Source organism: Citrus sinensis, chromosome 5 (genome assembly GCF_022201045.2).
Source record: "Citrus sinensis cultivar Valencia sweet orange chromosome 5, DVS_A1.0, whole genome shotgun sequence".
Taxonomy (NCBI): Eukaryota; Viridiplantae; Streptophyta; class Magnoliopsida; order Sapindales; family Rutaceae; genus Citrus; species Citrus sinensis.
The window spans coordinates 20882561-21026739 of NC_068560.1; the positions used below are offsets into that span (position 1 = coordinate 20882561).

The following is a 144179-nucleotide window of genomic DNA, read 5'->3' on the forward strand; positions in this document are numbered from 1 at the left end:
TTCATATTACATTACACTTAAATCTAAGAGCTAGGTCTTAGTAAGACTGCCTACTAATCAGTGGAGCTATACCTTGGTGTCAACCTTCTTTAACATTTTACAAAACTAGAGCTTAATTATTTTTAGGCAACTAATACTCTTTCCTTAAGAGATTTCTATCACAAAGTAAGCCATGTTCCAGCAACAATACGAATTAATAGACACTTTGTGAATATGAAAGACCAAACAAAACATTCACTCAAGAGAAAAAAAAATAAAAGAAGTAACACATCTTTAGAATCTGATACATAATACTTGAGTGGTGCGTTTGGCACACTAAATTGCATTACATTGTATTAGTTGTATTGCATTATGGAGTATTACAATATATTGTAATGCAATATAATAATTGGTGTACTATAAACTGTATTATATATAATATTATTTTGTAATATTATTTTATATTAATATTAAAATTAAATTAGAATTATTTAAATTTATTAATAATTATTGTTATATATTCAATTTTTGAAAGTAATTATTAAATAATTATTTTTATGCATTAATTTTTATAACATAAAAATAATTTAATTATACACTATTATCAACTAATATAATAATATAATATAATATTAAATTTTCAATTTAATTATAAACTAATTTTTATTTATTATTGTCGAATATAATTATTAATTTAATTTTTTTTAATTTACATTTTAGTAAATAATAGATGATTAAATAATTAAAGTACTTTTCACACATTTAAATTAAAATAATTAAAATGATTTTATGTACTAAAAGTAAAATAAAGTATTATCATTTATTTGTTAAATATTTTGGTTTATTGATATTTTATATTTTATATTATTATTTAAATTAAATTTTGTTTAATATAAATATAAAATTGGCATTTAATAAAATTTAAATTTATTATAAATTATTGAATAATAAAAGTAAAATAGTTAAATTTAAAATATGAATAGTATTGTAATACAATAGAGCCTAAACCCTACTCGCCCATTGGATTATTTTACACTCTTTTCATTGCATTACTCACCTTTTCAATATAGTGCAATGCAATAAAAAATTATAGCTTAACATGGATTTGTGTAAGAACAATATTTTAATCCAACATAATACAATGTAATACAAGCTACCAAATGCACCCCAAATTCAATAAGATAGTACAAAGCAAAGCAAAACAAGGGTAGTGAAAGAATTACTAATTTGAAAAAGAAATTAACTAACAAATGAGAGAAATGAGGAAAACTACTTAAGTGAAGGGAGGTTGTCAGTTTTCCCTACTGAAGTCAATGTATAATACTAACACTTTTATTATTTTTTATAATAGTCAATAACTTGCATTGCAAAGTAATCTAATTATAGTATTACTCTCATTTTGAAATACATTTTTATTCATATTTATTATAAATTAAATAAATATGTAAATTAAAATTAAAATAAAAAATTTTAAGTACTAAAAATAAGAAATATATGTATCAATATGAATTAAAAATTAATAATAAGATAATTTTTCTTGTAATTTTTGTTATTTTTAAATATTTTTCTTATAATAAATATACCTTTTTTATTTTCAAGATAAATTATCAAGCAAATGAACCATTTACCCTTATTTTCCTTTAAACTTTTTGGTGTTACAGGATTTTTGAATATTATGAAAACAAAAAGGAAAAGGTGAATGGTAAATACTGATTTCAACCGAGGGACAATTGCAATCGCACTTAAATAAATAATGAACTCTTATTTTTATTTATTTTTGGGTAATAAGGGAAGATAGCCAAAGACTGGTATTTTAGAAACTTAGAGATTTAACACAATTAAGATGATTAAGATGCCACTCTTACAAAGTAATTTTTTAAGAGCAATGTTAGACATCTGACTATTTAGGTTTCAATTTGAGTTCCAATTGATGTGGTATTCGTCTATTAGACGGTGATTAAGTAATTTTACAAGTTATGAAATTTATCATCTAATAAATAAGTGACATATGACATTGGGAATCAAATTGGAACGCAAATGGTAAGATCCTAACGTCATTGAATTTTTAATACCCTGCCCAAGTGCCCCTTTGTTAACCCATCTACAATCCTCATATGGTGTTCGTTCCAGTGCCTTCTCCTCCAACCATTTCACAAATTTCTTAATATCGTTCGCATTCCAAAGAACAACAGGACACATCGATGGATCTTTTTGTATTTTCCAATGCGCTACAGAATTGATGTATAAGATCTGCACGCGCATATATTAATCATTATATTACTATGCCGTTAAGTAGTATTGACCCACATTATACAAGTTCTTAAGAAATAAACATAGGCATAGTTTAATAGCATCCCACAAATTTCAACCCACACCAATATTATACAATAAGTTTTCTTACTAATCAGGATAACAGATTACATTAGAGAGACAAGGCTAGCTCATTCATTAGAACCTTCTTGCAAATGTAGCAAGCACCCACCTACATATTCTAGTTTCTCTTGCTTGTATCTCGTTAGCATAAGCCTACCAAAGCAAAAGGTTGCCCAAATAATTGCACACGCATTCCACCGCTGAAATTCCCATTATATACCCAAAATTTTGTGCACTAAGCTCCAACTCTCTTACATTAACAAATAAAGTTGACTTTACGGTATCAACCCTATCTACTAACCAATCACATAATTTCTCTTATTTTCTCTTATCATCAAACCACAATTCTGCTCAAAGAGTTTACCAAATCCTAAGGAGCGCACAACCGCTCTTTGTTCCACTATCAGGTTGGCTGCCATTTTTGTAAATTGTTTTGGTACATACCTCAATATAAACTTTAGCTTCTTGCAACAAGGTTCTGTTTCGTATTGACATTGGATAATTGTAACTTGTTAAGGAAGTCCAGTGTGCTAAGCTCACAGAGAGTAGGAGTAAGAAGGAGAAGAAGCTTCAGTCTCAGTTAGTCAAACGATTCAACAATGCCAGCTCATCAGAGTTAGTTAAGCAAGTTGCCAGATCAGCACAAGATTGTTATTAGTCATTTCGTATGTGTGTGTAACTGAATGTAATTAGCTTAAGCTGCAATCTTGTGCGTGTATATAAGATGAGTTGATTCAATTGTAAATACTTAAGAAAAATCAATAAGAAAGAAAGTTATCTTTTCTCTTAAAATCATTTTCCTCAGAAACAAACAACTTCATTTTCTCTTTCATGGTATCAGAGCCATCCATGACTAGTTCCAGTACAATAAATCAAAATCGTTCAAATATTAATCAAATGCATTCCACACAAACTTCATTCACTTTTGCTACAACAGTAAAACTCGATCGATCAAACTTCCTTCTCTGGCGCAAACAAGTGATCACTTCAATCAGAGGGAACCGACTTGAAGGATTAATCTTAGAGAAGTAAAATATTCCAGAACAATATATTTCTCAGTCACAAGCTAATGGATCTATAGAAAGGATTGAAAATCCAGCTTATGTCAACTGGAGAGCTCAAGATCAAACTCTACTTAGCTGGCTTCTTTCAACAATTAGTGAAGGTATCTTAAGCTCAGTTCTTAACTATGACACTTCTTTTGATATATAAAGATCTATTGAAAAGTAATTTGGAGTACAATCTGAAGCAAAAATAATGCAACTTCGATATGAATTAGATACTTTGAGAAAATAGTCAATCTCTATTGAAGAATATTTTTCGAAAATGATAATGCTATCTAAGAAACTTACATGTGCTGGTGATAACATAAGTGAAAAGGATTTGCTGATAAGAACACTAAATGGACTTGGATCTGGCTATCTGGATCTGGCTTCAATAATTACAGCTAATAAGATGAGTTATGATGATGCATATGCACTTTTACTGACACATGAAGCTAGGTTGGAACAAAATTAGAACCCTCAGGCCATGTTTAATGCAAATTATAGTATGATGAATACAAACTATTCACATATGAGGGGTGCTCCTAGGAGAAATGGTTATGGTAATGCTAGTAATGCTACTTATGGACAATCTGGAGGCAGAGGTCAGAATTTTGGTCGAGGCATGTTTTTTGCTTCTTATCCTAGAGGTTTTCCAACTGGTAATAGTACTACTAGTGGTTTTGGCAGAGGAAATGTTGCAGGCTTTGGAAGCAATCAGTTCATGCAATCTCATGGGCCACCACAAATGAGACATATGTTCTCTCTTGCTAACAATTCAAGCATTTCTGTTGTTGGTGGTGAATCAAATGAGCCAGTACCTATATGTCAAATATGTCACAAGTAAGGACATATTGATGATGCCTATTGGTATAGGTATGGTGATGCCTATTTTTCTTCACTTAAACAATTTGGCAGAGGAAAAATGATGGGATCAAAGGCTGTATATATGGCTAATTTTGAGCCATTTTCTTATCAACCATCACCATTTGAAGATCCTTATGAAGTCTCAGATCCTAGCTATCAATCAATGAACTACTCTCATGTTTCTTCTTATCCATTAGAAGCATTTACCCTGCCTGAAGCCTATGTTGCAAATGTTGAAGGTTCAACTGATGAAGGGTGGTATCTTGACAATGGAGTTACACATCATATTACTAACAACATGGCAAATATACATGTGAGAGAAGAATTCAAACACTCAGACCAGCTGACCATTGGCAATGGACAAGTTTTGGTCATTACTCATATTAGTGATGCATGCTTTAACCATAAAGTTTTAATTCTGCCTACAAACACACACCTATAGCACTTAAGGATATCTTGTTAGTTCCTTCAATTACTAAGAACTTAATAAGTATATCCAAATTGACAACTGATAATAATCTTTCCATTGAATTTGTTGGCAATGTGTGTTATGTAAAGGATTCACTGAAGGGACAAGTACTTCTGCAAGGTCTTGCTGAGAAAGAATTGTATAAGTGATAACTCTATGAAATGAGAGTTATCATGGCACTTTTAGGCTTAAATCAATACTACTTGGAGAGTAAATTATGTGTTTCTATTGCATTTTTGTTACATTTTGTATAAATAATCATTTTAGTCAGTCTTAATAAGTTTTGCTCGATTTAAAGTAATTTGTGATCAAATTGTGTGCATAATTGTAGGTTTCCAGAAGCTTATAATTCATGGAAGGAATGCTATGCAATAGGCTTGCAAAAATAAGGAAAGAGCATGGCTATAAAAGAGTTGAAACAAATCTGGAACAGTGCAGTTGCTGTAGATATTGCTGTAGCAACCATTGCTGTAGCCGTTGCTGTAGCAATCCTGGAACAACGACAGAGAAAATTATGTACGGGATAACTGCAGAATTGCGATCTGCAGTTTCCTAATTTGATTTATGCGCGCCCTAAGGTTCCGTTTACCCTAATTTTCAACTATAAAAGAAGCACACATCATAAGGAAAAGGGAGGGCCGTCACCCAAGGAGAAAAACACAAAGAAACAAAAGAAAAACAAGATTCAAGAGAGAGATTGAAGGTTACACAAGAGGAAAAATTGCAGAAATCAATTGGGAGCTCAATCCTTCTTATTCTTCTCTTGTTTTCTCGTTTTCTATTTATTTATAGGGATGTGTTTCATGACTGAAACTTTGTTCTTTATTTTTCTTTTACAAACCATGAACTAAATTTATTTGTGGTTGAGTGATAAACAATCTTGATGGTTTATTGACTAGAAATATGTGTTGCTGCATGTTTGCTGTAGCAGTTTGTTTTGATAGTATTTTTTTTTATTCATTATTTCGGTTGATCACCCATTTAATAATACAAGTTAGGAGAGAGCTGCAAAAGGGCCTATCTTAGTGGAACATATCAGAACAATAATTGATCTTAAATTGAGCTTCCTAGATTGAGTTTTACTTGAGTCTCAAAAGGGCCATGCTTGATTTAAGATTAGTGATGAACTAGACATAAAGATTCACCTTGTAGGGTAAATAGAACCTAAGCGTGTAATGTTATATCTTATGTTGGCATAGCAACTGATCACTATTAGGTTGCATATAGATATAAGATATTCAACATGCGACGACTGAGGATACATAAGGATTCTGCCTAGTACTGTAGCAAATACTGCAGCAACCGAGCCAACCCTTAGAAAATAGTCAAGACCATTAGGAGAGTTTATTCACTCAACTACTATATATTCCCATTAGTTTTATCCTTGCAATTGACGTGATAATTTACTTTGTTCCATTTTATTTATTGTGTTTTTATTTTAATTAGTAAATTAGTTTCATCAATTGTTTATCTTAATTTAGACATAAAATCTACACTGTTAAGATTGCTGTAGCAAGTCTAATAACATCAATCCATGTGGAGACGATCTTGAATACTCATCACTTTATTACTTGTTGTGTACACTTGCACATTGACACCAATAGCATTAGTACTTATACAACCAACAATAAGTTGTTGTTAAAGTCATCACAGTCATCTCCTTCTTCCTTCTTGTGTCAAATTTCTTCAAATCAGCCTCTGTCAATGTTATCAACATGTCATGTTTCTTTTCATGTTGCAAATAATGTTCAGAATAATCACTCAAGTTCTAAAGCTTGTTTTCAAACTGTTGTTTCCTCTTGTAATGCATTGGTAAATAAATTTGATCTGTTTCATAGGAGATTTGGTAATCTTCATCATAATATCTTAATACATTTGCTTACGAATGATCAAACTATTAATCTTTCAACTTCTCTTATTAACCAAGCTGCACAACAAATATGTGAGGCATGTCAAATGCGAAAAATCCACAGATTGCACTTCCCTGTCATATAAACCAAAACTTCTCAAGTGCTTGAACTAATTCACACTGATTTATGGGGTCCTTCACTTATCCTTTCCAAAGCTAGTTATGTCTATTATATCAACTTTGTTAATGACTTCAGTAGATACACCTGGATTTATCCATTAAAATTAAAATTAGAAGCCTTACAAGTTTTTAAATTGTTCAGATTGCAAGCTGAAAAACAATTTCAATGTCCTATTAAAATGCTGCAATCTAACTAGGGGGAGAGTATAGAGTATTTACTGATTTTCTGAACCAAAATGGAATCATATTCAGACACTCATATCCCTACACACATCACCAAAATGGAGTGGTTGAGAGGAAACATAGGCATGTTGTTGAGTTAGGACTCACACTTTTAGCTCAAGCTAAATTACCCTTAAACTTTTGGTGGGAAGCTTTTCAAACAGCAGTTTACCATATTAACCAGTTGCCTTCTGCAAATCTGAAGTTCCTTACCTTATATGAAAAGTTGTTCAAACATAAACCAGATTACAAAATGCTTAAATGTTTTAGTTGTGCATGTTATCCATATTTGAGAAATTATAACAAGCATAAGTTTGGTTATCATTCTAACAAATATATCTTCATTGGTTACAACCCTTCTCATAAAGGATATAAGTGTTTGCATCCATCTGGTCAGGTTTATATAGCAAGACATGTTATCTTTGATGAGTCATCTTTTCATTATTCCTCATATTCTGCTTTTGCTTTTAATAAATCAAATTCATGTCAAAACTTGTCTTTCACTCCTCAGCAAGTGTATCATTTATCCACTTTGCCATTATTCTCAGCTTCAGATGATAACAGCACTCATAATCCTAACTCTGCAAGTTCCACCAGCAGCAGTTCTCATCATTCATTTCCTCATAATCATAACAACAACTCTCATTCATTGTCACAAACAACTGAACCATATACAGAGCCTCATACTTCTCTACCTATTCAGCCAATCACCACCAACAGACCTCCCATTTTTCAAACATCACTAGAAACTGATCAATACACATCAGCTCCAGAAAACACACAACACTCTAATACTCCTGTAAACACACATCCTATGACCACTAGGAGTAAGGTTGGCATTTTCAAACCTAAACTCAACAATGTAGCTCTTGTTCATAAAGAGCCAGAATCTATAGAAGAAGCTATACAGAATCCTAGATGGTTTGAAGCCATGAAGGGAGAATATAGTGCTCTGCTCAAGAACAATACATGGTCTTTAGTTCCAAGATCAGATGGTCAGAAGATTGTTGGCAACAAGTGGGTGTATCGAGTTAAGCATAACTCATATAGAAGTCTGGCCAAGTACAAGGCTAGATTAGTTGCTAGGGGGTTTCAACAGATTGCAGGGGTAAATTACTTTGAAACTTTCAGTCTAGTGGTAAAATCATCTACTATCAGAGTAGTGATCAGTTTGGCTGTTATAAATTAGTGAAAAATCAGGCAAGTAGATGTTAATAATGCATTTATTAATGAAAAGTTAACAGAAGAAGTCTTTATGGATCAGCCAGCAGGTTTTGTTGACAGTCAAAGACCAAACTTTGTGTGTAAACCCCACAAGTCACTTTATGGTCTCAAGCAAGCTCCACGATCTTGGTATGAAAAGTTAAAAGGTTGCTTGTTACAGTAGGATTTTGAAAATTCAAGAGCTGACACATCTCTGTTTATCAAGAAAACCAGCTCTTACATGATATTGGTACTGATTTATGTTGATGATATCTTAATCACATGACCAAATAATGCAGAACTAGAATCTTTCATTACCAAGTTTAATGAAGTTTTTGCATTAAAGGATTTGGGTACTCTCTCTTATTTTCTAGGCATAGAAGTCTTATATGGTGCAAATTGCATTTATTTGTCTCAAAGGAAATACATAAGAGATCTGTTGTCTAAGGTTCAGTTGCTTAAATGTAAAGATATTGACACACCTATGAGTACTAGAATTAAGCTGCAAAAAGAAGCTCAAGGACATCTAGGCCAATATATTGCTAATACTACACATTACAGGAGTGTTATAGGAGGGATGCAGTATCTGGTTCTAACAAGGCCAGAGATTACTTTTGCTGTAAACAAGTTAAGTCAGTATGTTTCAAGTCCTACAATGCAACATCTTATAGCATGCAAGAGAGTGCTTAAATACTTAAAGTCTACTCAAGATTATAGACTTAAGTTTGCTCAAAATGGAGAAATGAAGATTACTGGATTCACTGATGCAGACTTGGCTTGTGATTTGGACGATCGAAAACCTGTTGGAGCTTATTGCATCTATTTAGGTAATAATTTGGTTTCATGGTCATCCAAGAAGCAATCAGTTATTGCTAGATCTAGTGTTGAAGGTGAATACAGGGCCTTAGCTTCAGCTAGTGCAGAGATCAGCTGGTTACAATCTTTGTTTTTTTAAATTGGTTTGTGTTGTGCAGAGATACCTGCTATCTGGTGTGACAACACCAGTGCCACTGAGCTAGCTCATAACCTTGTTTGCCATTCTAGAACTAAACACATTGAGCTTGACTGACACTTTATCAGAAACAAAGTGATTGCACGGGAGTTAAAAATTCAGTACATTCCCAATGAAGAACAGATTGCCGATATTATGACAAAACCCCTCTCTTTTATTCATGTTAACCATCTGAGATCAAAACTCAATGTGCAGCCTTGCCCTTTGAGTTTGAGGGGGGCTGTTAAGGAAGTCCAGTGTGCTGAGCTCACAGAGAGTAGGAGTAAGAAGGAGAAAAAGCTTCAGTCTCAGTTAGTCAAACGATTCAGCAATGCCAACTCATCAGAGTTAGTTAAGCAAGTTGCCAGATCAGCACAAGATTGTTATTAGTCATTTCGTATGTGTGTGTAATTGAATGTAATTAGCTTAAGCTGCAATCTTGTGCTTGTATATAAGATGAGTTTATTCAATTGTAAATACTTAAGAAAAATCAATAAGAAAGAAAGTTATCTTTTCTCTTAAAATCATTTTCCTCATAAACAAACAACTTCATTTTCTCTTTCATAAAAGTTATAAACACTAAAGTATTCGATAAACATTTACTGCCTACGGAAGTTAAGTTGATTGGTCCCACATATATATAATAAAAAACCTATAATGTCTTTCTTATTTTTATCAAAATTATTATTTAAAAGCCATATTTACTACACACTATCAATTTATGTTTCATAATTACGACTTTTTTTGTCACAACAGTCGTGACTTAAAAGTTACAGTATCTCAATACTAAATAGAACTTGACAAGCGTTGCTCATTGACTTTTGCTTTCTGATGTGTTTGCACTTCTTCTCTGTCTGCAGATTTTTAAACTCGGGTCCAATTTCCTTCAAATAAAAATTTAAATAAAAATAATAGCTATGGTTTTTTATGTAAATAAAAAAATTAATATTTTCTTATATTTTTTTGTTATTTTAAACAATTTTTCTTGTAATAAATTATATTTTATATTCTTAAGATAGAATATCAAGCAAATGATCTATTTATCTCTCTCTCTTTTTAATTTTTTTTTGTGACAAAAAGATTTTTGATATTATGAAAAAAATAAAGAGTAAATAATATATATTAATTTTAGTGAGGAAAAAACTAGCAAGTTCATTATTTCATATAGTAGTTGTGGGGGAAAAAATTACAACATTATTTGTAATTTAGCATATTGGCCGGAGTTAGGACAAAAGTTTTATTGTTTTAGTAAATTTATTAATTTATCCAACGTTGGTTCACTGTTATATAGATTGTATATTTAGAAGTCATTTTTGGGTCTTTTGGGGGGAAAAAACAAAAGTTGTTGGGGATAAATAAAAAAAGCTGCTCAAATTGGCAAACAATATAGGCTGCAGCAATCTAATTAGTTGTATTATAGCAAACAAAATCAAAACCACACAATTCTAAGAATACCATGTTTAGTTGATTTGTGTAAGCATAGACAATGAGAAGAAAAACAAAAAGAGGCCCTTTATCTCTTTCAATTAGATTTAATTATGGCATCGATAGTCAGTGCAAGCTTTGAAAGCTAGATTAATGTGATCCAGATGCATCCATGATATAAAAAATATTGCAAAAGGTGGCACAAAACATTGTACACTAGGCTAAGGTTTCTCATACACACTCAAACCCTACCTCGACCTTCTAGTACTTCTAGTCTTTTAGACCTCATTCCGCGAATGAAAACTGCGAAGTACTTTGCATCACATTGTCCTTTAACATGTTGCCATCGACAGTCACTAACTGAATTGCTAGGTTTTTCCTAGCTTCATCCGAATCATGCTGTAAATTTATAAAATTAATTCTTTCCTTTGTAAGCAAAATATTATACAATAACCTCCTTTGCAATAATTAATACAACTGACTTAACGACATCGTTTGGCCACTCACCTTGAAGTCTAGCTCTCGTACATTGCCGTGGCACTCCATAAACCGAATGACATGAAGGCCACAATCATATCCATTTGGTTGTCTCGAAAGCCCTGTAGTACCTTGCATCACACGAAAACTCTCAAAATCGAGACCTCCGAAACCGGAAACAGGTCTGATATCAACCATCAAAAGCTCATCAAGCGCCCTCAACTGCAACATCATAATTTCATGCAAAACACTATCAGTTAAGAAACCTCTTGAATTTTAACAATTTATACATTACATATCTAGGATCAATTTTACTCACGATTTTTTTTGCATCTCCTACCAAATCGCTTTTTCTCATGTCACTTGACAGCGGATCCCATATCAAAACAGAATTGCCTGGTATATCCAAAACGACAACATACCAATGCGATGCCCCATGATTTATTGGAACCAAAATCTGCACATAAAAATCAATCAACACTCATATTTTCGTCGACATAAAATTATTTTAACTTGCTTGTCATAAGATGTTGCACTTATCACAACATATACCTTCTCACAAAATGCCAGGTTATGCTTAAACAAGTCCCTCATTCGGTTTAGGCTCTCGATATCACATTTTTCATGCAGGACCTTTTGCTAAGTCCAATGCACAAATAAGGTCAGATGAAATGAGCCAACAATGAATTATAACACAGTATTTCCAAATCAAATCAAAACGACTACTGCATACAGCAAAATAGGTTGGAAGGAACCAGTTGTGCTTTATTTTATTCCCTTTGCTCATTTCATTGTTCGACAGAGTCTCAGCCACCACCGAAATTATCTGCAAATGCAGCCATGAATTTCAGCACAATGAGAGCACTAGCTGATTCAAATAACATATCATGGACCCTTGGACACCATGCACAAAAATTAATATAATTGATACGCTCACTCACCGCGCCATGTATCCATCTTTTTGATAGAGCGACAACATTTCTATCCTTCTCAACCAATTCATTTTTGTTTGCACGATAATCTCCCTATACATAACAAGTTATAAACAACACGTTAAACAAATAAAAACACCCACCACAGATTAACAAACCAAAATAAATTATCAACAAAAGCATCCAAGTCACTCATACTTTATTTTTTTTGGTTTTTTTTTTCATTTTCCTTACCCTTGGTCCAGATCTTCATTCATCATGTATTCAATCAACTTCATCTCGTCATCAGACACAGGTTGCGTCAGCACAAATGGCCCAACCCTGAAACTGGTAAAATGAGTACATAGCCTTGTCTCCTCTATTGGTGGACTGTTGGCCAAGCCCACCAGCATCTCCTCAGCCTCCTTCATTGGAGTCTTGCCTGTTGACAACACGCTCATTTTCTTACACATCCTTGAATCCTGCTGCATCGTTCAATAAGACAATACATCCATCAATACATTGTCACTACGAGTACACACTTTCATAAAATATTTTAATGACACTTCATCACCGTGATGTGTTCAAGAATCTCAGCAGTAACTTGATTGATATGATGGATCCGGGAATACAACCAAACGACATCTGCATTCCATGCTCTGCCCTCTTCGCCGCTCTGTTTCTCTTTAGCCTCTCTAGTTACAACTTTACTACTTTCCCCGCTTTCTCTCCCACCTCCTTTTATTTTCTCTGTCAATGCAACCTGCATTTACCGTATTCGGTATTCCTATGGATTATCAGCCATAACAAACAAACAAAAAATTGCCAAAACAACAACTACAACAAGAACAACAATTTTCCATAAAGATATTATCACTCTACAGGACGCTCAATACATAAACAAAAAATATTTCACTCTAAATTTCATTAAAATGTATTCATTAAATACATGGTGTTAATTCCATACGTCACTTTAATCCACCTAATGAGATGTCTAGGTTTTTTTCTAATGATGCTAATAGATTTTCCCATTATTGCTTCTCTTAAAATTGTTCTTTCTACCTTTTTACTTTTAAATATTTTGCTATCTATCTTTTCTGGGAGAGGGCTCACTATGTCCCATTGAGCACGAGTATATTATTATTTATTTTCAATAAATTTAATTATCTCATCTATGTCCCTTGAGTACGCGTATATATATTGTTATTTATCTTCAATCAAGTTGTCTCACTAGTTGAGGCTTGAAAAAAATAATAAAATAAAATAAGTTCCATACGTGGCTTACATGGCACTTTCGGTGGTTTATACATAAAAAATTATTAAATTATAAATTTCGTCGAAATATATTCAATCAATACTTGTTGGTTTAAATTCCATACATGGCTTACGCCTTACATGTTACTTTCAGTGGTTTATCTAGTTAATACTCGTCATAATTTAAGAACATTCTAAATGTATGATGTTATTAATTTTTTCTTCTTCCGAATTTACATTGAACATTTAGCAGTGTACTGTGTACAAATATTCTACTAGGATAATTCTATTTTTGGTCCAGGATAGTGCTCTCAGTCTAAGTTTTGATAAAGACCTTTAATGGTAGTCTAATATTTCTTTAGAGGGGAGCTTTGAATAATTTTCACAATTAATTTACTTATAAGAATGTCGTGAGTCATAATACTCAAACATCATAAAAAAAATTTCCCTAAAAAGCATTTCAAGCCCTCTTGAATTATTTTAGGATGAAAACGAGTGTGATATATGTGAAAAGAGATAAGCTGGCACCGCCCTTCTAGATGGGGTGCCAGCCATTGTCAACATTCAAAGATTTGAATGTTGACATTCAAATCTTTGAATGAAGAAAAGAAGCAAACAACACAAGATTTACTTTGACAAATTACTTGGAGAGAACCTGAGAGGAAGCTCAATTTCCTAACAGTGGTATCAGAGCCATTGATTGAAGTTTTGGTGTCGGGGTACCGTATACGTGAACAGTATCGTTTACGTGAATAGTGCCTCGACACCAAAACTTCAATCAATGGCTCTAATACCACTGTTAGGAAATTGAACTTCCTTCCAGGATCTCTCCAAGCAATTTGTCAAGTAACAAATTAATAAGAAAAATTAAATGGAGAATATATCAATCACACAATACAAGATATATGTGGAAAACTCCAAATCTGGAGAAAAAACCACGGTCGTTGTCAAAAAGACAACTAGAGAAAAAATATTCACTATGTGAAAAATTATTACAACCACACTCTCAGAAATAATTTTCTCTCACCCATAAGAACTTTATAATTTTAATTCCTTAAAATTACTCAAGCTCTAAACTTTTGTTTCTTCACAAAACTAGATGCGCAAACCAAATGAGCAGCACCCTTTTTTATAGCCAAAATTGGCTATTAAAATACTATTATATTTTCCACCGCCATTATCTTCTTCAACTATTCCTTTTTCTTCTTCCTTGTCAAAGTTGTTTGCTTCTTTTCTTCATTCAAAGATTTGAATGTCAACATTCAAATCTTTGAATGTTGACAATGGCTGGCACCCCATCTAGAAGGGCGGTGCCAGCTTACCTCTTTTCACATTCTCCCACTTGGAGATTTGATTGAGAACCAATCAATCTCCACACCAAGCTTACTATTTTCACCTTAGTCATAATCCTCACCATAGAGAATTATCATACTCCACCATAAAGAGTATACCACTTAGAATTAATTACCAATTCTAAGAATTTTACATCGACACATGTCGAAATATCATGCTGAAATTTATGGTGCAACTTCCATGTTAGCCTTCCTGGAAGTTTGTCAGTCATCGACATAAATTCCACCACACACCCTGCATCAATGCCAACCATGCCTTGTGTACAAATCTTGTAGACCCACTAGTAGTACCATATCCCCTTTCATGGTACTTGCGGTATACCATGAGGATGTCATCATCATCCATTTTACAAGGGACCATCGTCTCCCACGATAATAAGAGACTTACCACTAGCAATACTATCAGTATCTGATATGGAGCCACTTGCCGATCCTGCTCCATTTCTACCATGACAATTTCTTTTTAAGTGCCCCGATTGTCCACACCCCCAGCAGACTCCTTTCTTCTTAGATTTATCTTTCTTCCAATTCCTTACAACTGCCAAAGCCAAGACATCTATAGTTTCAGTACTTTCACCACTCAGTCTTCTTTCTTCTGAGAGTAAAGTACTAGTAACTTCTTCAAGATCTACTGTCTCCTTCCCATACATCAAAGTAGGTAACAGGTGTTTGTAGGAAGTTGGAAGTGACCGTAGTAATCTAAGCGGCTTGTCCTCATCTTTAATTTTAACTCCAATGGCATCTAGTTCTGACACAATACCATTGAGAACACTGAGGTGATCAGAAATTTTTATACCTTCAGTCATTCGTAGTGTGTGAAATCGCTCCTTCAGGTACAATCGATTTAAGATGCTCTTTGTCTGATACAACTTTTCTAGCTTCTCCCAAAGTTCTTTCGCTGTAGGAATTTTTCCTACATTTGCAAGAACATGCTTTGCTAGACACAGTCGTATGACACTTGCAGCTCTATCATCTAATTCTTCTCAATCTTCGTCACTTATACTAGCTTTTCTAGAGCCACTACTGGAAGCAGGGGATGGCTTCCCCTTCAATGCCTTGTGTAACCCAGATTGAATCAACACATCTTTGACTTGAACTTGCCACAAGCCAAAGTTAATTCTCCCATCGAATTTTTCTATTTCAAATTTCACCGGACTTGAAAATTTCAATCCTGACATATTTGCTTTGCAGATCAGCTTTTACTCTTCACCACGGAATGTTTGGATTGGCTCCCACTGCTTCACATGAATAGTACAATATACGTGAACAGTACTGATAACTCTATGAAATGAGAGTTATTATGGCAATTCTAGACTTAAATCAAGATCACTTAGAGAGTAAATGATGTGTTTTTATTGTATTTTTGTTACATTTTGCATAAACATTCATTTTAGTTTAGTCTTAATAAGTTTTGCTCGATTTAAAGTAATTCATGCTCAAATTGTGTGCATAATTGTAGGTTTCCAGAAGCTTATAATTCATGGAAGGAATGCTGATGCAATAGGCTGGCAAAAAGGAGGAAAAACATGGCTATAAAAGAATTGAAACAAATCTGGAACAGTGCAGTTGCTGTAGACCCCATTGCTGTAGCCGTTGCTGTAGCAACCATTGCTGTAGCCGTTGCTGTAGCAATCCTGGAACAACGACAAAGAAAATTTCGTGCGGGATACTTACAAAATTACGATCTGCAGTTTCTTAATCTGACTTATGCGCGCCCTAGGTTTCCATTTACCCTAATTTTCAACTATAAAAGAAGCACACATCATAAAGATTAAAGGGAGCCGTCACCCAAGGAGAAAAACACAAAGAAACAAAAGAAAAACAGGCTACACAAGAGGAAAAATTACAGAAATCAATTGGGAGCTCAATTATTCTTATTCTTCTCTTGTTTTCTCGTTTTCTATTTATTTATGGAGATGTGTTTCATGGCTGAAACTTTGTTCTTTATTTTTCTTTTACAAACCATGAACTAAATTTATTTGTAGTTGAGTGATAAACAATCTTGATAGTTTATTGACTAGAAATATGTATTGTTGCATGTTTGCTGTAGTAGTTTATTTTGATAGTATTTATTTTATTCGTTATTTCAGTTGATCGCCCATTTAATGATACTAGCTAATGAAGAGCCGCAAATGGGTCTATCTTAGTGGAACATATCATAACAATACTTGATCTTAAATTGAGTTTCCCAGATTGAGTTTTACTTGAGTCCTAAAAGGGCCATACTTGATTTAAGATTAGTGATGAACTAGACATAAGGATTCACCTTGTAGGGTAAATAGAACCTAAGCGTTTAATGATATATCTTATGTTGGCATAACAACTGATCACTGTTAGGTTACATATAGATATAAGATATCCAATATGCGACGGCTGAGGATAAATAAGGATTCTGCCCAGTGCTGTAGCAAATACTACAGCAACCGAACCAACTATTAGAAAATAGTTAAGACCATTAAGAGAGTTTATTCACTTAACTACTCTATATTCTCATTGTTTTTATCTTGAGTTTGACGTGACAATCTACTTTGTTGCATTTTATTTATTGTGTTTTTATTTTAATTAGTAAATTAGTTTCATCAATTGTTTATCTTAATTTAGACACAAAATCTACACTGTTAAGATTGTTGTAGCAAGTCTAATAACATCAATCCCTATGGAGACGATCTTGAATACTCATCACTTTATAATTTGTTGTGTACACTTGCACATTGACACCAATAGCATTAGTATTTATACACCAATAAGTACCGTATATGTGAATAGTATCGTTTACGTGAACAATGCCTCGACACCAAAACTTCAATCAATGGCTCTGATACCACTGTTAGGAAATTGAGCTTCTTCCCAGTATCTCTCCAAGCAATTTGTCAAGTAACAAATTAATAAGAAAAATTAAATGGAGAATATACCAATCACACAACATAAGATTTACTTTGACAGGTTGCTTGGAGAGATCTTGGGAAGAAGCTCAATTTCCTAACAATATATATCCTGAAAGTCTGAAACCTACTACTCATCTTCTCTACATGTTACAAAGCTAGATTTTTATTATTATTGCACAACTAATACTCCTTCCTTAAAGAATTTGTCTCAAAGTAAGGCATGTTTTGCAGTTTGATTCGAGGTTTTTACTGGCATTTCGAGGAACCAACACCTCCCAAATACAACTTACCTAACTTTTAAAATAGTTATGTAGAAACTTATTGCTGATAGTGCTTGTTTAAATAGTAACTAGTTACAACTGAAGAATAAGAGTAAAATACGGGATAAGGTATAAATATAATAGCGAAAAGGATAAATAGTTAAATACAAATGAAAATAAACTATCTAGAAATTATTGTGAATGATCGCATCATTCTCTCTCTTAAGGATATCATTGTCTTAAAAATACCTTGTCCTCAAGGTAGACCATTTTGAAACTAAAGTATTCTCGTCGTTGAGTACTGTATTTTTCATAACTAATTTAAGTGCTTGATGGATGCATGACTTCTTTTATCCCACATACTCTTGATATTTCATCTATCTTGCATAAAAAATTCCTTTTGGAAAATTCCTTTTATTTAGGAATCATAAATTCAGCCATTTTATGTATGTGACTTCATCGCTGGGATTGTTCCCTGATCTGTTGTCCAACTCTAGCTAGTACCAAATGTTATACGACTCAACTTATTTTTAACAAGAAGTAAAGCAAAATAAAAATGATTATATGATAAACAAGTTGGTTTTAAAGAATAATTTTAGCATTTCAAGGACCAACTCCCAAACAAAACCCATCAATTTGCTAAAATAATTTTGAAGACTTTAATTATTGATTATAGTGCTAGTTTAGATACTAGCTAGCTTACACTTAAAGGTTAATTATTAGATCAAAGAAAACGAAAAACTCAAAAAGATAAATTTCATATTATCCTCTTATGAATTGACTATTTTAAATCATCCCCTTACTTTTGAAAATATCAAGTTATACCCATTTTGGTTCAAAAGATAGGGGAAAAATGGTGGTGTGTTGATGAATTTTTTTTGTCCTTTTTTGTATTCTTGATAAAAATGGGGGGTAAATTAAAATTTTAAAAAAATAAGAGAATAATTTGAAGATAGTCAATTCATGAAAGGTAATTCGAAATTAACCAAAATAAATACAAAATGAAATAAAACATATAGTAATCATTGTGAATGATCGTAGCAAGTAACAAGTCTTAGAATTAAGTCATGTTTTCCATAGATGACGTTAAAATTTAGTTGTAATTCCTCAAAATCAATACACTAGTTTGCCCATTTTTCTCAAGACATTTTACAGATAAGGAAAATGTAATTCTCAGATTATGCAATAATGTATTAGAAAGCTAAAAGCAAAACGTACACAAATTAAGCAAAGGCTTTATAAAAGAAATTAACAAATGGGAGATGAGAGAAATTATTTTAACCTAAATGATAAACTCTGTTTTATTTTTATTTTTTACAAAAACTCTTATTTTTAAGAGAGAGAAAAAGCGTAAAGAAAGCCAAAAGCTAGTGTTTTTAAATTTTAGAAACTCAAGAGATTTTTAGGACAATCAAATGATTAGGAAAAAAAAGAAAGAAAGAAAAAGAAAAGTCTGGTCGCTTTTACGCCAAGAGAGGCTCCTCCTTGTTTTGCACTAATCACCTCAACTATTTTAAGCCACTACCATATATATACCAACCTAAATTAAGCCATAGCATTCACATACCTTGTCCGTCCCAATGCCTCCTTACTTCTCCAACCACTTCATAAATCTTTGGATCTCCTTTGCATTCCATAAAGCAACAGGACACATCGATGAGTCTCTTTGTACTTTCCAATACGCTACAGAATTTATGTACAAGATCTGCGCGAATATGCATCAATCGTTACGCTATGCCATTGGATATAATTGAGCCACCTCATACAAGTTCTTAAGAAATTAAATAAATACATCAAAATTCAATAGCAAAGCAAAAGGGCTGACTCATTCATTCGACCTTACCTGCAGATACAGTAAACATCCTCCTATATGTGCAAGTTTCTCTTGCTTGTATCTCATTATTCCTTGCATAAGCCTACCAAAGCAGAAGGTTGCCCAATTCCTGTACCTGATTGTGTTAACATCCTTGATCGACAATAGGAAGGACGAGCATATATTCACTCCACCAGTCGGACAGAGCATTGAATGAAGTGTAAATAGTGTGAATATGACTTTGAATTCATCATCTGCTTGCTTTGACTCGCCTAACATTTCAGCCAATTTCTTAATGTTTATACCATTAGATGTTGCATCAAACCTATCTAAATATCCGGAAACTTCTTTCTTGTCCCCATTTAATTCCACATGCATTCCTCGGTCTGAGATCCCCATTACATACCCAAAACTCTGTGGACTAAGCTCCAATCTTTTCCATGAACTAATAAAGTCGACCTTGCAATATCAACCCTGTCTACTAACCAATCACATAATTTTTTTTTCAACCGACCACAATTTAACTCAATAAGTTTACCAAATCCCAAAGAGCATGCAGCAGCTTTTTGTTCCGCTGTCAGGTTGGCAACCACTACCGCAAATCGCTCCGACACACACCTTGATACAAACTTCGGTTTCTCCCCTTTAACATGCGCCACCGCTCCCTGGCCTACGCGTGTGTACTTGCACTTCTTTCCAGGCGGCAGATTCCTGAAGGCCATTCCAATTTCTTTTCTCATCTGCATTAAATTCGTTACAATATATCCATTAGGTAACCCCGCCAGTTGCATCACAAAAGGTTTGGTATTTTCAACAGACTCCCGAAATAATTTGACTGCACTTTGTATTTTGACATAATTTTTTTTACCCTCTTAAACTCACCTCATTGGTGATGCGCGCTCTTGCATCCTTGGCCTTTATCTTCTGAACAGCTTCTCCACTGCATAAACCACAAAAGTAAATATATAATCAACAATTTTTTTTCCCTAGTTTCTCAAAATTTTCGAAATCTAGTCACCAAACAAATATAGCTGCTCGAACTTGAAAGCCACTCGACAGGCCCCTAGGGGCAAACTTATAGTCAACATGATCATCGTGACCCATATCCCAAAAAAAAATGATAATAATAATTTGCAATCACGATCGACATTACTTACAAATAAGATATTGTTGGTGAATTATAAGAATATGGAGGCAAAGAACAAAGAATATTTCTTAGGATTTGAGACGTGTTTGCACACTTTCCTTTAAGGTTTTATTTGCCCTCTCCAATCTTGGTTTGCTATAGAGTATTAATGGCAAATTACCCCCAAGATATATCAAATCCTGAATACAATCTCTAGCAAATAAGATTGTATTTCCAGAACATATATGAAACCTACAAAATCTGATTTTTTTTTTATCTTATTGTATGTCTTTCTTTTTATGAATAAGATGTTTATTTGAAAGAATACAACCATTAGAAATGGTACTTCTTCGAAAAAACTCTTTTGGTTTGAAAATGCATCGATTTACAATTGAAATCTTTTCAATCTTGCTAACCGTTTTCCAATTGACAACTTTCTGGAAATAAACGGTTAGCCGTTTTCTCAATAAACGGTGAGCCGTTTATTCTAGGACATAAAACATGCTCTCTAGACTTAAACGGTAAGCCGTTTTCACCATAAACGGTGAGCCGTTTATTCCAGAACAAAAAACATGCTCTCTGGACTTAAACGGTTAACCGTTTTCTCAATAAACGGCAAACCGTTTTCGTCCAGAATATCAAACCAAACAAACTTGAAAGATGTTACAATCTCTCTTACAATCCCCACTAGATTGTAATATTTTTCAGATTTATTAATGATAAACTTATACATACAAAAGGTATCTTTCGATTTTAACCTTTAATTAGTGAGTGTATTTCAAAGCATTTACAAGACAATAGTGTGCTAAGCATTAAACTTTGTCTCTTAAGTAAATACCGGAGATACATCACATATAAGCTATCCCAGATTTCAAAGTTGTGTTCCAATAGTTAGCACTATTCCGGCCTTGTGCTCTATCTTGGATTCATGAACATTTACAAGATTAAACCATGACCTTGTTAGAAACGACACCATTTCTTATGTTCACTTAGGTGAAGTTTCAAATCATGTCTTTAGCTACTAAAAGACTTGAACTTCATTAAGAGTAAATACTCAACCTCAACCTCGTAGCTATTTGCACCGAATATCTCGAATGGGATTATTTATTACTCGGTGTCAAACCAGTCACATAACAACAACTTGTTATTACCCATTTAACTATGGAGTAGCGGTATAACTACTACATAGTTGGGTTACCGTCGTTGGTGACTTTATTATATAAAGGTTTCAATCCCATTCCATAAGATGTATCCTTAACTAAGTCTCTTGAAAGACCTTTTGTTAAAGGATCTGCTAGGTTCTTATTAGTCCTAACATAAACAATATTAATAACACCATCTGCTATTAATTGTTTCACATATTCATGTCTTAAGCTAATATGTCTAGACTTTCCATTATACACTTTATTATAAGCTCTAGACAGTGTAGCTTCACTGTCGCAGTACAAAGAAATAGATGGCATTGGTTGTGGCCACAACATTATATCAAACAACAAATTTCTCAGTCATTCTGCTTCTTTGCCTGCAGATGCAAGTGCTATAAACTCACTTTCCATTGTTGAATGAGTTATGCACGTTTGTTTCTTTGAAGCCCAAGAAACCGCTCCTCCAGCAATTGTAAAAATCCAACCAGAAGTGGATTTATTGTCTCTTGTATTGGTTACCCAACTAGCATCTGAATATCCTTCCAGTACTTCAGGATAATCATTATAAAACAAACCCAAATTAACGGTCCTTTTAAGATAACCAAGTATCCTACCAATTGCTTTCCAGTGTTCAACACTAGGGTTACTCGTGAATCTTGACATTTTGCAAACTGCAAATGCTATATCAGGCCTCGTACAATGCATAGCATACATCAAGCTACCAATTGCACTAGCATATTCTAGTTGAGCTACTATTCGGCCTGAATTCTCTAGTAATTTAATACTAGAATCATATGGGGTATTAGCTTCTTTAAATTTCAAATAATTAAATTTAAGAAGCACTTTCTCTATATAATGAGATTGACACAACGAGTAACCCCCACTATGTTTATTCACTTTAATACCTAAGATAGTATCTACTTCACCAAGATCTTTCATCTTAAATTGTGAAGTTAAATACTTCTTTGTATCATCTACTCCTTGCATATTTGTTCCAAAGATAAGCAAGTCATCAACATACAAGCATATAATCACACCAAAATCATTCGTATATTTAAAATATACACATTTATCAGCATGGTTATGCTTAAAACCATGTGATAAAATTACCGAATCAAACTTCTCATGCCATTGTTTTGGTGCTCGCTTTAAGCCATAAAGAGATTTGATTAACTTGCATACCTTTTTCTCATTTCCAGGCAAAACAAATCCCTCAGGTTGTTCCATATAGATTTCTTCATCAAGATCACCATTAAGAAAAGCTGTTTTAACATCCATTTGATGCACATATAAATTGTTCAATGAAGCAATTGCAAATAGCACTCTTATAGAAGTTAACCTAGCTACCGGAGCATATGTATCGAAATAGTCAATACCATTTCTTTGCTTAAACCCTTTGGCTACTAATCTAGCCTTAAAAGTTTGCAAAGAACCATCATTATTGTACTTTCTTCTAAATACCCATTTGCTGCTAATTGGTTGAGATCCTGAAGGAAGATCAACCAATACCCATGTTTGATTCGACATTATCGAATCCATTTCATCATTTACCGCCTCTCTCCAAAAAGAAGCGTCTCTAGAAGACATAGCCTCGCTAAATGTCTTTGGATCTTTTTCAATATTTAACAACAATGGTACTTTGTTAAGTACATTCTTTCTATCCCCTTCAACCAAGAAGAGTAGTGCTTGTGATGAAATAAAATCCGGAGCTAAACTCTTTTCTTTCTTTTTACGTTGACTCCTCCTTAGTTCGAAAGATGTCGTAGACTCTTTCCTTTTATTATTGTTAGTGGAGGTAACAGGAGTATTAACACATGGTTGATCAATAATTGATTCTGATTCAATATTAGAATCATGTTGAAATTTATTCTCAATAAATTCAACATCTCTAGATTCCACAATCACATTAGAATCTAAATCTAACAACATATAAGCCTTGGAATTTTCAGCATATCCTACGAAAACACTTTTTATACCTCTAGCACTCAACTTTGATGACTTAGGGTCATGTATTTTATAAAAGGCTAAACAACCCCAGACCCTTAAATACATCAAGTTTGGTTTTCTTCCTTTCCAAATTTCATAAGGAGATATATGTGTTTTCAAAGATGTAATTCTGTTATGAATATGACATGCAGTGAGTAATGCTTCCCCCCACAAATTATTTGGTAGTTTTGCATTAAGGATCATGGAATTTATCATATCCGTGAAGATCCTATTCTTCCTTTCAGCCAAACCATTTTGTTGAGGAGTAAATGGAGCTGATCTTTGGTGAATAATTCCAACTTCCTCACAATAATTATTAAATTCAATTGAGAAATATTCACCACCTCTATCACTACGAACCATTTTGATTTTCTTATCTTTTTGGTTCTCAACTTCAGCTTTGAAAATTTTAAATTTATCAAAAGCTTCACTTTTTGTTCTAAGTAAATACACATAAGTGTATCTAGAACAATCATCAATAAAAATGATGAAGTATCTCTTACCTCCTCTTGTTAAAATGTCATTATACTCACAAATATCAGTATGTATCAAATCCAATATTTGAGTATTTCGTTCAGCTTTAGGAAAAGGTTTCTTAGTTATTTTAGCTTGGATGCAGATTTCACACTTATGACCTTTAACATCATTGCAATTAATCAAACCATGCTTAGACATGTATTTCAAAGATCTAAAGTTCAAATGTGCTAATCTAGCATGCCAAACATCACAAGACTCAACAATATAAGCTAAGTTGATATTTTTATTATTAATGCTGAGTTTGTACATTCCATCACAAGAATACCCTTTCCCAACAAATAATCTATTCTTTGACACAATACAAGTATTACCCTCAAGCACAATCTTAAGCCCATGCTTACACATACAACTAGCAGAAATAAGATTCTTCCTAACGGAAGGTACATGAAAGACATTATACAATGTGACTTTCTTTCCAGAAGTGAAGTTGATCTCAACTACTCCTTTCCCTGCTACTATGGCTGCATTATTGTTCCCCATGAGAACCATTTGTCCTTCCGTTTCTTCTTTGTATGATAAGAAAAATTTCTTATCATTACAAACATGAATTGTTGCACCCGAATCGAGCCACCAATCATAGGACTTAGTTTCAGCCATATTGGTTTCAGTAATCATGCCAATTTGCATTTCAGAAACCATAGCACAAATCTCTTCAGATTTGTTTTCAATAACATTAGCTTTATGGGAATTCACTTCTTCCTTTTTCTTCTTGAATCTGCAATCACTTTGGCGATGGCCTTTCTTACCACAAAAGAAACAATTTCCAGAAAACTTTTGTGTGCTGGACTTCTTGAATTTCTTGTCATTCTTGACTTTAAAATTCTTTGAGAATTTACTAGCTTCAACAACATTAACTTTAGTAGAATCATGCTTATCCTTGGATTCACGAGACCTAGTCTCTTCTTCAATTACCAAGTGTTTTTGCAATTCTTCTAAAGTTATGTTCTCTTTACTATGAAGGAGTTTCTTTCTATAATCATTCCAACTTTGAGGCAATTTAGCAATAATAGCCCCAACTTGAAATGATTCAGAAATTTCAACTTTTAACTCTCGAAGCTTAGCAACAATAATTTGTAACTCATGTATTTGATCAAGAATGGATTTTGTGTCTACCATAATAAATTCAAAATATTTAGATACAAGGAATTTGTCAGTACCTTCTTTCTCCGTTTTGTATTTGTATTCAAAAGCATTCCAAATTTCCACCGGAGAAGTCATAGAATTGTAGAGATCATATAATCTGTCAGAAAGCGTATTGAGTATGTGACCCCGGCATATCAATTCATCATCTTCACGACGTTTCCTTGCAGCCTTAACAACTTCGGTATCATCTTCTCTTGGTTCTGGAAATGGTTCCAATTTCGGATCAAGAACATATGCCACTTTAAGAACAGTAAGGAGAAAGAACAATTTTCCCTTCCAACGAGTGAAATTAGTTCCATCAAAACGATCGAGATGGACACTAGGATTCAGAAATGATGTCAAACTCTTCTCAACCTCCATTTGCACAAATAAAACCTTAAAGATTGTTGGTGAATTATAAGAATATGGAGGCAAAGAACAAAGAATATTTCTTAGGATTTGAAACGTGTTTGCACACTTTCCTTTAAGGTTTTATTTGCCCTCTCCAATCTTGGTTTGCTATAGAGTATTAATGGCAAATTACCCCCAAGATATATCAAATCCTGAATACAATCTCTAGCAAATAAGATTGTATTTCCAGAACATATATGAAACCTACAAAATCTGATTTTTTTTTATCTTATTGTATGTCTTTCTTTTTATGAATAAGATGTTTATTTGAAAGAATACAACCATTAGAAATGGTACTTCTTCGAAAAAACTCTTTTGGTTTGAAAATGCATCAATTTACAATTGAAATCTTTTCAATCTTGCTAACCGTTTTCCAATTGACAACTTTCTGGAAATAAACGGTTAGCCGTTTTCTCAATAAACGGTGAGCCGTTTATTCTAGGACATAAAACATGCTCTCTGGACTTAAACGGTAAGCCGTTTTCACTATAAACGGTGAGCCGTTTATTCCAGAACAAAAAACATGCTCTCTGGACTTAAACGGTTAGTCGTTTTCTCAATAAACAGCAAACCGTTTTCGTCCAGAATATCAAACCAAACAAATTTGAAAGATGTTACAATCTCTCTTACAGATATAAAACCATACGTAGTGCTACAACTTTTGCCTTGGGTGTCATCTGTGCTAATTTGGCCTTGGTCGTGGTCACGGTCACCAGCTTCATGCCAACTTGGCTTACGCTTTAGGTTTGGCAATGATGGCACCTCCATTACACTTAAATCATCATTACGTAGAACTGCTTCATATTTCTTAGTCATTTCTTCCCATGAGCTACTCATTTTCCAGCATGATAATTAATAACGGCTCTCCTTTAGCTGCTAGCTAGCGCTTCCTATAAGCTAAGCTTTCATACTTTCTTAATCTTTTCCTCCTTACTGATTAAAGCCACAATAGCCTGAAATTTTTCACCGACAATAAATTCTCTTAATTTAAACCCTGTCCACTCCCTCTTTACCCCTTCTCCAAGGTCTATTTCCACAGCCTTTGGATTTTTGTCTTCTAATCCAACGGTTCAGATCAGCTAACTGTTAGTAACAGCTTCTTCAAAATTATTAATTAGTTAACTTACTCAGGGGGGTAAATTTTGGCGGTTTCTTTTAAGATTAAAAAAAAAAAGCCTAAAATTGACATGCAATTTTCCCTCTATAAACTGTAAGTAATAACACTAGGATTACGAAGTTAGGATTAGGACAAAAATTTTGTACTCAAAATGAAGTGTCACTATATAATGGCCGTCATGTGGTTCATAAAAATAATAACTTTTATTATTGTTAATAAAAATAATTTTATAATAATAATTAATGTATAACACATCAATTAAGATGTAAATTTTGTATTTCAACTTTATAGATCTAATATAAATTTGTTCAAAAATAGTACTCACTCCACCATCTAACCTAGGCTTGGCAATTTAGCCCGACTCTAATTTTGGCCCGATTGACCCGACCCTAATATTTAGGATTTTGGTCCGAATTTTCAATTTTAGGGTCAGATTAGGGCCAAGATTTTAAGGCCCGAACAAATTTAGGGTTAGGGTCGGGCTTAATGCCGACCCAACCCGACCCTATTTAAAAAAAAAAAAAAACTAACACAAGTTAACACACGCACACAACACATCCTCACAACATCACACATTGTGTGTTTTTAATTTAATTGTATTGTATTTTTATTTGTATAAGACATGAGTTTTTTTTTATTTTTTACGTTGAGTTATTGAATTGAATTGTGTATAACTAAAATGGTTGTGGAATTACATTGTGTGTTTTTAATTTAATTGCATTGTGTTTTTATTTATATAAGACATGAGTTTTTTATGTTTTATGTTGGGTTGTTAAATTGAATTGTGTATGGCTAAAATGGTTGTGGAATTACATTATGTATTTTTAATTTAATTGCATTGAAAATATTTTATATATATTTTTGTATCATGGTTTTTAAAAAATAAATTATTTATTAATTAAATGGTAGATGCTTCATTGACTCATTCGAATTCTTATATATGCAATGAAGAAGTTGATTTTTCAATATTGAATTGTGGGTGGAAAATGGTTTCGGTAGGGTCGGGTCTAGCCCGACCCAATGTTGGCCCGACCCGACCCTAACTATAAATAGGTAGGGCTTTTTTAGAGTCGGGCTTTAATTCTTTGTTGATCGGGTCGGGTCGGGTTTAACCAAGCCCGAGCCCGACCCGATGTTTTGTCATCCCTAATCTAACCTCAATCGGACTAAATTTATTTAAATTCTTCATATTGACTTTTTTTTTTCGAATTTATTTTGGTTTGGGTGTGGTTCGGATGGATGTTAGTGGTTAGATAAGTAACATTACAATTTTTTTTCTTTTTTTATAAACTCAATCTACTCTGATTTTCTTGCACTTTCTTACTGATTACCAATTAGGTTCGATGAAAATGTTGTGAACTTTTATATAGGTATAATATATATAATAACAACTAAATTCTCAATTCATATATGCGAACGAAGTTTGAAACTAGTAAATCTTACTTCCCCTCCAGAGATTTTGCTAATAGAATTCGCTGGCACCGCTAATAATATAGTTGCTCGCTCATCAATGCCACTACAAGAATACGAGTTGATATCATTACTCAGGTTTCGCAAAAGCATTCAAAGTGAATGCTACCATTTTTTATGACATGCAACTAGAAAATTAAGAAATATTTCAAACCTAATAGCAAAACATATGTAAAATGTAATGTGCCTCTGGAATAACTCAATTTGCAAAATAACTTCAACAGACTTCACATAAAACGTATAACACCTATAAGAATCCACCAATACCTTGATAACATTAAACTGTTCTGTTTTTAATAAAATTATCAGTTAACTACTTCCTCTTGTTTTGTACACTATTGCACAATAATAAAGAGGTGTTAGCAAGTTCAGCAATCTATAGTCTATACAACTACATTATCACCATTACCCATCCTGTTTTCCATTTAACCCACTATTTGTTTCGATACAGCAGCATCGCCAGTTAAAACACTTAGTGCAGCAGCATTGCCAGTTAAAACACTTAGTGCAGCAGCATTGCCAGTTAAAACAATTAGTGCAGCGGAGGGGTCTCAAACATTTTGGAATGCAGCAGCAGGGTCTCAAACATTTTGGACATTTAGGCCACCGGCAACAGTTCACACAGCTTGGTATCCAACATTTTGGCCATTTAGGTTTCCAGCAACATTTCGTGCAACTAAGTTTTGGACATTCTTGGCATTTGGGTTGGCAGCATTTAATCCTACAGCACCTGTTAGCAGATCCTGTGTTGGTGTTGGACCTTATTGGTAAATGGAGTTCCTGACGAATCTTATTAAGTCGGATTTTAGTGTTCATGTTCTCCATTTCTTGAATAAACCTGCAAAGGTGGCGGATGTAATCTGGATATAGCTCCAAGTTGCAGTGCCCTCCTCCTTTAATCCACAAAGGCTCATACGGATCTCTTGCCATTTTCCAGAGTTTATTTCCATGCAACCAGTTCACAACATCATCTTCTGTTCCCTGTCAAATTTAGAACCAGCCCCATTTAATCATTGATCATCAAAAGCCAGTTCTAATAAAGATAAATCAACCATCGATAGTTAAAAATGGAGCAATTTATCCATAATGCATGTCAAAATAGTGCAGAAGAACAAATTGATTTATACCGAGCTCTAAAGGCAAACCTCAAAGGATATGTTTCTGATATTTACTAATACAGACTGATGAGAATTTCAGGGAAGTTATTCAAACATTTGTTGGTATTATGCAAGACGACTAAATAACTGCAGATGAGAGACTGGAAGGCTTTACATTATTATATCTTTCGATAAGCTTAATTATGGCATTGCCAGTGCATGTTTGAAAGAGATTAATGTATTGCAACAGGTCGCACATGTGAGTGTGTATGCACACAAAACAAATACATTTTCTAGGCTTAGAATTAGAAGAGGGTTGGTGCAACTCATAATCTCACTACCCCAATATTTGCTAGCCACATAAGCCCAAGGCTGCTGCTCCATGAAATTGTAGGTGCTTACCATAATTTGAGCCCAAGTATTGAGACTCTCATTCAACTGTATTAATATATATTAGAAGTTACGATATTCAAACATAGGATGCAATACACGTTCAGGAGATAATTATAGATTATCTTTTTTAAACATTCAGTAAAACAGAAATTTAGGAATTTTCAATTATATTCAATCCTTTTAGAGATACTTATATATCTCGTTCCCCAATTATTTTCTTTTCATATCATAATCATCCCTCCTTCCCAGATATGGCGACTTATAGCTCTATATTAGCTAAAACAGAAATTTAGGAATTTTCTGTTATATTCAATCCTTTTAGCGATACTTATATATCTCGTTCCGCAATTATTTTCTTTTCATATCATAATCACCCCTCCTTCCCAGATATGGCAACTTATAGCTCTACATTAGCTAACACTTTATCCAAAGCTATAATTAGTAACAGAGTAAGGTCAAAAGAAAATGATAAAGTGATGACGGGAGGCAAAAGAAACTAAGTACATGACAAATTCTTGGGTCTAAGCAATGAATACTAAGGCTACCAGAGAATAGCTGCTGATGTCACTTTGACCTCTATTATTAGCACACTAAAATTGACCAAATTTAAAAACTAGAAAAAACTCAATGAAATGGGTACAAAGCAAAGCATCATTCACTCCTATGCAATTAATTCCAGCCTGAAACTAAAATCAAAGAAGCCTAGCACACTAAATTTGACCAAATTTAGACACTGGAAAAACTCAAATGTAACAGGTACGAAAACAGAGCCTCACTCACTCCGATGCAAATAATTCCAGCCTGAAACTAATATCAAAGAAGCCTGCAACAAACAGCATCAAATTCAAAATTACCCTTGATGCATCATTTTCCTTTTTTCTTCCACCACTTATTTATAGTCACAACAAACATACAAAAAAGCCAGAACCGGAATCTTTTACAGGAAAAAGGGGATCCTTTTAACTCCCCAAGTGCCATTTTCCTTGTTTTGCTATAAGGGAGCCATTTTCCCTTTTCAATCAGCATTACAAGTGCATTTAATTTTGATCAGTATTCAGGGGCCCTAGATTTTACAGTAGTGTGTAATGTGAACCCTAGACTTGATCAATTCCTTCAGTCAAGCAAACAAATAATTGCCCTAACAGAAACACAATGCATCATATTTTCCATCAGAAATAAGATTTCCCCAGACACATCTTTGAGAAATGCAGGGAGATTGTAAACAAGCAAACCTAACGTATACACATTACTGCAAGAACAATCAACAGAACAACACAGCAGCAACAATCTTAACTTTCTGATTGGACTTGAACAGTAGATGTCTAAACAAAGATTTGACACCCACGATTTAATTGAGAACAGCATAAATCAAGTCTTTAGAGGACCAGTCATCAACGCTCAATCCACTTAAAGCATAATCACAAAGACTTAACTCCTGCAAAGTGTATAACACTACAAAAAAGATGTAGGCTCTCAATATAGCTGAAAGGTGAAGAAAGCATACATATCATGAGACAATGAATCAGGCCTGAAATTTAGGATTATTGTTGAGCTTATATCTAATAACTTTACTAAAATGCAAAGAACTAATTAAATCTAAAATCATGTAGTTAAATCATAAATTACGCAAACAATTAATGGTTCACTCACCACCTTCCTTCAGCAATCTATTTGCTTCAAAAGAACTATCACTTTATATTTCCACAATAAACTGTTTATGAGACTACAATCCAGCCCACGTAACATAATGTTTTTGTACAAAGGGAACAAGAACAATGCCACATTGGGCAGAGAGCTCCAGTTGAAAATTTTTTTCTTTTGAAACTTGGCTGCCACAAAATTTAGAGAAGTAGTTATTGGTCCTATTGTGGTATAAAGATGTCAGTGCTTAAGAAGCAAAATTTTTCATTGATAATCCAAATTACAAGCAATTTTCCCTCTATATATATTTGGATTATCGGTTTGTTGTAAAGGAAAAGAACAGAAAATACTGGTATTCAGGAGTTAAAGAATATATTCTATGGTTTTCATAGACTTTGGCAATTTCCTGCCAATTTTATAGAATGCAACAACATAAGTGTTGCATGTGAAAGCAATAAATCTGAGTCCAGAAGAAGCAATCTAGAAAATTGTTTTCACTGGTAATGGTCATTTTAAATAAGCAGCCATTGTGACATCTCCGACAATATAACAATCCTTTCAAGACACTGTATTGATGAAAAATGTGTCTTAAAGAAACAGTTCTGTTTATTGGCAAGCAACCTGGATGATAGGACAATTCTGTTGTTCTCACTTAAGAAATACGGAAGGCATCATCCAAAACCGTTGCTTAATTGTTTATTGAGCTATGTAGAAGCCAATGCAATTTGCAACTGAAAAATTAAGTGGAAACAGTACCAAGGTCAATAAGCCTTGAATACTTAATGGAATTGGACAAGTTTAGCATGAATTCACATAAGTTTCAGCTTGAATTTCATAATTCTCAAAACTGCTGCAGAGAGTTGTACATCAGTTTTCTTCTAAAGTTAAGTTCAACAAGTAATTTCTAACTAGTGGAAGGATGTAAGCATTACTAATTTCATAGACAATCAGGTAATCTCAGTAAAGCAAGGACAGAATGAAATATTTTATGTTAATTCAAGAAAACAACAAACTGTCAATTTACAAACTCAGAATACCAGTGATATTATGAGCATATTTCCAAACAAAACCATAACAAGACAAGGAAAATACACTGGAAAATTGCGAGATTTAGAAAGCTTTAAAATTTCAACTTACATGTATAACCAGCACAGGGCACTTCACCTTCTTTATTTTGTTGATATTCTGCATTAATGAGAACAATGAATGGCTCAGACATTGCACTAGAAATAGCATAAACCCTAAAGCTCGAACATAAGTTAGTAATCAGTTAAACACTCTCATTAGTAACCAAACATTAGCATATCGGGATAATGATATACCCTTTGGCAGACAGTATAAAATCAGAACGCTTGACATCTATTTTACAAACAACACTGACCATGACAGATTCATACCTTGTATATGTCACAGCAAAATGTGAACTTTACATGACAGAGTACACGAAGGCCAGAAAGAATGCCGCTATGGAGAACAACACCCCTTAGCCTTGGCAACTTAGATGCCAAATGCAGTGTCGGCCCACTGCCAACTGACTGTCCATATAAAATTAAATCTTCCTGGCTTACTCCATACTCTGTCTGAAGACATTGGTAAACTGCCTCTATATCAGCATATGTATTGGATTCACTTGGCTGTAAAATTATAAAGGAAAAAGATAATTAGTTACTTATAGCAATCCACATGACAAGGCTGCAAGGAGTAATATGATTAAAAAGCAAAACCACAAAAAGCACTTCTACTTGTAAGCCTGCTATTATGTGTTTACATTGAAGTAACAGGGCATCTGCTATTGTCACTTAAGTGAAGTGGATTTATAAACTAAAGCTAAACATTAGAGTGTTGACATTGAAGGAACAGGGCATCCACAATTTCCATTCCAGTGAAGAGGATTTATAAACTAAAGCTAAACATGAATCTGATCAGGAGATTCAACAATGTGGCCTTCAATTTAAAGATAGGTTTCTACCCAGATAATCATGTCCTTTATAACCAAATTAAGCATCACATGCCGGATCCATCCAAATCATAGCCACGAATTGTCTCAAAGCAATAAGCAATCATTTTACAATTAAACTGCCAATGTGGTGTGAAAAACCATATATTGGTGTGTTTATAATGGTGCTTCAATGATTTCCCAACATACATTTATTTTATACATATACAAAATCTCCCAAAAATACAATACTTTCCCATTGCAACTAGTTACTGAATCATCAAAGATTTTAGATTCTGTGGTGGATTCTTGTTCCCTAGGTGCATCATATAAACCACAGAAACCAAAGCCTGCAATAACGCTCAAAAGGAAGAAGAAATAATGCAGTGACACAATCAAGGAGAATTTGTGGGAATGACGACCTACCTTGCCAGCAGAGGCTCCATAGCCAGAATAGTCATATCTGCACCATAAAATTTAGATGGCTCAGATTAAAATGTAACCCCGTTAAAAAAATGGCAAAATAGAAGCAGAAAATCGAAAACTACATCTGAAAATGCTTTATAGAAATAGTTGTTAATCTCACATATCGAGGAAATTACTATTAAGATAAATAAGACAAAGAAGAAGAAGATAATGTTTCTTCAAAATTTAGCTCATGGAAAAAATGGAGTGCCAGAAATGACAAAGAAAAGCAGTTCTCTGTGAACAAGAACAATATAAAGTGAAAGCTGTGCGTCACAGAACTCAAATGGCACAAAATCTAAGAAATAAAGCCTTTATATGGGTTATAAATCTAATATCATCCAAATAAAACAGTAAAATAAATCATTTACTTTATGCAGGGGAAAATGAAAAAGTTAAGACAAAGAACAAGAAAAGGCGTAAAGAGACTGGTAACAAGAACAAAACTAAACCAGCCTTCCTAATTTACTTTACTGTCACTTTATCAGTTGTACAAAATCAGAAACTCAGAAAAACAATCACCCAGCAAATACAATGAATGACCATTAATATGAAAATTAAATTACAGATCTAAAACCAAAATAAAAATTGATTCTTTAATAGAAAAAAAAATGTTGGACGAAGCATATCATTTAAAACAAGATCCCCACAACACAAATAATATTATATGGTTTCAAAAGAAAGAGTAACTCACTAACCCCATGAGATTAACTCTAAGATTGACTTTAAGCTGAACAAATAGGTCATAGAGTTGGCCAAGGTCAGCAGCATTGCCATGAGAGTACAGTAGAGTGAGTCTAGCATAAGGGTTTTTTAAGTAAAAAGCAACGACCTTGTTGCCACGTTTGGTGTCAATCAACAAAACATCCAATGAACTGTCATCAGCAGCAAGAGGCATAGGCATTGAAGAAGAAGAAGAAGCTGAAACCGCAGTGAGCTTGCCATTGTCACGTTTCTTGACCTGGTATGTTGGTGGTGATGGTGGGAAAAATGCAAACTTTGCAGCTAACTCAGAAAACATACACCCCATTCAACAGCCCCAACAAAATAAAAAATCAAAAAAACAACCACAACTCATTGAACAAACAACAAGAAGCCGCTGAAACACATCGGGGTTTTGCAGCTTGCTTTCATTTAAGTTGTTTCTTGGGACTAGAGAGAGAGAGAGAGAGACTGTGAGAAAGAGAGAGAGAGAGAAAGAGAGATACTGTCTGTCCAGTGAAGTGTTGATGGTGGAAAGAGAAAAGAACAGTAGAAATCTCCTCTAAAGTACAGTGGCTTTTAATGGCTTTGGTTTTCTTCCTTCACTTGGAAACAGAGTTGAGTTTGAGTGAGTTGAGTTCATAGGTTCAGTGTTTGTGTGTGCGAGTGTGCATGACTTCAATTGTGTCAGTTTGCACAGGCCGGGTCGATATATTTTTCCTCTCAATCTGCCAAATCTGCTAACTCACCATTATTTAATTTGGCCATCTTTTATGAGTTTTATGCTTACTCTCTTGCGTCTACAAAATACCTCCAAACTCGCTTCAGAGTCTATGAAACCTGTGATACTTGTTAGTAGGATTATTACTTTGAGACCCCTCTAGCTTATCAAAAAAACAAAAAGCTACTTTTAACCATAGAAAAAAAGGATAATGAACCCCTAATATTTGGGGGAAATGATATAAAACTATGTAATATTTCAAAAATATATATAACTCCCATTTTTGTAAGCAATTCTATTTTTTTAGTAGTAAATTTATTTTTAATTGTTAATTTCTATTATGTTTCTATAATAAATAAATCAATACATTGATAGTAGTGCCACACATTCTAAATTTTTTATCACAAAAAACTATCCCAAATGATATGATAATCATCAATTAGTTAATGGAGATAATATAAATAATTCACTTGAATTTTATAAAGAATTACCAACCAATTAATAAATGGCATATCATTTGAGATGAAATCTAGGATAAAAATTTTGAGATGCCTATTGTTACTCATGTATTAACCTAAGACATGTCATCAATAACGTGTATAATGAAATTGACAAAACTATTATTCAAAATTAAAAATTGAGATATAATTACCATTTGCCCAAATTATTTACTCTAAATTAGGAATATACCCTTCCCAATGACAGAATGATAAAAATGATGAATAATAGATAAAATTATATTTTCTTTGGAAATTTGGGCAAAATGAGATATTAAATAGGCTTATATATGGATGAAAGGCAAATTGGGCGATTGGGAAGTAAAATTGGCTCCCAATTTTAGAATTTATCATTGGGAAGGTATATCCGTGATTTAGAGTGAATAATTTGGACAAAAGATAATTACATCTTAATTTTAAGTTTTAAATTAGAAGTTATTGATTTTATTATGCACAAGACATATCTTAAATCAATATATTGATTTATTTATCATAAGGACATAATAATGATTGTAAATTAAAAATAAATTTACTATTAAAACAAACAAAATTTACCAACAAAAATAAGGGTTGTATTTTTTTTACAAATATTTAGAAATTTTATGTCATTTTTTCCAAATATTAGGAGGTTCACAGTTGTTTTTCCTTTAACTATTATTGTGCCCTATTTTAGTGGGGAAAAAAAACAGTTTCGGATTATTTTTTTTATATTAGGAAAACTATGTCCGAACCACCTATTTCTCATTGGAAAGTTCAGGTACTCACCAAGAAATTCTAATAATTACTTTGCATCTTTTAATCTTTTAAATTTTTTCATTCACTCGCTTTTCTGTTAGCTTAATTAAAATTTGTTAATGAATCTTTATAACAATAAAGTTTTGCTCTTGCAATTGTGTTAAAGGAAAACAGGTCAGATAATAAAATTTGAAATGCTATATGGTGAAAGTAATTATCAGACATCACCAGTCTAGCTAAATGCACTTTCATAAAATATGTTGGTTTAGAGATAATTTTCCTTTATATTATTCTCAAGGGTTAAAATTATAGATGGGTGTTTCGAGTTTCAATTTAATTTTTAAGGGTTCCGATTTGAGTTGTAACCCATTCAGTTATGAGAATTTAATACAAATAAGTTCAAAAATTAGCTGGTTCAATTTGGTTCAAACTCAAGTTATAATTTTAAATTAAAATTCGATTTGGATTACAATTGAGGGAATAGGGTTGAGATTTGAGAGAATCAAGACTTTTTTTTTTGTTAGATTCAGATATTTTTAAATGTAACCCAATCGAATATGATGCTCGGTTCAGTTTTAGCTCGAATTGAATCCAAACTAGATCGATTTCAATTCTCGACCAGATTTATTTTTAGGCTCGAACTAAAATGAAATTCAATTTTATTCAATTCAACTCGAGCCAAGCACCCACTCCTAGTTAAAATATAAGAACCATCTAATTATGACGTACTCATTAGGTGATCCGATTGTCTTAAACTCAATTTTAAATTACATTGTAATAAAGTTGATGAAGTATTACACAATCTTTCGAGGGTGGCTGCTTGTAAGTAAATCTCTTGACTGTTTCTGCACCCCCGTCTCCTTTATCATTGTTAGAAACCTTAATTAGAGATTCAAATTATTTCTCTCCTGATGAAACTTTAAACATGATAAATCATATTTCTTAAAATCTTGCATTTATAAAAGTGAGTAAAAATATTAGTATTTTATCACACAACAAAACATCAAAGCCCACGAGTTGATTCATGAATTGATGATGTTGCATAATGTAAAAGCCTCACTTGGTTACATTTTCCAATTTCAAGAAAGTTACTATTGATAATTCCCATATGCTTTGCCTTGGTTTCTAAGATGCTATCAATTGTTTTGTTGAATGTTGAATCTCTCAATACTCATTAAGGCTTTAGAGGATGGACAAAATCATACCAAAATGTATGCAACTCCTTTTTCTTATTGCGATGAGAGGTAACAAACATGAAAAAAGAATCCTAGTTACTTTATGGTAATTGGTAAAATGTACTACAGCTGGGATGTATTGGCACGCTAGATCAAGCCAAAACCTATGCTGCAGTTAGCTTACAATGAAAATTGGATTATTATCTGCCCATTTTGGCATTTTATGGCGGCACTTGTTAATTTTCTTTTACCACTTACAATTATTATAGATCCGCCTCTGCCTCAGAAAAAATTATAACGAAGTACAAGCAATTTATTCATCATATGTTGTTCATGGTACTTGCTCTGACAAAGTTGTGGCTTGTGTGTTTTTATCTCCCTTTTTAAAATTTTAATTAAATAAGGGTTTATAATTCAATGTTTATAAGTTTTGAAAATAAGTAATTTGTTAGCCTTGACAACAACTAAAATGGAAGTATTTAAAATGATTTCCTGCTATATTTTGTTTTTGAAGTTTTTCTAAGCATCAATCTCAGCTCCTTTCTCCTCTTCTTTACCCTCCCCTCATTCTTCCTCTCTTTACCTTTTATAAGCAACAGATTTGACAAGATCCTTTTATTTTATTATTATATGTTTATTTATTATTTATTTATACATAAAAGTGAGTGATAGTCAGGTGGCGAAGTGCCTGTGGCCACCTAACTCTCATGGTTCGCTTCCTCTTTTTTATTTTTTTTAATTACATCTTTTTAATAATACATTCTAAACGAATTAATCAATTTATCTTTTTGTTTCCTACTTTTAGTTTCAATTTCTTTTTTATTCATTAGATATAAAAATTAACATAAAATTAATATACTGTAAATTAATTTAACATAAAAATTTATTAGGGGGAGCATTAAGATAATTTATAAATTATGAGCGCATTAATCAACATTGTTAGTGAAAAATTAATAATTTTTAATCTTATTAAATGTACACTTTTTAGTGTCAATACTACAACATTAATTTCCTCTTGGTTTAAAATACAATTAACTTTGGTAATTTATTTTTTCATAAGTGATTTAACATGGCAAAAAAATAGAGTAAAAATAAATGAAACACAAGATTTCAAAGAATTCTTAAAAAAATTATAACTTTATTTAAAAGAATGATTAAACATGTTACATAAACACTCTATTCATGTAGAGTAAAGCTTATTGTTTAAATAATTTTACATGTAGAAAGAGAATTCTATCCAAATAAGAAAATAAAAACTCAAATTTGATATTTAATATTACTAATAAAAAAGACTATTAAAATAAATAAACTCCAAAATATCATCCTACATCATATTTGCTACTATAAAATCAAAAAGTGTATTATCATTTTACTACTTCAAAAATTGTCAAAAATTAAATGACTACAAGAAATATTGTTACCTATTATTTTACTACTATAACTTTGTAAAACCTTTCATTTTACTATTTTTCCATTAGGACCGTTAGTTGACTAATTAGTTGACTAGTAAAATACCAATTTTATCTTTTATAGTAAAATACACAAATAAAGATATTAAATAATAGACATAAAATTATTGTTATGCCCTTGAATTATTAAAAAATAATTTTAACCATGAATTTAAAAATAACCCTAAATTTATTATAATTATAAAAGTAGTGAATTGACAAATAATACCCCTGAATATTTTTATTAAAAAAGGCACAGTCTATTAAAAAACTAATTAAACATGGAAGTTTTGATAGATAACCTTTAAGTTTTTTTTTTTTGAAATAGATTGTGTGTTTTGTTCGCTACTATTATATTAATAATAAATTCAGGATTATTCATCAATTCATAGTTAAAAACTGTTATTTAATAATTTAAGGGCATAGCATGATTTTTTGTCTACTATTTCATACCTCTTATTGTGTATTTTATCATAAAAGATAAAATTGATATTTTACTAATCAACTAACAGTTTTAATGAAATAAGTAATAAAATGAAACATTATGTAAAAGTTATAGTAGTAAAATAATAGATAATAATACTTCTTATAGTCATTTGATATTTTACAACTATTGAAATAGTGAAAGGATAATAACCCAATTCTTGAAGTAGTGACACTATAATAATCCAATTAAAAATATATCATTATCAGGCAACTAACGTATTGAAACCTCCAAAAATTTCATAATCTTTTTTCCTCAATCGGGGAGAGAAGTAAAATACCACATTTTTCTTTATGTTATTTTGTGATGACTTTGTCCCTACATTATTAAAGTTTTTTGGGTAAGTTTCGCCTTTTTCTTTTTCTTAATAAAGGAATTTAAGTTTATGATTATGTGAACTTAATTGAAATGTCTTATGAATTAAAGCTGCAATTACTAAATTTCTTAAACTATATTTAGGGGAAAAAAACCCTTCTTATTCAAAGGGTTTCATGCAATAGCATATTTCATCCTTACTTTTTAAACAATAGCCCAAAACATTCTTTTGTTAACTCACCGTTAGTTGAATATCGTTTGTTAGTAATTCATTAAGGGTAAAAAAGGATTTTTCATCAAAGAAAAAATTAGAAAAATAAATAAAAATTGACATATAACCAAAAATAATTTTATCTAATTCCACTAAATACGAAATACCGAAAAAGGTGAAAAACTTTTATTTCAAACAAATTTTTTTTCGTTTCTTTCTATTTTGGCGACATAAAAGCCGTATAAACCATAGGTCTAAGTACCAAAAATATCACAATTTTCTTATTCATATAAGTATACTTTGTAATTGCATTGTAAAATGATTTGAATTGAGTTGGAAATAAAGAAGATATTCAACACATGCAAGCACATAAAAATTAATGGTATTTTTGAGTTTTTTTTCTAATGATTTAAAGATATTGTGTTAATTATAATTTTTTTCTTATGGCAACTATTCAATGGATATATCATCATTGATTTCATTTAAGAAAAAATATCAATTTTGTATATTTTGTAGTGTTATTTAATTGTGTAAAAAAATTATTTTAATATAGTTTGTATCACTTTAATAAAATATTATTTTTTATCCTTAATAAATTATTAATTAACAACTTTACATTAACAGTAAGTTAACGAAAGTATATTTTAAACTATTATTTAAAAAATAAGAATGAAATGAGTTATTAAATTAAACTCCAATGTGAAAAGAATTTTTCTCCTATATTTATTAAGGAGCTGCTACCTTACGTCGCATGTAAGGTACAGCCTCTCACAAACTCAGATTTAGGTTTCACTTGGACCCACCAATCTTGTGAGAGATTGTACCTTTCATGCGACGTAAGGTAGCAAAAGCCTATTTATTATATTACTTTCTATAGACTAAATTTCTGACTCAGTCGGTGACTAATCGAGAGAAAAAGGAAAGTGGGTCCCCATGAAAATTGAACTGTAACTTCTTCGGGTCTTCTGATAATCTCCCTACACTACAGCTTCAACTAAACGCCCCAAGTTGTTTCCCTGTTGAGCAGCATATGTGGGCGGCGCGTGGGCCTTACATTCCACTCGGTCACGTGACGGCGGCGACTGTTTAGTGTTTAGCTTATTAGGCTGTGTTCCGTCCCAATCTTGATCTGTCATTTGACTTCATGCAAAATCTCAGTCCTTGGGGCCCATTCGGCTTATCCCCATCATCGCAATTGACAATCACATTGATGAAGTGGTATGATGACTGATGATGCCCGCACTGATCCTATTTCTTTAAGATTTTGAACATCCAACGGCTCTTATGGCCCCACCTGTCCTTCTGTCCTTGGCCACCACGTGTTACCTTAGGGTCGCTTGCAAGTTGCAAGCTTACGGGGGGGCAGTTCGCAATTTCTCTCCCATAGGAGAATGCTAGGGAAATTTGAAGGAAATAGCCTAAAGTTGACAAATGTTGACAATTTTAGCCCACTTTTCAATAAAAAATACTATGTGTGAAAAAAAAAAAAATACCACTAAATTTACTAGTCACATTTCACAAGTTACCCAATGCACTTTAGTCTAGTGCACTAGACAACTTTGTCTAGCACACTCGATAAGGTCATCTACCACGAGTTTGTCATTTGTATTGAATAAATTACACGCATTATTATTTTATACACATTGAGTGTTCAACAAGAAATATCATGTGTATTTTTTTTACTCATTCTTCTTATTTTTTCTGACTTACAATAATCACTTTATAATTCGATGTTTGAGAATTGATTAAGTGATGATAAGTGAAAAATTAACCAAATTGATGGAGTTTTGTTTAATTAAGAGATGATATTTTGTTTCGATTTAAAAGAATCTTAGGATTCAATCCTTGTAGGGCATTTTTGTGGTGTTTCAGCTATAAAAAAAAAAAAAAAAGTAAAATGGGAAGTTTGGCTGAATTTGATATAAGTAGTCCCACAATTTGGTTTTTAGGATAAATTTCCTAAATAATATATTATCATTAATTAAGAGATCAAGGATTCAGAGACTATATTTTCTTAGGAGTAATGATACAGCCACAAACTCTTGTACAAACTTATTTTGTACAAACTGACGTGGCATGATTTCATTGGTTGAATGAAAATATAAATTAATAAAAACAAATCATGTGGGCCAAGTGATATTCAATTCAACCAATCTTATCATGCCACATCAGTTTGTACAAAATAAGTTTGTACAAGAGTTTGTGACTGTATCATTACTCTTTTCTTAGATACATGAATTATTCTTCATAATGGTTCACTATCCTCCAAAACAAAATTGTCACTTACCATATATCTTTTTCATAATTTAAAGTTAGATCATAAACCAATCAAGTAATAAGGGTGAAATAAAATTATTCAAGGAGGTAAATTGTCGGCTTCCAAATGTTAGATGAGAAAACTAAGTTTATCATATATAATATCATTAATTAATTATTGATTATTTCTGGTTGTTGCATACAAAATTGAACTATATATACATACGCATTTGGAAAGAAAAAATTACCAAAAAAGAGAAAAACAGCTGAATGAATAATAATGATAAGGAAGCCGAGTAAAATAGGGGAAGGTGGAGGACACAATCAGTTGATTTCCTTGAAAACGAAATAATTAGAGAGGCAAGAGTAATTGAGTAGTAAAGTTGGAAAAAGGAAAGGAAGAAAAAAAATTGAGAGGTTTAATTCACTTGCTATCATAATTCATTAAAGATAGAATTATATTGCGATAGTAGTAGACATGATTATGATATATATATATATATAAATCAAGCATTCCAAAAAGTAAGTTTCATCTAATACTTTATGTGTATATATATATAGGGATCTTGACCATATATCAAAGTTAGGGATAATTTAAAAGATAAAAAAATATACATTTTAATGTATTACATGACAAAATACACTATAATAAAGTCCGTGTTTTTTTTATTTTTTAATTTATCTCTAATTTTAATATTGTTAATGATATCTTTTATATATATATATATATATATATATATATATATATATATATATATATATATATATATATATATTCGCTGATTTTCTTAGGCTCTTAATTTTGTTCAAAAGAGTGTTAGGAACGATTTAATATAACTTAGGGGATCCTAATAATAAAGGACGTGCACGCAACAATATTATAAGTACAAGATATCCTACTATACTAGTTTTTCGAGAGACGAGACTGTAAATTATAAACATTGTTAGATATGCTAGATATATAAATATGATTATCTTTGGTGATGACCCTCACTTCGTTAAAGTAAGGCGTTAGTAAAATATAAAAACATATAGATTTTAATATATTAACAAAATTAAAAGTACAGTCTCTTTAAAATTTATATTTTTTGTATTTTACTAGCATCCTTACTTTAATAAAGTAAGAATCACGAGTGTCTTTTGATACACGTGCCCTTGAAGACCCAAGTTTGAATAAAATACAAATCTTAATTATTAGGGTTTAGGTAATTAATTATGGAGATAGTCAAATTTCAAAAATTCTTTGGTGTTATATATATATATATATAATTATTTCCTAGTGAGGACCCTCACTTCGTTAAAATAAGGTGCTAGTAAAAGATCACGAGTATCTTTTGATACATGTGCCCTCGAAGGCATAAGTTTGGATAAAATACCAACTTTAGCTATTAGGGTTTGGGTTAATTATGGAGATAGTATCAATATTCTTAAAAATTACCATAAACTTTCATGCTGTTTTTTTCTAGATTTAATAAATTTCTGTTTAATAAACTTGAAATTCGAAAAAGAATTAGACATTAACATAGATTAAAAAGAAAAATAGGAAAATTGAACAAATTTTAATGAAAATATCATTCTATGATGCCGTGATTAAAGTTACAGTATCAATACCGTAATTGAATATAAATTATGTAAATGAAATATAAGACTTGTAAATTTAACATAAAACTTGTAAATCAACATTAACTGTAAAATGAAATATAAATTTTAGAAATTAAACATAACAATTGTAAATGGAAGGTAAAACGAGTAAATTAATATAAAACTAGTAAATTGATGTATTATTAGTGAATAAAACATAAACTTGCAAATATAACATAAAACTCGTAAATCACTATGAAGTACAAAATAAGACATAAATTTTAGAATTAAACATAGGATTTGTAAATGGAAGATAAAACAAGTAAATTATATAAAGCTAGTAAATTGATGTATTATTAGTAAATAAAACATAAACTTGCAAATATAACATAAAACTCGTAAATCACTATAAAGAACAAAATAAGACATAAATTTTAGAATTAAACATAGGATTTGTAAATGGAAGATAAAACAAGTAAATTATATAAAGCTAGTAAATTGATGCATTACTAGTAAACAAAACAAAAACTTACAAATATAACTTAAAACTAGTAAATCAACATTAACTGTAAAATAACACATAAGTTTTGAAAATAAAACAAAAGACTTGTAAAGAAAAGGTAAAACAAGTAAATTACTATAAAACTGGTAAATTGATATATTATTGGTAAATAAAATAAAACTTATAAATATAACATAAAACTAGTAAATCAACATAAAATACAAAATAAAACATAAATTTTGGAAATGATACATAAGGCTTGTAAATGGAAGGTAAAACAAGTAAATTAATATAAAACGGGTAAATTAATGTATTAATGATAAACAAAATAAAAACTTGCAAATATAACATAAAACTAGTAAATAAAAATGAAAACTTAAAAATATATCATAAAACAAGTAAATCAACATTATTTACAATATAAAACATAAATTTTGTAGATTATGCTTAAAACTTATGAATAAATAAGTAAATTAATAAAAGAATTACTGAAAAAAAAGTTCAAAGTTGTAAAATAAAGCTCATTATAATGTCTATCGCCTTATATATTTATTGATTTTTTTAATTAAATTGAATAATGCTAGTTTTACATTTATATAATATATGTGATGTTTTATTAAGGGTGAAATATATTTTTCAAAATCAGATTTTGAAAATAATATTATTTTAATATCTTTCATAGTAATTGTAAGATGATGTTATTTTGCATATTTTTACACTTCCTCAACAACAACTCTAAATGGTCTCTAAATATAAGTAAAAAGTTTAAATTACATGAAGTATGTATAAGACTCAAAATTAGATCTAATTTATTGATATATCATATATGTGTCTAGTAGTATAAGATTTTTTTTTTAATTTTGTTTTCACTTGATCCATATCAAGATAAATATTACTTACATAATAAATAGATATTATTATAGAAAATGAAAAAAAAAAGTGGACAAATGTCTTAAAATAAATATATAATTTATGGTTAAATCAATTCAATAAAACTTATTTCACTTTTTTTAGCATAACTTTTTTGTTTAATTAAAGAAAATATTTTTTGTAAGCAAATAAAATATTTTTCACTAAAATCTATAGAAATAATGTTAATTTTTTAAATAATTAATAATCTTGTATGAATTTACTAGTTTTACTTTACATTTACAAGTTTTATATGTAATTTACAATATTTATATCTATTACGGTATTGATGCCGTAATTTTCATTACGTCATTATAGAATTTTCCCAAAAACATATATAAAGACGTTTTGGATTGTTTGTTAAAACTACATGAATTAACTATATAATTAGCTCAATCGCTAAGAATTAGAAGAACATTTACCTTTGGATTTTAATATTATTTGGACTCTCTCTGTTACATGTATAGTAAGTACATAAGAATGTGAGATGATTCGAAAACCTCGTGCATGCAAAGATTAATCATATTAAAAATAATCTTAACAGCTAGCATAAACAAATAAACCATATTGCAACGCAATTGTACTTTTGCATGAACAAATATATTATTTTAATAAACACAATGCTGTTTTTTTGTTTTTTTGTTTTTTTTAAAGCCAACCCTGGATGTAGTGTAGTCCATATATATAAAAACAAAACAGGTACGTACAAGAGTTGTAGGTAAAAGTGGTTCTGGGATTTTGTACCATATAATAGGGCATGCTGAATAAACAAATTGAAAAAGAAGCAGTTGGGGGAAGTGCTTGCAAATTCATCTCCTCGTGTAAGAAACAAACATAAAAAAGAAGAGACAGAAGCAATGTTGCAGGAAAATGAAAACTGGTTTAATAAAGAGAAAGGTATTTATTCATATATTTCTTTGAGTATATCACCAGATACTGTTCCTTGTATTTTTTCTTTTTTTTAACACTCTTCCCGTGAGGCTTGGTTCTCCAATCTATCATATATAATCATCTTTACGTCCGGACTATCTCATCTCTTTTTTTTTTTAATGCAAACATGTTATTAAATTGTACAATTTAATAGAGTTATAAGTTATATCGTTTAATAATGTGTCTACATTGACTTTACTAAACCGCATGGCTTAATAACGTGTGCGCATGAAAAAAATGAGGTTGCTCACACTAGAGATAAATAATCATTCTCATGTGCATGCACCCTCATTTTTTTTTTTAATGTTTACATGCTATTAAGCTATGCGATTTAATAGTTATTTTTTAACTATAAAGCCATGTGATTTAATAGTGTGTCTACACTAACTCTAATAAGCCGCACGGCTTAACAGCATGTCTACGTGAAAAAAATTGAGGGCACACTAAATCAGTACTCTTCTATATGTAAGAGAATGACTATACATGCATATGCTTCAATCTAGGATCTTGAATTTGTTAAAGTTTGGGAAAGCTATTAAACCACATGGTTTAATAATGTAATGATATCTACATATACATATACATATACATATATACATACATACATACATACATACATATATATATATATATATATATATATATATATAAACTGATCTAGTGCAGGATCCTAAACTTTATTAAAGTTTGGGAAAAGTTACTAATAGTATAATGTCATTATATTATTAAACCATGTTTGTTAGTATATTAAAATCTATTTTTTTGTCTGCTAATGGTATCCTCAATCTGTTAAAATAAAGATGACCTCACCGAAGAATTATATATGTTTGTGTCTGTGTGTGTTTAGTTTTTTTTAAGATTATTATAATACATTTGTATATAACAATGTAGAGTTTAATATGAGTCTAAATACATATATTTCATAGTACAGCCTAAAAATTTGTGGAGTTTTATTTTGAGAATATACTCCCACTAGTATTTAGGAAATATATTCTACCCTTATCTAATTTCGGAAAAGCAAACACCCATAGACTCGAAATCATAACCTCAATGGTGAGGCCATGAGTACTATTAGTGTGCTTAATTATTAATCTTCTGATTAAAATTTCTACAAATATATAAACTAAATTAGTTATGTAATATTTCTAAAATAACATCCAAAAGATTTCATCACAAGTGATGACTGAATGCGAGGATTGTTAAGTAATTGATTTCTATTTTCAATGGAATCTCTGTAAGGGTAATGCTTGAAAAGTGTAGTTCTAGTGAATAACCGCTAACTATTATCCCAATATTTTCATTCGTAGTAACATATTTTTCTACTACGTTCGACTATCAAAATGAATAAATACCACCTCACTTAGAAATCTGAAGGATAATAGTTCAAATCCTAAATAGAAAGTATATCGTTATTCATTATTGAAATCAAATTATGTTTGGATGCCACTGCTTACATAGCTTTTGTATACCACCAGTCAAGCTTCTCTCGAGCAACTACACATAGAATTATAAATGATTGGTGGTTATAAGTGTACAAGAATAGTTAAATTTCAACTATCCATTATTATTAATAAACACATTGCATATATTTTAATTTTTAAAAGCACAAACTAAAAAATATTTTAGGATTCATTTGATATTGAGATGCCGTAATTCCATATATATATATATATATATATATATAAGAAAGGATTGGACTATTGACATTTCCTCCAATAACATCTTGTAACTCCTATTCTTTATTTACGCCAATACAATATTTAGAAATATTATAAATTTTTATAAAACCTCAAAGACAAAAATAAACTTAATTAAAATCTTTGATCCCTTTAAACCCCATTACCCCATTCTTCATTTTTCTATGGAATTCTTCAAATCCAATATCAAATGGGGCTTTTTGTTCCTTCTCTCTCTGCCCCTCTCTCTCCTATGATTTCAACACTTCACTCTTTCATTCTTTTGAAGACAAATTCATTATCATTATCATTTGTTTCTAAAATTTTAACTGCATGAAAATTGTTGGATATTATTACACACCCAAAAGTAAGAGTTAAAAGAACGCTCATTTACTCATTGTTTCTATTGTGGATTCTATTGGGCATTTGGGTTTAAATTTCATGTAACTTTTCTAGTCATCCCTTGTTGAAGTAAAACACCTTTTACTCAACTTGATATTTGATCAATTTTTTTTAATAGGATATTCAATCAATTTGAGACTGTACCTTTTAATTTTATTTCTGTTTGGTGGTTTCCATTTTGATTTTGAATAGCATTATTAAGGGTTTTGGGATTTTATAACAATTGGATTTTTCTTAAGCCACTAGACATGTCGTGTTCCAATAAGTTTCTGATAAATTCTTTCATAATTGAAGAAAATACGAATAATAGAAAAATCGTTGGTCAAGGAAGTTGGTTGCGTTTTAAATGTGTGGGTCTGGTTAGATATATTTTCAAGAGATTTTGGGAGGAGTGAAAATATTTCACCTGAATTAAAAATTGCCGCACAACCCAACTGCAGGGAGGTTAGCAGAAACAAACGGGCCTACGATTCAGCCATGCAGGCCTACTTTTAAGAGATTAAGGACGAGCCATTATAGAGCGAACTCACTCACTCATTTGCCATCTAAATTCACTAAAATAAAATAAAATAAAGTTTGAACTTATTTTCTAGGAGAACAAATTTAATTTGCAATTCCTTAAGGTGCGTGTGGACCATGTTGCGAAAGGTTGTAGATATACTAATGTTATGTGAAAGAATAATGATTGAGCAATCATCTTATATTGGACAGAATTCAATATACAGGTTATATGCCTATGCTATGAAATGATTGAAAATGCTTAGAACTAAGATATGTACAAAGTACACCTGAGATTTTGAGCTTCTGGGGCAGTTGCTTCAATTCTGATGGATTCAGCTTCTTCTATTAAAGACGGGATGATGGCAATTTCCCATCATATATCATCAATAAGACTTCAGATTGCAGTTGCAGTGCATACTTCTATCAACATATCCGTAAGGTTGCAAAATTATATCTGAGAAAATTAGTCGCCTGCAACAATCAAAGCCAAATTCAGAAACAGATGAAAGAAATTGTGTACTCAAGTCTACTTGTTCTCTTATACAACTTATAAATCGACAGATAGATAATAAAAGTGTCTCGTCACAGCTTTCTCTAAGTAGCCACTCTGTATTTGTATTGTAGACATTTGTACATTAAATAACACAATCGACTTAAAAATGTAGTACGCACCTTCTATGGATTTAAAGAAACCAATTTCAGAAACAATAATGTTAAAGATAAAACCATTAATCGAAGGCAACTACCATTTTTATTACAAATTTCACATTGGGTAGTAAAAAGTTTTCCTACATTAGTACATTCTATTATTTTATTTTGTTATCTCAAGAAAACATCAAAGCTAAAATAGTCCATTCATGATCAATATATAGGGAAATGAGAACAGCAACATTCTAGCAGCCAGATCAAACCACAATTTCAATTTGGAAGACGAAAACTTTAGAACCTGCAATGACTGTAGTCAAGCCTAAAATGAACTGGGTTTGCAAAATTTCACAAGCCTAAGTTCATGATCCTAATCTTGTGAGGTTTTATCATGGTCGCTTTCAGTAAAGGAAGTAATTCAGGATTCTTTTGAAACGTGCAGTTCATGCCTTTGTTATGAGACATTTGGCTAGAAAGGAACCACCATATATTTCATAGCAAAAGATAATAAGCTGTTAGCGCTTCGTGAGATAAAGTCTGCCTTTTTTGGCATCTTATTGGGCCTCAATACAAAGGACGTAGATGCTTCTTTTTTCTTCATCAATCTCAATTTAGGTTGATGTAGACTTGAATTTTTGGTTAGCAAGATTTGTGCAATTGTCGATAATTTAATTTACTTTTCTGGGGATACATAGACTGGGTTTGGCATTTGTTTTATGGACTTTTGATAAGAGAGTTTTTGCTTGGATATATGTGTGAATTTCTGGTCTACCTAGTATCTGTTATCTTATTAAATAATTTCAGCTTCAGTTTCTTGTCGAATAAAAACAAAAGAAAAAGAAGAAAGAGAGAGCAAGTCGTAATCCTAATCTTATAAACCATAAGACTAAGAAGTACCTATCGCCAAAGAAGCCAGAACAGGATTGCTATAAAAGTTTGACTAACCCCATGGTTGTGACAAAGACACACTCGGAATTGATGCCTTGAGTCCTTGTTTACCATGTATAGCAGATTTGAGCACATTGTATTGCTCGGTCACAGAATTATAAAAGGCTTGTGTATAAACCTCCTTAGCCTGCCAGAGTAACAAGCAGCACATTAGGAATAATCAAAATGGAGGATGTATTCCAAATGGATAATTCTTTGAAAAATGCATGAATAAGAAAACCAGAGGGTCATAAATGGGAATAATTTCGTCATTTCAATGGCATTTTCTTTAGGTAAACTTTTTCCACCTCTTTGCAGCTCAACCTGCAACCTTGTGCCAATCCAGATAGTATCCAACTTGATGATTTCAAGAACAATAATTACCAAACAGGAAATAGAATAATAATTACTCAAAGGGTATCAGCAACTGCAAAAGTGAACGGCCATTCATGAGAGAGACAACAATTGGATCCAGATGTTTACAAACTTAGTGATTTAATAATCAATTTCTTTTTCCATGAAGAAAAAAAAGGAATGAAAATATTTAACTGTCAGAAAACTCAGATATCCAGACTCCAAAAATTATGCCCTAAAGACTTGAACTTCCTCCAGTATAATCTCCATAAACTCTTCTATTTCTCTCCAACCAGGTAACACACATAATATGTATCACAGAACAGCTCCATAAAAATCTAGCTATCTGACCTACCAAAAGCACAGTTGTTTTCTTCGAGCACTTATAACCTTTTTCAATGTATAGACCAATAACCAATAATACAAAAATCATAAAGCAGCAAGATAGTGAGAAATTAACTATTTTATAATATATGCCAGTCTCACATATGCATTCATTAGAAATTTTGTTGAAAGCATTTTGTACAGTTTTTGGTTACCCATAGGGTTTTTGTTAATCTTGCAGACAACTGGTCCACATCAGCAATGGACACTTCTTGCCTTATTTTTATTTGATTTTGAGTTTTTGTTAAAAAAGACCAGCTTGATTTTCCCCCATTCGTCTTGACCCTGTCAAACATTGAGGCTTGAGAAACTGCGGGGCTATGGCCTATCTATGCTTATGGGTGTGGTGTATGCATTTCTCCAGGTTAAAAGGAAAATCAGATAAGAAATTCAAACGATATATATTAGATAATTGATATATTATACCAAAACAAATATATAGATCAAATCCATACAATAAAAAGAGAGATGCATGAACAAAATGTTATAACCCAACCAACCTCTTCAGGATTTTTGCTAGCAGTAATGATATCTGCAAAGCTAATTTCTGGCGCAACTGACAATCCAGCCCCATGGAAGGAGATCACTCTTTTCTCTCCAACTTCTCTTTCTACCTGGAGATATGCGATTGAGTCAAATGAGCAAAAACAACATTAGAAAAGGATTATAAGGCACTGACGTACCTGTGGTGGAGGGGGCATGATGTCATGACATAAGAGTGCCAAGGGATAAATATGCCCTGGAATACCAGAATGCTCTGCAAGCCTTCTCATATTGTCTATTGAAGAAGTGTCAAAGGGTGCCTAACCCCCTTATATCAGTATGAAGAATACAATGTCATAAAAGGAAAAATAAGTTGCTATCCAGTGCACAAGTTTTTTCTGTTTTGATTTTTTTCCACAAAAAAAAAAAAAGAGAAGAGAAATGCAGACAAAGAAACTAGTACCTCATTTGATACTAAATAGTATCTACTTTGGTGCTTATGTAAACAAACAGCCAAAAGCAACAGAAAGCAATGCAGTTGTATTGGCTAAAGACAACTGTACTGCAAGCAATATATATCTAAGACAAGACTCAGTTTTATTCAATCAGAAGCATCTACAGAGAATCTTTTGTTCCACTCAAATGTCAACAGAGACTTAACAGTTTAATTTACCAGTACCTTTTTGTAATTGCTTGTATGAGAAAAGAGAGTTCCTTTTAGAAATTTGGACATCATTTCAATATCAGCAATTAGAGCTTGATTTAATATAAAAAGCGAAGCATAAATACTGCATTTATTGTCAACATGGAATGTTTTTTCCACATACAGATTATAAATTGAAAATAAATGATGTCTCACATAGTCTTCTTTTTGAAATTTAACAGCAACTTTCGTACAATTAAAATTAATGCTTGACTATAACTATTTATTGCATTCTTAGCACAAGTGTTAGAAACTGTATCACAATTCACAGGCATAAATATAGAAGGTTCATTTAATTTACTTCAAGGACAAGACTACATTTACCACTTCTCATTTATCTGTATCCCCTAAGAAACCATGTCAAGAACTTTGCAACAAGTAACCAATTAATATCCATTTTGCCCAAAAGCCATATTGGAGAAAAAAGGACACTGTTCTAGTTTCCAATTTCTTAATAGGCAACTTACATCAATATCCTTTGAAGCCTAAGCATTAGTTGTATGTTCTACAGAAAATTTAGCACTCACTTGCATAGCTCATGTTCAAGATTACAATAGGAATAATGATAAAATAAAAGCTTTCGCCCATTTCTAATATCTAATCAAAAGTGACTTGCTAGCCAGGATAAAATGGTAACAACATCAGCTTTAATTTTTTTTTTGGGTTTCAAGAAAAACGAGTGTAGATACTTACTGGATACCATTCTCCTGTAACAGGATCTGGACGGTCCCTGCCACCACTTGGTGCAATCCAAATTATTTGTGATCCACCCCTAGCGTCATGTATATTCAGTTAGAAGGTCTCGTGTAAACGATAAAAGACCATGATTCAGAATTTAGCATGTTCAGAGAAATAAACACAAGCATATGACCTAATTTAAACAAAGAAGATTGACTCTGAAACTCACACATACTGTCAAGAAAACATTGGAACCAAGGCATTCAACCCAATTCTAAGTTATCTGTATATTTATGGCAGATCATTGGACACCAACCTCCAAGGCACAGGACCAAAATAAGCTGGATGGAGGCATGAGGAAAACACTTAAATTTTACAGCAAGAGAATAATCAAACATGAAAGGAATTCTATGCAGTTTTTTTGTGAATTTTTGGACTTCTAGAGAAACCCAGAGGATAACAAAAACATGTAAGGTCATAATTATCCACCTAGAAAACCCTTAGTCACAAACAAATCGTTGCCCACTTATTACAAGTCTTACAAACCTGAACTTCATATGTTTTCAGAGAAAAATAAGAGCAAACAGTTAATTGTTCAAAAAATCTAATTCATGAAAGAGGAAAACATTTTAAGATGATAATACCTACATAAGAAAATCAACCACCACAATGATCAGAGAGACATTAAAGACAAAAAGTACCTTAAAAGCAAAGCCATTTCCTTCAAACTACGTGTATTTGATTTCCTTTTCATCTCAATTAGCTCAGGGACATCAAGCATGTGCTTTTTCGAGTACACACATATTAGATTCCTAGAAGAAATAAAATTAGAAATTTGCACTAAAAAGTAAATCAGCATAACAGCACAACCATTTTTTAATTTGTCCATAATGTCCAAAAGTACCTTCCCATGCTGAAGGGCTTGCAGAGAGGATCGGTTATAACTCTGTCCCCTGCTATGTAGGTCTGCCCAGAACAATGTTGAGTTCAGTAATCCAAGCATTTTAGAAAATAAATGAAGGCAATCAACAACAAACTCAGAATAGAGAATGTTGTGTTCACCAGGTTCTCAGCAACATGTGGGTTTGTTGATTCAAGCAATAAAGCAATGATAGCAGGGTCTGCTTCAGTTTGGTGGTTAGAGATCAATACGATATTATGGCCCTGCGATCATCGTACACAAGTATTACTTACATTGTCAAAAAGCTACTACAAAAATGACCAAAAATTACTGGAACATCTATATTAAAAAAAGGTCAAACAATGTTTAGGACAAGAAGAACATCTACTAGTGAACATGCTATCATTAAGTCCTGTATTGTAGAAACACTAGAGAGTTTTCATGTCATCCCAAACGAAAATCAACATCCAAGCTTAGACATTAGATCTATACATTTGCTCCTGGTGCTCACCCTCTATTTGTGATGAATGGTTACACTATGTGTCTGGCTATATCATTCTAAAACTTCCTTGTACCAATCCCAACTTTTTATTTTAGGTTTTGAACGACTTTAATTACATTAAGATGCTGATCCCAAGAATTTAAAATTTACCATCCTAAAGACCTGTCGATAGACCATGGACCTAAGGATTTAAATAAAACTAATCTACTTTCTAAGCATCCACCACACTAGGAACTTTATTTTTAGTGTGAGTATGTTTAAAAGGTAAAAACAAGATATAGATAACTGAAGCTTCAAGAACCCAGAAGTTTAATCAGAGTTCGCAATCAACTTTGCACCCGATCTTGTAACGTACATGAACTAAGATATTGACATATAGAAGAGCGCATAAACAATGCGCATCCCACAGCCCGAAGAAAGGTAATTTAAAAGTCTTAAACTGTAAAATCCAAATGTATATCTAATTTTTCTTATAAATCCTTTAGACAAATAAGAGATCTTAACAAAATCATTTCTATATGGTAGCCATACTATATCTTGCTTTCTCAAGACTGATTTCATTCCCAACTCTATATCCCTGCCTCATGTGCATGATGTTGCCATTGCAACCATCATTTAAGTAATGAAAAAGGACAAAGCATATGCCACAACAGTCATAATAAGGAAGCAAGCATCTCTAACACACAGCTATATCAAAAAGCTTGACCTTATACTAAATAATCAATACTAAAATGATATTTTTTGCAAAAGGAACGAGTATGGAATGGAGATCCCAATAGAGACCTACAGACCTTTGATAAGCTTAGGTGTAGGACCTAGGGTTTATTTTAGTTTTTTTTTTCCGGCCATATATTTATTCTAATGTTATGCTAAGTGTGGATATTAGGGATTTCCTTGTTCAACCTAATATGATTGAGCCTATAAAATGGCCTTTGTACTAGGAGTTTGTCAGACAATTGAATAATGAAAATAACATTGTTTATACTCCTATTTTCTTTATAAACCTGATTTCTCCTCTTTCTCTCTATCATCTCTCCATAGCCCACTTAATACTTTCTACTTCTCTTCTCTTCTCTCTATGTTTTCCTACTCCCTGTCCTATCTCACTATGTCTTTGTGCACAATAATTCATAAATATGGAAGAAATAGATTACAAAATTAAATTCAGAATGATGAGTCAGCAAAGAAAAAAACTCAAATAACAGAACATAAAAATGGATGCTGAAATTGGGCACCTGGTTAAGTTTCTCTTCCATTTCAAAGAAAAGGGATACATTGCCAACGTATGAACTTCTGCAAAAAGATGATCACAATTAGACAGTGACTGAATGGAACACAGATAGTAAGTTAGATTTATACTTCTGAAATAGGCAGATGCAACTTGGCTTGAGAATAAAACGTGTTCTGTATCAAACTAGGATAATGAACTTATTGTCAAATAGACCTCTAATGAAACAAGAAAAAAAAATTGAAAAAGTATGCTGTTTTGTCTGTATGAAATTTAGAAACACACACTTCACATGCTTTTTCTGCCTACTAGTGCTTCAACAGATGTACTTCTCTTCATACACAAAAGGATCAAAAGAGTATACTTTTAGCAACAGTACATAAAACATATTTACAAACTCTAAACTTCATTTTAAGGGATTCTAACATTTTCAGGCTGATGTCTGTCTTCAGAATTCCTCCCAACTCCTATCACATTCCCCACATCCTTCAAAGTCTGCATCATTACAACTTTTTTAATACCAACATTCTTGAAATTCCCCAACAATGCCGAAAAATCCTCTCTAGTTTACCATTCTAGAGAGTCTCATCATCTATGTTCAAGGATCTCTCCTTATCTTTTCATTGAAATGCCCCTCCACTAAAAGAAACAGCATAAGAGAAATTCCTCAGATTAAGTGGGAATTACGGTCATTGATTTCGAGGCTCTTATTCATCCAGTGCATCACACTCTTCCATCTATAGATTTCTTTTTTTTTTCAATTATATTTTATGTAATAACTTTTTACACACGGTATTTACTTTACTGCAGATATCATTTGAAGGTTACAAGTTCAATAGCACATTTATAGAAAAATTTCAATGCAGAGAACAAGCTTAAATGTCCATATGTACAGTTATGTACTTATTTTCTTTTTTTTTTATATTAGGAAACAGACAATATTAATTGAGGAAAAAAGAATATGATACCAAAAGTGAATCAGAAGTTCACAAACCAAGAACTTTCCTGCTGTGAAGGATTTCTCTATTTTGAGTATAACCCATAAAAAAGAGACAAAATAAGAAAACAAAATTAACATTTGACCAAAAGAAACATCGGCAGGAAAAACCAAATAAACAGTTGCCAATATCATCTTTTTTTTCCAACATTATCTATTTAATTAACCATTAATGTAGACTTGAACCGCAAAGGATCCTGGACTTATTGAAAGCATAACTCACCAAAGCCTTATTGCAGAATGACAACTCATCTATTGTATGACAAATTCTATAACATTCTTATGTGAGTTCAAAGACGAATTAGAACATCTAGTGTTGACTGTCCTCAGAGATAGCATGAAGTGCAGAATTAAAACAACAAAATTCCATTCCAAAGGCACATCTCAAAATTCTCAGGAAACTTTACAAATTACACGGACATAAGCTACTGAAACATAAGTGTATAAGGATAGCATAGAAGTCATTGGCTAACCTGAAATCAACCAAAGGTCGTATATAATTTTGACCAAACATGTAATAGTCAAAAGGCTCTCTCATTGACTTGTGATAAGATGAGAACGTAAAAGGTTCCTACAAGAGCATTGTTATATTCATAAAAGAAGTTCAAATAAACTGACAGTTGAATACAAAATAGTGGCAGAAAGAAAGTGCATTTATGCTAAAACTAAGAATGTTGATACAGCATATGTGTCTAAATTACCTCAATGTCCAGCAATACTCGATCAAATGCAACAGCCATATTTGACAATACAATCTCATCAGCCCTAGAATTTCCACTTTGAAAGACCTGAAACATATCATATGCGAGATTATTTTGATGATACATCACAACATGCCAGAAAAGTATAATTACATCTTGGAAGGAGAAGCAAAACCTAGATAAATGAAGTTGTTCCTCATTGTCATAAAAGTAATCTACAAAGAATCCTATAGTAAATTTTAAGGCCTCTTTTAAGTTTTCAGAAGTTCAAGGTAATTACAGAGCCAGATTATAAGTTCTCCAAAAGGACTGCAGGCTTTAAGCAATAACAATATTTTACGAATGACTATTCCATTGAATTTTCATGGTAATAGTTTTCTTCAACACCAAGAATTGATGTTTGCAGCAGAATAAATTTCTAAGCATATAGTATATAGCCTTATTTAAAATTTAACACTGATGTTCAAATCCTAACCAATTTAATATGCAAACACAAATTAAAATTCATTAACAACTTCTAGCACAACCATTATAGACTATTTAGACGCAGAAAGTTTCAACTAGCTTTAGCCATTATTAAAAGCATAATGGAAAGCTCAGAGTTTTTACCATTGTAAAAATGCTTCCGTTAAAACCAAAAACAGACAACGCCAACAGATTAACTTTCTAGGCAAATGAACAGCCAATAGAGACATTAACATGGAAAACCCTAGAATAGAATTAACACGGTAACTCCACACTTAAAATTCGAATGATGAATTAAACGAAAAAGTCATGATGATGGCTTCTTGAACTTTTAAGGAATGTATATATATGAGGCTAAGCAAACTTATTTAATGGCTTAAATTTTCCACCATGTTCTAATAAAAAGTAATATCTTATTTTGTAATAAGAGATAGCATTATTTTGTTAGTCTAAGTCTTATACTTATAGATTTTGAATCATGACAAGTTAATTTCATGGTATTTTCGACATTCCTCGTCTGCCATGAATAGTCAACGGAATTTATAAAAAACCATTGAAGTCACAGGATATTGGAGGAATATTAATTTTGAAGTTTATATCACTTATCAGGCATAAGTTAGTATCAACTGTTACAGTTATGTTCGTCCCCAGTTGTATTTAATAAGTAACTTGGACCCATGAACTCATACAGAAAGCTAATGGCAATAACTCAGAACCACAATGCATAACTGAATAAATAACAGAATGATCTGAAAAATTTCATAGAGAAGAAAATGAGGCATATTGACAATACAATTAAAAAAATAATCCAACGTATATATAATATATTTGACTAAGTACATTAAGCTACGTTCAAGTGTATATATTTACTGCATTTTTATAATTGTGATACAACTCTTCCATCCCATTGGCAAGATTTGATGGCAGCCTTCCTGCTTCAACTTCCCTGCCAATTCCAGACAGAAGATCTGCAGAGAAATATTCAAATATAAGACCATCAAAATATTAAGCAGCAGAAACACAAAATCTGCAATAAAGAGGAAATAAGAGTATTACTTACTGCAGTTTTGTTTATCTTTTGGATAAGTGGACACTATATACCTCTATCTAGCTATGTATGTATGAGTGCACACGCGCACGTGTTAAGTGATCCCATGTCCCATCTGCTCTATTTAAAGCATTACTTTCATAAATTTAAATTTTTTAACCCTCATACTTTAAATCTTTACACTAAAAGAGCTATAGGTATGAGAAAAATGGCCTCCAATCCTTGTCCAAAACATGTTTCAGGGAAATAATAGCCTAGAAAATCTACCATAATCTTAACCTCTACCTTCTTGCAGGAAAGTAAGGGCAAGCTTGTTTCCAACCTCAGAGAGAAAGTGAGAGAGAAAGAGAAAGCCATGTTAGTATAAAGACCTTGTTACTGAACATGTAGCACCTTATAATTAGTGCCACGTGATGGAATGCATAATGCATTAAGATTATCAAGTTACAGAAGGTTTCACATTATTACAAAACAACCTTCCATGAAAGAAGATACATTCTTTCTTCAGTAAAATATCACATTGATGTTTGCCAAAACGCAGAATGATTTCAAGAAAACCTTACAACATTGTTTCAAACTCCTTGACATGTCTTCCACATTGTGCCTTCGACTGCAATTTGAAACCACTCCGAAGCGGGGACACAAATAGGCCCAAAATTTAATTATTAGATTACAACAGGGTCAAGAGTCTAAAAGTAGGCCTTAGTGAATTACATCATACCCCATGATGCATGGTGCTACAACTATTGACAAAAGCCAGACTGCATCATATTATCCATAAAAACTATTCTACATTTTACACTATATCTTGAATTTAGACTAATGGATAAAACTATGAATTATAGATCTTATTTTCTTTGACGAATCGGACTACAAGCGTTAAGTAAAAGCGATACTTTTACGCAACTAGTTGATCAGCATAGTTCTAAAAATTTATTTCTAATTTTCTACATTTACTCAAATTCATCATGTCAAATTCTAATGATTCTATTGATCCTCACTGCATTGCCAAAACTTCATTTAATTTGTCAAATCTCAACTTCAATTAGCTACAACAGATTCTGACACTATCAGGTTAACTCTGCCATCCTATAACGAACAAGATTTTGAAAATCAAGGGCAACAACAGTACACAATACGGCTAATAAAAGCACTCATGATAGAAGTTCCATCATCTTCCAGTACACATGGAGCTCTCTCATAATAAATAATTTAATTCTCTTGTAATAATAACAGAGACAGCCCAAGTCAGAGCAAAAGATTGACCGGCAGTAAGACCATTCCTAAGTAGTAAAAAGCAAAGACGTGCAAGCTTTTACTCATGGCTTATAAATTAAATACCCCATCTGCTTGAGACAAACCTTTTTAATGAAGAAAAAATTGAAATGGATTCCATTTTATATGGCAATGGAGGGGAAAAAGAAAATAGAGATTTGTACTTGTTCCAGTTACTATTCTCCAAAAGATAGGTTGTACAACCAAAAATTGAAACTTTCTTATCGACTGAGTGAAACTGGCCAGTAAAATCAAGAATCGACCACCTAGAATTTTTATAAAATATCACAGTCACACAGGCTGCCGTGTATTTCTATATTTTTTAATCAGTCAATGAATATAACATAACATAAAATAATAATAATAATAAGAAGAAGAAGAAGAAGACGAACAATAAAAGAATCAGATTCAACAGTTCACATGTTACGACTTACGAGACATTTCTAAGCAAAAAAAGAAAGGAAGCAAAAAACAGTAAGTGCTAAAGAGCAAAACCAAACCAAACCTTGCTCGGAACGAACGTCGAGAAACGTACGGGAGTGATTAACCTCTATATTGAGCATCTTCTTGTTCTGCTCGTCACTCGCCGACGACGACGACACGGCGGACTCCCTGTCCTGAACCATCTTAGCCATTGCTCGAACGTTGAAGGAGCTAAAGGACGCACAAGGACACGTGGCGGAAGTCCTCCGCGCACCGGATCGAAACGACACCGCAGTCGAATGCCGACGCGCGGTTATTGCTGAAAAAGAATAAGAAGAAGGAGAGAGCTTCGGATTAGACGACGAAGACGGAGCCAAAACCCTAGGCGCTGTCGTGGCGAAGAATGTGAGAGACAGAGAAGACATCAGTAGTCAAACAAAAAAAAAAAAGGAAATGAAATGAAAAAAATGAACGACAGAGTGAGTGAGTGAGAGAGAGAGGAAACGGGCAAAAGCTAGCAAAGCAGGAGAGAAGAGGGCGTTTGTTTTGTTGGTTTTTGGGGAGTTTGGGCTTAATGGATAAACGAAAGAATTTTGCACGCACGTGATTTGCATCGACGAATTGTTGGGGTGATTGGGCTACTGATGCTGACGTGTTGAGTGCCGTGTGGCGAGCTGAGAAACGATACGGTGGTTATTGGGACACGTGTCTTTCCTCGTTGGGATGGTGGGCCCCGTTCACGATCTTGTCAGGTCATTTTCACCTCTTTTCTTTTCTTTGTTTAAATCAAATAAGGGGTCATTTTCACTGAACTCCCCTCAACTATCTTCAACACAGATAGAGATGGATCTTATGTCCAAATTAACACCGACCTCCCCCGAACCAAACGTTGAGTTTTGTTTGATTGTTATTAGTACCAAAGGCAATTTCGTAGCTTAATAAAGTTAAATCAAATTTCCTGAAATTGCCTTGAATATGGTTAAATGCATGTGTTTTCGAATGGCCTTCGGTTTCAAGTAAATTATGAAAAAAAAATTGAATTTTTTTATGAAATATAAGTTCTTTCAAATAACTTTAAACTTGATGTAAATTCTAAAAAATTACTTCAATATTTGATGAATACAAGTACTTTTAAATGAGCTTAAGTCTAAAAATAGAAATTAGAAAATTAGTTGAAAGGATTAAGGGATTCTTAAATGTCTTTAAACTTGAAGTAAATTAAAAATTTACTTCAATATTTAATTAATGAAAGCGTCGTCAAATCGTTTTCTTCTTCATTTTTTTTCTATCAATCATCATGTGAGCTTATTAAAGATATCACGTAATTAAAATTTAATTTAATACAAATATGACATACAAAATAATAATTGAAATATAAGTATGCAACTCAAGAGGGGGGTGAATTGGGATTCTAAAAAATTATTCAATTTATAAAGAAAAACTTAATGCAAATACAATCCAAATTCAAAGCAATAATAATTAAGTTGATCACAATATAAAAAGATAAGGGAAGAGAGATTCAAACACAGAGATTTTTACGTGGTTCGGCCAACCTCGCCTACGTCCACGCCTCCGAGCTTTCCAAGCTTGAGGATTCCACTAAGCAAGCCTCCAAGGCTTCAAATGCTTACACTTGACTTCCAAGGTGTCAATAAACCTTTACAACAAGAGATTATCCCCAATCTCTTAACCCAAGTGTATCCCAACACTTACAATCACTCAAAATAAAAGATTACAAATTATTTTTCTCTCACACAATATTTAAGATTACAAATCAAAGCCCAATGTGTGAATAGATGAAGAGATAATGAGTTTAAAGCTCTATGAAGATTGTATTCGCGGAAATAAGCTCAGTGGTAGTGTTGTGATCAATCTTCTTTGAATTTGAATGAGCTTATTTATATCTGGAGCTGAAAATCTAGCAGTTACAAACTGTCGGACAGAAAACGGTTCGCCGTTAACCATAAACGGTTAACCGTTTCGGTTGGTCAAAGTTACCGTTGTGCCAGATTTCAAATAAACGGTTTGCCGTTTAGGATTAACCTTTCGCTGTTAACTTCTAAAGACCTGCAAGATGAACATTGGTTATCCGTTTACACTAAACAGTTAAGGACTTGCGTGAAGTGGCTTCTCTAGATATTATCGGTTAACCGTTTGTAATAAACGGTAAGCCGTTTAGCTCCAGTAACCTGCAAAACAAATTAGCCTTATCAGGTTTTGTTAATAAGTGCCAGAGGAGGACAACCTTCAATTCTGGACATTATCGGTTAACCGTTTAAAATAAACGGTTCACCGTTAAGTTCCAGTTACCTTTCCATCCTTGGTGTTTTCCGTTTTTCATAAACGGTTAGAGCTTAGGCAATATGTTGCTCTCTGGTGTTAATCGGTTAACCGTTTAAATAAACGGTTCACCGTTAAGTTCCAGTAACCTTCTCATCTTTTGTGTTTTCTGCTTTTCATAAACGGTTAGAGGTTTAGGAGATATGTTGCTTTCTGGCATTAATCGGTTAACCGTTTAAATAAATGGTTTACCGTTTATTTCTAGAGTCACACTTTAAAACAGATTTTTCAGAGAATCATTTTTAAATTTGAAGGTCCATCTTTTATGAAAAAATGAAAGGAATGATTATCAAGGCTTTCGTTTATTTAGGAATAGCTCCAATATTTTTATCAAAATACATTTAAAATTTGTTATCATCAAAATCAATATTATTAACATATTTATGTTAACAATAATCACCCACACAAACATCATATTTATGCATAACAGGTACTAAATTTTAATCTTCTTTTTATCTCTTTCATAATTGTTCACTAAATAATATTAATGTATTTTCTCACAATTATTGTCACACTTAACATTCATATTTACTCGGATAATGGGATATTAGTATTAATTTGGACATAAAGTCCACCTATGTATAGATTGGAGATAGTTGAGGGGAGGTCAGTGACAATTATCCCTCAATTAGTATCCATCCGTTTACATGAGGCTATTAAAAGAAAAGAATCTATCACACTTTTGTTTTTATTTTCTTTTCTTTATATATATATATAAACAATCAATTCTTTTAGTTGTCTTTCGCTAGTGTTTTTATTTATTTATTTATATTTATTTGAGTACATCGAATATATTATCCACCTCCTTTTTTTGTCTTTAAAAAAAGAAAAACTTAGGCATGGTGCGAACGCTTTTACAAAATAAGTAATAAAAAAGTTAAATGTATGATATTATTGGTCTAAACTAAAAAGGCTTCCTACATAGCTACAACAACCATTTCTTGTCGTGAATCAACTTTTATTTCTATTTTCAATTTAGGCATGGTGCAATCGCTTTTACACCAATCATTTCTTATCATGAATCAAATTTTGCTTTCAATTTTATTTCATTTTATTTTTAATGTCGCGATGGTTTTGATTGATTTCCTATGGAGTATTTAACAAAAATCAATTTATGTTTAAGATTGCTGTGAATTCCCAAAGAGTCACTTTATTTGTGAATTTATTCCCCAATCTTGTTAAAATTTTATCAAATTGTTTTTATCAAAAAAATAAAAATTGATTTAAGTTGTTTTTCCAAAACCTAGTTCACTAGTAATTATCAAACAAATAATTATCCAGCATAATGGTACATTCTCAAATAAGTGAAACAATTCTTTCATTTAAAAAGATTTAAACGAACCCCTCTTTTATACAAGAGACGACTTGTAAATAAATAAAAAGCCTATCATTAATGCTGCCTATAACGTTCTCTGGGCTCTTACCAGAGAATATTCAAAGTCGACTGCGGAATGTATAACAAATTCAAAGTGACCTTGGGTACACCAAAGCTGACCAATAACCAGGTTCAACTCCAATAGAAGTGATGTTGCCATCTAACCAACCCTCATGGGTGGCCTTAAATTAAATGGTTTCCTAGCCTTGTGGCCTTTAAATTAAATGGCCTCCAAGCCTTTCCTTTTATAAGCCAGAAGCTGAAACCAGTTCTTCTTTTAGCAGCAGTCCAAATTCTTAACCGGAAAAATAAAGAAATAAATAAATGAAGGCGAAATCCAATGATCACTAGAAAGAAAGAGTCATGCAACTCAGGTTTCCGGTCTCTGTATCGGGAAACCGCAAGGTTTGTGTAATTGTCAATCCGATACAGGCAGCGAGAGACACAAAGTTCCTGGAATTGTAAATATAGAACTAAAAGGATCCAAAAATGGTCCACATCTTCATTTATAGTAAGTTCACATCCTAAGAAAAATATCCGCATTAATGTCGTAACTAACTTTTACAGCTAGGTCACACTGTCATCGACCAAGAAAAATTGTATTTTAAGTTGACGCAGGGTCAAGGTTTATCCAAGGAAATTCATGATCACCAAATGCAGCACCAAATTGCAGAGAACAAAGTCTGCAAAAGCTCGCTCTGGTGGTAGGTCCTGCAATTTGATGGATAAATATCATCTGGTGCTAAAAGAATGTCATCAAATCAAAGAAACCAATAAATGGAAGTAATTCACTTTATTAACAAAGCACCCATTTTCAGCTTTTCCTTGCATTATGTAAGTGGGACAAAAAATGCAAGAATAGAGGTCCAATATTTTGAATTCATCAAACCATATTGGAGTTAGAACGCATTTTCCCCAATTTTAATTTTAATTTTTCAGCAGCAAATGCAAGCGGATTATAAGAAATAATGCACAGAAGAAAATTTACCTTAAATTCCTTGTTGTCCTTGTTCACTTGAATACGTAGACAAACTGCGATCAAGATTCCAAATCAGTCTAACAAATTGTAATATCTCTATACAATAACATGAAATTTGTCCTCACAAACTGTTACATCATAGTCTACTTACCAGCAAGGACTGCCGTCCCAACACAAGAAAGTACTCCTGAAAGAAAAGAGTTGAATGGGAAGGATCCAACAATAGCCATGTAAACTACCTGTTATCAACAGAATAGATATAAGCATAAAAATGCATCAGAATCAGCACAAACACTAGCAGCCAAGACATAAAGAAGGTAAAATTTAAGCAATTTCATCACAATACACAGAGGGATCTATGCAGGAATTTCTTGAATCAATTTCCATGATGAACAGCTTAAAAATCCAAATAAGCAACTCTACTTACCCCCCCACCCCAAAAAAAAAAAAAAAAAAAAGAGAAACAAAAGAACAAATAACTGTTTTACACTTCAACTATGGCAAAATACACAGCAGGAAGAAATTTATGATTATTAAAACCATAATAGTTTACTAAACCAGTGCTAACTGCTGCAGGAAAAAACAAGTTCAGGATAAAACAATCAAATCAACAACCTATTTGTCCCTTCTTGAGGTCCCCTCTGGACAGAGTTTTACATAAATGCCATAATCCATGAAGGAAACACATGGTGACAACCTTTTATCACGAAATTTACAGCATGATTAATGATATATTCACTTGGGAATACTAGATTTAGGATCTTGCATTATCAAACAAACACTGTTGGTCTAAGAGCAGCTTTCCTCTGCAGTTATTATCATGGTTGTAATTATGTTCTTTCATATGCCACTCAATTATTAGAGGCTGGGAATATGTTTGTGACTTCTTCTAATTCTTCTTCCTTGATTTATAACTCAAAGCTCAAGTTACTCTAGTGTTCATTAGATACAACATACAGTGCACAAGGGAGTTGTATTCTTATTCCTTTAGCCTTTAGTAATGAAATACAGATCGTGATACTTAGTTGATGAGGCAGAGAAAAGAGAAAGACTACAGAGAAAATAAATGTCAAACCCTTGCCACCCACATGACCAACTACCCAATTATTTTCAAATATGTGCGCTAAAAAGTTCCAGCATTATCTGCAACGGGGTTGCCTTCATTCATCCAGGAAAAAAAATTAAAAAGAAAATAAAAAGAATAGAACCTTGGCCTCCTTGCTAAAAAGAACATAGTAGACATTAGATTGTGCAAGGATGATTGGAATTAGGCAACTAGGACAATCAAGCCGTCAAATCATGAATGATGCACTCGATATATGCATCAAATGTTAACATCAACAAAAAAATACTACTATAAAATTTAATGACCCAGACCCTGCAATCCAGTATTCATCATTTTACCAAATACAACTTCTAATACCAGAGATTTCGAATTTGGGAAGTAAATCAGGGAAACCACAAAAAACTAGAAAAGCCTAAACAGCAATCCTACAGAGACAACATTGTAGACAATCTTTCATAATTTTAGGCCTGTTCATTAAAATTTAGCAAAATGATTTTTGAAAAAACCGTTTTCTAAGCTAAAGTTGCGAAATTGAATTTCGCACTATCCAAGGATTGTATATCAAAAACAGGAAAAAGAACATTTTGGCCTGCTGTCCGAAAGAGTTTAAAGAACTACAGGAAAGTTTTTGCATTTCACAAATCATGCTTTCAGGAAAGCACAAAATTTACCCTAGTTTTTAACAGAATTTTAAAGCATAATTAAATTACTACACACAAATAATAACAAAAAAAAGGATCAAAATGATCCAATGTAAACAAACTGACGATTTCTGAATCACCCCATTCACTAGTTCACCGAAACAGCAGATCCCCAGTAACGCACAAGTGAAAATGACATTTACAAAAGCAGCAGCTTACCTGAATTACGGAAGTAAAAACCGCGAAACCCACATACAGATCGATGATCTACACACGCATTAAACAAAAAACAGAATTTTTGTTTAAAAATCAGTTAATGTAATGAATTTAATTAGATGATAAAAAAGGCAGAGCGAAGGGTTTGTGAGGACCTACCTTAAGAGTCGTGGGAGTGGCAGCATAAGCAGAGCGAAGGGAATGGAAAAGGGCTTGAGCGTCTTTGCCGGTCGATCTCGCCATTTCCTCTCTGTAATCTGTCTTTCTCTCTGATGAACGACTCACTTTCGTTTTAGTCCGCCTGTAATAAAGCCCTGCATGAGATACAGCGGAAGTTTAATTTTTTATTCTAAATTTATTGGCCGTTAGATTACTTTATAAGCAATCCAACGGCTTAGTAATTTTAGGCATAAAATGGGTCACCGAAACAGATGGTGGAATTGGAAGTCTGGAACTGGCAAATATCCTCGTAATTATCAATTTGCTCCCTCATCTTTTAACTAAATAATAAAGACTTCATTTAATTTAGGCGACTATCAAACACCCCCTAACATAATAATATATTTTAAAACATGTAATGTTTTAAATAACGTGAATAATATTTATATTAGTGTAAACTCTATTAATTATAAATCAATGCAATCATTTTTAATAATGAAATTGATCATAAACAACTTATATAATTGTTTATTATGACATTATAAATCTACAAATATTTTGCAATATAAAAATTAGTGAGACCTCTTTAATTTTTTTTCTTTTGCAAATTTTTGCCTCTTTGGTCAACTCTATATTATTGATAGTACCAAGTATTGTCATTACTCAAAATATTTTTGTTTTCAATATTATTTGTACTAGTGACTAATATAAATAGTACAATTTAGTTCTGGATATGGGTAACTATAAGATGAAAAATCTTATTAAAAATATTTCACACAAATTTCTAAGAAATTCATTAAATTACTTTTTATGGTCTCATTTGCTCACTAATTTAAAGTCACAAAAAATTCTATGAATTGTTATATGAGCTTATACATGATTATATGTAATGTTAATATTTAATGATATTGTTTTATTACTAGTATTATTATTAATGATACTATAACTCTTAACATCCATTACTAACGTTGTTAATAAGTATCTTTGTTAGCCTTACTATTATTATCGATAAATTGAACACATATATGATAATTTTATCAATATCACTTTTCTTTTAATCAAAATGAGCGTGTGTTCTAAATATAACAACATTTTATCGTAATAAACCTTTTAATAATTTATTGAGAAATGTTGTTAATTATCATTGTAAATTATTGTCGACATTGTATTATAAAAGCTAAATAATTAATAATGTAACTATAATATTACATTGTTATTTAAAATAAAGTATGTATCTCTTTGTATATTTATGGGAGTAGGTTTTTGAGTTAATATTCGGTGGACCGTTGGACTTTACCATAAAGTGCATGTATACATATTATCAAATACCATTAAATTATAGTTTATAATGTACATATAAATTGTAAATTTTAAAAAAATTATATAATATATTACTCTAAATAGTATTCAATTAATTTTTTTTATTTTGATATAACACTAAAAGAATTTTGCTTCATTTAGGCTGGAAAACTACTGCCTAAATGAAAACATATTTACACATTTTCACAATTTTTAATTCTAATAATTTTTGTATATTATTTAAAATTTCATATTTATATATTATTATCCTTGATAATTTTTTTTTCAAAATAACTTTATTTATTGTTCAGAAACCTTAAGAGAAAATATAAAATTTATTTTTTAAAATTTCATCAAAAAAACATATCCTTTAGGCCAAGGTTTCATTTGTAACTTCATACATTAAGATCTATATTTTTTAATCATTATTAATTTTTTTCACGATTAATGTTCTTAATTTTTTTCTTGTCTTCTTAAAGTTTTGTAATTAACTTAAGTTGTATAACATTTTGAATTGTCATTTCATTTTTTTTAAGTCTTTTTTTAATGTTTTATGCTTCCAATATAGAAGGATTGGCAAGGAAAAATATTGCAAAGCATTTGATGCAGAAACTGCTATTGGCATCCTCTCAAGTGGTTGAATCCAAGTAAGGCTGGTGAGCAGCCCAAGCTTCAACTGGCTGTCTCCAGATCAAAGGGGGGAATAGAAATAATAAAATTAGTTTTCTATAATCCCTTGGGATTATTTTATCTTTTTTCTCTAATAGTGCATAGTTGAGTAGTGAACAAGAATTGGCATTGGTTGTAAATGAACTTTTTTTTTTTTAATTTGTTCTCCAAAAGAAAGGTGGTGTAAAGATAATTTCTCTTAAAAATTATAGCATTGAATTTTTCTATTAGAGAAAATTAATTTTAATATTTAATATATTTTCTTTTTTCTTGATTGCAATGATTTTCTAATGTGTTTATAAAAATATTGTTTAATTTGAGTTACTTTTATTGTGTTTAATGTACTTAGTAAAGATAAATTAATGGCGACTTAATAGAATTGGATTTAAGTCAATGTTACTTTGTCAATCTTAAGATAAAGATTGATGAGAGATTAAAGAAATAATTTTTAAAACTAAATATAATGATGAAAATTATATGTTGCACAATTGTTTTTTAAAAAAATCTAAGCACAATTATGTAAAATAATAAAATGAGCATTAATATGTAAAAGATCAAAAGTTTAAAGTATACATACGATTAAATTCAAGAAATACCATGAAGTAACAAAGACCGTTGGGGGCCGAGGGGGGGGGAGTGGACTTATACAGATTCATAGTGTTGAAAAAAGTTGAGGGTTGCAACAATGATTTTTCAAAATTATATTGTAAGTTGATATTTATTAAAAAAAAGTGGGGTCAAACGTAATTTATCTTAATATTTTAATGTTTTACTATAATAAAATGCAACTAATAACAACCACCTAAAATGTTGGCATACAGTAAAAAAATTTGGAATATAAAACCAAAAAAACGGTGGAAGTAACTGTTAAAGAGCTAAACCCATAAATTGGAACGACTTACCGATGATTTGGTAAATTTCAATGGGAACTAGAGACATGAAAAATAAACTTGAAACACACACCTACATGTTGGAATTCAATAAAAAGCCTTGGTATATAGAACTAAAAAATAATGGGAAAAAAGTGAGAGAGTTAACCTAAAAGTTGGAACTACGCAACGATAGTTTGATAAATTCCAATATAGTTTGATAAATTCCAATGGGAAATAGGAACTAAGAATTGAATTTGAAACTTTCACCCAAAATGTTGGAATTCATTAAAAAAACCTGAAATATATAACTAAAAGGTACTGGAAATAATAGTTAAAGAACTTAACACAAAAGTTGGAATGACTTATTAAGAATTTGATAAGTTCTAATGACAAGTTGGAATCTAAAAAATAAGCTTGAAGCTTCTTTTCAAAATATTGGAATTCATTAAAAAGAGTAGGAATATAGAACTAAAAAGTGGTGGGAACAAGAGTTGAAGAACATAGCGCAAAATTAGAAACGACTCACCCACAATTTGATAAATTCCAACTATAAGTAGGGATCCAAAAAGTGAAATTGAAATGTACACCCAAAATTTTAAAATTCAATAAAAAGAGTAGAAATATAAAACAAAAAACTAGTAGGAAAAAGAGTTGATGAATTTAACCGAAAAGTACAAACAATTTACCAGGAATTTAATAGATTTCAACAGGAAGTAGGGATATAAGAGGTGAACTTGAAACATCCACCCAAAATATTGAAATTTAATAAAAAGAGCATGAATAAATAACCAAAAAGTGGTGGGAATATGAATTGAAGAGCTTAACCCAAAACTTGGAATAACTTATAAAGAAATCGATATATTTTAAAGGGAAGTAAGGATCTAAAAATAAACTTGAAATATCCATCCAAAATGTTAAAATTCCATAAAAAGAGTAGAAATATAAAGGGAAAAACTGGTGGTAATGACAGTTGATAACTTTAACTTAAAAGTCGGAATAACCTAACAAAGAAATTGATAAATTTTAATAGGAAATGGAGATCTAAAAAGTGAACTTGAAACTCTCACCCAAAATATTAGAATTCAATAAAAGGAATAGTGGCAATAAGAGTTGATGAACTCAACCCGAAAATTGAAATAATTGATTAATAATTTGATAAATTCCAATGCGAAGTAGGGCTCTAAAAGTAAACTAAAAATATCTACTGAAAATGTTGAAACTCTATAAAAATAGTTGGAATCTAGGACTTAAAAGTGGTGGAAAAATGAGTTGGAATAACTTACCAGAAATTAGATAAAGTCTAATGGAATGCTGGAGTGTTGAAAGTAAACTTAAAATATCCACGTAAAAAGTTAGAATTTAATGAAAAAAGTGAAAATATAGAACCAAAAATTGGTAGAAAAATGAGTTGAAATAACTTACCAAAATTTAGATAAATTCGTAAAAAAAAAATAAGAATTTGAAAAGTAAACCTGAAACATGCACTATAAATATTGAAATGTGACAAAATAAGTGGGAATATAGTTATTTTGTGACATGTTTATAATACTTGTATAGTTTCTTGTACTATTTATAAATTTAAAATTATTATATTATTTTGCTTCATTTAATTACAATTTTATTTTTTTCCCTATTTTTTTCATTTTTTTTTCATTAAAAACAAATTAAAATGTAATATTTATTATGTTAACCGGTTAAAAACCGGTTGTACTGGTTGCGTGCATGCGCTGTACGAGATACAGCGCTGCACTGTAGATTGACTCTTACTTTGGAACTCGACCTAAGACTGTAACATGCTGGGGGTAATATCGTCATTTTATCATTTGGGACTTTTATTATATTATTTACCCCTGAACGTTGGCTTAATTGTTTATTGGTTTACATACTTTCATAATGTGTAGATAAATTCCTAAAAACTTTGGAGAATGTCAGTCAGGTACAACATTTCAGGAAGGAAAATGAAAAATAGTAAGGGCAATTATCAATGGTCCATGTCAATTTTAGAATTGTTTATCAGCAAATTACTTTTCCGTTAATTTTACAGTAAAGCTAATATCTTTTGGGAAGTGTATTTACATCAAAATTAACTTATTTGACTCAATTCAGGTCGAATTAAATAAAATTTTATTTAAAAAAATTAATTCGTTTAATAAATAAATCCAATTCAATTAAATTCTTTAAAGAAATGAAATGAAACAAAATTTAACCCTATCAGAGAAAAAAAAGAATAAACCTATATTTATTCATTGCCTTTCGCATTTTAGTAAACAACCAAGACATTGAAAAATATCTAAAAAAACATTTAGAAGATCAGTCTGATTTTATCACCTTTCATTCCACCCGAATCCTAAATATAAATATAAATAAACACTTGAAAGAAGCATAACTTGACAGGAAGTTTAAAGCTTTGCTGGCTCTCTCATTCCATTTCGGCAATCCAGGCACTTTGGCTCTCCCCGCCATATTTTTGTAATCCCCTTTCATTTCAGTCCTTATCTTCTTCTTATTTGCAACTTCTTTATAAATATTGCGATACTTTATATTTTGTCGGTTGCTGTTGTTGGGACTTGAGATAACGAAAGGTGATTTTTTGCTTTCACATATGAGCAATGCTGATTACTTTCCATCTTGATTATCTCAATATTTAAGTTTCACCTTTACGTCCCAACTGAAATATCTTTCATTCACTAGATAATGGCTAGGAAACTTTACGAACTACAAAATTCATCGTCTAACAAATCAGTAACACATAAAATTAAGACTTAAGCTCAAATATTAATCCCTAATAATATTGATTACCTATTGCAATTGCAAGTGCTTTTCTGAATGTTTCTTCAAATAATATTACTCAGCCGTGGGAATGATGACGAGATAATTATAATCTATACCGTATGGCTAGATTTTATCCTTACTTCATTGTTGATGTTATTTAATAGTTGGGGAATTTAATTAAAGCATCACAGCCAATACAAAGAGTCATTTCCATGCAATTTTTTCACAAGATAAAAAATTCTTACAAAATTGATTCATCGTTTACATCGTATCTTCCTCAAAAGTCCAGCTCCGATATGGAGATTAGGCTAGAAATTATAAAAGAAAACTACTGCAGTGACATTCAAGGAATTATCAACGAAATGAAGGAACTCCGAGACAATTAAAGACGCAAAGGAACATATCCACAAGAAAAGGGAAATTCAAGAATTTGATATTGATGATGACTGATAAAGATTTATACAACATACCTGCAGATAGTTGAAACCCCCAATGATTTAAACAATGGAAGCACTACAACCAGCTATTGTTTGTCAACCTAACCCCTAGTAAAATTGGAACTCAAAAAATTTGTTCCGACAAAAACCTGTTAATCACGCTTCAAGGCCTTTGTGATGAAGGATCTTGCAAGAGCTATCATAAAGTAAGCCAAGATCGTGACTGTGATGCCTCCTATTAAAATGAGGTGGTCATAAGCACCATTTTGGATAGTGTACACCCGAAGTCCAATTGTATTCCAATTGCTCTCTGTCCACACTGGATCCACCGATCCCATGGAATCCGAGGAATTTGGGGGTAAAACATTCCATGTTCCAGATTCAAACATCAATCGGGTTGAATATGCCGGAACATATCTGTGGTCAGCAACATTTAGACTTGGAAGAAAATGCTAAAAGTCAAATATATTAATAAAATTAACCGTCATTATTTGCAAACCAACTGCCAAATTCATCATGTCCAGCCAACAAAAATATTATGCTTATAAAGGCATGGAGTATTGCATACAAGTACAATAAGCACACATCAATCATGGTATGCATTATCAATAAGTGATTTTGTCCCACAGAAAGAACATCTAGCCACATAACCTGATTGTTTCTCATTTCCTAGATAACGTAAAGTCTTCATATGATTATCCAAAATCAAAGAAGGAATCAGTTGTTCAATGGATGATTGATCAGCATATGTGCATTGACAGATTTGATCTGGCAACCCACCATAAGACCCATGAACATACACAAAGAGGTCATAAAATCACAATGGTAACAGAGGATGCTTAGAGCTAAAATTTCAAAATATCACTAAAAGTTATGATTAGGCACAACCCAAAATAGACGTTATCTAGTTATTGTTAGGATAAATACTTTTCAATCCTATATGAACCCGCTTACACCTTTGAAGCAATTTAATCATGCTTCTTGCTCAGTAGCCATGTCAAAATACCTGTCTGAGTTAGTATCGTCTAGTAAGTAAATACCTGGTTGTAGAGATGACACAAACTCCCTTGCCATTTATTTCTGCCCTAATGCAAACTTCATCTTCATTGGTGCAATCTTTTGAACATCTAGAGCTAGCATTCTCCTTGGGAGTAGATGTTCTATCAGCAAGAAAATTCCAAACAAACCTGGAAACATCATCGACATATCCAAGATAAGGTTTGAACGAAGGTTCCCCAATGACAACACCAACATAATGACTTGGGCATACATTAGCGGGTGCTATATAGTTCTTCACCATCTCACAAGACAGACCCGGTTTGCAACTCAATAGACAACCCATAAGTTCCTCAACTAGAGAGGTATTCACATTAATGGCACCCAGAACGGAGCTATGCCTATCGTTGTTGTCACTTGCAAGAATGTAAAGGGAACGGGCAATGAGAGAAGCAGCTGCCACTACAGCAGAAGAGTTTATATTTGCTACACCACAGGATACAAACAGTAGAATTATGAGATTCAATGAAAAAGAAAAATCATAAATGAAAGAAGAAAGGGATATAAGAACATCAACAAGCTCACCCATATCATCAAGGTGACTATGGTAGAATTTGTTGGTGAAAGCTGTATCAAAGTCCTCTAATACAATCCCAGACGTAAGAGAGTTCTGTTAAAGAGAGAGAACCAAATATAGCTAATATGTTATAGTTTTTAAACACAATATAGCTTTGATGCAAGCAAAAGCCAACTTTCATTCCTTAGCATTGTCATCTTGTTACCATTTACTTACTGAACTTCGGAGATAAGAACCAGTACATAAAAGAAGTTGGAGAATTGAAAATGGGTAACGCAGTACATAAAAGAAGTGGGAGAAATGAAAATAGCTAACACAGAAAAGACACCAAAAGATACCCCAAAACAAATGATCCATGTCAAGTCCACTACTGAGTCAAGAGATCTTGCAATTGAAATGATAAATGCTTACATGGAAAACATGACATTCAACTACTATCAATGCAGAAGTCTCCTAGGACATCATTCAATCTAAAGCCCTACGATAACATTAAATAAGCCAACTCAACTGAATTAGAATATGTTTCCTCACAACATTCAATAAGCCAAATAAAACATTACAAATTAACCGAATTCATGTACATGCTGTTGCTATTTCTTAATCAATTGTTCATTTGTTTCCCAAAAAAGGTAAAAAAGCAATGTTATCAAAGTCAGAGTGTTCTGGTCATTTTCTCATCCAGATAGACTTTTGTGTATTTAACTGAAACATAGACCTTTCAAAAAATTAAAAAATGATTAAAAAATTTTAAAAAATGAAACATGGAAAATTTCCCAGACTAAAATGAAAGGATACAAGGAGAACAAAATTGCAAATCTGATATACATTAAGTTCTTATTTGTTACATGGAAAAAGAAAAGAAGACCACTTGTGGTAGATGCAAATTTGGGCAATCAGGAAATATAGAAGAGAAAGAGAAAATGAGAGAGCAAAACAAAATAATTTCAAGTATTTGGTTCAAACCTTTTTCAGAAATGCCATCAAGGATGAAGGAGGAATCCCAGGATTTGAAGAATTAGACGATAAGACTTCAATGTTTTCAGATTTAAGTGAATCTTGAGCACGTTTTAAGGCATCCAATGCATCATTTACAGCAGATGAAACCTGAATTAACAGCAAAGATGGGCATGCTGGTTAGACAGAGCTAAGCAAGGTTCAGCTATTAATATAAAATAAGATAAACAACACAGAAATGAAGCAGCAGATATCATAGGAAAAAAGCATATCGATTAGAAGAAATTAAGATGTAACTAAATTGCAGGAAAGAGACAATTACGACAATTAAATGACTTCCTAGTTCATAATAATGGAATCCAAATTCACCCTGTTATTTTGCAAATTAAGATAACTATTGGCAGATCTACAAGGATCCACGGAAAAGGGAAATTATCATATTTCCCTTATTTCTACAGGATTACCTTAGCTTCCTTTATTTAAATTTTCCTTTCTGGTAAAGTCAGTTTTTACTATTTTGGTGAATAGGCAGCATTATAAATATTCTGCAGATAAGTATTGAAAATTAATGAAAAGAAAATAAAATTTCTTCACATGATATCAGAAGTAGGGCTCTCTTCCTGCATTCTTTTCTTTATTTATGGCTTCCATGAAATGTATTACATCTGCACAGCTTTATGGACAACAGAAGATTTTTTTAATCTTGGTCTTCATCGCCAAAACATTTCTCTGTTCTCAGCCTTATAAACTGTTCTAGTTTCACACTTCTAACAAGTTTCCCTCAAAATTTGCACCCTTCCCATAAGTCTGTAACCTCAATAGCCGATTGGAAATGCATGTGAATGAGATTTAAATCTGTAGAAGCTGTAACACTTAATATATTTGTATACGTTTTTCAAATTTTCCAAAATTTAATTTCAGCAATTGGATCGCGCATCCAATGCTTCAAACAAGCACTATGTTATCATTTCCCTCCTTTTCAGCAACTAATGGGTGGGTTTGGCATGCCATAATCGCCCTGAAAAGACTTTGCTTATCACCAAGTTCCCTATTTTTCAACCGTAAAAACAAGTCACGTATATGTATTGGGCAGAGATAATTGACCATGATCAGTAATTTCAAAGATCAAGAAAATACTAGCTAGTATTGTAACAATACTATAAAAGCCTGACTACAATTGTTTCAGGATCACTATCACCTGGAAAAGTACAAAGAAAATAGCATGGCTGTTCACATCATCGGCACAACTACCAACCAATATTTAACCCCATCTTATTAGAGTTCATTCAGCAAAAATACAAAGTGTATCAGATTCGTCAGCATTGTACACTCACAAAAAATTGATAATTAAGCATGTTTCAGAAAGCAAATGGTTGAAAAATATTCGAATAAATTGTGTAGATAAGCACTGCATGAACTCAAGAAGGAAATAAGTTCTTACTCCTGTTGTGTGCGTGAAAAATGTTTTGACCCCTTGACTGGAGCCCTTCCCCACAGATCCAATTTCCAAGACCTTTCCAAAATGTCCGACAAACTATTAATTTTATAATCTTTTCAAACCAACTAATAAGAATTGATAGAGAGAGTAAGATACAAGAAGCCATTTTTCTAGTTCTTCATAAAAAATGATTAGAAATGAAGCAAAATAAAACAAGAACAACAAAAGGAAAAGCTAGATATGTACATATGTCCACATTGCTAAAGATTTTGCGAAAGCAAATATCATCAATCAATGACAATAATGAAGCATATTATTCAGTCGCTCAGTAAGATTTTCTAATAATGTTAAACTTCCAAACCCCTTAAGCTGACTCAGCATCCTATGACACAGGAGTGCTTTCAGATTTATCATGTTTGAAAATAGACAATGAAGTAGAATGCGAACACTTGAATGAGCTAGCCAAAGAGAAAAGCAAAGTCCAAGATTATCACTCAACGTTTTTGGGATAACTATATCGATCTAGAAATAACTAGACTCTATAATCTATATGGTTAGAAAGATAGGTGGTTCCAATTTCGAAATACTGTTTACAGAATAAAATTCGCACTACTCTTCTTATAGATATTCAAGATTTAGTGAATATTTGGTATGGCTTATCAAATTACTAAAAGTGCTTATTTAATTACAAAAGCTCTTTTCAAGTTTTTGGTGTTGTTTGGTTATATTTTGAGTAGAGATTTTAGGGATTAAATAAGCTATTTTCCCTCTACTCCCAAAAACTCAAATTTTAGGCTTTTAGGAGTAGAGATGGAGTTCAATCTAGAGTTTTCTATTTCAAGATACAACTGAACCAATGCTAACAACTCAGATCTACTATTGCAGCTGACTTAGAAGCAAAATCATGATTTGTTTGCTTTCTTCTAGAATAAATTTGAGTTTGATTTGAGTTTGTTAAATGATTAGATCATATCCTAATCTTGGAGGATAATCCCAGCTTTTTATATACAAAGTTGTACTTTTGGTGCAATGTGTAATGTTGTATATGTAACTTAGAAAAAATCAAACAAATCATTATTGTGCTTCTATAAGCATTCAGTCATATCTTTATATCTTTTTATAAACAAATCTGAACTATAAGCATTCAGTCATATCTTGATGTAAAGAACTTTAAATTGAACTCTGTAAAATTTTTTAAACTCTTGAGTCATGAAGGTTTTTAGGGATATGCAATTTGCTCATTAACTCTTGTTGAATTAAGGCCAGTAAACTCAAAACTTTCTGCCTTGTACAAATTCCTAACAGCTATGAACTTTATTGACTAAATCTTGCATTCTTGACAACTATGATCTTTGTTGACTAAATGTTGAATATCTTTAAAAAGAGAAATCTGATATTTAATTCTATAGAATTCTTTCGAAAATGGACACGTTATCAATCTAACTATATACATTAAATAGTCAAATTATTTCTAGATCAATACAGTTATCTTGAACGAGTTGACCAGTGATCTTGGACTTTGCTTCCATCATTAACTAGCTCATCCAAGTGTTCCCGTTCAACCTCATTTTCTATTTTCAAACATGATAAATTTCAAGGTACTCCTATGTCAGATATGCCACAAAAACCAAGCTTCGTTCCCAAACATTTGATGAAAGAGAAGCAAGCGAGAAACTACTAAGAGAAAGAGAACAAGAGGGTTGAACTACACCCATTCTCAAGTATCAAAATAATTGAAATAATAACTCTCAATGAGCTAGGGTTATTTATATATTCGGGTGAGTGTAAGGACTCCTCATGCATGCATTAAGTTAAAAATTCATCCACCATATTACAAAAAGTTATCTTATAAATTTACCAGAGTGACAAGTGACTAATGTCAAATACTTAGGAGCAATTTGATATACTCATTTGTTATGTGATCAACATAATGTCAATGAGATTAATTTTGATACACCTATAAATAGTCGGATTTGGAACAAGTGTTATTTTACTGATAATTTTACAGAGTAATACGTGACTAATGTCAAATACTTACAAGCAATTTGATAAACTCATTTGCCATGTGAAAGATAATGAGATTAATTTCGATACATCTTATATATAGTAGCATTTGGGACACGTGTAACCTTGGTTTTTGTTATTTTAAACTCCTAATGTAACGAGTGAATTTTGTAACTAAACACATGAGGGGTCCCTACACCCACCCAAGGATACAAGTACCTCTAGCTAATTAAGAGTTATTCCAGCATTTTCATACTTGGGAACGACTTTGGTTCAACCCTCTTTTTTTATTTCTCTCAATAGTTTCCTCTCTTGCCTTCTCTTGAGGTTGTTCAACCTTGTTCAAATTTTGTAATTTAACAATAGCCTTAGGTAGTTCTAAATTATACACAAATGCTTTACCCTAGAGCCTCGGCATCGATAAGAAGCAATACCATAACTACTTCACCAATAGAGAACTACATGAGGTAAACCAAGTTGAAGGAGAGGCTTCCAAAATATCTTTTTCTGTTATTGTTAATATTTCTCATGCACCAGTTATAAGAGTCCATTAGAGGACAAATACAAGGCTGACCATAGGCTGATTATAGTTCCCTTATTTTTTGTACATGACCCACTAATGTATAGGGTTACTAATAGTACAATTAGTTTCCTTATTTGTATGGTTGCTGCCATATATAGTTTGTACAATTTATGACTATCAATAAGAAATTATTCTTCTTCACCCTTTTTTTGTTGTTTTAGTAAATAATCATTAATAATTTAAGACATAATTAATTAATGTTACAAATTTATTTTGTAAGGATATATTTGTCATTTTATTCAATGACTGGGTATAATCTACTTATTCTAATAACCTTTTGGTAGATTAATTTAGAATCGATTTTGAGAAGCATACTATCACATCTAATCCTTTCCTCAAAGTTATACTTTAATAAGGAATGTCAAAAGCATGTGTGCTTGTACATGCAGGAAAATAACTGTTTGTACATGCAGGAAAATAACTAACACACATATAACAAATTCGAACTTTTGTTACATTGCAGCATGATAGATACAAAAATCCTCCATGTTACCACAGGGAGTTTAAAATATGAAGGGCAGAAGAATACCATCTCAATTAATGAGCTATTGAGGCCACTAACTCCATCTGACTGCATATCCAATTCATGTAAAAATCGCCTGCTACCAAGGTAACCCCATGCCTCTCCCGTGAGAACTAGAAAAACAAGCTGTATAGTTTACAAAACAATCAGATAACTTTACCTGAGATATGCTTTATAGAAAAAAGTCATTAGCTAAAAAAGAATTTAGTGATAAGTATCTGCACTAGAACATGAATTATTTGCACCAACACTATGATATACCACAAAAAGTAAATCATGTGCAATCAATAAAATCAATCATAGTGAACTACAATGCCATTTACAATGAGATACCAAGAAATGCTTTTGACAAATCAAGATGGAAGGTTCACGTAAAAGCATGATCAGAAGCAATGCAGAATTTGACAGCAACAGACCAACAGTTATGCAAAATGCTAAATATCACAAACGTAAGTTATGTGATGTGACTACCAACAAAGGGTGAATGAGTTTTGACAATTTTTAAAATAACTTACCAGTATTATTTAATTAGGTGAATTAATGGGTACCATCTCATTTGGAAAGAATCTTTTGGGATATAAGTTTCAAGCTTGAAGACACTATTACATCAATATCAACGCAACAGTGAGGTTGATGCAGAAGAAGAAAACTCTATTTAGGATTTTAAGATTGTTCCATATTTAAGACAAGAACTTGTTATAATGTTTAAGTATTAATAAGCCTTCCTATTATACTTATATCATATGGGTATGGTGTTTTATTACTTATTAGGATCATATTGGTTTCCCTAAGTTGACTGTTAATGTCATTTTTTATCTGGTGTTCAACTACCCTATGTAGGGCCTTGTTTAGAAGATTTCAATGCCAAGATTATTTTATTTAAGTCATGAATATATTAGGCTTTTAAGTAATATTTAATCTTCCTTAGATATATTTGAAGTAGATTTCTTTTGATTTTAATTTCAAGTCTTAGGGTTTGCCCACTATTAAGCCCTCCTTTATATATATATATATATATATACAGAGTGATTTTCCAATTAAAGTCAGGGATTAGCTAAAAGACAAAAATTTTAGATTTCAATACACTACATAACAAAATACAGAGTGCATTGGAGTCTGTGTTTATTTTGTCTTTTTACTAATCCCTAATTTTATTAAAGTCGGGAATCCTTGATTGGAAAACCACACACACACACACACATATATGTATGTATGCATGCATGCATGTATACAATTTCTAGACAAATTTTGACATCATTGATGATCGTTGGAATAAAATTTATGGTGGTGGACAGTGTTTCAATCAATAAGTTAAGACAAGATAGGAGACTCTCCCTGCTGAATTCTTAAAGTAGCCTCTCTTACAAATCCTATTTAACTTTGCTGATTGATGTTCAATGTAGCAAGAGCTTTTAGCTGGCGAGAGTGACTTGGAATTCTTCAATCCTTAACATAAGTTTTGCATATACTACACCTCTCTATCATTCAAAGTTTTTTTAAAATTAAAGTTCCAATACCAATTCAAAGAGGAGGTTAATCTAGAGTAAATATAGATATTCCTAGTAAGGCATAACAGAAGGGTGATTTCTCACATAACAAAAACCATCAATCCATCTTCCAAAACATTTCAAAAAGAGGTATACCCCCTAAAATGTTTAAGGTACAAAGAGCCCAAGCCTTTCATTATGGCACTCAATAGGAGATATCATAGGGAATGAAAGGTCTTGTTTCCTGGAGTGGAAGAAACAATAACAACAACAACAAGAATAATTATAAAATTATAAAAATATACAACCTACAAAAGGTCGTTCCAAGATTCAATCAACAAAAGGTCTTTAAAAAAAAAGATTCAATAAGATTTGCATATTTTCCAAGACCACATATAAGATTAGGAATGCTAATTGTACACACCTGCTTATTAAGGTCATTCCAGCCATCAACACGAGAAAGAGCATCAACTGCTGCCAGCAATGAAAGTAGTCCCTTGAACAGGTCAAAAACAATGATCAAGCATTAATTCCCTATCTATGCTTTAATGTTACGTAAATGTAAACCAAACCTCTCCACATCCCTAATGTGAGAGGAACTCAAACCCAAACCTCCGCACCACCGAAAGAGGTCTTACCAATTCAACCAACCAGTCACCACAATAAAAACATCACAATGAAACAATTACGATACCAAGTCACAATATCTGAACTTACAGATATTGGAGAATCTGCACCAAGGCTTTTGTCACGGAAGAAAGATGCAGAATCCATAGATGCCACCAACAATATAATGGGCTTGGACTGGTATGACGATGACATATTGATTGGTGGAAGAGAAGACCAAACACTGTCCATCATAAGGCAATAGATTAAACTAGAAATTCAGAAGACAAACTATAAACCTTCTGGATTCAATTATAAATTTAATTTTAAGCATAAGCCTAAGCACTACCTGAAGTTAGCTAGTGATAAGACATGCACTATAATGTATTAGTTAGAAAATGAGAATAATCCCTAAAATAGATAAAATTTAATCCTATAGTTTTCCAGAAAGAAGTGTCAGGTATGTTTTCATTTTTCAATAAGCTCAAGTTTTTTCATATCAGCCTCTATTTCCAGTTTCCATCTTGCTTTGTTTCTCTCTCTCACTCTCTCTCTAATAGCAGCTCTAATCTTTTCTATGAACGCCTCGACTCATTATACTAGGGTTTCGCTACCACTGAGTTGCAGTGTTTGGTGAGAGAACCTTAGTCTCTCCTCCATCATTTTAGTCCTACCAATTATTTTGGTCTTAGGAGGCCTAGGTTGGAGATAAAAAGATTGTTAATACTGTCAAGTGTGTCCATGCTCAAATATAAGATGTAGGAAAACAAATTTGCTTTATACAGTCAAATAGCAATGCCTACATTCTGTAATGTGGAAAAAATTAAAAAAAGAGGGAAAAAAAAGTTATAATATCAATCAAATTCTGGAATCCTCACAAGAGTAATGAAGCACGTCAATAGTTACATCCAATAAACAATTAACTTCTTCGTAGGCATAAAAATTAAATGTATATATAGACGCGCACATACTTATAGATATACATCTATAAATATATGCATTTAATGTCTAACAATTAGAAACCCAGTTGATCATCACTTGAGATGGCAGAGGGCATAATGGAACTAGTAATTCCATGGAAATCTCACCTGTATCCACCTAAAGGAAGGCAGGTCTGTTCCTTCAAACAAGATTCAGAATCATGAGTTCCAGCTTTTGTTGTCTATCCACAACCAATATTAATTAACACAAACAACTAGTAAGCAAATCATATAAACTGAAAAATTCAGCTCAACACTAACATATGACAGCTCAAAGTTATACAGACAGCAGCTCAGATACCTGCATCACCAGATCAAACTCGGCCACACTAGTTGTATAACCATTCATCACTTTCTCATTCTTATCAGCAACCTGGATTGAGACCAGAAAGCATGTCGGGTAAAAAAAATAATAATAATAAAAAGTAAAAAAGTAACAGTAACAATCAAACAGTAACTATACCGATTAAAAGTGTGCAAGGCATCAAAAATAAAATAAAGTTGCCATGAACACACCTGTATTTTTCAAAATTGCCAAGACATCTCTAGCAATTAATTAAGAACACAGACAATGCCTTGTCAAATAAGACACATAACTCATTTTTCCAACGATCTATCACGTGATTGGTAATTTTAATACAAGAATAGAAACTTAAAAAACAGCCTCTGTTCTGAAAAAATTGGAAAATGAACGCAAATTTTGTCAACCTACCAATACATTTCAGTGAGTAAATCAAAAATACTTTTTGTAATTACATTGGAACACCATATTACACTAAATAATGCTCAAAAGTCCAAGCTACACTAAATAATTCTCAAAAGTAACCAAATGCACATTAAAGCACTGCCCTTAGAACCTGTACATTCTTATCTGATATAAAATGAGTAATCACTACTTAGGACATACAATCACAATAGACTGCAAACTAAATCTTAAAGGAGATGCGTAGCGATGTCAAATGCACAGACATTTTAACTAAATGAATTACCTCCTGCAACATCGACGTGCTACTTTCAGAGAGTAAGAATACAGGAAAATCATAAGCTTTCAACATAATACCAGATCCCTGCATATGTGAAACCGACGATGCTTTAGCTTATTAAACAGGATTTTTTTTTTCAAAAAGAAAACTATGAGTATTTATATTAATACATAATGAACTTACTAATCAGAATATGAAACACACTCTTTGACCAATTAAGGTTTTCTAAAAAGGAAAGAGGGTTATTCAAAGAATTTAGCTAACTAAATAATTTTAATAAATAAACTAAGGGACAACTATGTTTTTTATTCATTCATCTAAACTGAAACTGGGACGGGGTTTTGAGATAGGGAGTTATGGCTAATCTAGCCTTGTATGGGGTGATTGGGTAGACTTTTGTATTACATAAATACTCCTAGTTTTTTGTTTTCTTAGTGGACAGCTGGTCTGCTCTCTATTTAAATCTTCATCATTAATACATTTTTGAGTTTCGTATTTAAAAATAAATAAGTAAATAAGGAAAAACCATAACATATCAGCAATAATCAGTGGTTATCTCTTTGATGACTATGATCAGAATATTCTGACCAGTTCATGGAAATCATCGCAAGTATTCAAACAATAAATAAATAAATAAATAAATAATAAACAACTAACGATCCAATGACCAATTGATTTTAGCAAGAGAACTCTTGCAGCCACTTTATATCATCACATCATCTTACTCATAAACTTAGATACTGTTGAACTAAAGAGGCTCCTAAATTAGCCATACAAGTCAAGGTAGTAGAAAGTAGGATAAAAAGAAGCTGTCAACAATAAAAGTCCATACAGCAATTTATCATACTATAGATTGATAGCATACCATTGAGTTCCACTCATAGTTGATACTAGGATAAGGAGCAAATTCAGCTTGGGGAAACTTTTGTGTTGGAGAGAATCCTATAAGACCAAAATGCCCATTACGGACCACCATTACTTTATACAAACAGACAAACAATAAGTAGATATGAGGATTTACCTTTTAACTTATCGCGGATTTCAGCCCCTGATTCAACTAGAACACCAACAATATTCTTATGGAAGCTTACGTCATTTGATATTCTGAAACAGATATGGATAGACCTATATCTTTAATAAATGACATAAGAACCAAGCACAAGTTGATAACCACTAGAATCATCATTACTGCAAGACATATGCATGGAATACATTTTAGGGTGTATAATGCACAAAAAATAGGTACGTATATGAGCTATTTTGATAGCATACAGACTGAAAAGCCAAGTTTGACGTCTAACCAATCCCCCCCACCCCCATAAGAAACTGGAAATAATGAAGAAGAAACTCTAAAGTATTTATATATCAATCTATAATGGAAGCAATTGATGAGGTGCCCAAATAAGAGCAATCAAAGTACATGTCTGCTTTGAACCGAAAATAACCATCCACTCTACTTAAAAATGAGTTAGATACAAACATAAATCCCAAAACTCCCTCCAAATTAAGATGAACGAAGAAAGAATGGGTGTCTTCGAACTCCTTATAGACCAAACCCAAAAGGTGAACTCAATGTTCAGAAAGTGCTTGTACTATTTCATTAAATGATGTTATTCATACATAATACACTGCCTAAAAAAGTACTTGGCAAAGGAATCAATAATAAATGCAAACAGTGCATCATACTCGGTAGACAGAGAAGATCACTAACAACTATTTTCCAACCTGATACTACATCTAGCAAAAGGCAGTATTACATACAATCCAGTTCAGCACATACAAACATATACAAAACACTAGTCTAATAAAGTCATATGTACCAAATGTACTACAATCCAACCAAATTATTTAGAATATAAAGTCTTGTGGTTGTTTAGACTTCGTGCTCTTATTTTATTGCAATTTATACGCATGCCATCCGCATATAAGTTTATCTTCTAACCAAAGAAACTTAACCCAGGTTTAGAAAGTATTTATATTATTTTGTTAACTGAAGTTATTCATACATTGCTAACAAAGTCCTTGACAAAGGAATGAATAATGAATGCAAATAGTGTACCGTACTCCTTTGGCAGGCAGTGAGGATCACTAAAATAAACGAGGCCAAGGATGATTAGAACGTTAAAGTTTGGAAATTAATGGATTACATACCGATGCAATAAATCTTGAAGTTCATCTAATGATACCAATACAGCAGTCGATTGAGTGAGATCATTAGCATTCCTAAATCGCCTAATTGAAGCCACGACCTTCTCTCGTCCAGGATCTGAATTTCATTAAGAGAGAAGGATAATGCTCTGAATAATTTTTGTAACTTGTTATATTAAGGTACATTAAAAAAATAAATTATAAGGAGTTTTGGAGAGAAAGAACACCAAGAGAATTATGAAAAAAAAAAAATTCATTAGAGAAGGAACGACAGATCCAGCCTTTGATTGAGAGATCAGAAAAGAGATAGTAGAGGTTAAGCAGAGTAAACAAGTTTAAGATAATTTTTTTACTTCCTCTGGCATCCGTTGCACTATTATAAATCTGTTTTAAGCCTTTACATATCTGAACACTAAAAAAGGCCCTAACCTATTGACCAACCATGATTACAACCAGAATTACATAATCACAGCATCAGGAGATTAAAAGAGGTTCAAAACTCAGCCCAAGTTATGAGATACTTTCCAAAAATTGTTATTATATAGAAATTTAACATTAATATATCTCCTACAAAGAAGGCTATAATGTAATGACAAGTGGTGGAACGAGGACACAAAACAGTTGTTGCCATTGGTTTCTCATCTCAACATGACGGATGCAATGCGGATCCTATAATCTCTATAAGCATGGTTTAACAAGAATGCAATCAAATTAGGTCGTTATCAGCCAAAATGAGGGATAAGCACTGAATAACTGGAAAAAAAAAGCAGTAATGAGAGCAAACAATCTAATCCCAGAAATGATTCAGAATTGATTTGTAGGTTTAACAGTCTCAAACGGTGGCAGAGCTGCAGAATTGAACCAGTGGGGAAAATTTTGATTTATTTTTTCTTGCTTTCATTTGATTTTTGGTTTGTCATACTTGTTTAATTTGTCCTAGTGACACAAAGATATCTAGGCGTTATTTTGGAGCTTTACTTAGACCCAGCAAGGGAAATAAAAAATTTAATGGGACCCCAAAATTTGAGAAACCAAGAAATTGAAGAAAAAGAAAATTGGGCAGATTGGAATAGAGGTAGGATTCTTGCTGTGTCTTTGAGCTTTGCGTTCAAAGGATTTCCAAATTTATCATGCTTCCATATTCATCTCAATAAGGAAGGGTTTTTAGGGTGAAGTTGTACATGTTGTTTTCAGCTGTTTACAAGGGTGGATGGTTGTTTTTGTGAGCAATTCTACTGACTTTTTGGCCTTTTTTTGTATAATTTAGCTCTCTCTCCATACGGTCTATCTATTTTTTTTTTAAAATGAAAACCTAGTCTAGATCACACATAAAACATTGTTTCTCTTTTCACTATGAATAGAAAGTTCTAAATCAACAAATGGTATTGTGCCACATACCAAATCACAACAACATTTCAGAAAAAGAACAAAAATGTTATTATGAAATGTTATTATGAAATGACAATTACTGTCACAAAAGAATCAAGCCTTCCAGGATCTTACTTGAACAACCAATCTTCCCAGAACGATTGAGCAATCGTACACAAGGATATCCATCAACAACCATGTACATTGACTCCTGAAGATCAGGAATCGACTCCATTGAGCTCAACTCTCCTAAAATTTCAAAACAAGAGAAAGTAAACTCGTAAACTCGAAAACTCATTAAACAAGCTATAATAATACCATCTCGAAAACAAATACAACTAGTAATTCAAATCCTAATTAGCTTTCTAATAATTTATAAGACATCAATCAATTTCTAGATTCTGATAATAACCAATTCAAGCAAATACAACCAATTGACTGGGAAAAATTATTGAACCTAATTAAATATAAAATACAGCAAATATGCGAAATTAAAAAATACTGACCAGAGAAAGAGAGTCGAACTTGAGCAAAGAAGAAGAACAAGAGCAAGGGTCTCACAGCCATGGCCTTCATTTTAATCTGAAATAAAGTTTTTATTTCATATTAAAATGAAATTTCAAATTATTGAGCAAGAGTCTCACTGCATTTTTTTTTTTAATCAAAATTCCCGTTAATAAAACAAATTCTACAATACACTTCTCGTGGCGATGAATAAAAAGGGGTGAGGTAATTTGCAGTAAATCAACGAGGAAGTGAGACGCTGTTGGTGGTGATTTATTTATTTATATCTATATATATTTTTAAAATGGCAGGGATTGGGGTGGGTGATCGCAAATGTCCAGACGAAGACTCTTGTCAGGTTAGGGCGCTGACAAAAGAGAGCAAAAGCAACGTCGTTTCGAATTTTACCTCTGCGTCAATCTTTGGCCTCTAACGTATGAAATGTCGTTTATTAATTCTATCAAACTCAGGCCCTGTCCTGCATGACATTTCGTTTCAAAATCAGAAAAAAGATGACAAGTCGTAGATATTTGACTCATGAGTAAAAAATGAATAACCTGTTCATGATAACTTCATCATATGTGACATGTTGTTCATAATTTTATTAATTATATGAGGTGTGAAAAAAAATTTTGACATGTATAATATGTTGTTTATATTTTCAGTATATAGATAACATTCTTATTGTTATCCAATTGAATTATATATTTAAACAAAATATTTTACATTAATATTTTAAAATAAATAAACATATATTCATTTTTTAAATATATGTCTTTAATGGATATGAAAGAGACATGATTAGTCCAAAGAGAGAGGATCAAGTATACCAAGTTAAAAGGCCAATTTTATATGTTTTGCTTCTTTACGTTTAAGCCTTTTTTATAAACTTGCAATTCTCTTTGAGATATAAAGTAAATCTTCAAAAGGATAATTATCTAATGGATATTTTATTAATATGTCTTGATTATTTTAATTCATATATTTGAATAAAAATATCTTATATTTCAAATGCATTAATGTACAAGCAAAATATAAACTATGAATGACAATAAATTGAAAGCATATAATTTTGAAAATAAATAAACAAACATTAATTTTTTAACTCATTTAAATTAATTATAAAATTACTTCAAAATATTCTTTCAACATACGTGGTTAGTCTCTTTAACTAGTATAATTAGTGCATGTTTGGTATGACTTTTTTTTTAAATGGAATTTCATTAAAATAGAAAAACATTACAAATAGTTTAGTAAGCACGGAGGTGGAACATGACTCCACTCTCCAGGACCTGACATAGAACCTTCTGCTCTAGTAACAGAATGAGCAGCAGAGTTCGCAGATCGGCGCACAATCGAGAATTGAACTTCTCCTAAAGACATGGCTAGGGATCGACACTCCTCAATGATAAGACCAAAACCATTGGGGCTAGAAAAATTCTCAGTTAAAGCTTGGAAGACTTGAAGGCTGTCCATTTCGATAATGACACTTGGCAACTGCAGCCTTTTGATCTAGTTAAGAGCCTCTCTAACGCCGAGCGCTTCAGCCTCTCGTGAACCAAAAATACATGAAAAACACTCACACTGAGCTGTCACAAAATCACCCCCAGAGTTACGGATTACACAGCCAACACTGAACTTACCTTGAGCCTTAAATATGGCAGCATCAACATTGCACTTTAACCACCCAAAGCAAGGCTTCTCCCAACAAACAGCCCCATGATTACCTTTTACTGCATCAACATCAGCCAAGAAAGGTTGTTTCCTTGCATTTTGCCACTGGAACAAAAATCTTCCAGCAGAGTTCAGGACTTGCAAGGCACTACTGTTTCTGTGATTCCATAACCGATCATTTCTATGAATCCAGATCCTCCAGCAAACCATGGCAGCCAGCTGACAATTCTCCCTGCTATATGTAGAGAAGATGAGTTCTTGCCAATCCAAGAAAGAACTATAGTGGCCAAGAACACCAACATCAGAGGAAATCCAACAAGATTTTGCGAAACCACACTCTAAAAGAGCATGTGTAACTGTCTCATTATAGGCATTGCACAAAGAACAAGTAGGCATAATATCCACTCTACGACGAACAAGATTATCTGCAGTAGGTAACACATTTGTCACAACCTGCCAAAGAAAATTCCTCACCTTACCTAGCACCTCCAATTTCCACAATGATCTCTAAATACGAGTAGAAGAGTTGATATCACGATGAGTTAAATACTTATAGCAGCTGCGTACTAAGTAAACGCCACAAGGATCATGTAACCAATACTATACATCAGACTCTACGGTAACTAAGAGGAATTTGATCAGTTCTTTATCCCTTGAATTAAAAATATCAACAATAAGATCTAAATCCCAACTTCTTTGATTTGGCACCATCAGATTGCTCACCTTCGCAATAGTCAGCTTCTCATTTAGTTGAGACGAGATAAAACCAGTATTGATATCTGGCAGCCAAGAATCTTGGCCTATTAACACGTGTTGCCCACTTCCAATTTGGATGCGACTCCCGCAGACAACAATATCTTTTGCAGCTAGAATAGAGCGCCACACAAAACTTGGATTGTGCCCCAACTTGTTTGGTATGACTTATCTAATGGCCAAAAATGCTTATTTAATCCCATAAGCTCTTATCATAATGTTTTTTTAGTAGAACTTTTAGAGTTTAAATAAGCTATTTTGTCTCTACTAGAAAAAGTTTAAATTTTGGGTTTTTGGGAGTAGAGGTTAAAAAGTATTTTTTAAATGTTAAAATATCCAAAATATCTTCTACTTATTTGACAATCTTATTTTTATTCTTTTCATAACATAAATTAAAAAAATTTGCTTATTAAAGTAATTTCATAGATTTTTAATAAAAACTCTTATTGACAACCAAACAACTAAAATTTTTTAAGTAAAAACTCTATTTGTAAAAGTTCCACTACCAAAAGCTTTATTTAAATAAATTCTACTTGAAAAGTTGTATCAAACAGAGCTTTAGCCTTATTTTACTATTAAGCTTGGAGATGGCTTACGTAGTTTTATTATTTTTTAGCAAAATAATCACTAATTGTTGCTGATTGTATTATTTGCCACATACGCCATTAGGTTTGCTTGTTACTAAAATAGTTTTGGGTAAATTGAAGTAGCTAGTTCATTTTCAAAAGGATGCACCGTACTATATTGCCTTAGCTATATTGTATTAGGTTGTATTGTATTAAAGTGCTTTAAGTTGTGATGCAATATTATATTTGGTATAGTATGGACTGCATAAAAAAAATTATTTTGTTCTTTATATTAAGTTAAATTACTTACCTTTCAAAAAAAATTACTTACAATTTTTTTAATATTGGTTAATATTTACACATCACCTGCCGCCGTACTTCAATGTCATTTGAATTTTACAACCAATTTGGGATTATAGTGGCTAATTAAATAAATTGCTTATGTTGTGCCAATAAAATAAATTGTTAATTTAAAAATAGTTTAGTGTTTGGTAAATTGTGCTATTGCGATTTCTGTAAGTTTGAAGAGTAGTGTACATGCATTTGCCAGATTTTATTATGAAAATGTTGTTTTATTATATAACGATCAAAATATATATAAGTTTAAATTATTTTTTATTTTTTGGAGTATGTTTACTAACGTTTAGACATGTCCTTTTCTTTTTAAAACACAAAGTGAAAAAAAATACAATTAAATAAAATCTACTAAACTTTATAATTTGCTACATAAAATATTATAAAAATTCGTACTAATATAATCCAAATAAAATTAAAAAAGTAATATGCATTCTGTTCACATTAAATTTGTTTTAGTAAACACCATAACTATAGAAAAAAATATAAATACATTGAATGTTAAAAGTAATTGTTATGAAATTGACTTTAAAAGTCTTAGTTAACTTTCATGTGAAATTGTTCCTAATTTAAAGAAAATTTATGTAATTATATACAAGTTTTATTGAATCTTATAATATAAAATAAAAGTAAAATTAAAAAAATGAACTTATTGGATCAAACCTTATCACGAATCACGATAACTTTAGACTTTAGCTCGCCATCAGCTCTTGTTTTTTATGTTTTCTCATTTGGCTCGTGGCCTTCCTCCCTCTCTCTTTAAAGATGTGTCTGACATAAATTACTGTGTCAATAAGATGTATATGCTTTCATTTTATTTTATTTCCAGCATGTGATTTAATTCATTATGTATGTGTGTGGCACAAATTGTTTTAAAGATGCCATAAGTAGTTGCAAAATTGGCATTTTAGTAGTCACTTTCACATGAATTGGATGTTCTTCCACATTGAAAACAAGATTTATAATTTACCACGAAAATTATATTTCATGTTTGTTTGGGATAAATAAAATGACTTGTGATGGTTTATTTTAGGGAAAATATCCACCGTCCACCCGTTTTTTACACATTTTTTCAAAAATACACAATTTCTTCATTTTTTGGCTGAAATCCACCTAAAGTTACATTTTGTTTCACTTTTCCACTTTCGTTTGGAATCCATTAAGAAAACTAACGGAAACTTAAGAAAATCACCATTTTACCCCCCAAAACGAAAATTACAATTTCACCCTAAAAATGCCAAAAATAATTAGATTTAATGATAAATATCATTATTGATACGTTAATGAAGTACAAAAAAATCTTAATTACTAGAGATTATAACTCAATGAATAATAAAACTCTACTTATCTTAAATTCAATTGATGATTTGCGACATTGGACTATTTTTAATACTACTGTTATAGTTTAGCATTCTAATTACAGACATATTTAAAACAAAAAGCTGCATTTGATGGTTGTGGAATTAATTTCTTTATTGACCGATGAGGAAAATAATTAGATTTAATCTGATTATTTTTGGCAATTTTTAAGGTGAAATTGTAATTTTCATTTTGAGGGTTAAAATAGTCATTTTTTAAGTTTCCATTAGTTTTCTTAACTGGTTCCAAACGGAAGTGGAAAAGTAAAAAAAAAATATAACTTTAGGTGAATTCTAGCAAAAAAATAAAAGAATTGTGTATTTTTGAAAAAGGTGTAAAAAACGGATGGACGGTGGATATTTTCTCTTTATTTTATCATATTTAAATTTAGTTCCGAGCTAAATTTTTTCCTCACCTTTAAGAAACAAGTGATTTGTAATTATTAAGTAAAATATGTAGATAGTTATTAATATAGTAAAATTAATTTTTAACTTATTTTAGAATTTTTTTTTATTTCAAATATATATACACACACACCCATAAGCCAAGCATTAATATCTTATCTTGATTATAAAAGATAAAAGAAACTGAATTGAATTAGCAACCTGACCCAAATTACTAATCGAAAATCGTTTTGTAACCCGAATCGTGTTGCAACCCAAAATTATAACCCCAAACCGAACCGAATTACGAATCCGAACCGAACCAAATAATTTTTCAACTTGTTTAGGTTGAATTTTTAAACTCGAATGGATTACAAACTGAACCGTAAACTAGAAAAACCGAACTAAAAACCATAATGCCCACCCCTAGTTGTGCAATGTAACAATGTCAAACACGCCATAAAAGAATTGTCTAATGAAATAAAGTCAAACATGATTATTAAGAGCATTCAAAATTGTTAAGGCATTACTAAATTCTTAGACGTTAACCAATCAATATGAGCCAATCCAATCGACCAAGACCAATTATCTCAATAAGGAAAATACAACACACCCAAGAAAATGATAAACAAAAGAAGGAAGAAGGAACCGAGAAACAACACACAAGGGTAACGTGGTTCGGTACTAAGGTACCTACATCCACGACTGAAGAACCCTCCTCGCCTTGAAGCTTTTATTGAACAAATCGTTTACAAAGAGACTTTTGATGACAAAGATTAACTCTCTCTTACAGATAATTTTCTATCTCTCACCCTAGGCCTCTCAAAAGTGTGATTAAGGATCTGCCTTTCGCCAACACCTAGCTCTGGTTTTATAGCTCAGTTGTCCAGCTATTGGTAGCAGCAAATTAACTAACTAATGGCCCCACATATGCTGACTCAGCACGCCACTTAACCACATCAGAAAACACAATTAACTAACCAGCTTCACAAAAATGAAAATCCATTAATTATTGTTTGAAATTTAAATTTTCATTTTAATTCAAGGTTATTACGGTTTGATTGATTTAGAAATTATGAAATAATAAATCAGAGCACGAGCCAAGAATTATTAAGATGTAACATTTGTATATCAATCATAAAATGAAAAAAATGGGCACAATAAATATAGAAACAATGTTACCAGAGCCAAAAAAACTTTCTATTTTGTAGTGACTATAACTTTTATATAATGGCACCGCAATAGCAAATTACAAGCCTTCTTCATAGTGCGAAGTGTCAACCCACATATTACCGTGTATTTATTGCTAAAACTTGAACTTCTATCTCGTATCCTCATTTGAGCATTGCCATTGCTTATTTTTAATTTTTTTGTGTGGCGATTATAATGCACTATAATAAAGCTATTGTTGTAGTAAAACATAAGGCTGCACTACATAATGTATTGCAATCTCCTACTATGCATATGCGGATGCCGAACACACCCATAAAGTCATAGACTATTATATTGTGTCTGATTCTTATGTCTTGATCTTAGTGAATAGATGAAATCACAGCATTCCTGCCAGACTGGAGTATGGAATATCATAATAATGTTATAAATTGAATTTTTTTTTTTATTCTATGCAAACCTTCGTAAGTCTAATTGGAATTTATCCCTTCCTTTCCATTTGGATCTGTCTCTTAAAAATTCCAATTTTGTTAAGTATAAAATCATCCTTTTTCCCAGTTCATACGTATTTCATACATTTCATCCATATGGAGTTAGGTAAAATTTCATGTGATTCATTAAACAGAATCTAAATCCAGCATTCTGCAACACTTCATATGAAATAAATGCTTTCATATAGAAATTGCTATAAATGTAAGTGTTGGCTCAGCTAAAGTTAATTTTCATTTAATATATATATAGAGGGCTGCGGGACATTGAGCACTAGATCAAAATTCTATATGCACATATTGTTTGTTTAGCTAATATACAAAGAGCTGGGTATTTTTGTGGAAGCATATATCAACCAGAGTGTTTATTGATCTTTATTCTATAACGGATTTGAAGATTATCATACCAATTGAAACCGTGACATTTACAAAGTGTTGTTTTTATCTTAGTTTCCTTGTTAATTCAATGATTATAAAATATACAGAAAAAACAAAACACATGTTTTTTTTTTATATATAAAATGTATGTAAACTAAGCTGATTACTCTTCCCACCATATCACCTAAAATGTTATTAAAATTAAAAATTTCATACATCAACTGGCTCGAGAAAGAATGAAGACCTTATAGAATTGTTCAAACTAACAGAACTTTAAAAGAAGGTTTTATAAGAACAAGATCGATGCCAAAATAATTAATGACTCAGTCACTCAAATAGGCTCACAAACGAGGCCCATCACAATATGGAAAGAGAATTTATGAATGGGTTCGTGGGGTTCACAGCACAGTAGCCTCCAATCATAATTTTTCATGTTGTATGATTATGCCCACTTGATTAATCTTTTTTGTTACCTTTATTAATTATAATTAATTACAATTTTAAGCACATAATTATCTAATTATAATAAGATGTCATTTGATTCTTTATTACTAGTTTATATAAGGTTTCACCGGCCATTAATGGAGATTAGTTTATTCAACTATTCACATTTTGGAAAACAAGTATTTATTTATTTCTTTCTTCCTTTTATTTTATTTCCTTGACAAATGATTTGGATTATAATTCGCGGTTTTAAGTATGGGTGCATGCGCACATTGATTTTTTTTAAATATTGTGTTTTTTTTAAATATTGTGTTTTTTTTAATAATTCGCGGCTTCCCCGCCCATTTTTAAGGTTGCACCCAAGACTTAAATCCTTAGAAGATCGTTCTTCTTATCACCAGAAATAGTCCTTAGGTTCAATGGATGCGTGTTTTGAGTTAATAATAATATGTTTGTTCAGATTGTATGTTGTAGGATCAACTTACAATAAATTGGTGGCTTGTACCTTCAAACCATAATGTGTTTGTGCGATATTGGCCAAAGGAATTGTTGATACAAATTTTTGCTTAAAGTATAGTAATTGACTTGCATTCTAGACTTTCTTTTAAATAAAGTTTTATGGCCTATTTTCTCCAAAAGGCGGGCATCACAAATCACGTATTTCCTTATACTTAATTGTTACAAAAAATGGTCAAAAGGGGCCGACATGCTGAAAATAACCTCCGACACTCAAATTAGTTCTTTTTACTCAATTTTTAGATAGAGAAAATATAAAGTGAGATGGACAAAATTTTTCACTTATTTTATTCCTTTTTCTCTTCTCTTCAAATGTGGGAGACTTAACTTTTATATATGCAACTTGAAGCATGAGGTGGAGGAGTCATCATGACATATGACATTGTCATTGTGACATGTATCCACAAAGGCCATGCATGAGATACATATTTAAATGTGTCAAGACTTGTTCATAACAAGTCTTATTTGGACATTTGTCTTGATTTTAGTCCTTTAACCTTCAATTCAAGTGCACTTGATTTTGAAGGTTGTGTTGGTCCTTATAAAGAGGATTGATTTTGCAATATTTCACCCACAAGCAAATTTTATAAAAATTTTGCCCATAAATGCATTCCATAACATGTTTGTTAGCTTGCAGACTCATTATGTAGTATGTTTACCTGCCCGTAGGCACATTTAGTAGAATGCTTGTTAGTCCTTATGCTCATTCCATAGAGTGTTTGTTAGATCATAGGTTCATTCCGTAGAATATTTCATCCATAGGCTTATTTTGTAAAATGTATATTTGCCCCTATATACATTCTATATAATGTTTATTTTCCCATAAGTGTTTTTGGTAAAATATGTATTTACCCATAAGCATATTTGATAGAATGTTTATTTGTCTGTATGCGTGTTCTGTAAAATGTATATTTATTTGTAGGCACATTCTGTAGAATATATTATTTTTGCTTGTAGACGTATTTTAAACAATATAGATTTGCCTATAAGATTATTCTAAATAATGTTTATTAGCTTGTAGACACATTCTATAGAATGTTTATTTACCTATACAAGCATTTCACATAATGTTTGCTTGCACGAAAACTTATTTCATAGAACATATATTTGCCCATAGGTGCATTCTATAACATATTTTTTTTCGCTCATAGGCTCGTTTCATATAATGTTTATTTGCCCATAAGCATATTCCGTAAAATGTTTTTTTAACATGTGAGCTCATTCCGTAGAATGTTAGTTTACCCGTAAGTGTATTTCGTAAAATGTTTATTAGCCTATAGGCTTTTAATTAGACATATTTTTAAGTCCCTAGGTTATTCCTTGTAAAGAACTTATTTATATCATTTTTTTGTAAAGAGTGAACCTATGTCATTATTTTTAAAGAATGAATCTAAGTCACTTTTTGTAGAATCATGCCTTTGGCACTATTGTTGAAGACTCTCCCTTTGGACATTTTTACTTGGAAATATTTTCTAAGTGCCTAGGTTATATTTTATAAAGAATGAATTTAGGTATTTGTTTGTAAAATCATGTCTCTAGCACTTTGTCAAAGACTCGCCCTTTGGGCATTTTACTTAGAAATATTTTCTAAGTGTTTGGATTATTATGTATAAAGAATGGAAATATAACATTCTTTGCATAGTCACGTCTTTGGCACTTTGTTGAAAATTTGTCATTTTGGTGTTTTGCTTAAAAATATTTTCCAAGTGTCTAGGTCATTCTTCGTATAGAACGGATTTTGGTCATTTTTTGTAAAGAATAGACCTAGGTATTCTTTGTAAAGAATATACCTAAGTTACTTTTTATAGAAATACGCTTTTGGTGATTTGTCGAAAACTCACATTTTAGGCATCTTATTTAGAAATATTTTTTAAGTGCCTAAGATCTAGTTGTTCTTTGTAAATAGTAGAATTAGATATTTATTTGTAGAATCACTTCTTTGATGCTCTATCGAAGACTCGCCATTTATGCATTTTACTTAGAAAATATTTTTTAAATACCTTGGTCATTCGTTGTGGAAAAAAATTTGTTAGGCTTATATTTTTCTTGGGTTTTTTAGCCTTTTTAATTTGGCCTAATAGGAACCATTCAATTAATAGGAACAATTCAATTAGATGGCTTTTTTATAGTCAGAAAGAACATAATAAGCTCTCCAATGGGTTCTACACTAGTGGATCCATATATTCGAGTCAGTTGTTGCATAAAAATATTGTATATGTGGACAACTAAAAACAAGTTTCAAAATCCTAATGGTGCCTTAGAGCAATATATTTGACTCTGACTGCTACAAATTAATAGATGACGACTTTTAGGCATGGATATATTATTGCTTCGTGTTTGGAAGAAAAGGTGACGGTTTATTGAATTAGAATTTTAATTTATTGAGTTGTGTCCCATATTGGCTAGTAAAAGAGAGTTATTTGGGTTCCTAAGTAGGATAGATCATTTCACCTAATAAACTAATCTATTAGATTGGATATCTATAAATTTTAAGGCAAGCCTCCCCAACAAATGGTATCAGAGGCATGTTGCAAAGTGGGTTATACTTTAAAAAAAAAAGTATTCCTTTTTCTTTTCTTCTAAACTTAGTTATATTTAATCTTTTTTTTTTGCTCGGCTATTATATCAGCAATGAGGTTTTCAAAGCCTGTGAAGATAGAAATAGAAAAGTTTAATAGAAGAACCAATTTTGGCTTATGGCAAATTCAAGTCAATGATATATTGATTTTATCTGGTTACACAAAAAAAAAGTAATAATGATGTAAACTTTATTCCCATTGTGGAAACTCTTGAAGGTGTGTAGACAATCAAGACATCTTAAAAAGGATTGTTAAAATAGATTAAGTTCAATAAACAATTCTAAATCAGAAGATAGAAATACTGATAATGTTAGCGGCGTGTCTCTATTCTCTATGAGAGACTAGTTTATCATTTTTTGGCACACCATGTAAGATGATGTGTGTACTGCTAGTGAATTTACAAGATTTGCACACAAGGCATGGTTTGACATTTAGGTAAGGTGTCTGATGGGATTTTCGTGTTGATGGTCGAAGACTCTTAAGGAACCCAAACAAGAGAGTGTGTATTTTTTAGCAAGCTAATCAACATGTGCCGATTATGAGTACTTTAGATAAGATAGAGTATGATTATTTTCAGTGTAAAGAATTATGGCTGCTAGATATAGGACAAGGTTTTACACATGGTGAAGTGATTCTTATAAGCCTTAAATGAGTATGGTTTTGGTAAAGTAAAGAAGGTAGAAGGCAGTAAGTTAGTGCATGACTAGTTGCTGACAGTAGGATGGAAGGCAAGTGCAACCATGCATGCGACGATGGGCTGACGAAGTGACAGTGTTAGTTGATTGTAGCAGTTGAGCAGTGGCAGTGGCAGCGGTAGCGGCACAATAGATTCACACTGCGTGGTTGACAATGATGGTGTTGGGCCAATTGGCTATCGGCTGACTTAGGGTTTGTGACTTGTGAATTTGGTTTTGTGATATATGGATTGTGATGTGTACGTGAATCGTGTGTGAGTGTGAGTATGTGCTGTGTGCGTGTGTGATGTGTGCGTGTGTGATGTGCGCTTGTGAGACAGTGAGAGAGTGTGTGTTTGTGTGTGACTTTTTTTTTTTTAAGGTCGGGTGGGTTGGCTTGAACCTGACCTTGACCTGAATTTTGATTGGGCCTCAATTTTTTGGCTCAAATCCGACCCAAAACCTGAATATTTGGGTCAAAATCCTAAAAATTAAGATTAGTTCAGTCGATCAAAATTTGAGTCGGGTCAAATTGCCATCTCTAATTGGATAAACTACAAAGTACACCCTCTATGAGAAGATTGGTGTTCAACTTTTTCAAAATTCCTTTAAGGGTTTAATTTGCCACTTTTTTTTTCAATGTTCATCTAAATTGTTTTTTTCTTCAGAATCTAATTGTGTACGAAAACTGCTGTTTGATTTTCTTAAGATTCGAATTTGTCCAATAGTGATAAATACTATACATTTAACGAAGAAGAAATAAGGGTGTTAGAGTTTGATGAAAAGGAAATCATGTTGGACATGAAATATTTCGTGAGTGATAACTTTATATCATTTTTAATGGTTTCATTTTTCTTATACGAACAATTAGAGATAATTTATCACATTAATTGCCTGCAATCTAACGCTCACGTAGGAGTAGAGAATATTGGCAAAAGGAACTGATGATTTGGAAATAAGAAGAAAAAAAGTTAAATAAATCATGTTGATTATAAAAAAAAATTAAAGAGAAATGTCTCACAATCCAAACACGCTAAAAATAAAAAATGCTGTAAGATTTTATTTTTCTACAACATTGTTTGGGTGGCAAACGTGTTTACACACGACATAGCATATATATGATCCGAAAGGGTCATGAGCGTTTTGGGACTGCCAATTTGCTAAACGTAAATAAAATCAAAATATTCGTGTCCACCGTACAAGCCATGTGATGTGAAGATAATACTCGCACACAATAAAAAAGTCAAAAAAGGCTGATTCGCTATTTATACTTTTATCTTTACATTACAAGCAAACCCCTGTAGTTTTTATCGTTCATGTTATCAACTGCATAATTTCTTTCTTTCTACGTCTAAGGGACAATTCCAAGAGATTTCATTTCATCATAGGTTGATGGAATCTCTTCAAAAGAAAAAAATCGATTTAATAAGGTCAGTAGTATTTTCTTATAAACAAAATTGATGAAAATTTCAAATTCAGTCCTTTAAAGCAGGAGCAATGTCTTTGAAAGCAAAAAAAAGAATTAATTGTCATCGAATAAAAAAACAAAAAAAATCATACTTCCACCAAATCAGTAAGAACATGTTTTTACCTTAAGCCTTTTATAATTAGTTTATAATTATTATTTGTTTTACTTATTTTTGTTGATAATAGACTGAGGTGGCGTTTGTTTTTTTGTCTGAAATCTGAATAGACATGAATTAGTCTGAATTCTGAATAGATCTGAATGTCTGAATCTGAATAATATGTTTGTTTTTTCGTCTGAATCTCAAAAAATAATTATTAAGTTGTTCGTTTTTTTCAACTTAAAAAACTGAAAATATGTACTTTTACATTTGTATCCTTATTAAATTTGAATGTCAAATAAATAATATATTAAATACCACAATATTTTAACATTTATAAGTAAAACTATATTCAAGTGAATATATAATGATTTTGGAATTTTAATATATAAAATACCATAAATTTCAAAATTTATCGTATATAATATAAGAAAAAAAAACTAATAAGATGCTTGAAACAATTGATTTGTCATTTCATCTCGAAGTTGTCACATGTAATTTTGATCTTCAATACTTGAGGAGTTGATACCAAAGTGAGGAGGGATTTCATGACGGCTAAAAAAACAATTATGAGATTATTATGTGGGGTAAATATCTATGGGTGAGTTTTGGGATAGACATGAAAAATAAATCATAAAACAGGGATATTTTTGACATTAGAAAGTAAATGACTTAATTCAGATGTCTCTATTAAGTAAAAAACTAAAAAAATTGACTTATTTTATTAAGTCAAAATTATCTAAAAAGTCTCATTAAATTATAAAAATAAACACATCTAATTAACTTAATTAATTAAGTTAAGTCACTTTAAGTCATTAAGTTAAAAAAACAAACGCCACCTGAGTCTAACAATCAAATAAACACATAATCTATTACGATTTTTGTTATTAAGTTACAAAATTATGATCCAAGACTTATAAACTAGTAGATTTAGATTCAATACTGAGTTGATCATTGTACTAACCTTTTAGAAAGATATAATTAATAGTTATTAGATAAGAATTTAAAATTAATTAAATCTTAAATGTATATTGTTATACATGCACGTGTAAAATAAGCTTATGAAGAATTAAAACTAGATCCAACTTCATAAACTAGTATTATTTTATAACTAATAGTGTGTTCAGGACAAATGTGCTGCAATTAGATTGTCAAAATATTTGGTTACACCTTTCAGTTGGGTTTTGCCAGCTCAACAACTTTTTTCCTTTTAGCTCAACAACTTTTTACTTACACATTTTAAGGGAGGATTGGGAATCCCACTCCGTGAGGCTCAATCATTTTTTGTGTGGGGAGTAGGAGTGGGAATCTACTCCATCTCTTCTTTTTCTACATTCCTTTATTAAATTAAATATAATTATATTTAATAAAAAATAAAGAATATTATATTTATTTAAATAATAATATTATATTTATTTAAATAATATTATTATATTTAACTAAATAATAATTTACATTAATTCTAAGTTAAAATTACTGAAAAATAATATTATTATATTAATAGAGAATTAATAATATTACTATATACTATTTTTATTTTAAAATATAATATTATTATATTTATTTAAAATAATAGTACTATATTTATTTAATATTAATAATTAATAATAATAAATAGTTTATTCTAAGAAAATATTATTTTTGTACTAAATAATATTATATTATTATTTTATATAATAATAAATTTAATATAATAATATTTAACTTTAATATAATTATATTATATTTAATTATATTAAATGTAAATAATATTATATTTATTTAACATAATTGTATTTATTAAATATAATTATATTAAATAAAATAAAATATGTTTCATTTTATATTTACCCTCCTTTTTTACCATCCTTTTATTAAATTTAATATAATTATATTTAATAAAATAAAATAAATAATATTATATTTATTGAAATAATATTATTATATTTAACTAAATAATAATTTGGTTTGATTCTAAGTTAAAATTACTTAAGAATAATAATATTATATTAATAGAGAATTAATAATATTACTATATACTATCTTCATTTAAAAATATAATATTATTATGTTTATTTAAAAATAATAGTATTATATTTATTTAATATTAATAATTAATTTACAAATATAATAAAATAAATATTTATTTATCAAATATATTTTTTATTAACTTTGTAATTAAAAACTACAATTCTTTAAATAAGGGTTAAATTATAATTTAAAACTATTTACTCTCAATCCAAGACAAAGTAAACACATAAATTGAATTATGATATTCAATTCATACTTCCATTTTAGTGTAAATAAACAATCTACTCTCACTATCACTCCACACTCCCAAGCTAAAGATTTTCGCTCCTTAAGATTCCCACTTCAATCTAAAAAATAAACACTACCTTAAAGTTTACCAAACACTATCAACTTCTACCCCATGACTATAATTTTTATCCCATGACAACTGCATTTTAAAAATTATAGTCTCTTATTACTAAATATATCCCAAAAATGAATCTAACTTATTATTACATTAAACTCTAAAAATAAGCCACTCACGTTTATCAAGCGGTACTTGGTGGATTTATGAATTTAAACGTTATTATGCCAAACCACAGGGTAAAAATGATAAAATACTTTTTAAAAAATCCTCGTCAGTAGGAAATGTGGTTATTCATTATTGTTTCACTCTTTTTCCTTCATTCATTTCTTCACGCTGGCCGGAAAAGCTCCACTCACTGTTGTTAATTTAGACTCCACAAAAACGAAAAACAACAATGGCGACGTCGTTTTCGTGTTGCGGCGCCGTTTCCATGCTTCGCACTCCCACTCCACTCTCTAGACTTTCCACCTTTCGTTCTCCGTCCGTCTCCACTATTCCGAACCGGTGGCTCTCTGTCTCTCTCCCCACCTCTCACTTTAATTCAGTATTTATTTCTTTGGCTTCAAAGGATACGCCTCTTCTGATGAATAAATGGAAATATTAATTTTTTAAAATTATTTATCTTTTATACTATATATTTTAAGTTAATTAAACTGCTTCTCAATTCTCATTGAACTTAAATTAGATTTCCTTTTTGCAATTTTCATTTTTCAATTGGAAAGGAAATGAGTGTTTCAGGTTCAGAAAAGAAAAAAGTATTTTTTTCTTCTATCGATAATTCTGTTGTAGCTATTAAAATGTGTGTTAAATTTCCGTCTACAAGTTTATTAATTACAGGGTTTTGTAAGACTTTTCTTTGCCAGAAGATAAATTGCACAAGAAAAAGAATCAAAAACTCAAGTTTTGGTGGAATTCAGTAATATATAGGGCAGTAGAATTGTCTTGATTACTCAAAATTACGAGGGGATTATCTACAAATTGTTTGTTAATTAACAAAGTTGTTGGGGCGTTACTGGGGGAAGAGGCATTCCCGTTTGAGCTCGGTTAATAGTACATTGGAAAAACAATTGAAGAAGTAATAGAATTTGGAATACTGAGAATTCTTTAAAGAAAAGTTATAAGTTTCTCAGTTGTTTTACTTAAACTGATGATAAAATAAGCTTTATACATTGTTGAGTAGTAACCCAATTGGTCTCAAAATCTTAAGCTGATGGGAAAGAGTAAAAAAAAATGGTTTTATTTTTTGGCCCTTTTCGCTGTATGCTGTTCGTGTTTTTCTTCTATCGTGGTTTTAAGACCTGATCTAATCATTTTATGTGGTTTTCTTATCTGATTTTAGGTTCTACAAGTTTAGAGTCAAGTGCAGCCATGCAGAAGCAGGTGTAGTGGATGACTCTAGGTCTGCTCCAATAGATGTTGTTGCAGATGTTAAGTCTGAGCGGGTACGAACTGGGATGAATTGTCTCTTTTGAGATCATCAATAAAGGCTGCATCTTGATCATGAATTTCTCATCAAGCGTTCTTAGCAGGTTGTGGTCTTAGGAGGCAGTGGTTTTGTTGGTTCTGCAATATGCAAGGCTGCAGTGTCCAAGGGCATAGAGGTCATAAGCCTAAGCAGGTGCCATAAATTTTCAACCAAATTGACATGCATTTTAATAACTTTTTCAAACTTTTGTTGTTTTCATTTTCAGTTTGGTTGTTATCTCATCTGTAATTATAGAATACTCGTAATTGAGAACACTATTTTCAGTTCTATTGTATTTTTACTTTGTTCTTTTATCATATTTGGTTTGAAATCTAAAACTTTCATCACGTCTCAGGTCAGGACGTCCTACTTACTCTGGGTCATGGGTAGATCAAGTTACTTGGAAATCAGGCATGTTCTATTATTTATCCCTTGATTAAGGTATCTGTTCTTTGGAATAATTAGCGTGGCAGTAACAAGTTTCAGTCTTTAGATTGTAATGCAGATATGTAATTGGGAAATTCACCCAAGTTTTTATATTATTAGTGGTCGAATGAAAAATATAGGTATGTAAAAGAGGAACTCTGTTATTTTAATAAATGGAATCATGAATGACATGGAATATTGAAAAGCATTGACAAACCTTATAAGCTTCTAAATTTGATTGACATGTCTTTTTTCTATATGCTGTACATCTGTTACTTAGAGATTGATAACTTATCAATCTTGTCTTTTCTCATAGTCAGTGGAATGCACAGTTATTTGATGGATGCAGACTGTTAAATTATATTCATATTGTGTAGGAGATGTTTTCTATGTAACCTGGGATGAAGTACTTACTGGGGCCACTGCAGTAGTTTCTACCATTGGAGGCGTTGGTAGTGAGGAACAGATGCTACGGATCAATGGTGAGGCTAATGTTGTGGCAGTGAATGCTGCAAAGGAATATGGTAAGAGACTGTCAATGAACATATTACAGTAATTTTAATGTTCAAGTTCTATATTTTTCCTCATTTTATCGTAGTTCGGTATAATATTTTCATTTACTGGATTTTTGGAAAAACCCTGATCGGGGACCTAAATAGTTAGCCTGGCTCAGCAAACCTTAGGTATGCCCTCCATAACTCAACATTCATTCTGAGGTTTGAAGAAATATATTTCAACCATAAGGCGAGCATGCTGCACGGCTGAAATGGATGACTAGTTTGCTAATTCTTGATTTAAATCATCTAGTATGCTTCCTCAGCCTTGTTATGTTGACATGGGTGTAAAGGAAAATCCCCTGTTCTGAGATTGAGAGATTATGAGAGCTGTAGAGTTCTACTTCACTGAGTATATTTGGCCTTCTTGTCTTGTTTGCATTAGAAAAGACTATGACTGATTTGCATCTTACCCCATACAACTCAAATTTCATGTGCTTAGCACAGCTCAGTGACTTAATGAGTCAGACATTTTGACTTAAGCCTCTAAAGTTTAAATGCTTCAGTTAGGGAGAAAGTTTCCAATTACTTCCTTACCTGCATGGCAACTGAACACGGTTTGCCTCCAGAATTAAGAATTTCTATCTTAGAACTATTCAAGAGAGTTCAACCTTTGCCTCTTATGGTACCAATTTGATTTTCCAGTTCCTCTGTTGACAATGCAGCCGAAACTTATGTGTTTTTAATTACAGAAAAAAAGAAAAAGAAAAAAGGTTGTGGTATTGAGACGATGAAAAGTGTTTATTACCCCACAGAGGCTATATCTTGTTTTCCATGTCAGAGAAAAGAATTTGTAAAGGAAAAGATTAGACACATCTAGGGCGATGATGGCTGTCTTTCTTCAGAGCATGACAAGGCAGAACTCAATGATGAATGAATTTATTGATTTTTTCAACATAATGAGGATCCCTGAGGAAATGAAAAGAAACTATGGAAGTGGATGATAAAACGATACGCAATCAATCATCAACAAATTGAAGATAGCCAATAATGTTAATTAATCACGGAAGAATATGGTTGATTTTGACCTTTCTTTCACTCATTATGCGCATCTAATGATGATTGATATACACGATGTCAATTACCTGACATGGAAGATGTATCAATTCTGCGATATGAAATCAATGGTTTAATTTGTAATGTATTTTAGAGAACATTGAGTTGACGCATCCGTTCCAATTTTATTGGATGTCTCCGAGTTGAAGCATCAGTTGTATTTGAACTTTTTTGAAATATATATATATATATATATATATATATATATATATATATATATATAATGTGATTTCTTCACTCTCAAATGGGTCATAGAGATTTTCTGAAAGAACAGAAGTTCTTGGAAATTTAGCTTCTTAGTTCCAAAAACTTGTCCATTTTGTATTTCTTTAAGCGTTCTTGTTTATGTGCGCTATTTGTATATTGGAAATGTTGTGCCAAAAACTATCAACTCACATGATCTCCTTTTTTCTTGCAGGAGTTCCCAAGTTTATCTTGATCAGTGTGCATGATTACAATTTGCCATCATTTCTACTTTCATCCGCATATTTCACAGGAAAGAGGAAAGCAGAATCAGAAGTTCTTTCAAAATATCCAAACTCTGGTAATTTGGAATATGTCTTTGCTTTTTGGTTATATTTTGGAAATTATTTATTGATGTTATGTATAATAGGGCAATCCCAGCTTCTATCCTTGGTTAAAATGCGGCCAACTTAGTGTCAGACTAGATACTTGTTTGCAAGTGCTTTGCTTATGATTATTGATGTGCATGAAAAGTCACCACTATAGGATATTTCACAACTGTAAATTGAGGTTAAACAAGAAAAATGTATCTTTAAAAGCTTGTGTTACTACTGTTATTCATCAATGCCTTCTTCATGAAACTACATTAATTCAATGTATTTATATTGTGGTAAAGTAGAGGAAAGACCCCAGAAGGAGCATTGCTAATCATAATTGCTTGTTGGGATATTAATAGTATAGAGCTTGGAATGATATGTATTCTTCCTGTCAATTCATGGCCAATGTGCATCATGTCTTAATGACTATACAATCAGACGATTGGCTGCCATACATCCCTATCATTTACGGCTTGCGTGATTTATCTCCTTACTCTTTGTTTTCACTATATTCATTGGCTTGAGTCTTCCTCAGGTGTCGTTTTAAGACCCACTTTCATATATGGGAAGCGAAAGGTGGGTGACTTTGAAATTCCTCTGGATTTGATTGGGGAACCAGCAGAGAGCATTCTTCGTGCTATAGAAAACTTCACGAAACCATTAAGTTCTATTCCAGCATCAGATCTGCTCTTGGCTCCACCTGTTAGTGTTGATGATCTTGCACTAGCAGTACTAAATGCAGTCGTGGATGATGATTTCTTTGGCATTTTCACAATCGAACAAATCAAAGAAGCCGCAGCAAAAGTGAAGGTGTAAATTAGCATCTGATGGCAAATCGTTACCTCCTTTGGGTTTAATAGCATTGCGCAAATATGTTAATAATAGCATTACACAAATATGTTAATAAACCGTACTGTTTATTAGATTTCCCGAATTTTTCCGTATTTTAAAATCCTGAACCGAAAAACTTTTATATATATATAACACACAACATATGATAAGATGAGTGTAAATATATTTCGCTTTTGAAAACGCTCTCCAATATGTACCCCTATTATCAATGCCTGTTCACATTTGTAAGGAGGTAAAACTCAATTACAACAAATATTAATAATACTTGCACTCCCTCCGGCTTTCCAATGAGAACAAGTTTCTTTAACTAAGAATCTGGCTTTCAAAACAAGTTTCTTCAACTAAGTGTCCGGCATTGGACACAAGTTCCATGAAGAAAAAGAGTGGTATTGTGGACTGAAATCTGTGATAAAATCATTTTCCACATGCATCGTGTTGAAGGGCCTTGCTGCGACGATTCTTCGCCATTGACTGCTCGGTAAGATACCTATAACATTGACAAGTTTTCATGACCTAAGAAAGTTCCATATCATATGACAATTTGAAATATCACTTTATACGACTATTAACAATTGTTAATACTTAGATCAAAAGTACATTCCTAAGAAGAACCCTAAAGAGAGATGTCAATAGACTAATCAGATCATAAAAATGGAAGAACCATAAGGAGATCAGTATAGTTCAGAGGGTTTAACAACAGAATGTGAACTAGAAGGATGACAATATCACATTTTCAAATACAATACGAAAAAAAATCAAACATGCATCTAAACTGATGATCTAATTCCACAAAATCTGCCTATCACATGTTTTTTCTATTGATATGCATCAACTATTTTTTGTTTTTACAAATCATATAGACATGTGGGTGTGGATGATTTTTTTTACCCTCTATGTGATGGAAGGACAAGCAGATAGTATTATGGAACATATCAGGCTGGATGGAATGCATGTGCATTACATTAGGATCAACCCACCAAATTGAACAAATAGTGTAGATTTTATGGTATAAATTGACTTGTAATGGCAATTTACATGAACACAGTACCTGTAAAAGTCCGTGGTCAGGATAAATTTTGTGAACCAGACTTGTTATTAACATAGATATTTGTGTTCGTAAATTTATCTAAATAGGTAATGTAAGTAGAAGAATGTGCCCAATTCCATAAATAGGTGGCATAAGGTACACGTGCATCATCAATAATCATTTGAAGAAAGCAATAAATTTTGTTTCAAAATATCAATAGCAACATGGACAATTACTTACTTGCCAGTGTAGAAGCCTGCAGAATACCAAGCATTTAAAACAACTGTGAGATCTGTTTCAGAGCTAATACTTTCGTTCTCTTTCTTTTCCTCAATCTCTGTAATTCATTGGGGCAAAATAAGTATTGAAATTAGACACTGGTATGTCCATTGCTAATGGATGAAAGAGATACAGACAGGTGTTTAGAACAACAGAAAAAAAAAATTAGCCAAAAGAGAAAAAAATCATAAGAAAGAGATGCAGAAAAATTGTATAGAAAGATGGCAATATTCACAATAATTGTAATTTGACACGGCATAAGAATATGCATGTACACAAGACTGTTAAAGCAGCATTAATAATATATTTTAAATTTCAACATTTAAACTGGATTCGGCAAATTCAATAACTAAATTGGCCCTTACAGGTCAAATTTTGTGGGCAAAGAATATAGAAACTAATATATCCATCTGCATTGGATGCTAGAGATATGCATAGAGATACTGAGGATCCATTTGAGGCAGTAGCGCACCTGCTTCACCCTCTTTATTTTCGGAGGATTCTCTTAAAGTAAAAGGGGTAGAGTAGCTGCGCTGTCCCCAAACGACCCCTGAGAACAAGAAGAAAAATAGCCAATCTGTCATAAGAAAAGGATGAATACATTTTTTGTGGAATGGTGGTCATAATTAAAGCCAATTTATGGGCAGATAAACAAAGCTGACATAATGTCCAACAAGATTTTATTCCTAATGCCTGTCATTTCCTAGCAGCACAATTGCCTACTCCCAGCAAATAATAGTCTAGAAGGTGTTTTTTTTTTTTTTTCCAAATTCATCTACTGGCAGAGAGATTCTCAAATTATCCACTACATTCATCTGGAAAACCAAGCTTACCTTCATTTATATCGGGATAAACAAAACTTTTTGACTTCATGGAAGATATTGCTTTTCCTGCAGCTCCCATTGCTGTGTTGACAATGTCATCATTGACAAGAGAGGTTGACTTTCGAGATGCTGCTGCTGCATTTTTATCAGTACAAGTTTTACTGGTGCATGCACCACCCAAAGAACAGGAAGGATATGCTGTGCATGGAGCTACCAAAAATTGACAACCATATGGACAACATGAACAGACAACAGTTTGAGATTCTTGGCTTGCAGGGACAGGATGTTCCTGAGAAGTAGTATAGGTACCCCACTGAGCACCTTCACCTGAAAATTGGTAATTCCAAGCACTAAATTGATGAAGCTGCTGCAAAATCTGTTGCTTCTTCTCCTCAAGCTCATAATACTGGCTAAGTAACTGGTTATAATCATCGGAACCTTGTGAATGTGAATGGCCTTTAACCGCATCATTTGTGGCCAGACCATTTGATGACTCTACATGCAGTTCAGGTGCATGTGATTCTACACAAGGATCTTCTTTAACTGACATGATGTTTTCAGTCTCTCCCATTTCTGTTTTGGTTTCTAGCACAAGAGCATTGGCATCTTCTGCCTCCCTAAGAATTCATGATGTGGGGGCCAAAAAAAAAAGCACATGTGATTATTTATGCAACAACTTACAATCCTCAACGATAATTTCAATTTCTCAATTTTTATTTTCCTTTTAAGTGTCGATTCCAAGTCCAAGGTCGATCACAAAGATTCCAAGGTTGGTAGAAGGACCATATGGATTACTGAAATTATAATAAACAGCCATTTGCTATGTTTAACAGCCCAAGTAAGCGATCTTAAAGACGAAAACTACACAGAATTCACTCAATCAAAATTGAATTTCAAGAGCTAGACTATTCATTAACCACAAAAATTTCTCTACAATAAAAAATTATCTTCAACAAGAAGTGCAACAGAATAAATTCTCTATGATTCATTAAAACTGACATAATATTGCTTATAAATTTAGAATATCACAAAAATACGGCTACAAATTAAAATAATAGTAATAATAACAATAATACACAGACCTTATAGGCTCATGATTTTGATTCTCGTGAGCAGAGCCAATTGCTTCGCCACTACTGGTGACTTTTTCTTCAACATTGGTTTTATTCTTGCCATGCATTTTCTGATATATGCGGAAAAAAACACGTAAATAAATAAATAATAAGAAAATCAGCACTAAACTCAAATTAATAAATTTAATCAAGAAAATCAAAATAGAGATTATTATTATTATTATTTGAACCTTGTATTTGGACATGGCATCGTCGAATGCTTTGACAAGCGCCGAGTCATCCCACAACTCACCTTCCTTGCCCATCTCTCTTTCTCTCCTCTTCGCAAAACCCTAAACCCTAAACACTCCTACAATTTTCGGTATTCAATTTTTGTACACCACGGCAACGGCATAAAGTATAATTACAAAAGCCTCCACCAAGGTTTAGAGAAATAACATACTGTAGAAAGGTTTCACATAATGGACACTGGCCTCCCCTCTAACTCCAAGGTTTCACACTGTAGAAGCTGCTAAGTGTAATGCCCTCAACTGACACCTGTTGATATTGGGAATTGGGATGCTATTCGGCTTTTAAATTATAAGTGCTATAATTTTTTTAAGATTTAATTATATATATATATACAGACACATACATATTCTCTTTTTATGTAGTTACTAATAAATAAGTGATGACTGATGAGTGCGTAGTGTCACATATTAAGTTGTAAGAAGAAAATAAGATGTAATGATGAAATCTACTTACATCATTACATGAAAAGAGTGGTTATTTTATTACAAGGTCCATTTTATTTCATTTACTTTTATATATATGGAGATTATTAATGGGTCGGACGACACGTGGTATGACATGAGTATGATACAATATAAACGCGTTTGGGTGGGGCACGGGGCACGGCACACACGTGGGCAGGACATGAATCTTGAAAGCACGGCAAAATAATAAAAACATGCAATAAGTACGTTTTTTTTTTTAATGAAAGTAAACTTAAAATTTTATGATTTTACAAATAACTTGAAATTGAATCTTTTAAATTCATTTAATTCTTGGTTAAAAAACTATAATTGATTTACATTTATAATTTATTAAATAAATAGTTAATATCATGATTTTAATGAATAAAATTATAAATATCATAATTTTATAAATATGCATTAATATTATTGTGAACTGTGATTTATGACTTTATTTAAGTCCAAGTTAACAATTAACTTAACTCTTAAGAAAAAAAAATTATTATTATTATTGTTAAGTATTAAAAAATTATAATATTTTAAGGTCAAACTTAATAATTAATATTACATTCTCTTACTTAATATTAGTTTATTATTATTGAATATAGATTTGAATTTTGAATTTTTTATTCTATTAAATTTAAATAAAGGCACATAAACCTAAAAAATATATAGACCTGAAAAAAAATACGCTAATAGCTTGTCATGTGCTCTTAAAAAATTAAAAAAAAAAGAAAAAAAAAGTTTATGGGTTTTTTTCCTTAGGCACGGCATGACACGTGGCGTGCCGGGCCTAAGTAAAAAAAATTAGGCACGGCACGGCACGGGCACGAGCACGCATGGACCTTTCTTGAATAGGGCAGGTTGATATGGCACAACATGACCCATTCCCATTCTCATCTATTCCGATTCCAATCTATTTCGATTCTCATTTAGTAAACGTAGCATAAGTGTAATGCTCTTGACTGACACTTGTTTGATACTGGGATGTTGTGTGGCTTTTAAAATATAAGTGCTATAATTTTTAAGACTTTATATATATATATATATACAAATTTTTTGTTTAAAAGTAAATGAAACTAAAACGTTATAACAGTTACCAAAACGTCCAATTTCAAATGGGACTTAAATGGCAAAGACTCTTCCATCCATCATAGGGGATATGACTAAGAAGTTTGAATCTAACGAAGATTCATCATTCTCTATACATTTATTTCTAAGTTTAGCATAAATTTTATCCACACTGAGTATAAATTTTCAAGCAATGTTATTAGGGTGTGGATTCATATTCACTGTATAAAGTTAGTAGATAGTAATATTTTTAAAAAATATATATATAATATATTTAAAATAGAAATATCTTCAATAGCAGTAACACATACAAATGTGCCAAACTGCCAATTGTCAACGAGTGCTGCAATTTCGCATAAAAATATAAAATATGCCAATCGTCAAAGAGCGCTGCATTTTCTTTTACTTTTTTAATGTACCACCCAGAGCAATAAGTAATTCAATAGCATGCCCAGACATGAATCATGACTATTGAAGAGGTGAAGTTTGTGGGCATGGGCATGTATGATAATTTTTTTTTTTAAAGGAGAGGATAACCTTCGTTCATTCAAAAAGTTTGAATAAATACATAATTTCTAAAGAATATGAACCTACCAATACAATAATTTCACATTTTTCTAAAGCTAAGCTGGCTAAAAAATGAGCCATGACATTACAAGATCTTAGAGGGTTGAATTTTAATGGCATTAAAACCCTTCATTTTATTTTTGCACTTATAAAATTATTCAATGGATTTCAGCTCTGCTGCTCTTTTTGTTGTTGACAAAATCAAGTACATCTTGAGAATCTTATTCAATGATAATAGATGATAATCCTGCACAATTAGATATGTTCAGACCCCAATTCACAGCTTCCGCTTCTGCAAAAAGCTACATCACTGTAAAGCTTTGCAGCTTTGAGTACTGCTGCCGTAAAATTTTTGTTGGCACCCCTCATAACTCTCAGCCCTGCACGATGTTCCTCAGAGTTAATGGCAGCACCCACATCGACTCTCAACCAATTTGTTGGGGGAGAGAGCTCCAACATACTCGTGCCTTATCTTTCTGACCAGACTTGAGATTTGGGACTGGTGCTCGGGATTCGTTTAAATGACTCCACGACTGCTTTCACCAATTTACTGGGGGAAGCCATGAATGATTTACCTGATTAAAAAAGCAAAAAAGATCAACATTACAAATCATAAATTATATTTAAATTCTATCTCCTATATGAGATAGTATGCCACGTGTCATAAATTAAATAGATGATGAGATAGTATAAGAAATTTATCATCCGTTCAATGAATGACATACTACACATTTATAATGTCTAGCATCACTCTATTAGATAAAAAAAGAAAAAAATAAATTAACTTATAGAATTAATAAAGAAAACTAGACTAAGGTGGCGTTTGTTTTTTTTGTCTGAAATCTGAATAGATCTGAATTCTAAATAGATCTGAATAATATATTTGTTTTTTTCGTCTAAATCTCGAAAAATAAATATTAAGTTGTTTGTTTTTTTCAACTTTAAAAACTGAAAATATGTACTTTTACATTTGTATCCTTATTAAATTTGAATGTCAAATAAATAATATATTAAATACCACAATATTTTAACATTTATAAGTAAAACTATATTCAAGTGAATACATAATGATTTTGGAATTTTAATATATAAAATACCATAAATTTCAAAATTTATCGTATATAATATAAGAAAAAAAAACTAATAAGATGCTTGAAACAATTGATTTGTCATTTCATCTCGAAGTTGTCACATGTAATTTTGATCTTCAATACTTGAGGAGTTGATACCAAAGTGAGGAGGGATTTCATGACGGCTAAAAAAACAATGATGAGATTATTATGTAGGGTAAATATTTATGGGTGAGTTTTGGGATAGACATGAAAAATAAATTATAAAGCAGAGATATTTTTAATATTAGCAAGTAATTGACTTAATTGAGATTTCTCCACTAAGTAAAAAGCCAAAAAAATTAGCTTATTTTATTAAGTCAAAATTATCTAAAAAGTCTCATTAAGTTATAAAAACAAACACATCTAATTAACTTAATTAATTAAATGAAATCACTTTAAGTCATTAAGTTAAAAAATAAACATCACCGAACTCTTAAAGTATTGACCTCTGATCTACATACATACACTTTGCAGTATATCACAAAGGTCTGTCAAGTAATAACTCTTAAACAAAGGTTTTCAATTTTAAAAGGATTCATATGATGGACTAGTTATGCACGTCTAGGTTATAGCATTTTGAGAAACATTGATGTTATTTGTTATGCTTCTAAAATTTATACAAATTTGCAAACCAAAAATAAGATTGATAAAAATTATTGTTTTAGTATTTTATGTTCTTGGATAATAAAATGTTATTCGCCAAAATTATGATTCATATTTCATATCATTTTTTTAAAAGATGTTGATATATTGACATAGCTAAAATTTTAAAATTATAATGGCATACATTCCTTCTTTTATAACTTATTATTTTTAGTCAATATAGAGTTATCTTCTTGGATCCATCTTGGTAAGTGCAAGTCAGTTGCAACTACAGTCAGAATGAAAAGGAAATACCAACTAACCTTTCTTCTTAACATGAAGAAATTTCTTTTCTTCTCAATTTTCTTGGCTCTTGTTGCATCATCAATTGAAAATTTCATAATCTTTGTATAATTTTCCTAGACGAAGAAAGTAAAGAGGAAACAATTCAATTGATTGAATTTCTCATATTAAAAAACTTGTTAGTGTTTTGGTTTTTTATTTATAAGACTACAAGAGACTTTACGTTTGTTAAAGTAAGGCAGTATAACTTTTATTTGGTTAAATAAAGGAAGGGAGACCTAGAAGGTTCAAAAATAATTTTAAAAAGTTAAAAATTAATTTTAGTAATTAGTAATTTTTTCAAAAAATCACCTTTGACAAAATTATCTTATCATACAACAGATTTCGAAAATTAAGAAATGAATAACTTTTTAAAATTAGTTTTACACTTAATAAAATTCCGCATATATTCTTATATATATTATAACAATCTAAAATTATCCATATCAATTAAGAAATAAAATCATAAAGAGAGTTTTATTATAACCAATTATATTAATACAACAAAATAAAAAATAAATTAATAATATAAAATATTTATTTTAGTTATTAATTATTGTATATACACAATAATTTTTTTTTATATTCATATTTATAGATATGTGAATAAATTTTACTTAACATTTCACTCATTTACATTACTACAATAATTTAACACTAACATTTACTAAATGCATAAAAATCACAGTAGTTTTAAAAATAAAATTTATTAAATATTTAACTAATTTTTTTATTGTTAATTATTTCAACAATATAATTAACAAAAATTATTTTTAAATCTACCGAAAGAGTAAAGAAGAATAAGGGTGCGTTTGGGATTGAGGTGTTGTAGCTTTTAAGCTACAGTTGCTGTGAAAAAAAAGCTGTAATTATGAAACAAAAGTTAATAATGTATAGTAAATATAATTTTTAAATAATAATTTTGATAAAATTATTAAAGATATAATATATTTTGTATTATACAAGTGAAAAATCATATCAATATAGCTTAAAAGTTACAGCGTTAGTGTTTACCAAACACTTTAGTGCTGTAACTTTTAAACTACAGCTGCCCAACCTCAATTCCAAACGCACCCTAAAACTGTGTTGCTTATGGGACCCACAAATTTTATACAACGGAGCAAAAGCCTACCATTGGTTTTGAGAAAGCTTTATCTTCTTCTCTACTCTCTAGAGGAGATGACAAACTGTGGGCCATCGCCCATTGGATCCACATTTCGAAAATGCCCTCAAAACACTCACTCATTCACTTTTGTACCCCAACACGAAAATCTATCTCCAATTCCTCCCAAAGTCAAACCCCAAATCAACCGAAGGCCAAAGCGGGTGACAAATCCAAAACTGGCAAGCACCGTGACGTTATCATACCCTCGCTCCATATTCTTCTTGCTTTTCGCGCAAGGAAAAGGGTCAAGCCATTAAGCCAAGCCAAGGGAGAAAGAGAAAGAGAGGACGAGAGAGGGACCGCCGACTTAAGATAGAGCTTGCGCACAGTCAAGGGCCCAGGTGGCATTTTCGATTATTATTATTATTGTCATCGAATTAAACGGCGTCGTAAGCGTCGTCTTACTTACCGTCCGTGTGCCCCTTTCACGAGTTAGGGTTTTTTCAATCCTCTCTCTCTCTATCCCTCTCCCCTTTCTCTCTCTAACTCAAAAAAATTAAAAAAATTAAAAAAAAAATCCTCTCGTGAAAATTATCACGTACCGAATCCCGACCAAAATCGAAACTAGTTTTTATGCTTTTGCAGGTAATTTCATCAAATTTTATCTAATATCTTTATTTTTTAATTTTTTTTTTTGGTTGTGTAAAGTGTTCAAGTTTTTTTTTTTTTAATTTATACGGGTCTGAGACTTTAGGCATCGTATGGTGCTTTTGTTTTGGCTCTATGCATGTATTTTTGCATGCTTTTTTTTGTTAATGTAAAAAATTCGATTTTGATTTGATAATCTGTCAGATCGGAGTTGATTTAGGCTGATATGAGTTTTCGTGGTGGAATTTGTCAAGATCTTTTGTGTTTCGTTGAAAAATTAGCGATTTTAGTTCAATTTTTAGGTAATTGATTTTAATGATAGGCGTTGAATTTTTGGAAATCTTCTTGTTTTTTGTGAATATTTGTTTGACCAAGATTAATGAGGGCTTTGGCTTAGGGATTATTAGAGTTGATGTTCATAATTTCATGATGTGTTTATTTTTATTTGTTTTAACTAATTTATCAAGTTTAGAGGGTTAGTTAAAGTTAAATTTTTTAATATGAAGAAATTAATTTGGAATTAGCTTCTATTGTGTCTTTATAATTTGATTTTTTTATAATTTTTTAATTTTGTGAAACATATACATAATTAAATTTCAAGATTTTAATTTCTGTTGCTTTGACACTGATTTAAGACTTTATTAGATTGTGTTAGTACATATTGACGTAAGTAATGCCGAGGATGTATATTTCATTTTGCTTCAATTTCTCTTGTTTACAAAGTTCTTAACAACTCAAAAATACGAATAAAATGTTGATTTAATTAGTCAAATGATTCTTGATGCTCTTGGATATTTGATAGGATTATTTAGTTTTTTGATCACCTGGCTTCGTTGTGTGTAGTTGAGTGGATTTCTTTCTTTTTAAGAGGGGGAAAATTTTTTTGATTGTGTGTACTTCTAACTGATCTGTATATCATCTTTTTTGGTTAGAAATATAAGTTCTTTATTTTGCTATTGGATGTTTTAGGAGGAGAGTTATTCTATGTGTATATGAATAAAGGAGAGGTTTTTCTTCTGTGAGTTCAGCTGCCATCACTAAAATAGAAGAGGAACATGAACATGTACAGGATGATTACTAACTGCGGTGCTAGGTATGTATTCATTCGATTGCTACATTTTTCTGCCCCTCGAGTTGCCTTTTTGATTTCTTTTTTCTTAACTATTCTTTTTCCCCCATTTGACTGATGTTGAAGGTGTTCGGTGAATTTTATATATTGGTTAATGACTTTATGGTCTATGCATTATATAAATGTTATGAAAGTGATGTTCTTATTTGTGTGAGAATATGCTACTTTGTCTCATTTAAAGATTTGTGCATGCTGTTCAGCTGATTCTTATTGTATATCTGGAGTTGTATTTCCTGTATCTCCCAACACAATTTTTTTTTTTGCATGCATATGTGTAGTAAAAATCCCTTTAGGAAGCCTTATGCACAATGAGGCTTGATAAATTGTGTTCTGATGAAACCGGTGTCCAATAGAAAGGCACTTGAAGGAACTGATGTGGTTTTGAGACCTTTTTTCATAGCTGGTTGTAATGCTTATGATAATTGATTATATGCTGCTCAATATGTGTGTATGTGTTTGGTCTTAACTCTTTTGTTTTTAAACTTTTGAAATAATATTTGTGAAAATCAAAGTTTTTATCCTGTTCTTGAAAAACAGCTAATGCTAATCATGAGCTGCAATTTTTGTTTTTCCTTTATCCATGTTCTTCCTCTCTTTCTGCTTCCCATTTTCCCTCTGCAGTTTCTGTTGATTCTTCTTGTTGGAGTAGGTGTATGCATTCTTTTTCTAAGAAAGTCATTGAACTATTAGTATTGTATATTTCAAATACAAAGATGCTCATTATCAACAAAGTGTGAAGTTTTACAGTCCAAAAAAATTGATAGGAGGGGGTGGCCATGATAGCTTGTGGCATAGAGTTCACCTTTTAGCTTTGCTTTTGGGATCGGTTACTAAGGATTTCCTGGGCATTTCGTTTTTCTACGTTCATCTTAATTGGATGGGAGTTTTTATTGTTTTAGAGTGTATTCTGCTCAGTTTTGTATACGGTTAGGCAGTGTCTGTTGGGTTAAGTCAGACATTGGGGGATTGATACTGTTTTGTATAGCTTTGATTGATTTTGGGTGGATGCCTGGTCCACTATTAAGCTGTAGTTTGTCCATTATATAGACACTTATAGTTTTTTTTTTTTTTAATTAGTTGTTATTTAACCGGCCATAGCTGATAGGAATGGGCCATCCTTTGATATTTTCTATCAGATATGATATCGTTTAACAAAATAGTCTGTTAAACATAAGTTTAGCACTTTGGCAATCTACTGATTGCGTTAGTTACATTGTTAAATTTGTTGCTGGAATGCTTGATTTTGCATTCCAATGTATTTTCTTGTCATTGTGACATCAAGTATACTGAAAAATATAGATATAATATTGGTTACATCTATTTGGGTATGTCTAGTGTTGTGTATGACGACCGCATTACAAATTTCTTTAGGTGAAAGATCAGTTTGCACTCAATAATTTTTATTGTTACTATTTTATGTCAATTAAGATGATCTTTGCATCTTGTGATGATCATGTGATCTGTATGTATCTAACCTTTCTAGTGCCACATTTATGTGCATGCTGAGAGTTATATGTTTTTATTTTTTGAAATAAGCAGTATTTGTTCTTTAATAAAGCATTATGAACCTTTAAAAGTCTGTTTTAGTTAATCTTTAACAGTTCCAGTTTTTATCATTTTGTCTAATTTTTGAAATGTGTGGACTGTGATTTGTCTGATTGTGATTGTGGCCTCTGTCTGCGTTTTATGAATTTCATGATTTTATTTATTTATACTTGTTATCACTGACAAGCTTTTATTGTCCAGGATTTCCCAGTTTAATTTGATGGCACTGTTTCTCTGATTCTGGTGGAAGGGTACAGTAGAGTTTTTGTACATCTTTGTTTTTGGATTGTTGGATTTAACCTTTTTGATAGGGATTGATCTAGTAGGTAGACAGAGAAATGGATCCAAAGATCGCAAGGGCATTGGATAGTAGACATAAAGTCATGCTCGGCTTAAAGAGAAAGCGAGCTGCACGGTTCTTAGCTGGAGCCTCCCGCACGGGGTTACCCCAGTGGCCCAACCTCAATTTATCAGCCCAGAAGCTTGGAAAGCGAAGGAAAGTAAGTGGATGCCAAAGCAAATTTGTGAGTGGGTGTTATTTTAGAAGATCCTTGCTCAATTGTTACTCTAATTTTACAAAAACTGGAGTTCCACAACGTCTCATGCACTACGAAAATGGTGAATGGGCTGATTTCCCTCAACACCTAATTGCCTCAGTGAGGAAAGATCTTGAAGCAAAGAAGGCAGCAGTTGAGGTAGAGTTAGATGGTCATAGTTTTCTGCTGGATTTTTTGCATATGATTAGATTGGACTTGAAAACAGGTGCACAGCAACCACTTGCTTGGATTGATGAAGCTGGTTCTTGCTTCTTTCCTGAAATTTACACTGATGGTGATGAATCATACGAGTGTTCACAAATTGAATGTGGGAGAGATATTGAACCGACTGTAAGGGAGACTTATGGCCCACATGAGATCAAGCTGCAGCTGGAAATTGATATTGCTGGATTGGATCAGTCGAAGTTGAAGGAATGTAGTGGGGAGTCAAATGCTTTTATTAAGCAGATTCAAATTGCCCCAAAACCTGCTAGCAACAAATATGTTGTAGAAGTTGAGGATAGCTGCAATCGAAAACCTGATGCAAAACTGGATGAAACTACAGGGCAGAATCAAAATACTAAGACCAGCTTAGTCAACAAATCTGTAGTTGTAGATGACAAGTTGGATTCTGATTCTGTGCGCAGTATGTTTCTCATGGGCATGAGCCCTTCTTCTGGTGTAGACATACTTGATGTACAGCGTTGTTCTAGTGCTTCACTGCTGGCTAGATTTGAGCTTTTCCAGAAGCAGCTTGAAATTACAAATAAGTGTCGTGGTGATGCAAATGTTCGATATGCATGGCTAGCTACTTCGAAAGGAGCACTGTCTACAATGATAATGTATGGACTTGGTCATTGTGGAGCATCCACAACTAAGTCCACTTATGGCATTGGGGTTCATCTCGCAGCCGCGAGCTGCCCTGACACCAGGTTTAACTTCCCCTTTGTGTTTAATCATTGCCTTGCATGTGGCATGATGGCAAGAAGTTTGAATCTTTTTGTTGAACTGACTCATTTTAATTTTTTTTTAACTAACTCGTTTAAATGTGAATCTTACACGTGAATTGGCTGGTGTTGTCTGTCTTGATCAATTGGTTGAGATGTTAGTTCTGACGAGGTAAAGATTTAACACATTAGGAATATACTCACGTACTAGTGAAAGATGGTATAGTTGTTAGATGTTGTGGATATTGTTGCATAGATCATACATGTATGTATTAATCTACTTGTATATGGTTGACGATTATCATGATAGAACCAAATTTATCATAAAGTATATTGGATTTCCGCTATTTATGTTCTTGTTGCTGATTGCCAAGTAATTGTGTCTATCAGAGGAGGTTTTGAAGTTCATGTTTCTCTGTTTATTCTCGTTCAGAATTGCTGAGGAAAGTTTCATATGTTCCTTGGTCTTTTTCTTGTCATTTGTAATATCTTTCCTTAGTCTTTTTCTTGTCATTTGTAATATCAGTGGTGTGGATTGTTTCATCTCATGATCATGCCGTCCTGTTAGATTTAACTTTTAATTTGGTTACAGTGCAAGTTATACTGATGTTGACGAAAATGGTGTACGACACATGGTATTATGTCGTGTAATAATGGGAAATATGGAGCCTCTATTCCCTGGAACGAAGCAATTTCATCCTAGCAGTGAAGATTTTGATAGCGGGGTGGATGATCTTCAAAATCCAAGGCATTACATAGTCTGGAATATGAATATGAATACCCATATTTTTCCAGAATTTGTTGTTAGTTTCAAGTTCTCTTCCAATGTTGAAGGTGATATATTACTCCTACAGGGTTTTCTGTTTGTCTTTTCTTATTGTTTCTTAAACATTGGATCTGAATTCTGTACTCCACATTTATGAGTGATTCCCATGAACAATTGGACATTCCCTGGATGCTAGACAACTAATAAATTTCAACTGTTGCAAACCAGAAAATCAACTTCAGATGTCCATTTTATGTTCTAGAATTGGATGGCAAGATTAAAAGTTGTCATTTAGGAAAAAGACCTAATTCATTATTTTATTCAGACGTTTCGTGTTGGTTGGATTTTTTGTTTCGGGAAATCAATCAGCACTCCAACTATTCAGTGATTCAATAATTTAGTTGGCTGTCTGCTGCTGATGCTGTATGAATACCATGGATTGCTTGTAAAAACAATTTTAGTACTTGAGCACTAGCACTTGGTGTGTTTCTACAGGGCATCTAATCAGAAGTGAGAGCCAGCGTGCTATTTCAGTACTCACTACATCGTCGCAAGGGCTTCAGGGTCATTTGCGATTAGACTCCTCTGCCGATTTTGTGAGTTTCTCAAATAGTTTTATTAAGCTTTTTTCTTTAAAATATCACTTGAACAAAATTTTTTTGTTTGATGACATTGTATGGCTGCATTATCTTTTAACCTTCAATTTATTTTTAGGGTGATGTTAGTCATCCAGTTTCAGATTCTGGGGGTTCTCAGGGAAAGGCTCCCAGTACAAGCTCAAGCACTCCAAGAGCTCCCAAATCCCCTTGGATGCCTTTTCCTATGTTGTTTGCTTCGATCTCAAATAAAGTTTCTCCTAAAGTCATGGAACAAATTTCAAACCAGTATGAGTTATTCAGGGTATGACCTGTAAAATTGTTTGTTACCATATCTTGGCTTTCATTGAAGTATTTCTAATGCTTCTATCTCGTTCGTCGCTCTCTTTTTTGGTATTTTTTCAGGCAAAGAAGGTGAATAGGGATGACTTTGTGAAAAAGTTGAGATTGATAGTGGGAGATGATTTGTTGAGGTCTACAATAACAGCTCTTCAGTGCAAGGTATGATTAATTATGCTGCCACTTTTTTGGCATGCAAATTCTTTTGACTGGTGCTGGCTTCTATATTTAAAATTCTCTGTTAATGGCTGGTCAATCTTCTAGAGGCTCTTCATAGACTCGTGAAATTAATTACATTTAAGTAAAGGTACTGGTCTTAATCTGAAGGAATGACAAACATCAAAAGAATTTCTTAATAAGCAAACCTTTAAGTTTCTTTGACCCTTGTGACTTCGCTGCTCAGTAGCATGGACTTCGCTGCTCAGTAGCATGGACTTCGCTGCAAACAACGGTACAGCATTTGCATAGATGAAGATGTGACGAGATCTTTGCTCACCAATCTTAAGTTGAAGAGGTGGAACAACAACAAGGCTCTAATGAAGGCAACTATCAGACTAGTGTAAAACTTGGATGTTCATTCCTGACTGTATTGACTTATACAAAGGACCTTGATTCTTGTGTCCAGCTTTGTAAATTTGGCTTCAGGATGTTGGGTTAATCTCTTCTGGAGCAGCCATTTATGCTATTGACATTGATGCTGTAATGTGAATATGATGGGCATTGAGTAGGCTGTTCATTCCAGAAGATAATTTGGTGGATGTAGGTCCTTTAATATCTATAAGAGGCCAGGCCACTACTTCCTGCGAAATATTGACGGGTGTTAGAACACATTCAACGGCATAGTCTTGGGGTCCATTGGATTGAATGAATGCACTGCTCGGGGATTTTGGTAAATAGCATTTCCTAATACAAATTTTACTGTTTTGTTTGCAGATACCTTCAAAGCGGGAAGTGGGAGAGGTGAAGCCGGATGTGGATATGGAAGGATCACCGGAACTTCAGTTGACCTTAGGACCGTCTGTTGGTATATGACGTGCTGTTTGCAAGGTCTCGTTGCTGGTTTGGAAATGTGTCGACATGAAGTTGTGAATATTTGTAATGGCCTTGTTCTGTTTTAACGATGAGTAGGATTTCTAGCTATATTTGGATGTCTTGCGGTTGATATTTTTTATTTTATTTTTGGTAATCGTAATTCTGTCGGACTTGTTGAACTGAAACGACGTATTTTGTGGAAAAACGTTGCTTAATAATTGTATGTTGACAATTAAGACATCCCCTCTCTCATCAAGAATTTTTTTCATTACTATTTTGACCCTCATCCCGTTGAGTGACCCTCATCCCGTTGAGGGCGATACTGGCAACTTCATTTCTACTCAAACCCAAACCATCTAGAAGAACTTTTACTCAGTTCAAAATAAGATTAATCTTTGGTTTGACTTTGTCAGGGCAAAGATTCACATCTGTGGAAGCTTGTTTAAGATGTTGGTTTTGTCTCTTATAATTTTAACAGAGAAATGAGTAAAGAGATTGCACGGTCGTTTCTCAATCAAACTTTTAAAAGGTGGTCGGCTGTTGCGTGAGCGAGAAGAGACTAAAGATTGAATGTGTCATGACCTCAACATTTTTCTGATAAGGTGCTCTTTCTGCTTTTGGGATCCATCATTGATTTTTGAGTCGTTATATTTCTTTTGCAAATTGATAATTTGGTGTGCTGTATGGATAGTCTCAACTGAAACAGAAGCACAAGAAATTGCCATTACTAAATCAAAGACTTGCACAAAGTGATCTGAGCATAGATGAATTCTTCCAAAAACCATTTAATTTCATCTACAATGTCTCTAATGCTAATTTGTATCAGTAGAGGCATTAGGTCCAGCTGAAGGATCCCAACCTGGAGGCTTGATGTTCGGCCAATCACCACGGCATCCTAACCTTATATAGAGGCTCTTCTTACCTTCACAGCAGCACATAAAATGTGTCAGTGGCAAAGTGCTTTTATCCTTTAAGTAAAAATTTGCCAAGAATAGATAGGGTAGCACCACAACCAAATATCTAAATGCAAATGCATACAGAAACCCTGAAAGACAATGGGAAATTGTTTTCCATGTAATTCTACCCATTCGATTCTTCCCAGTTTCTTTAATATGCTAAATGTTACATAGAGTTCTGGCATGACTGAATTTGTCTCAAACCTAGGAAATTGGAACACTAACACATCCAACTAACATGAACTCTTACTAACATAATCCGGATTCTCCTTACTAAATGCTTTCAGAACCCTAGCTAAACCACTTCCCAAATACAAAATCTCTTCATTGGACAATAACATATCCATGTTAATCCAACTAAAAAACCTTATTCCCTCACAATTTTTAGCAATCTTTACTCTGACAATTGTATATTTGTATAACTTTTTCATTCATAATAGGCTTTTTTCTTTTTCTTTTTTTCCCCCCAAAGGAAGAAAAAAAATCAATATCACTAGGTGCATCAAATTGACAGGAGATGGAACTATGACATTGGCAACATCCGAGAGATGGTAAGTAATGTATTTTTGGTTCCTGTGTTCTTAATTGCAAGCAATTACACCCTCCATCCTGCCTTCCTTCATTTGTTTCCTGTTTTCACAACTTAATTTTCATTCGCCAGCCCAACAAAATGAGGCAGTGCATGTCACAAGTAGTCGGATGGTTAACATTATCGGATGTGATTAGTTATAATATCAAATATCCTACAATACTGCTCATGGATTAAATTCACTAGAGTTTGAATAGATGCAACATACATCAATGTTAGAACGTTTTCTTCATAAGATCAAAAGAAAAGACAAATAACTCTAGCAGTCGACATATTTTAGAGAAGTTGATGGATGCGTTGCTCTGTATCACAAAATTGATATTTTATAGCCCAGGCTAGCTTCAGAATGCAGGTAATCTGTGCACGTGGTGGTAAGGATTCAATAAAGCCAGTTTATCATGGAGGCCATTTCCAAAGCTGAAGAACTTTTAGTGGGTGTTGTTACAAACAAGAAATTTAATGAGCTTAAGTGATAGATGCAGATGCGCCATTTTTACTCAAGCTATATTTTTAACATAAGCAAATAAGTATCTGTTTTGTAATCTGATCAATAAGTACCTGGAAGTTTCTTGTCTGATTGAATTAGCTGTTTGAGGGCACTCAAGGATGCCTGAGCCACACTTTTAGCATGATCAGCATCCCAACCCTGGAGCTTGACAACCACATCTGCATTTGAATAGCCTAGTTTACCATCTTTAACATGCCTTCTGGCCTCCTCCTTTGCTGAATTCTCATCTGTATTGAATAGCTTTAATTAATTGCTTATCAAGATGTTAAAATATATAAGCAATCAACAAAGCTGTTTGATTTCATTTGGAACCCAAGTTTTAAGTGTTAAGTTACTAGTTATTTGAATAAAAAGTTTTAAGATACAAATAAGCTTCCTCAAGTGCACGACGGGAATCTATCAGCGGCTTCTCATATGGATCATAACCATACAGAAATGAATGCAGATACAGATATTTCTTTAAATACAAATAGAAATATGTGGGAAGATAACAATAAAACTCTTTGTTGAACTGGCTTTGATATCAAACGGAGTTAGATTTCAATCAAAATCTTAAGTTTGTAGAAAAACTCCTGACATAATAGAGCATAAGATCCTAAGCACTATGACTGCACATCCACATTTCCTTAAAGATCAATCACTAAAAGGACCCTTTTAGATCTTTAACTTATCTTATTGCTTGTTCTAGATGATTAACAGACATGTCCTACCATTAGTAAAGCAACCATGTCTGCTACTGAAACAAGAAGTGGTGAGTGGAGCTTGCAAACTGCCACAACTACATATCAAAATCTGATTTGACGATTCCTGATCATCTCTCCCTTTTTATTTTTTTAAATTTATCTTATTTTATTATTCTTTTTAATTTTTCCACCATCCATCTTGACAGTGAAATCACATCATTCACCTAGGGTTTTCTAAACCATGCTAGTCTCCTCTATGCACCTGTTATCCAAGATTTGCTACTTTTAGAAAAGTAACACTATATAAAACAATAATAGGTGTTTGATAAAAGAAATTCACTAGTTAAACAACTTCAAAAAGCTGGGTTCCAAGATCACCAAATGGTTGACCATATGATTATTCATGCATATGGCAGCTTACACCGCTAGTAGCATTTGGACGCAGAGGTACAATCCTAAGTATAAATTCTTGCTTAGAATTCTGAATGTGTCATGAATGCTAAGCACCTGGCATTTTTGAAATATGTTCTCTACTTTAGAATATGAATAAATGAGTAAATTACCTGAACCTGTCCAGATTATTTAAGCAAAAAATTTAGTGGTGGTCATAATTTATGACAAAAGGAGAAGCCCAGACATAGCCCTATTACTGCCTACATGTGCATAGACAACTTACTTCTGTTGGTTTGCTTTGATTACAGTCATAAATCTTTCCTAGCAACGTTTCGTGAGAAGTGTTTTTATAACAGCAGGCCTCCTTGCCATAATGTGTTCATTGGTACTGGAAAAGCTGGAAACAAATTCTAGACGGACAAAATAGGAAGTAACTGATCTCAAGTGAAGCAAAGAACAAAAACTCGAAGTAATTTACCCATGGCTTCGGTCTGTGACAGCCAGACAGTGAATCCTGCATAAAGATGCTGCCATTTGTCAGCCCTTGCGGCAGCACCCTGCTGCCCTCCTAAAGTTGCAACAACGGCTCGAACATGACTGCAAGACCGACCGAAGTTCAAGACCAGGGAAAGGGTTAATTCTTTTTGCCTATCAGTCACTTATCAATGAAAGGATCTGAACGATTATTTAAGCCGTAGATCATACCTACTTAGGCTCTCCAATACATCACATTCTCCATTAACTACAGAGTCTGAGCCTTCAGCAAGCATCCCTGGAATTGACTAACTCATTAATGCACTGCAAGATGTGTAATACATGTCACTTCAGCTATACAGGATGTTTTTCTTTGGATTCATTTTGTCATAAACGGATACATGCAAAATAGAGTTGTAGAATTAACCTTGGAAGAGTGAAAGCTTTTAGTTAAGACGAGTTGACATGTTGTAATAAGATTGTGAACAATCATAGATAAAGTTTGCTTGTATTTATCTTATGCTTCGAACTATAATGCAAAGATGAAAACTTCTCATATCCTCAAAGAAGCCAGCCATTTTCTATCAAAATAAAAGTTACACACTCTTTTGTAGGACATCCTAGGGATCGATTTTATTGCATAACAACATTTTCGCGTATTTCTTATTATGGATATAATTACTGTGTTTTGGAACGAAAAGTTTCGACCTCGCATTTGCCATATATCGATGAATTCCAGTTTCATATATTTTATGCAAAAACATTCATGCGAGAGAGAGGGAGAGAGAAGTTAGAACTTGATTGTGTGAAAGAGTCCTCAGACTAGTGGATTTGGAGAGCCAGCTTAGATTACTATGTAACCAGAGCAAATATATCTGAACTTACATGAATCAATGGTTTGCTTGGCAAATGTTTCCAGCAACTCTTTTGTACTAAGAGGTGTATACCTGAAAGACCGTATCAATCAAGGGGAAAAGAAGACATTAGGTGACAGAAAGTATAAAGAAAACCAAACAGAAAAGTATTTATCATAGATACAGGCAGCATCGCCTATCAGCACTAAGCCACAAAATTAGATTTTGAGATCAATTACCTGGCCATTCATATAATCACGACACACACAGAAATAAATTTCGTATAAACGACTAACAGAGAGGTTACTTAATTAGCTAATGAGAATGAAACAGAAAATGAATATTGACTAAATATGGGAATGGCAGTAGCTTAGGGAGGACGACTAACTCTGTGCACCTCTAAAATACAATTACACACTTTCCTCACATGTATTATGAATTCATAAACTAATGCAAACGGAAGCAAGAATTTACATACTTATAGGTCAAACTTTCATTAAAAACACAAAAGGAAGAACGTTGAATACCCAAGGCCAACAGCAAGTTCAAGAGCCACTTTCTCATTAACTTCAGTTGAGTCCCCAACAAGGAAGATGGAAGTTCCTTTGAGTAGTTGCATAGAGCCTGCTGTAAGGGACTCCCACGACTCCACAATATCAGGCCATTTCAATTCTGGGTCCTGCTTCTTCAAGTTAATAACCAGTTGATCCTCATCTATATACCTATTTGAAATCATCCAAAAAAAAAAAGAATAAGGAACCCCATTTTCTTTTTCATCATAAAGCACCTAAAACTAAAAAAGCAAAAACACCAACACACTGATTCAAAAGGATTCGGCATCACAAACCATATCGTCTCAGTAGGCTTGATTTTATCAAACAGCTGATTTGTTTCTATGAGTGTGATGAAAGAACCAGAGCGGTTTACTCTGACAGTTAAACAAGTTCCATCTGCATCAACAAATATGTCTTTTGAACTTTGAATTTCCAGTGAACCCAATTGTAATCTTAATTCAATCTCAGCGGACCCATCTGAAAACTGCATGATTATTATTATTATTATTATTTTCAAAACAATAAGCAGTTCTGCAACAACCCATGTCTAAAATAACAAACTTTGTACAATGGTACCTCGTACTGGCTGGTGTTGGCTGGGATCGATGAGAGGCTGTTGCTGCAAGTGAAACGACGCCGGTCGTGTGTTTTGATGGGGACCACATTGGTTGATTTGTGAAGTGAACTGGAAATGAAAATTGGCTTGAAAATTGAAACGGAGTGACGTGGGGAGGAGAAATGTTGGGTTTTACTTTTAGAAATGGGGTTTTGGGAGATGGAGCTGAGGCTGAGGTGGTGATAAGTAGCAGCGGCAGCAGCCATTTTGTTTCTCAAAGACAAAGGTAGGATGAGATCATAAAAGAGTCTGTTTTTCTTGTTACAATATTTCAGTTATGGATTTTTTTTTTTGCGCGACCATCATGCATGGCTTCATTTGGGTTAAAAGTAAAACTGGAAATCTACTTTTCTGTCTTAAGGTTTTCAATATAGACATGGATATGGCTATGTTAGAGCATATTTACGGTGAAACATGAATTTCAGTCACATACGTAAAATGATAAATAGTAAAAAATTTATTATAACTTTAATTATGTGGTTATGAAGAGATGCTCTACTTTAGAGCAACTCTTACGTAACCAAACTCTTTAAATATTATACAATATTAATTTTTTCTCTTCATCTTTTAAAAGTAAAATTTATTGAGACTTGTGTTGATGTAATTTACCTCAAGTTTAATTCAAAAAATTGCTCTAAAATAAAAGAGTATACTTTTAGAAATAAGAGAAATTCTACTTTTGCAACTACACTTTTTTAGGGTCCCATTGCAAGGTCACCTTTTAACTTGTTAGTCATTAGAGGGAGAAGGGTAATTTTGGTATTTAAATTTAAATACTTGCAAATGAGTGTGCATATATGTATGTATTATGTATGTATGCATGCATATATATACACATACATGCATACATATATATAATGAGGTGTGATGGGATTAATTTCGTCCTAATCCGACACCAAGAATTTGCCCTGTTACTTGACTTGATAAGCCCATTTCAAAATGGCCATAACACAGATTACCTGCTTATTGGACCATAGATTTTAAATAGATAATACTATTAACACCCCTTCAGTATCCTCATAACATCCCTTTCCTATGTAATTGTGATTACGGACAATTATATATTTCCGATTAAACTCATGTACTGTTTCTCACTGTTCTAACTTAACAAAACCATGCATTCTCTATTATTTATTTTCTCTGCAAAACTCTTTTTAATGGATTTCTGTATGGTACTGTATGAGTTTTCTTAGTATTGATAATGAGATTACTGTAGAATTTTTAATTTAAGTGTTTTAATCTCTACAATTTATTTAATATGATTAAAAAATTAATTTAATATAGTGGATAAAAAATTAATTAATTAATTAAAGAATAACAAGTAATCTTTAGGTTGCAAATAAATGTAGATTTTTTTTAAAAAAAATTATTAATTAGTTGATAAAAGGAAAATTCTATTATATTAGGATAAAATCCCACAATCAATAATGAGATCATTGGATTTTGATATTAGAACCTTTGACCTTTAATTTAATTTTAATAAAAATAATTATGTAAAATTTAATTTTAATAGAAAAGTAATTATGCAACAAATAATTTGTAAATTATGGTATTTCTTGATACTTTAAATTATTTTTATCTAATCTTTATCTAATCAATTGATATATGTTTTTTGATTCAACAAAAAAAAATTGAATCTAAAATTATTAATTACTATCTATAACTTTACAATTTTACTTTTTTTAATTTTACATTTAGTGTTAGAAATATATATCTTGTTAAGTTACATCAAGCTCTAAGTAGTTTTTTCGTATGACTCAGTTGTTATCAGTCAAACAATTACGGGGTCATGAAAAACTACTTAAAAGTTGATGTAAGTGACACATGTTGTAACCTAGCTGCTACTTAGAAATATATATAATAACATTGAAATAAATATGTTATTTCAATAATATTTTCTATAAAGATATTCTATTAGTTCTTAAAATAATTTGTATTGTATGAATTAAATTACAAAATCATTATTACTTAAACAATAATAATCATAGAATGCATTGTAATAAATTATTTGATATATACTTTTAAAATTAAGTTATTCTAACTTAAATTATTAACACAAAATGTAATCTATTAATTTAATGCAGTTCAATGGTGGATGATGCAACATCATAAAATGTTGTTTTTTTCCAATACCTATCATTAGATTGTGACAGATTAATGACTCAAATTTCAGGTGAAAATTTTAAGTTAAAATATCGCATTGTAATGAAAATATAAAGTATATAAAGATTTTTTTCCTCATTCTTTCCCATGTAAATATTATTGGAGGTAATATTTTACTTATTACTACCATTAACTTTCATGATAAAACTAATGACTTTTAGTAACATAATTTTTTAATTAAAATAAAAGAATATCAATAAATAATATTTCACGATTCATAAAATAAAGATAATTAGGAATATATGTTAGATTTAACTTTTATGAAATTAACAAAGTGATATTCGAAAATAAAATTAAAATAGGCTTGTGAAACATAAATTTTATAAGGTTTGGATAACTTGCTACCATGTGAGAATATTAACTGTAACATAAACAATAGTTTCATAGAATAGACATTGTAGGTGGTAAAATACAAGGGAAACATGATTTGGGACTATGATAAAGGATAGAGGGAAGAAGGGAGGACGGAATAGGAAAATCTTGAAGAGTCGGCCTCAACTACTTAAATTGCCCAAGAGTAGTAGAAATTTACCTCATGCAAAATATCCATTTGCCATGTGCCTATACGCCAACGCCACCAGGCCATGTTGTTACCATACGGTCGCCACCTGAATTGTCTTCAAAATATTGTCTTGTGAGCCGCCAAAGTTAGGACTGAGAAAGGAGGATAACGAACAGAGCCATCTGCACCATCCCCAATGAAATCAGGTCTTCTCAGCCTATTTAGTTTATTCAAAATGGACCAATTAGAGTTGAAGGCACAATGTCAGTGCAAACTGTCCTCAAACAGACAATTATCCAATCAAAATAAGCTTAAAGCCTCTATAAAAGGAGCTAAATTACTCTTATAACCCTACCTGATGAGGGAAATTATCTATAACGGCTCGCCACGTGTTCAAAAGGACATAAAGATGCCCCTTAAAAGGTCAAGTGGTCTCACTAAAGAGGTAAGTTCACTTTTTCACAAAAAACACTCAACTCTTTTCATATCTAGTATTTCTTGGAAACACAACATGTTCTTCAACATCTTATTGATTTAACAGTCGGAGTGCCACTACCGGTGCAGCCTCTAACGGTTGTTCCTTGTGATTTCAAGTTCGTCTCAACTGCCACCGTCTTTAAAAACAGTCTTCGGACGACATAATCCCCATCTTCACTAGAAAATTACCTTCCACACAGAAGCTCTCATGCTATTTTAGGTTAAATCAATATCAAGTAAAAACATTTTGGCGTTGTTTGCAGGGTTGAATAAGAAGCTATTGTTCTAGCTTATATTAAAAAAAAGACCTCTTCATCTTCAAACACCTACTCACTTAAAATTATATCCATTAATTTTCTCACACAAGACAACACTCTTCTCCAATAAAATCACCTCTATCAAAAAAGCTTTATCATTTACCCATAAAGATACAGTTTTTACTTATAGAGATTTCTTTTTTCCTATAATAGCCTCCTTTTTACCTATAAAAATAAGTTCGTTAGCCACAAAAACACACTCTTGACCCATAAAACATGTTTGCCAATGACCTATAAGAAGGGTGACAACCACCAAGAAGACACCATTGGAGGAAAAAATGAAATGGTCCCAAACCATAGATAATTGAACTCGTGATGCATGAGGCAAAGCCCCAGCCAGGGTAGCCCCCAAAAGAAAAAAAAGAAACCTTTAACTCGAGAGATATCCAGCAGCTCATAGAAGACGCCTTCTAAGCAGTTTTACACCTCACCTTACCGCACAGAACGATCACCGATCTACTACTAAATGGCACAACCCTAACAGCCCTATCCACTAGAGCAAGACCAAGTAGAGCTCCCTAAAATGGCTCAAGGGGCAACTCGTGCACCCGCCACATGTAACACCCAAATTCCACTAACAAGCCATTATGGTGGAATTGAAGTGAAACTGCATTTCATTAATCTCATTTGTAAAACCAAAAAAATAACATTTAATGATAAATGTTCTAAAACCTTCAAAATAAAATAAATTTACGTAACACTTTAGGCGAATCCCCATATCAGCAATGAGAGATATGATGGGTTTATAAGAGGTGATCTACACTTTAATTGACAAGACGCGTTTTGAGGTGTATGGGCGCTCCAGGAACAAAACCGTGCGAGCCTTATTAAGACCAAAAACCGATAATACCTTGCTAGGTTTGCGTTGGGTCATGACACTACGAGCTATAGTACCGTAGGGAGGCCAAAACAACATCCATAACCGGTCTTTGTTGACCTCTATGATAAGTTGAATACCAAATACCAACTTAGTCGAAAGATCTTCCCTAGTCGAACTACACCATCTTCGTGATAAAGTTGATATGATGACAAAGGTTAAAAAGACCGTCCAAAAGATCTTCTGTTGCATTTTTCCACTCTCCATTGACAAAGCAAATAGTCACTGCCAACCTCTCTAAAGACTTCATTATGGTCAAACTGACCCCACCAAGCACCTAAAGAACTATGAGGGCCAGATAGCCATTAAAGGCATCTCTAACAACACCATTTGTTGCCTTTTTTCCCTGCATCCTGAAAGGTGTTGCCAAGGCTTTTCCCTGACAACTCTCATCATGGGAGCCATTACAGTATGAATTTCTCACCCATTTTCGATATGCAAGAAAAGAATAGTGAGGATTCTCATACTTATCACGAATCATGCAGAGGGAGGGTGAGTTATTAGACAACTATGTGAAGCATTTTCACGAGAAGGTCTTGCATGCTAGTCTCTACAGTGAAGGAAGAACCTTTGAGATCTTCTATAGAAATTTGAAAGATGAGAAAGTCAATAGAAAGTTTATCAAGCACAATGTTCCCAAGCATATGCTGTTGTACACCTCCGGTCACTCGACCTAATAGATATTGAGGAGTACTGCACCATAAAAAAGCACGAGATGACCTAGCCACATGCAACTGACCATCTCAATAAGCAAAAGCCTATTGGATGTTCCTGCCACTCCCTCGACAAAATAGATCACATCACAATCTCATTCCGTCGAGAGGACTGCATTAACCTAAACTAAGGGATCATCTTTATCTAATTGACTGTCTCTAAAATGAGTCTTACCCCATGGTATCCGTTTCTCCTATGACGACGAGTTGAAAACCACATAAGAGCAAATCTTTTTTAAAATTAAACACAAAGGCTTGCTCATGGACTCTTGCCATTGAGGAAAGATGCACAACCAAGACAAACTGATAAATATTATGAATTTTATAGAGAATTCAGTTATACCACGCGGAACGCTATAATCTCCAAGACGAGATCCAAACATTCATCGATAATGGCAAATTATTGGATTTTCTCGCTGATGTTCAAAGAAAGCGAAATAAATTGCAAAGACGGTACTAAGCAAATATAATTGCAGGGGGGCCTACTATGGTAGACGCATCTAATTGTGCGAACAAAAAATATGTAAGAGGTATCATCACATTTTAACTCAATAGCCACAAGGTTTACCTTCATTACAAGGTTCCCAATCACCAAGTCCAGTGCCTAATGCCAATCATCTTCTTCAATGATTATGTCGTCAGAATACTATATCTCCATGATGATGCACTTGCCTTGTACAATGTGGCAAGAACCATCTTCGGTATAGCGAGCTTAGTAGATATATCTTCACTAATGCTTTGCGACATATGGATATCAAGTCAGTAAAAATACGCTCATGAAGGACCCTGTTGATGGGATTTGTGGGCAAAATGGTTATGTTTGAGGGGAATTGTATCTTTATCTTTTTATAGTCATCATATTGTTCATCTTGTTGATTTATTGATTATCCATAGGGAAAGTACTTACAACTGTATCATCAACCACCTACACATGACTGCATCCTAATGTGCCATCTCTATGTATTATTTGGGAATGAAGGTCCCCACTTTAACAAGGATCGTGACCCTTGAAGGTTACCAAAAAATAACCCGAGACTGCTATTTAAATATAGCCAAAAGAACCTTCCATATTGCATTTGCAACACAAATAGAGGCCTACTATTGCCAATGCCGATAGATCCTTAAAGAATTAAGCATGACCAAGAGAAGACTTATTTGGAACAAAGCCAAGCAAGATAACTTATCTCTTGCAAGTCTATTTACATAGAACTTCCTTGTACTTTCCGACACCATCCCTTCACCTACAGAGAATTTTCTCGCACTTCCCGACACTATTTCTTCACCCACAAAGAGCCTCATTGCATTGTCGACATTATTCCTCCACTTATAGTGAACTTCCTCGCATTTTCTAGCACCGTCCCTTTACCTACAGAGAATTTCTACGCATTTGTCGAGATTGTCAAGATTATCTCAGCCTTGGACATTACCACCACCTCAGTACAACAAGTAATGGACTCTACACTTGATCCAAGACTCTCCAAGGACGTCACAAGGGAAAAACCAGCAAAGCAAATGCTGTCTATACAAGTTTATGTGGAAGATTGCTTTTACACAGTTAGAATCAACGTCAATATGACTAAGCTAGATATAGAACATCTCGTCAGTCTAATTTAAGAGTACAAGAATTTCGTTGCATGGTCCCATTCGAACATGATGGGGATCAGCCCCATGGTATTTTCTCATAGGCTTAATGTGAACCACTTCTTTTATTTAATCAAGTAGAAGCGCCGCGTCTTCAACTAGGAACACTATGGGGTAAACAAGTTTCTCACAAAGGGTTTAATTCACAAAGCAATATACCTCGAGTGGCTCTCCGATGCAGTCTTGATCAAAAAGGCTAATGATTGTGCATCAACTTCACGGATATCAACAAAGCCTGCACAAAATACAGCTTCTCGCAGCCCTAAATCAATTATTTAGTAGATGACACAACATGACATGAGTTGCTAAGCTTTATGGATGCCTTCTCTAAGTATAACTAAATAATGATGAAACCAGGAAATGAAGAAAAGACAACTTTTATTGCTCATAGGGAACTATACTGTTATCAAGTTATGTCGTTCAACCTGAAGAATGTGGGTGTCATCTATCAACACTTAGTCAACATATTGACCAGTTGAAGAAATGATTATGTAAGGGATCTCTTAACCACTTTCAAAATCTTACAGGACAATCACATGAAATTGAACCTTAAGAAATGTGCATATGTTGTATCGTCGTGATGTTCCTAGGATTTATTGTGTAGTACCAAGGCATTGAGGCCAACTCCGAAAAAATCAGGGTGATCCTGGAAATGCAATCCCTGCGCACTATCAAGAAAGTACAAAGCCTCGTAAAAAAAGTAGTCACTCTTAGCCATTTAATTTAAAAAGCTACAGATAAATGCCAACATTTCTTCAAAGCTTTAAAAGGCTGGTAGAGGATACAATAAAGCCTCGAGTGTGAGTACACTTTACAACAACTAAAAAACTATCTCAATAAATCATACTTACTCATAAAACCCAAACTTAGGGATCTACTTCTTCTCTAATTTGCGGTCTCAAAGACAATCACTAGTTTTGTGCTAGTACAAGAAGACAATGATGATGTGTAGCCCCCTATTTACTATACAAGTAAGGTTGTAGGTGATACTAAGAAAAGGTGCCCAATCCTAAAAAACTTATTTTAGTTTTCGTCATGTTCGCAAGACAACTTTGGCCTTATTTCCAAGCACACATGATTCTCATACTCATAAATCATCCCGTTAGACAAGTATTGCTGCACTTTGACAAATTAAAGTGGTTGATAAAATGATCCTTGGAACTTAATGAGTTCAAGATCGTTTACAGACCTCAACCCTCAATCAAAGCACAAGCCATCGGTAATTTCACCGCTGAGTTTATTGATGACTTGGGGGGATGACATGAGAATGAGAGGCAATCTCTGATGAGACAAACTCCAAGGAGTGCCTACATGGACAATATATGTTGATGAAGCTTTCAACACTAATGGTAGCGGTGCTAAGATTATGATTTAAGGTCTGGACCGAATGGAGATCAATTATGCCTTGAGGTTTGATTTTGAAACTTTGAACAATGAGGCTGAGTATAAGGCCCTCATCTCTAGTATGAAAATGGGAAAAACGGTTGACATTAAGAAATTGTTAATCAAGAGTAACTCCTAATTAGTCATGCATCAGGTCAGGGAAGAATTGCAAACAAGAGAAGATAACATGAAGGCTTACCTCAATAAAGTCAAAAAGTTGAAGAAGTTCTTCGTAGAATTTGAAATTGAGTAAATTCTTATAGAGAAAAACTTATTGGCTAAAGGTTTAGCAAAAATGGCATCGAAAGGGTAGGCCGTTGTTGGGTGATTTCTATTGCTATGGGTGTTAATTAGAGGTGTTCAGAATTCAATCCGATCCACTTAATCCGTCTGATCCGTAAAAATCTGATTCGTGGATTAGTGGATTAGATTGGATATGGATTCACTTATGTAAATCTACAAAGATCGGCGAATCTGCAAGAAAATAAAAAAATATTTATTTAATAAAAAATTTAAACTTGTAAATATGCCATTATACTTATTAATAAATAAATAAGTTACAAAAGAAAGCTTTTCTTCCAGAACAAGTTCCATTCTCTCAACTAATAACGCTTTAAAATACAAGGATCCTGGTTGTCCAAATATTTTGTGCATTATTGGGAACTATAAAATTGAACTTGCTTTTCTTGATCTTGGTGCTAGTGTCAATTTGCTTCCTTATTCAGTGTACCAGAAACTTAATCTTGGTGAGTTAAAACTAACCCCTGCTACTATTTCGCTTGCTGATAGGTCAATTAAGGTACCAAAAGAAAGAATTAAAGATGTATTGGTTTGAGTTGATAAATTTATTTATTCTATGGATTTTGTTGCTTTTGGAAACTGAAAAAAATTGCTAACGAATGCAAACAAATACCTGTCATATATTAGGTTGACCATTTTTGCCACTACTAATACTTTGATTAATTGTAGGAATGAAATTGTGAAATTATCTTTTAGAAACATGACATTGGAACTCAATGTATCTAATATATGTAAACAACCTTGTGACATAGAAAATGAAGATAATAAGAATGAGGAAATTAAATTCATTAAACCAATCATTAAGGAACACATTCAGGATTAGATTTCTACAAACTCAATAGAAATTTGTTTTTCTAGTTCATTTAAATCGAGTAAAAAATTGGAATGTAATATTGCTAACATATGCTCTATACTTGATTCAATGCATGTGTCTATAGATGATAGTAGCTAATTAAACCATGAAAGAATAAGACAACTTGAAGAGATAAAAGAAGAAGAAGCGCTCAAGCTTGAATTAAAGCTCTTGGCAGAAGGATTAAAGTATGTGTATTTAAGAGATCAGCAAATCCATCCAGTGGTAATTTCTTCTTAGCTCACAAGCGACCAAGAAGGTAAACTTCTTACTGTTCTAAAAAAGCATAAACATGTGTTTGGTTGGACCTTGAAGGATATAAAGGGTAGAGTTGGCAAGATGGGTCACCGGCATATGTTCGTGTCGTGTCAGTTTCATGTTGCGTCAAATTTAGATCGACCTAAACATGAACCATTTAATAATCGTGTCAAAATATTGAGACCCAAACCCGAAATTTACATATATATAATTTAAACTTTAAATACTATAAATGTGCAATAGTTTGGGGGTGTATGTATCAATATTGTACACACTTACACTATTAAAGTTCTAAATTTATATAAAATTTTATAATAGAACATTATCTATATGTTTGTCTTCCAAAAAAATTAAAAAGAGAGAATTAAGTCTAATATTTGATTTTTAATGATAAAAACCTAAAAATTAGTTTAAAATATAAATATGATTGTGTCATTATTCGGGTAAATGGATCAAGAACTTTAGCCCTAATCTAATATCGAAAAAATTGTGTCAACCTGAAACTGATCAATTTAATAATTGTGTCAAATTTGATGACCCTTACCAATTTATTTATGTTATGTTCATGTTGGATAATTAGGTCATGTTAAATTTTGTTAGCTTTAAATTAAAGGGCATTGATCCTTTAATTTGCACACACAGAATACTCTTAAAGGAAAATGCCAAAACAACTCGTCAACCACAAAGAAGACTAAACCCTCATATATAAGAAGTGGTAAAGAATGAGGTTCTCAAACTACTAAATTAAAAGGCATTGATCCTTTAATTTGCACACACATAATACTCTTAAAGGAAAATGCCAAAACAACTCGTTAACCACAAAGAAGACTAAACCCTCATATATAAGAAGTGGTAAAGAATGAGGTCCTTAAACTACTAGAAGTAAGAATTGCTTATTCTATCTCTGATAGTAAATGGGTGAGTCCATTACAAGTAATACCAAAAACATCTAGAACTATTGTGAGAAACGAAAAAGGTGGGCTAATCCCAACACGAATCCCATCTAGCTAGTGTGTGCATTGATTATAGAAAATTGAATGATGCCACTAGAAAAGACCATTGTCCTTTTATATTTTTAGACTAAATTCTTGAGAGAGTAGTAAGATACCTCTATTATTGCTTTCTTGATAGCCGCTCAAGCTATTATCAAATTCCTATAGTCTTGGAGGACCAAGAAATAACCACTTTTACATGCCCATTTAGAACATTTGCATTTAAGGATAATGCTTTTTGGACTCTATAATGTTGCTGCAACATTTTTTAGATGCATGCTAAGCATTTTTAGTAAAATGGTTGAAAATTGTTTGGAAGTTCTTATGGATGATTTGACTGTATTTGGAAATTCTTTTGATAAATGTCTTGATAATTTGAAAGTCTTGAAAATGTGTAAAGAAAAAGAACTTGTTTTAAATTGAAAAAAATGTCATTTCATGACTATTTCTAGAATTATCTTGGGCCATGTCGTGTTTGATAAAAGACATGTCATTCAAGTGGACCGAAGAAAGTCAAAAAGCCTTTGAGAAGATAATTAGTCTTTTAACATCGGCCCCAATAATGTAATCCCTTGATTGCGCCTTTACCATTTGAACTAATGTGTGATGCTAGTGATTATGTTGTTAGAGTTATGTTGGGACAAAGAAAGGAAGGTAAGCCTTTTGTTATCTATTATGCAAATAGAACTTTAAATAGTGCTCAAATGAATTACGCCACTACTGAAAAAGAATTGCTTACTGTAATTTTTGCATTGGATAAATTTGGATCTTACTTGATTAGTTCATCTACTATTGTTTAATGTCTAAATAAGATGTCAATATAAGATTAATGTGATGGATTTTACTACTCCGAGAATTCAATCTCACAATCAAAGACAAAAGGGTGGCCGAAAATGTTGTTGCAGATCACTTGTCAAGACTTACAAATGTGTCTTCAATTAATTCAACCCCCATCAATGATTCTTTCCTTAATGAGTTTTTATTTTCCATGCACAATATGACTTGGTATGCTAACATTGTTAATTTTCTCACAACATGTAAAATGCCATTTGATTGAAACTCCCAGGATAAGAAGAATTTCTTAACAAAGGTAAAAACGTTTTTCCTGGAATGATCCATACTTGTTCAACTATTGTATTGATTATATTTTTCAGATATGCATATCAGATGATGAGGTAAGTAATGTCATTCAATTTTGTCATTTTGAAGCATGTGGTGGCCACTTTTCTTCAAAGCAGACACCTGCAAAAATATTACAATATGGATTTTATTGGACTATATTATTTAAAAAATTGGCATGCATTTTGTAAAAGGTGTGAGAATTGTAAAAAATTAGGGTCAATCTCAAAGCGAAATATGATGCATTTAAACCCTATGCTTGTCATTAAAATATTTGACTGTTGGGAAATAAATTTTATGGGCTCATTTCCATCATCATTTGGATTTGTATATACATTGGTTGTTGTTGACTATGTTTCCAAATAGATTAAAGTGATTCATTGTCAACACAATGATCATAAAACTGTGATATACTTTTTAAAAGAAAATCTTTTGAGCAGATTTGGAATCCCTTGAGCAATTTTCAATGACAGAGGTAAACATTTTTGTAACAAGTTGTTTGAATCTTTAATGAAGAAATATGAAATTACAGATAAAGTCTTCTTATCATCCTAAAAAAAGTGGTCAAGTTGAATTAGTAAATAGAGAGATAAAATAAATTTTAGAAAAGACGGTAAAACCCAAATTGTAAAGATTGGCCCCTTCGACTTATTGATGCGCTTTGGCTTACTGCAGTACATTTAAGACATCTTTAGAGATGTCACCCTATCAGCTGATTTATAGTAAACAATGTTTCTTACTGGTTGAACTTGACCATAAATCAATTTGGGTTATTAAAGGTTTTAATTTAAATTTTAATGATGCTAATAATTTACAAAAATTACAATTGAATGAATATGAAGAATTAAGAAATGATGCATATGAGAATTTCAAAATTATTAAGGAAAAATCTAAAACTTTTCATGATAAAATAATTTTCAAAAAATATTTGAGATTAGTAAAAAAATGTTGCTTTATAATTTTCATTTTTATTTGTTTTCAGGGAAGTTAAAATCAAAGTGGAGTGGTCTATTTATGGTGAAAAAATGTATATCTACATGGGGTCATGGAAATTAAGAATCCGAAAATTGGTAATGAATTCAAAGTAAATGGACAAAGATTGAAACCATTCTTGGAAAACTCAATGACTCGAGAAATCCTGATTATTATGGAAATTAAATTTCATCTTGTTACATGTCTTTTATTTTTGCTTTTGTTTTGTGTTTTTGTGCTTTTCAGGTTACTTAATTCTTCCACCTAATTAAATGGCGAATAATGGTAATCCGTGACTCTTATAATCGGTTCTTTCAGTTTCCAAACAATAACTGAAACCCTGAATCATGCATGGAAGAAATACAATATAAATTGCATAAGTGTTTTCATTCTTTCCCTCAAAATGCTCTAAAAAATTTTTACAAAACTCGTGTTGAACGATTGCATCTGTTAATGATCCATGGGATTCCCACTAATATTCGTTGGTTGATTGAAGCACAGATTTGGTTAGTTGAAAGAGAATCATGATGACAATAGTTCCAGTTCAAAAGCTTAAAAATATTTGTGGATTTTGTGGATCAACTTATGGATGTACTTCAAACATTGTTGAAGCTGCCAAAGACCTTGGAAGGATACTTTCTGAGAAAAAAATACATTTGATATACGAAGGTGGTGATCTTGCACTAATGGGGCTTGTCTCGCTAGCTGCAAATATAGGAGGGAGTCAAGTTTTGGGTATAATCCTAAAACCTTTGGCTAAAGCGAACATCATTGGAAAAACAAACTGCGAAGAGCTCATTGTCACATGTATGCATGAACGTCTCA

At 32.3% G+C, this 144179-nt stretch overlaps 11 protein-coding genes and 1 long non-coding RNA gene across 25 annotated transcripts; 3 read left to right on the top strand and 9 right to left on the bottom strand.

Annotated features, from left to right (window-relative positions):
• Positions 1 to 10671: 10671 nt before the first annotated feature.
• LOC102624571 (ubiquitin-like-specific protease ESD4) lies at positions 10672 to 12206 on the bottom strand. Its single transcript, XM_052441190.1, has 7 exons — positions 12186 to 12206; positions 12020 to 12103; positions 11812 to 11904; positions 11631 to 11717; positions 11398 to 11535; positions 11109 to 11300; positions 10672 to 11000 (listed from the first exon to the last, which is right to left on the bottom strand). The coding sequence occupies exons 1-7, from the start codon at positions 12204 to 12206 to the stop codon at positions 10887 to 10889; spliced, it is 729 nt and encodes a 242-aa protein (XP_052297150.1). The 3' UTR covers positions 10672 to 10886.
• Positions 12207 to 17933: 5727 nt separating this feature from the next.
• On the bottom strand, positions 17934 to 26822 carry LOC127902549 (uncharacterized). Its single transcript, XM_052441952.1, has 5 exons — positions 26527 to 26822; positions 20436 to 20493; positions 19584 to 20293; positions 19308 to 19445; positions 17934 to 18237 (listed from the first exon to the last, which is right to left on the bottom strand). The coding sequence occupies exons 1-3, from the start codon at positions 26715 to 26717 to the stop codon at positions 19952 to 19954; spliced, it is 591 nt and encodes a 196-aa protein (XP_052297912.1). The 5' UTR covers positions 26718 to 26822; the 3' UTR covers positions 17934 to 18237; positions 19308 to 19445; positions 19584 to 19951.
• Positions 26823 to 28666: 1844 nt separating this feature from the next.
• LOC102618535 (uncharacterized) lies at positions 28667 to 35504 on the bottom strand. Its single transcript, XM_006480597.3, has 5 exons — positions 34698 to 35504; positions 33961 to 33997; positions 32996 to 33232; positions 32736 to 32783; positions 28667 to 29448 (listed from the first exon to the last, which is right to left on the bottom strand). Exons 1-5 carry the CDS (start codon positions 35027 to 35029, stop codon positions 28873 to 28875), a joined length of 1230 nt encoding a protein of 409 aa, XP_006480660.2. The 5' UTR covers positions 35030 to 35504; the 3' UTR covers positions 28667 to 28872.
• A 13705-nt stretch (positions 35505 to 49209) lies between these two features.
• Positions 49210 to 61316, bottom strand: LOC102607414 (glycerol-3-phosphate acyltransferase, chloroplastic). Of its 3 annotated transcripts, none has more exons than XM_006471442.4 (13): positions 60841 to 61316; positions 58883 to 58980; positions 57548 to 57634; positions 57320 to 57417; positions 55857 to 55914; positions 54281 to 54382; positions 54123 to 54184; positions 53920 to 54030; positions 53234 to 53312; positions 52038 to 52157; positions 51855 to 51968; positions 50587 to 50764; positions 49210 to 49515 (listed from the first exon to the last, which is right to left on the bottom strand). In XM_006471442.4, exons 1-12 carry the CDS (start codon positions 61181 to 61183, stop codon positions 50630 to 50632), a joined length of 1407 nt encoding a protein of 468 aa, XP_006471505.2. In that variant the 5' UTR covers positions 61184 to 61316; the 3' UTR covers positions 49210 to 49515; positions 50587 to 50629. The 3 variants fall into 3 exon arrangements, with proteins under 3 accessions (XP_006471505.2, XP_006471504.2, XP_052297521.1); XM_006471441.4 differs by having other exon boundaries at positions 50635 to 50764; positions 60841 to 61315; XM_052441561.1 differs by lacking the exon at positions 60841 to 61316 and adding an exon at positions 59346 to 60792 and having other exon boundaries at positions 50635 to 50764.
• A 3623-nt stretch (positions 61317 to 64939) lies between these two features.
• On the bottom strand, positions 64940 to 67700 carry LOC102608102 (dolichyl-diphosphooligosaccharide--protein glycosyltransferase subunit DAD1). The gene is made up of 5 exons (XM_006471445.4): positions 67535 to 67700; positions 67379 to 67426; positions 65604 to 65691; positions 65462 to 65505; positions 64940 to 65184 (listed from the first exon to the last, which is right to left on the bottom strand). The coding sequence occupies exons 1-5, from the start codon at positions 67616 to 67618 to the stop codon at positions 65101 to 65103; spliced, it is 348 nt and encodes a 115-aa protein (XP_006471508.2). The 5' UTR covers positions 67619 to 67700; the 3' UTR covers positions 64940 to 65100.
• Positions 67701 to 73547: 5847 nt separating this feature from the next.
• On the bottom strand, positions 73548 to 89080 carry LOC102608581 (nicastrin). 7 transcript variants are annotated; one of them, XM_025096302.2, is made up of 16 exons: positions 88737 to 89080; positions 88366 to 88479; positions 86866 to 86980; positions 85736 to 85845; positions 85562 to 85656; positions 84721 to 84798; positions 84033 to 84104; positions 83840 to 83865; positions 82863 to 82995; positions 82570 to 82641; positions 80665 to 80784; positions 77552 to 77623; positions 76120 to 76260; positions 75165 to 75249; positions 74624 to 75065; positions 73548 to 74000 (listed from the first exon to the last, which is right to left on the bottom strand). In XM_025096302.2, exons 1-16 carry the CDS (start codon positions 88804 to 88806, stop codon positions 73736 to 73738), a joined length of 2010 nt encoding a protein of 669 aa, XP_024952070.2. In that variant the 5' UTR covers positions 88807 to 89080; the 3' UTR covers positions 73548 to 73735. The 7 variants fall into 7 exon arrangements, with proteins under 7 accessions (XP_024952070.2, XP_024952069.2, XP_024952068.2 ...); XM_025096301.2 differs by having other exon boundaries at positions 83840 to 83913; positions 85736 to 85839; positions 88737 to 89078; XM_025096300.2 differs by having other exon boundaries at positions 83840 to 83913; positions 88737 to 89078.
• Positions 89081 to 90246: 1166 nt separating this feature from the next.
• Positions 90247 to 92378, bottom strand: LOC127902326 (uncharacterized). The gene is made up of 3 exons (XM_052441191.1): positions 92369 to 92378; positions 91132 to 91274; positions 90247 to 90861 (listed from the first exon to the last, which is right to left on the bottom strand). Exons 1-3 carry the CDS (start codon positions 92376 to 92378, stop codon positions 90247 to 90249), a joined length of 768 nt encoding a protein of 255 aa, XP_052297151.1.
• Positions 92379 to 104268: 11890 nt separating this feature from the next.
• Positions 104269 to 108979, top strand: LOC102609078 (uncharacterized protein At1g32220, chloroplastic). Its single transcript, XM_006471448.4, has 7 exons — positions 104269 to 104497; positions 105333 to 105435; positions 105523 to 105611; positions 105814 to 105869; positions 106262 to 106408; positions 107913 to 108038; positions 108590 to 108979. The coding sequence occupies exons 1-7, from the start codon at positions 104388 to 104390 to the stop codon at positions 108868 to 108870; spliced, it is 912 nt and encodes a 303-aa protein (XP_006471511.2). The 5' UTR covers positions 104269 to 104387; the 3' UTR covers positions 108871 to 108979.
• Positions 108980 to 109047: 68 nt separating this feature from the next.
• Positions 109048 to 112647, bottom strand: LOC102609370 (uncharacterized). 4 transcript variants are annotated; one of them, XM_052441791.1, is made up of 7 exons: positions 112552 to 112570; positions 112340 to 112458; positions 112119 to 112219; positions 111046 to 111653; positions 110685 to 110762; positions 110174 to 110270; positions 109048 to 109393 (listed from the first exon to the last, which is right to left on the bottom strand). In XM_052441791.1, exons 2-7 carry the CDS (start codon positions 112412 to 112414, stop codon positions 109321 to 109323), a joined length of 1032 nt encoding a protein of 343 aa, XP_052297751.1. In that variant the 5' UTR covers positions 112415 to 112458; positions 112552 to 112570; the 3' UTR covers positions 109048 to 109320. The 4 variants fall into 4 exon arrangements, 3 of the variants coding, with proteins under 3 accessions (XP_052297751.1, XP_006471512.2, XP_006471513.2); XM_006471449.4 differs by having other exon boundaries at positions 112340 to 112644; XM_006471450.4 differs by lacking the exon at positions 110685 to 110762 and having other exon boundaries at positions 112340 to 112642.
• Positions 112648 to 117947: 5300 nt separating this feature from the next.
• LOC102609831 (inactive poly [ADP-ribose] polymerase RCD1-like) lies at positions 117948 to 125400 on the top strand. Of its 2 annotated transcripts, none has more exons than XM_015528261.3 (8): positions 117948 to 118267; positions 119240 to 119363; positions 121146 to 122412; positions 123020 to 123261; positions 123689 to 123789; positions 123908 to 124093; positions 124195 to 124290; positions 124532 to 124858. In XM_015528261.3, the coding sequence occupies exons 3-8, from the start codon at positions 121283 to 121285 to the stop codon at positions 124532 to 124534; spliced, it is 1758 nt and encodes a 585-aa protein (XP_015383747.2). In that variant the 5' UTR covers positions 117948 to 118267; positions 119240 to 119363; positions 121146 to 121282; the 3' UTR covers positions 124535 to 124858. The 2 variants fall into 2 exon arrangements, with proteins under 2 accessions (XP_015383747.2, XP_006471514.2); XM_006471451.2 differs by lacking the exon at positions 124532 to 124858 and adding an exon at positions 125062 to 125400 and having other exon boundaries at positions 117950 to 118267.
• Positions 125401 to 125858: 458 nt separating this feature from the next.
• Positions 125859 to 131075, bottom strand: LOC102610365 (probable inactive shikimate kinase like 2, chloroplastic). 2 transcript variants are annotated; one of them, XM_006471453.4, is made up of 8 exons: positions 130748 to 131073; positions 130465 to 130655; positions 130145 to 130339; positions 129649 to 129710; positions 128995 to 129061; positions 128768 to 128886; positions 127264 to 127440; positions 125859 to 126082 (listed from the first exon to the last, which is right to left on the bottom strand). In XM_006471453.4, exons 1-8 carry the CDS (start codon positions 130991 to 130993, stop codon positions 125973 to 125975), a joined length of 1167 nt encoding a protein of 388 aa, XP_006471516.2. In that variant the 5' UTR covers positions 130994 to 131073; the 3' UTR covers positions 125859 to 125972. The 2 variants fall into 2 exon arrangements, with proteins under 2 accessions (XP_006471516.2, XP_006471517.2); XM_006471454.4 differs by lacking the exons at positions 128768 to 128886; positions 128995 to 129061 and having other exon boundaries at positions 130748 to 131075.
• LOC127902773 (uncharacterized) lies at positions 126579 to 129321 on the top strand. Its single transcript, XR_008055360.1, has 2 exons — positions 126579 to 126667; positions 128646 to 129321. It is a non-coding gene; the product is annotated as an uncharacterized LOC127902773 (long non-coding RNA).
• Positions 131076 to 144179: the final 13104 nt, after the last annotated feature.

Bases quoted from the DNA above. Each gene is read 5' to 3' on its own strand.
- LOC102624571 (XM_052441190.1), bottom strand. From the start codon at position 12,206: ATGAGTGACTTGGATGCTTTT. The intron at 11,718-11,811 runs GTATGCAGTAGT...CATTGGACTTAG, and splicing joins TCCTTCCAACCTATTTTGCT to CAAAAGGTCCTGCATGAAAA. The intron at 11,001-11,108 runs GTGAGTGGCCAA...ATAAATTTACAG, and splicing joins TACGAGAGCTAGACTTCAAG to CATGATTCGGATGAAGCTAG.
- LOC127902549 (XM_052441952.1), bottom strand. From the start codon at position 26,717: ATGAGTAGCTCATGGGAAGAAATGACTAAGAAATATGAAGCAGTTCTA. The intron at 20,494-26,526 runs GTATGGTTTTAT...TGGTTTATGCAG, and splicing joins GGCAAAAGTTGTAGCACTAC to TGGAGAAGCTGTTCAGAAGA. The intron at 20,294-20,435 runs GTGAGTTTAAGA...AATTTAATGCAG, and splicing joins GAGCGCGCATCACCAATGAG to ATGAGAAAAGAAATTGGAAT.
- LOC102618535 (XM_006480597.3), bottom strand. From the start codon at position 35,029: ATGGGGTGTATGTTTTCTGAGTTAGCTGCAAAGTTTGCATTTTTCCCA. The intron at 33,998-34,697 runs GTTAGTGAGTTA...TTTATGGTGCAG, and splicing joins CTTAGAGTTAATCTCATGGG to ATATGACTATTCTGGCTATG. The intron at 33,233-33,960 runs GTAGGTCGTCAT...ATAATTTTACAG, and splicing joins ATGGAGCCTCTGCTGGCAAG to CCAAGTGAATCCAATACATA.
- LOC102607414 (XM_006471441.4), bottom strand. From the start codon at position 61,183: ATGTCTTCTCTGTCTCTCACATTCTTCGCCACGACAGCGCCTAGGGTT. The intron at 58,981-60,840 runs GTTTGGTTTGGT...ATTTCTCTGCAG, and splicing joins CGACGTTCGTTCCGAGCAAG to ATCTTCTGTCTGGAATTGGC. The intron at 50,765-51,854 runs GTTGGTTGGGTT...TTACTCTGGCAG, and splicing joins CTAGCAAAAATCCTGAAGAG to GCTAAGGAGGTTTATACACA.
- LOC102608102 (XM_006471445.4), bottom strand. From the start codon at position 67,618: ATGGCGAGATCGACCGGCAAAGACGCTCAAGCCCTTTTCCATTCCCTT. The intron at 65,506-65,603 runs GTAAGTAGACTA...TCTTGATCGCAG, and splicing joins TGGGACGGCAGTCCTTGCTG to TTTGTCTACGTATTCAAGTG. The intron at 65,185-65,461 runs GTAAATTTTCTT...ATCAAATTGCAG, and splicing joins AGGACAACAAGGAATTTAAG to GACCTACCACCAGAGCGAGC.
- LOC102608581 (XM_052441473.1), bottom strand. From the start codon at position 88,806: ATGAAGGCCATGGCTGTGAGACCCTTGCTCTTGTTCTTCTTCTTTGCT. The intron at 85,657-85,735 runs GTAAATCCTCAT...TTGGTCTTATAG, and splicing joins AATCCGCGATAAGTTAAAAG to GATTCTCTCCAACACAAAAG. The intron at 84,105-84,720 runs GTAATTCATTTA...GTCTCAATCCAG, and splicing joins GCACGTCGATGTTGCAGGAG to GTTGCTGATAAGAATGAGAA.
- LOC127902326 (XM_052441191.1), bottom strand. The intron at 90,862-91,131 runs GTGAGCAATCTG...TTTCTTTGGCAG, and splicing joins AGAAGCTGACTATTGCGAAG to GTTGTGACAAATGTGTTACC.
- LOC102609078 (XM_006471448.4), top strand. From the start codon at position 104,388: ATGGCGACGTCGTTTTCGTGTTGCGGCGCCGTTTCCATGCTTCGCACT. The intron at 105,870-106,261 runs GCATGTTCTATT...CATATTGTGTAG, and splicing joins TCAAGTTACTTGGAAATCAG to GAGATGTTTTCTATGTAACC. The intron at 108,039-108,589 runs GTAATTTGGAAT...AGTCTTCCTCAG, and splicing joins TTCAAAATATCCAAACTCTG to GTGTCGTTTTAAGACCCACT.
- LOC102609370 (XM_006471449.4), bottom strand. From the start codon at position 112,414: ATGGGCAAGGAAGGTGAGTTGTGGGATGACTCGGCGCTTGTCAAAGCA. The intron at 112,220-112,339 runs GTTCAAATAATA...CGCATATATCAG, and splicing joins ATGCCATGTCCAAATACAAG to AAAATGCATGGCAAGAATAA. The intron at 110,271-110,684 runs GTGCGCTACTGC...AATGAATTACAG, and splicing joins AAATAAAGAGGGTGAAGCAG to AGATTGAGGAAAAGAAAGAG.
- LOC102609831 (XM_006471451.2), top strand. From the start codon at position 121,283: ATGGATCCAAAGATCGCAAGGGCATTGGATAGTAGACATAAAGTCATG. The intron at 123,790-123,907 runs GTGAGTTTCTCA...ATTTATTTTTAG, and splicing joins TAGACTCCTCTGCCGATTTT to GGTGATGTTAGTCATCCAGT. The intron at 124,094-124,194 runs GTATGACCTGTA...GTATTTTTTCAG, and splicing joins ACCAGTATGAGTTATTCAGG to GCAAAGAAGGTGAATAGGGA.
- LOC102610365 (XM_006471453.4), bottom strand. From the start codon at position 130,993: ATGGCTGCTGCCGCTGCTACTTATCACCACCTCAGCCTCAGCTCCATC. The intron at 128,887-128,994 runs GTATGATCTACG...TCGGTCTTGCAG, and splicing joins GTATTGGAGAGCCTAAGTAG to TCATGTTCGAGCCGTTGTTG. The intron at 127,441-128,767 runs GTAAATTACTTC...TATTCAATACAG, and splicing joins GTCACAGACCGAAGCCATGG to ATGAGAATTCAGCAAAGGAG.